Source organism: Bemisia tabaci, chromosome 1 (genome assembly GCF_918797505.1).
Source record: "Bemisia tabaci chromosome 1, PGI_BMITA_v3".
Taxonomy (NCBI): domain Eukaryota; kingdom Metazoa; phylum Arthropoda; class Insecta; order Hemiptera; family Aleyrodidae; genus Bemisia; species Bemisia tabaci.
Window position 1 is genome coordinate 38,778,302 of NC_092793.1, and position 121,896 is coordinate 38,900,197.

Here is a 121,896-nt window from a genome sequence, read left to right on the forward strand (position 1 = left end):
AGCGTAAGTGGGGAAAATTTCCCGTAACTACAGAACAGCCCTGAAAATCTCCGGGAAATAAAAACTGCTATTGTCAACATACTTGTTGATCATCAAAACAGAAAATTGTCACCCACCGAAGGTACCGGAAACCACTGGTATTTGACTACCTAATTAAAAATATCTGTGCGATGTTGTCGAATAGTAAGCCCTTTACGCGATCAAATGCGACTAGTGTAACTTTAATTGGAAAAGTTGAAGAAAAATTTGATGAAAGAAAATTGCCCTAAATTCGGGAAGTGCTCTAGTGTTTTTCTACTATGTGAAGTGTTTGCACATGAATGTCAATAGCAGTGCGTGGAAAGACTCTATGATCCGGTAATTCCAATATGGAATGAAAAATGTAGAATCCCTGTGATACATAGTGTCCATGTTTTTAAAAATTTTTACATTTTTAAGAGGAGTTTAGGCGCGTATCAAAAAATGCTGGCCGTCAATCGCTGGTTCAAGAGAATTTGGAGACTGATTTTACGGTAAAAATCGACATTTTATTCGACACTGCTTTATGCAATGCTCTAGATAGCATGGCAAATGAAGAGGATAAAGCATTTTTAATTCTTCAGCGAAAACCTGAACGAGAATGCATAATATCCATACAGTGAAGGATGCTACTCTTCCAGCAGAGGGAAGGAGAGCAGACGAGAAAAAAGCTTGCGCCCAGAAGCTCGCTTATGAATCCCGCCAAACGGAAGAAAGTAAGTTTTTTCATTTCATGTGGAATCATTGGTGGTTGGATGTATCAATGAGACTCTGTTCACCCTCCTTTTCATTGGTGCATTTGACGCGGCATCAATTAGAAAGTTTTATTGAAGAGGTTCAACCTGGCTTCGCCAACTTACAGCTGATGTTGATTGCCTGGCCTCGCCAGGATAAATGACACATTAGCCATCTATTCTCAAATCTTCTCCATTAGCCGAGTGGTCAAGGGCTTCGCCTACGGAATCGGTGAGCGGGGTTCAGATCTCTGTAAAGACCATATTTTTTCGATCAGCTAATATTACATTTTTTATTACAGCAAGTAATTGTGGGGGGGGGGGGTGATGGTGGTGGGATTGCAGTACCAGAAAATGTAAGTGGGTAAGCTAGATTGAACCACTCGAATAAAACTCTCTCACTGATGTCACGTCAAATGCACTAATGAAAAGGAGGGTAAACATGGACACTATTACCCACATAGCACAGAATATTGATATAATACTACAATAGTACTGACACGTCAGTAGTGTCAGTATCTATAAAATGCTGATGTATCCTGATTTAATATTATATCAAGACTATGCCAGTATTTATTAGTTACTGATTTGGAGCTGTCAAAATATTGTTACAGTATTGGCCGAAAAGGTTGATTTCATATGGAAATCAGGGTTATGACAAGGTCATCAGAACACTGCAGGACACCGACAATATGTATGCGTTACTACCTTAACAATGACACGTCTGTACACTCAGCGCACTCTGTCAAGTAGATATGAAAGTTCAGACGATGACCGTCATTTTCATAGTACTACACATGTATTACATTTGGAACATGAATTACACAAGTATACAAGTATTGAATAATATAAACCACTTACTTGATGTCCTGCGACGTTTAGTAGCGTAAAATACCCGGACGCCCTCAGGTGGATTTGAACTCGAACCGCGGAATTCCTAGCCCAGTATTCTGCCATTGAGCCACAAGGAGCTGATGGGGTTCCGGGTTAAAATCACGCCTGTTAAGGCTGTTATAGCATGCATAGCATCAGTGCGCGGCTCGACTTTCATCATAACTTTGATTAACACCGTGTTTTCTTAGGCTTCTTTTTCTTAAAATTCCTATATTTCTTTTTCATTTTTTCGTGTTATATTAATTTCTTTTCGTATTATTTTTTTTTTACCTCGTCAGCATTGACTCAATACTGTTGTTTGATATATTGAAGGTAAGGTGAGGTTGGGTAACTGGGCAGGAGTTCGGAGAAAAATGTCAAAATTTCAACTTCATGATTTTTTTCCCATCATTATATTGACAGTGGAGGCTACTTTTAAATTTTTTTTAGTAAGTACAACACCTTGTCTAAATGCAGGAAGAGTCAAAAGTCGAATTTCATCTTTCAATTTTTTCCCACAAATTTTCAAAAATTTCCCGTTTTTTTCACCCAGTTACCCAACGTCGTGGGGTAACTGGACTACCCCCCCTTAATTTTTGAGGGGGGCATTATTTTTAATTCTCATTGGCCAGAAGGTGATGTCCTGCTCATGAAGGTTTAAGAAAATGTCATTTGAATGTATATAAACATGTTTAAGTGGTTAAGAATGATGTCGTAACAGTTAGCGGCAAAAAAACCCTCAAATCTGAGAATTGAATAACGGTAAAAAAAAAATTGTTTCCTTGTAGATAAATGCTTAGAACTTTCTGTATTACTACTTATAAAGTAGTATTGTATACCAGGACACCGTTTGGCCACTTTTAGTGAGATTAAGCATGATACATTTTTAAAAAATGAAAAAAAATTAAGCCGCAAGGCTGATCTGGGATAGAGTCAGGCGCCAAAAAGTTCCCTTAATTTTTAAGGGGGGCATTATTTGTAATTCTCATTGGCCAGAAAGGAATGTCCTTCTCATGAGGGTTTCAGAGAATTTCATTTGAATTTATATAACCATGTTTAAGTCGTTAAAAGTGATATCGTAACAGTTAGCGGCAAAAATGTAATTAAGTAATGCTTAAGTTATGCTATAATTGACTTAAGTTAGAAGTTTAGTGTGCTGGGAACCCTGATTATTGGTCTTTGGCACTTAAAAGTCCACAATAGTCAATTAGTTTTGACATTTTCAGAAGTAAACAAACACCGAAGCACAGCAACCTTGCAATGGGTAACTGGGCAGGTGCCACCACTGCCACCTGCCCAGTTACCTTGGGGTGGGTGCCCAGTTACCCCACAAAGGGAAAATTTTCAAGGTAACTGGGCATCAACCCTTTGCAGCCAGTATTTTCATCCAATTACGTTGTAATTACTCACGCATTACACAAATACATCATACATGAAGAAGAATTGTCAAAGTTGAATAAAATACTTGCTGGGAGTGAGATATGAGGCTCTTTTCGGGACCACCTCCGGCGTTGTTTTGAAAAAAAAGCTGTCCAATTTTCGGCACTTCACCATTCACCATAAAATTTTTTTTTGAAGTTATGTTTACATGTTCTAGATGGTTTACGTCATAATGAAGGTATGCCAACAGTGAAAACAATTTTTGCACTAATCTGGTAGAAATACAGAGGGTACTGCCCAGTTACCCCACCGCCCAGTTACCCAACCTCACCTTATCAGTGTTATATTCATGCTGACGCGGTATACATTTTAATCGACAATCTTAATATCATACTGCATTAGTGTTGATGATATCATGTCAACATCCAACAATATGTATCAGTATTGACATAAGATTCTGTGCTATGTGGGTAGGGATACTACATTTTTCATTCCATATTGGAATTACCGGATCAGAGTCTTTCCACGCACTGCTATTGACATTCATGTGCAAACACTTCACATAGTAGAAAAACACTAGAGCACTTCCCGAATTTAGGGCAATTTTCTTTCATCAAATTTTTCTTCAACTTTTCCAATTAAAGTTACACTAGTCGCATTTGATCGCGTAAAGGGCTTACTATTCGACAACATCGCACAGATATTTTTAATTAGGTAGTCAAATACCAGTGGTTTCCGGTACCTTCGGTGGGTGACAATTTTCTGTTTTGATGATCAACAAGTATGTTGACAATAGCAGTTTTTATTTCCCGGAGATTTTCAGGGCTGTTCTGTAGTTACGGGAAATTTTCCCCACTTACGCTCCTAATCGTACAAACTACTCATGTATTTGTCACTCTTTTCATCACTTCCTTGTATGGCTCATATATTTCCTCATCTATATTGAAAAAGTATAATGCATTTTCATTATCTATTGAAAATGTGGATGCTTTTCCACCGGATATCCCCCTCCCACCCCACCGTTCGTTCCTCTACGCCGGTGTAATGCGGCGATGCGCAACCCTGCCCTGCGCGCCGCGCGCTCAGCGGCCGGCCGGCCGCGGCGCGCCCCGCGGGTCCATAGCCTCACGTCGTTATTGGGCCCTTTGTGACCTTACGCTTCAAGATACGCCAAAACGGACGAAATTTCCGCCCAAAGGCCCGTAACTTGCATTTTCCTTTAGAATTGATACGTATGTCGCTTGCCAAAATTTTTGAATTTTGGGTTTAGGCCCTTTGAGGCACGGGTTAAAATTTTTTTAAATTTTTTTCCTTTTAGGGGGTTAATTTAGAGACTACATAGAAACTTTTTAGGGGTTGACCAACTTGATTTTCGCAAAACTCAAAAATAAGGTACCTACACCCTAGTGCACTCGTTTCGGCCTCCATGGCCAGCCAAAACCGGCTCACAGTGGGTTTTAACTAAATCTAATTAAGAAAATGAAAGTCCCCATGTCTGAAAGCGGAAAAGTACAGCGAAACACCTCAGGAAAACATCCCCGTAGAAAAGAAAATCATTCGTTGGGCCGTTTTTTTTTTTGCCCCCCCCCCCAAGCCAAAATGGCGGCCGATATGCGCCGCCGCGGGGTGCGAATGTTACAACTCCCTCAAAATGTCAAGTAACACATCGATTCCTATGTAATTTTGGTCGTAGAATCCGAATATGAGGTCAGAAATCCCTCACGACTAAAAGGGATCGCGCAAATTCAAGATGGCGGCCAAAAATAGGCCCCGGAGTAAAAATTCTCAATTCCAGCTTTTGGTGACGAGTGAGATGTCTTTTTTTATGTTTTTTGGGTCATAGGATCCAAATTTGAGGTCAAAAATTCCCTTCTGGCCGACAGGGATCCCTCAAATCCAAAATGGCCTCCATTTTGGGGCTGACATATTATTTCCGAAAGACTCGTATAGTCGAGTGAAGTGTCTTTTTACATGTTTTTTGGACCACATGATCAGAAACTGGGATCCAAACTGTGTCCCTATGGGCCGGAAGGTAAGATTTATCCCTCAGCACCTTAATTGTATCGTTTTTATCAACTATTTTAATAAAAACTCAGAATTTCACTGTTTTCACTGTTTCTCTGTTTAAAGAAGATAATTTTTGTTATGTTCCTATTTCTCTTGCCCTAGTTTTTTTGTGAAGCAGGGGACTATATCCCCTGCTAGGCAAAAAGGTCAAACATTATTTGTAAGAATAGAGCATTCTTGGTGGGGTTGGCGCCATTCTAACAGTGAAATTCTGAGTTTTTATTTAAATAGTTGATAAAAACGTTACAATCAAGGTGCTAAGGGACAAATCTTACCTTCCGGCCCACAGGGACACAGTTTGGATCCCAGTTTCTGATCATGTGGTCCAAAAAACATGTAAAAAGACACTTCACTCGACTATACGAGTCTTTCGGAAATAATATGTCAGCCCCAAAATGGAGGCCATTTTGGATTTGAGGGATCCCTGTCGGCCAGAAGGGAATTTTTGACCTCAAATTTGGATCCTATGACCCAAAAAACATAAAAAAAGACATCTTACTCGTCACCAAAAGCTGGAATTGAGAATTTTTACTCCGGGGCCTATTTTTGGCCGCCATCTTGAATTTGCGCGATCCCTTTTAGTCGTGAGGGATTTCTGACCTCATATTCGGATTCTACGACCAAAATTACATAGGAATCGATGTGTTACTTGACATTTTGAGGGAGTTGTAACATTCGCACCCCGCGGCGGCGCATATCGGCCGCCATTTTGGCTTGGGGGGGGGGGGGGGCAAAAAAAAAAAACGGCCCAACGAATGATTTTCTTTTCTACGGGGATGTTTTCCTGAGGTGTTTCGCTGTACTTTTCCGCTTTCAGACATGGGGACTTTCATTTTCTTAATTAGATTTAGTTAAAACCCACTGTGGGCTGCCTGTCAGCTGATAATCGAGTTGTCTTAACTCTGGGTATACAGGGACTCTACGTAGGTACTCAGCTTGGACTGTCTACACAAAAAACGGTCTCAAACTCGAGAAAATGGAAAAAACGGCCTTTTCTCCAGCTATCCAGTCGTAATTTACATCACTAGCTTAACAAAAGGTGTTTTCGTTTTTTTTTCGTAAACTAAAACCCAGGATTGGACTGGCTCGCATCTGAGGGCGTAGACCCTTAGCTGGTTAAAGGGGCGTAATGTGATATTTCCTGATGGGGCATCCCCTTCGTGGAGAGGGGTTTAGAAAATTTTGGCAAAGCAGCACAAGTTTACGCTATTTTCAGGTTCAAAGTTTATTAATCGTGCAGGGTAAAAATTGTAAAATTGAACGTATTGAAGTGACCGACAGATTTCTGAAATTAAAGAAAACAAAAAAAAAAAAATTAAAGCCACTGGACGCATCCAAGCACCATTATTTCCACAAGAACCGTGTCAGTGCTGCGGTTTACACGAGTTTATGACGTGGGTCTAAAAATCCATCCTAAAAAAGAATCAGGTAAGAACCTGAAAAAAGAAGAAAGAACGAGTATCAACACAGCCGACGACAAGAAAGACGTATTCGAGCCTCTTTTTTAACTTTTCTCCCGAATCTGAGCGACACCTCATTGGCAGCATATAGCAGAGCATTGAGAGCTCACGCTTCGCGTCATCGCGCCTTCAGTTTTTCAGATGCAGCACGGACGTCCATCAAGTGCGAATAGTTGTATCTCTGCGCCGTCGTTAACGCGCATCCTTTCCCTCGCTTTATTTCCATATTGTGTTTGTTCTGTTCGTCTTATTCGTAATGGTGCCTCAAGCACTACGTGAATAACACACCGAAGGTAGGTGAGATGTGTTCGGGCCTCTTTTTTAACTTTTCTCCCGAATCTGAGCGACACCTCATTGGCAGTATATAGCAGAGCACTGAGAACTCACGCTTCGCGTCATCGCGCCTTCAATTTTTCAGATGCAGCACGGACGTCCATCAAGTACGAATAGTTGTATCTCTGCGCCGTCGTTAACGCGCATCCTTTCTCTCGCTTTATTTCCATATTGTGTTTGTTTCCGTTTGTCTTATTTGTAATGTTGCTTTAAACTAGAACAGAGCATTGCGAGTTTACGACTCACGCCATCGCGTCTTACATTTTTCATATGCAATGTGGACATCCATCTTGCGAGAATAGTTGTATCGCGTTTACACTTAAGATGCCTCTTACTTTTGAATTTCGAAATAAATTAAGGTCAAGTTTGCCCGAGATATGCTATGATATGTCCAAATCAATAGTCATTTTGAAAAGGAAGAAATATGTTTAAAGGTCTCTCATGAGGTCTATAAAGTGTGCGTATGTCTAAAAATCTAACCGGCTATCGTTTCTACGGGAGTTACACATAGAGAATGAAGGAGGGGATGATAAAGCGCCTATAAGTCAACAAAAAGGTGACAATTTCACAGAAAAAAAGGTTACGCTTCAGAAAGTAGTTCTTGGACCTCTGCTCACCACTGTGCGTAAAAGCATCTCTCTTCACTCCTAGCTCTCTCTTCTTCCGTTCATTTAAGACATTTTCCGCATATATTCTCGGTCGTAATTTTTATTTCTCTTCTTATTTTGCTATCTGTCAGAGGGGTGCGTTTTTGGCGCGCCAAGGGGGCGTATCTGCCAATGGCAGATTGGCCTTATGGCCAGTCCGAGCCTGCTAAAACCCCTTCCAATGAAGTTTTTAGGTAGATTTCGAAGAAATATCTACCTATTGCAGACGGTACGACCTCGTAATTTTCCGGAATTTTCGCTCAAAGAGCATCGATCCTGAAGCCCTGAGTTGAAAAATGTGGGTCATAAAAAAAGTCCGATATATATTTATATATATATAACTGGGATCTAACGAACCTTTGCGACCGTTTTTTTCCGGAACTATCCGTACGATCAAAACGAAACTTAGCATGGTTCTTCACTGCTATGAGGTCTAGATCAAGTTTCCTTTTTCGTGAAAATCGGTCCTCCCCTTATCCGGAAAATCTCAAGTCCAAAGGGGGAGGATTTTTCAAACTCGTCCGATCTTAGTCGGCGATGCGTCAAAAAACTCGTCTCATCGTGGCCTTCAAAACAACCTATGTTCACCTACCCTCTAAAACTACCCCTTATCCGGAAAATCTCAAGTCCAAAGGGGGATGATTTTTCAAACTCGTCCGATCTTGGTCGGTGATACGTCAAAAAACTCGTCTCGTCGTGGCCTTCAAAACAACCTATATTCACCTACCCTCTAAAACCACCCCTTATCCGGAAAATCTCAAGTCCAAAGGGGGATGATTTTTCAAACTCGTCCGATCTTGATCGGTGATACGTCAAAAAACTCGTCTCGTCGTGGCCTTCAAAACAACCTATATTCACCTACCCTCTAAAACCACTCCTTATCGCGAAAACCCAAGTTCAAGGGGGACGATTTTCCGACCTGTCAGGCTCATTACGCGCAATTGTTTTCATAGAAACGATTAGTCGAAATCTATCTTTCGTTTCCACTGTGGCTGGAAAGCGTTTTTTTTTATTATTATTGTACTTTTCTCACAAAAATACATCGTTTGTGGAAATAAGCTCATTGAAAGACGGACCGTAGCCAAGTCCTTCAAAGCTATAGAGCCTTTTAAAATTGCTAAAATTTGAGGGTTCATCAACATTTTTAGAAAAAGGTGTTCAGGCACAAGCGTAGACGACTAAGTGGATTTCTTCGAGATCCGCCTCGACCCCTGAGATAAGTTCATTAATGATCTTATTGTTATAATATTTATGAGGTCTTTGCACATCCTACGGATTTCGTACACGGAGCACCCGGGAACACTGGCTCGACTCCCGGCTCTCTCGGCAGCGGCAGTAGATACGCGAAAAGCTCTATTTCAACTCTTTTTTTCACCAAGAAATCTTGATGGAGAACTTTCAAAACTGTTTCAAATTATTAATCAAATGCTAAAATTTTCATCGACGCAAAAAAATCAAGTCTGGGGTCTTCAGTGAAACATTGAAGGGTGAAATATTAAGAAATAACAACTGACTCGTTACATTACCTACATCCAGGTTTGAACGTTGAACTGCTGGAGGGTGTTCTGAATTAATCTGTAACAATGTGTACCGTTACAGCTTTTGACATGATCCTAAGGCACTAAACAATTTATTTACAAAAGAAACTTACCTTCAAATAGTGACAAAAAAGTAAAAACTCATGAAAATGGCTTAATATTGAGGTAATGTCCATATCTGTTATCACTAAGCAGATGTAAACAATCGCACATTGACTACAGTCTTCCCTAAAAATAGGGTTTATCCCGTCGGTTCTTATTTATCCAATGAAGGTTTTAACCATTTAAACGTACGAAGAATCCATTTCTGAATTCCATTTTGTTCAAAAAATCATAGATTGACTCGATATTTGCATTTGAAAAGCGGCTGCTAATTCCTTATGGGAAAATACATTGTAAGTGATGAAAAGACCAGGTCTGCTGTCGAACCATTTCACGTCACAAGTATGGCGGATCCGTTACCGCGTAAAAGTGACCGTTTCGAATGGGTCGGTTCCAAAAACAGCTTTTTTTTATTTTGAGAGGTCATTTCAAGTTTTTTTAGTAGCGCCATCGTTCTTTTCGTGAAATTTGCCATAAGAATCAGGCATCAATTTGCAAATCCCCGCACCTTGATTTGGTACACAGGGTACGTCTGACGGACGGACAAACATTTTTTCAAGTATGGTCATTTGGACTGCAGGGACCTTGATACGTCTGGAAATGATGAAATTGCAACTTTTTTTTTTTTTTCTTCTTGGATGATGACAATACTTCCTCTGCCCGCGAGGGCAGCGAGAAAGTAAAAATCTTGGTGGGGAAATCCCCCAGGACAAAGACACTCACTTTTGGGCACCCACTGAGAAAAATCTGACAAAGACACACAGACGCACTTCACAGAGAAATAAAACAGAAAAAGCACGGCGTAAAGGGACAAGACTCGAGAAATTGGAGAGAAGGTATGAGAAAAAGATTGATTGGATGTATTTCTATCAAACGGAACTATGTGCATTAAGACATGAGCCCTGAGACCCATAAGAATACACGCATAGCAGGGCTCACGTCATGATGCACATAGTTCCGTTTGATAGAAATACGTGCAATTGTACACTGCACAGGCACGAAAGAACGCAGGAGACGGCCGAAGTTGAACTGAATAACTGATCCATGGCCTAACAAAACTAGGTTAGTCCCTCCGAAAAGGAAAATAAGACCTCATTGCGCATGACTTCAGCAGGAGCCCACTCGAGCGGGAAGTTTAATCACACATGAGGTGTTATTTTCAAGACGCGCTTGCCTATTTAATATCTCCAATAATTACTATCACTACAAACATCCACAGAACCACAATGCGAAAGTCCCTCCAGGCGACAACGGTGCGCTCACATTTGATTTTCATGCTAGCAGCAATGACGACCGCATCCAAAATTTTTGACATCCCTGTTTAGTGTGGGTAATATCTGAATAAGTGAACAATCGGTTAAAACGATATTCATATTTATTATAAAATAAAAAGGGAATGAACACGACACGGTAACACTGGCTATCACGACATGATGATCGGCTGATGCCATGACGATTGTGGTCACCTGACCCTCTGAGGGCAGTGTTGCCAACCTGTGCTGGGTAACCAACCCAGACTATCCAACACCTCCCCGTTTTCGATTTCTATTTTTTTTCGCCTTACACCTTACTCCCTTTTGCAAACACAAACGAAGAAATTGAGGGAGTAGAGTCCAAGTCAAAAATATTCCAGAGGTGTATGATTTTCATCAGTGAATTTTAAAATTATACATGAAGAATAGTTTTTTAAAAGATTTAACAGTTACAATTGAGGAATTAGAACTTGTACACTGACAGAAAACTGACACAGTATTTATTCGATTAATTTGCATTTATGAAACCAATCAATTTATAACATTTGAACTCAGAATTTAGTTGAAGTTATAATGCTTATGAGTTCACATAGATTTGAACGATTTGCAGTTCTGAAATCGACAAATATTACTGAAATTAACTGTATTTAGTCATAGGCTGTAGTTAACATGTATTAGCCAGGACATTAAACAACTTTCCAATAGATTTGCAATTCCGAAATCAAGAGAGATATGAGAGATTTGAAGCATTTTTGTTCAGAATCCCGTTGAAGTAATTAAATCGCAGTTATGTAGAGAAATTGAAATTAGGCAACTATCAAATGATTTGCAATTCCGAAATCAAGAGACATATAAGAGATTTGAAGCATTTGTGTTCAGAATCCCATTGAAGTAATTAAATCGCAGTTATGAAGAGAAATTGAAATTAGACAACTATCAAATGATTTGCAATTCCGAAATCAAAAGACATATAAGAGATTTGAAGCATTTGTGTTCAGAATCCCATTGAAATTATTAAATCGCAGTTATGTGGATTTAATTGTTAAATATAACATGACTTAATTAGATTGAGTAAAATAATTGTTAGTCGCTTATAAATATGACATTACTTAGAATGATTATGAGCACTTAAAATTAACATGAAATTTCTTTGAAATTTATTGCAGAATGAATCAGAGATACTACAGTTTACTTTGCCGAGTGATTAGCTTTTTTCGGTTTTATCTCTAAAAGATGGAATTAGGGAAAGATCTCGCTGTACGACTTTATTTAGATTTTTGGTTCTGAATAGAGCATGCACATGATTCCTGGTGATAAAACCTAAATCTACGCAGGACTTTAGACCTAGAAGAGGAGTAGTGCCAGTATTGACAACGGTGAAGAACAGTTTATGAATTTGATTTTGATTAGGAATTTGGCAATCTAGCACCACATACCCACATGAATCAATCTGAGCACCTCCGTAGCCTAGAACAACTGAACGATTGGGTAAAAGCACATTTGTTGAATTTTTGATCAGGTCGAAAATTTGACGTGGTAAAACATTAACTTCTGCTCCCGAATCTAACTTAAAGCTGACCGTATGGAAATATTTGACACATTATGAATTTTGACAGACTGCTTAACTGACTCATCAAAATTAGATTGATTAAGCTGATGATCGATAATTGAATGATCATCAAGCTGACTGGATTTAGACTGATTAGTAAAATGCTCCAATTTAAAAGTTGGTTGGACGGAGATTTCTGAAATGTAAATATAATCACTAGCATGAATATCTGAAATTTCAGTCGGATTAGAGATACTGTTTGGAGAACATGAACACTGACAATGGACATTGATTAGCTCAGCCGCTTTGGAATTAGCTGTAGAAGGTGCAATTTTATCATTGGAATTAGGTAACACAGAATTATTCCGAGATCTACACATAGAGGAAAAATGATTAAGACGCTTACAGTAATTACATTGCTTCTTGAATGCTGGACATTGGTTGATAGGATGGCTAGTCCCACAATTTTGGCAGTTGATGGCTGTTTAGTTGTAGTTCCAGTACCTGAGCTGCAGCTTCGCTGTTGATTTCGGCTGTAATACGGTTTGCTGACCCAGTTGACCTCAGTTGTGGATGATGTCCCTTGATCGTTGATTTCCTTTGCCCCCAGTTTCCCAGACTCGACTGACTTGCATAGCTTAACCGTCCTATCGAAGTCGTATTCCTCTCCGAGCATGCATTGGCGAAGTTCATAATTATAGATGCCAATGATGATGCGATCACGGATGAGCGATGTTTTCAGCTCACCAAAGCCACAATTGTCAGCCAGCTTCTTGAGTGAGAGAAGGAACGTTTCAAAATCCTCACCGTCTTTCTGCGATCTTGTGAAAAACTGGTATCTAGAAAATACCACCTTTGTCCTGGGCTTGACATACTCATCGATAGCTTTGACTAGAAGATCGACAGTTTTAGACTAGTTACTAGTGAGAGCAAGGGAGTTGATAAGTTCTTCTGCTTCGGATCCGATGAGGTTAAGGAAAATGGCCTTCTGAACCTCTTCGGATTTCACGGTGATTTCGGCGCCAAGAGCGTAGTTTCTCCAACGTCTTTTGAACTTTTCCCAATTCTCTTTAATATTATCATTGATTTCCAGTGATTCTGGCTTTGTAAGAAATTCCATTGTACCGTCCGAACAATGATTACCTTGCAATTAGTGAAGGTTGATAACGACACAGATTATCATGAACTTAGAAGAAATTGACCCATGTGCAATTGAGAAATTAAAATTCGAACTTAATCGATATACTAAAAGTCATTATCGAACTTAATCGATACACTAAAATTGAACATTTTTAGCGAAATTACATGTCTTGCACTTGAATTCACTTAAATACCGAGCGCGAAGCCATGGTTGAATTTAGGCCTTTTGTGCCGGTTCACGACGCGCACCTCCGTCTTTTTTTTCGCTGCGCTTCGTTGATCACCCGTTTACATCCTCGTCGCCATGTTTGGTGTGGGTAATATCTGAATAAGTGAACACTCGGTTAAAACGATATTCATATTTATTATAAAATAAAAAGGGAATGAACACGACACGGTGACACTGGTATCACGACATGATGATCGGCTACACCATGACGATTGTGGTCACCTGACCCTCTGAGGGCAGTGTTGCCAACCTGTGCTGGGTAACCAACCCCGGGCTATCCAACAATCCCGAGGTGAGTTTATGCAAACGTTGGCCAACATTAATCAAGCAGCTGAGTTAAGTTCTTGCCTGCAGCAGAGCGTTCTTCTCCTTTGGTTGACAACCCTGCCGATCTGGTTGAAAAAGTCGACTAAGTCCACTCCCGAAAATTCACCTTCTGTTTCGGACGAAATATTTTAAGGGTATCGATCTTGCTTTGTTGGTCTTCAAGACTCCTCTGGGGAACCTTCTTTTTTTTTTCTCTTTCTCATACATTACCTGCAAAAATTTCAACTCCCCCCCCCCCCCCCCTATAACTTTTGATCGGTTGCTTTTAGCCAGATGCAACTATTACAGAGTTCATAGGACGATAGGAACTGCTTTTGGACATACTTATAATTTCGGAGGTAGCGCTCCCAGGCTGCTGGGCAAACCCAAACCAAAAATCTTCGAATGGCAATCCCCATTTCTAATGGTAATTTCAACAAGAAGATAGAAAACGACATTTTTGAGCTGAAGTGGAAGTCTACTATATTTTTCGCCACATATTTGCGATCAATGTATAAAATAGGTCTGTTTTCAGAGAATCGCCTGTGCAGATTGTAAAATCCTAAGAAATCATACATGTGATTCTAATGCTAAGTGGAAGGGGGGGGGGGGTTTGCTGCTGTTTGCTGTTTGAGTAGCCAAAGGGGCCAGTCTGCAACCTATTACAATGCCAGTTCTTCAAATTCAGCCATTCATTTCATTAATTAATCATTATTGTCATCATAATTTTGGAATTAATATCATGCATGTATAGCTTCACTATGGCATTCATACAAATAACTTAACACACCTTATTGGCATTTTTGAACCCCCTTTCCCATAAAGGTAACACTACTATTCAACCCAACCCACCCCCTTTATTCATTACATATGTAATGCTTGTTGGACTCATCTCCACCCCCTAATATTTCCCATAAATTGTAGGAAGAGGAAAACATATGGGTGGATAAAATTCAAAGTAGGTATTTTTATTTGCTCATGAAGTTTAATAAGAGAGGATTATATAAACGTCCTAATAGTCTCAGTGCTGCACAGACCAGTGAACGGCTGCTATCACCTGGCAAATACCGGAATGCTTGACCTTTACCAATATTTATAGGTTTTGACAAACAGAGACCGTTAAATGACTATTAATTTAATACTCTGCAATTATAACGATAAAATCCTATAATTAATACCACTCATCTCTGCATTTTTATAAGACCAGTACGACTCACCAATTTTGAAAAAGTAAATAAAAATCCAGAAGCAAAATTTGTTACTGATCAATGACCACAGTGATTGCTGATGGTGGGGGTTTTCCTATGCGTGGCACGGGATAAAACTACATAAGTAAGTAAGTTAAGAGAATTTAACCTTATTCTTCCAGCCATGGTAATTAAAACCGGTTTTGGTTTGTGATCTTAATTTTTTGAGAAATGCATTTATTAGAGAGGACGAGACGAGCATAAGAAAGTATGTCATCAAAAAGCATCAATGTCATGTATACTTTTCCTGAAACAAAGCATCAGTACTTTTTCTCTATTTTCCTTCCTCTGTGTTTAACATTATAATTTTAATCACTTGAGTTAACTAAAGCATGGAGAAGAGGGGGAATGATAGCACCAATCAAAGTTGAATTTCGAAATTTCCAGTAAAGTACATAAGCTGAACTACGAGTTTTGAAATACGAAATTATATGAATTGATTTTTAAGACCCCTAGGTGAATACATTCAGTCATTTAAAGATGCTTAACAACCTTTGGTTTGTGCAATCTAACTACTTCCTTTCCACTCCTTGGTCAAGGAAAAGATTTTTATTAAACTAATTTATCCATTGTTAACTTTTGGTTCCGAAATTCCACTTTCTGAATATATCAACAGTGCTGACAAAACCCGTCGTTTCATAAACCAATTATTTGATGGAGTCCCTTTAGGGGTAAAAACTTTTCCAGTTAGCAGTAAAAAAAATCTAGTAAGGTCACCTTAACAAGGCTCAAAAGATTTCCTGATTAGGGATATGGAATAATGTTTTTATTATTGACGGTACACTGAACCGACAAATAACATTTTAATGGATGGTACAGTACCGTCGAATAACATTTTATTTGTACCAACAAACAACCACTTTGTCCATGATAAGCATATTCCAAAAAAAAAAAAGAATTTCTAAACGTACAAAACCATCATGCAGCAGTAGAAAACAGATTATAAAGAGGGACGCCTTAGGTGAACAATTAACCTTTTCAAGTTACGTAACAAAAGTCCATTACTTTAAATTGTAACATACAAAAACAATTTTGCTTGGTGCTTAATTAAAAACTAAATAAAGCCGATAAAGATAAAAACATGATGAGTCATTTAAAAAATTCCTTTATTGCATCATTTGAAAGTATCATGTTCTCCCAATTTTTTTATTAAGGCAATCAGCCGATAAATTCTTACTGAAACGCAAACAAATTAAAAGAGGAGAAATTAGGAAACAAAAGGGGTTTTAGTTGTAAACTTGTTGAAAGTAAACTGATAATACAACAGCAAGGAAGAATACGCAATGATGCGGCAGTTGTAGGTGATCAGAATGAGTTTTTAGATTCAGAAGTGCAGAGCGAAGCTAACCTATTAACCTAATACGCGCAGGATTTCCTCAATGCAGTATTTGCAATGTAATAAAATAACACATAGTGCCGAGGTCAGTGAAACGAAAGCATGCTTTTAAGTAATATAAAATATGGCTGTTGTAATACTTTTAGTTCATTCTTTTACAATGTGGTAGATCACGATAAACTCAGAGTAATGTTTCACTTGCAGACTCTTAATTGAAATTTTACTAATCCACAGAGATTTTTATTAATCCTTGATTTTTTTTAAAAAAAACGATAGTCGTATAAAACAAACAAGAGAAGGTAGAAAATTCAGTAAAAATTATGAGTGCAGACCTTCAACTTAACGTAAATTAATGACAAAATGCTATTAATTTTTTTTCCCTTAAAATCATCAATTTTTTTCAAATCATGGCGCAATACTTTAAATGGCAACCAGAACTTTGGTCAATTGTGGCCACTGAACATAGGAAGCACATATCCTTATTTCACATCCCATGATATAGGGCTGTTCAATCGGTTGTCGGTAAGCCACCGAAACAGTTCCGTTAAGAAAAAGTTACGATAAGAGCGCTCTTACCGATAGCGATCAGAGTTTTCGGAGCTGGCGAAAATAAGCTGTTGCCAATTGTACATCTATTTTACGCGCCGCCGCGCCAGGCAATCTGATAAACCGACACACGGGGCAACAATGTATTGAGTGCGAGCTCTCAAAACTCCGATAAGGCCGGCTGTTGTCGATATCATGGCCACTGTCGGTACTGCCGCCAGTTTCAATAAGAGACGATGTCGATAGTGTTCCGGCAAGAATTCGTTTGAACACCCCTACCATGATACAGTGAGTACTGAACAAAAACTTAGAACTTGAAGTTATGTTTCCTTGTTTTTTATTACTCCGATTTGAAGCATTAAATACTGATTCTGCGAAATGTTAAATCTTAAAAGTACTAACTATATCAAACATAACAACACTATTCTAACAGCAGCACGATGGTCGTTAGTACATACGTGACACCACTGTCATCTTCCATGTATGATAAGTAGGTTTATCGGTAACAGTTTTCGAAACTCACCTTGGACTTTTAGGAGCCATGTGGCGCATCAAGCCCGATTTTTAGGTGCCATTGAAGATTTTTTAGGGGCCAAATTGACTTTTTGCCTAGATAATACGGCGCAATTAGTAAAAAGTTAGACGCAAGATGTTTTCGTAACAGAACTAGTAAGTAGCTGTAACTTGGGGAAGACAAAAGCACTAAGAATAAAATCGTGAAGAATAGAAAAGCTTTTACTTGTGTTGAAAATTCTGAGATTTTTTAATTCAAATAGATTTATTTTACTTACTTTATGGGACTTCATATGAAAATTCAGATTTTTAGGGGCTACATTCACGCAGAGCCTTCATTTTTTAGGCGCCATAGCCTACTTTTTAGGCGCCTGTGAGTTTCGAACACTGATCGGTGAAGTCGCGGTTGCCAGCACTCTATTCATGAGTTTTTGATGCCCCTTCAAAGGCAAGCGTAATTTCTCTGCAAGGACAATTTTTTTGAACGATTTAACCATGCTCATCGTTTTCCTTCTACCAAACACTGTAGAAAACATCTATTTGCGGGCCAAATTCTTCCGAACTTAACGGACTCATTGGAACCATTTGGATTACGAATTTCCCATCAAGGTTTTACATCATTGGAAACTCTTTCGAAATTTTTATTACCAGAACTACTTTTTCTCGTCACTTCTGAGAAGGGATCTAGTTCTAAGATGACTTCAAGTTCTGAGTTATTATTGTCAAGGTTGGTTTTCCGATTCTCTATGCTGTGACGAGATTTTTTGTCAGTCACTTGAATAAGGGGGCTGTCTGTGCTTTCACCATCACTTCCTTGAGAGCAAAGCATGAAACTGATTGCATTTGTGGGCGGACACTCTTCTGCAGGTTCAATCTTGTTGTTTGCCAGGACTAATGCTGCTTCCTCAAATAGCTGAAACAGTATCAACATTCTTTCTTTAAGAAATATTGAATTTAAAAGGCTGCAAAAAGAAAAGGAAAGAAGAGCAAAATAAAATAAACCCCTGAGATGCTCAAATTTTACTGCTGACATTAATTATACTTTTAAAACTGCTACGGTTCGAGCTATTCTTGAGAATATATGACGTGATAACAATATTATGCCTCAGTAGCATGGATTTGAGCTTGCCACCACCTTGTAGAATTTCACTGGTGAACCCTTAATAAAAACGGCAAATTAGCAATGCTAAATTTGGAACAATGGTCACATAACTTCACCTGAAATACCACCACCACAGTAGCACAGGTGGAAACAGCTCAGTACCGGACCATTCGATTTTAACTGGATTTCGAGACATAATGCCAAAACCTCTTAATGACCTTTCAGAAAGTAAAAAAGAAATAAACTTTTTTTAGGGAGGGAGGACACCGACGGCTATTTAACCACCCCCCCCCCCTAAGATGGACCGTTTTTGAAATGTTTTCGAAATTCCAAGATGACTAGTAGTAAAAAGTTGCGTTTTGGTATAAAAATAACCGGGCTATATATCCGTACATCCGGTCCGAAGGTGACCATCTCAAAACCTTGAACTCGGGAACTTTTTCCCATTCCTTTTAGTCCCCTAAAGATAATTCTGTAGTTTCAGCATATTCACTGAAGTCTATGTTTTCCCCCGAAGCTATTAAAATTTTGGAGGAAAGTACATTGGTTAAAATACGAAGAAAATAGGTCGATCCGCGGAACTGCGCTTTTTGGCTATAAAATGCGTCCAAATGATTCTAAACCTGACAATCCTGACCCATTGACACATGATATGGGCTAAGACATCCTGAAGCCTATTTCTCACGAAAATATTTCATTTTTGAACTAGGGATGGGGGTAGGGTGGGTCAAGGCGCAATCAGTTTTGAGGCGCTGGGCAAAGCAAAATGATTGTATTTGACAGTTTTTCATCAACCTCAAAACAGGTCTTCCAAGGTTGAGTAGACGAATATATCTCACAACCTTATGAAAATAATATATAATAGATGTTTTTAGCTTTTAAGAACTATTTTTGACAATTTACACGGTTGTGTAATTTACTCTAACCTGGAAGAAAATTAATGTATTCTTTGTTCTGTACTTTAGTGATTATTGCAACAGTGCAAATTGTCAAAAACAGTTCTTAAGGACTAAAAACAACTATTGTACATTATTTTCTTACATGTTGGCAGATTTATTAGTCTCCTAAATCTTGAAAGACCTGTTTTGACGTTGATGAAAAACTGTCAAATACGATCATTTTGCTGCACTCAGCGCCTTGAAGCTTAACGGCACCGTGAGCCACCCTCCGATCCTCGAAGTGCATGGAAACCACCACTGCTGCCAGATTGAACTACTAATTTATTCAATGATATTATATCTTACCATCAGTCTGAGCATACTGTACTAAGAAAAACTCTGTTCAGATGGCAAGAACGTTTTTCCAGCGATATCCGCGGATCAGAGGCCCACTACAGCCCGGTGGTTAATTTTTCATTTCTGAGGAATATGGCATCCCTGCAGCACTCCCCTACTCCCTATCCCCATATTGTAAGCCGTAAAATAGTGGGGTAGAGTCTACAAATAAGACTCGTTAGTCATAACACAAAGTATGCGCAAAATAAAACCTATGAAAATTAACAAAAAATATAAGTAGTATTTAGGCGCATTAAGGGATTTCGGCGGTCAAAGATTACGTCTCCTAGGGCATTCCCTGCAAGTTGGGGGTGTCCTACAGAGTGAGTCGAAAAACATCGACTTTCGAATTTCAAAAATGCATAGGAAGGAAAAGTTGCACCTTGGCATCAAACTAATGTAAGCCAGAACGTTCGTCGCAAACATTTTTTTTTCGGGTGCTGCTTTTGCAATTTGTGTCAAAAAATCACGTAATTCAGGCTGTTTTGCCCGATTCCATCGCACTGTTTAAGCATGATAAATATTGGCTAGAGCCCTGATTTTTGGAGTATTAATTCAATTCTAGTGGTCATTTAAGGTATGCTAATTAGTTATTCGATCAACATATTTTTTGTGTCCCATACATGCCCTTCAAAATGCAAAAAACGCGATTGTGGCCGAACGCGCCTCGTACACGGTTCGTTTTAAAAAAATTGAATTTTTCTGAAGACCACCCGCGATTTTTTTTTTATAAAAGTGTCAAGGAAGGTCTCTAGATTGAGGAATTGAAAACCGCAAAATCGTAAGTGGGGCCATTTTTTTAAATTCGACTTTTTCCATTTTTAAGGGTAAAATGGCGGCAAAAGCCAATGTGTGACCACCAAAACCCACCGCCATCTGGTCAAATTAAGTTAAAATTCTATGTATGTTAGTCGTTGACATGTAAATGGGTGTCCTCAAAAGTTTCAAACCCTCCCTCAAAGAATTGCACCCTCTCATGCGGTGTTGCCGAGTTACGTGCCCGATAATGACGCGGCACACGGGGTGATGTAGATTTTGAATTGCGATCATCACCAAAAATCATGAAAACACTTACCATCATACACTGTGTGGATAATTTTAGATTCAATTCGATAAAATCGTACACAGTTGCCATATTTTCGTTTTTTAAAATTGCAAAATTTGGCCAGAAAATGTCAAATTTTTTATTTGATTAAAATCAGTAAATGCTTATTTTTCAGCGACATTTTCAAAATACGGAGCTTTAATTTCTTTTAGAGGAAATTCAAGATTCATTAATTAAAAAGGTACTTTTCGTCCTGTATGCAGGTTTGCCAAAAACTTATAAGCAGCAACAAAAATGCCCTCCGCACTGGAGATGAATCTTGGGCGGTCTAGATTTGATATGGATGTACTCTTTTTATGTACTAAATAAGATAGGAGTTATCTTTTCTTCTCTTCGCAAAATGTAAGTGAAAAATTGTTCAAATTTTACTTTTTGATTCCGAAGCAAATTCTGAGAACCTCAAAAAATCGCTCGCACAGTTAATACACGGAAATGAACAAGCAAAGTTATCTCAGTCATGAACCTCTAAACTTCATTTCCCACACTACGATATTTTTGCTGTTACTTTCAAATTTTCGAAATCTGGAACAAATAGATAAAACACGAACCCATCATCATTGTATCATTGTTTGTCCTATCATTTGTGAACCCTGAAGTTTTTTTCTCTTTATAGCTGGACTTCAAGAGATCGGGGCTTCAATTCTTTGCGAACGTCAGTAAAATCTCTAAACGGTTCGTGTTTACTACTTACTCGTGAATTAAAAACTATTTTTCCTCATTTTTCTTTGGATATTAAGGGGGGGGGGGAGGATCCAAATGTTACACTTTCGGTCAGGAACAATAACATCGGGAATTATTTTCGAACCAAATCCGCTCGTCGATTTGTGCGTACTTATTTTCATATATCAGCTGCGTTCCCTAATTGAAGTTCAGTGACTTTGACAAGTCTTATTTTATGTAAAAATTCTTCAATTAATAGTCTATCAATTGATAATGTCGCTGAAAAACAAGCATTCACTGGTTTTAATCAAATAAAAAATATGACATTTTCTGTCCAAATTTTGCAATTTTAAAAAACGGAAACATGGCAACTGTGTACGATTTTATCGAATTGAATCTAAAATTATCCACACAGTTTATAATGGTAAGTGTTTTAATGATTTTTGGTGATGATCGCAATTCAAAATCTACATCACCCCGCGTGCCGCGTCATTATCGGGCACGTAACTTGGCAACACCGCATGAGAGGGTGCAATTCTTTGAGGGAGGGTTTGAAACTTTTGAGGACACCCATTTACATGTCAACGACTAACATACATAGAATTTTAACTTAATTTGACCAGATGGCGGTGGGTTTTGGTGGTCACACATTGGCTTTTGCCGCCATTTTACCCTTAAAAATAGAAAAAGTCGAATTTAAAAAAAACGGCCCCACTTACGATTTTGCGGTTTTCAATTCATCAATCTAGAGCCTTCTTTGACACTTTTATCAAAAAAATCGCGGGTGGTCTTCAGAAAAATTCAATTTTTTTAAAACGAACCGTGCGTATACAATATTTCAACGGTTTTATCGATTTTTTTAGGTGAATTCACAACCATGCAAAAAGGCAATTCTCGGATTTTAGGAATAATTCATACAGATGATTGGGGAAAAATATTAGTTTTTCAGATACGGGCTGTTTTTCCTCCATTTGCAAGCTCACAGTTAGGCCGTATCGCCTAAGTTGGTCGAAATCACGTCGATTTTCGCGATTTCTTATCACGAATTGGGGAGCATGTAAAAAATCAGGCTTTCAATTTTCGTAGACTCTTTCTATAGTAGAATAAAAGAATATAAGTATTATTTTGCCCGGGGATGTTTTTATACCTCCGAGGAGCCCTTATCAAGCCAGAAAAACACGATTTATAGCGACGGCTTTTCAGCGATTTTTGACGATGTTTTTCAGTAACTTGGCGATCACGAAAAAATTTGACCCTTCAATTTTTAGAGACAGGGACTCAGACATGGCAGAATAAGATCCGGTAAAACGTATGGTGCGGTCGCTTGGGGTAAAAATATTTCAAATTGGGCTACCAGCATGAAACTTGGTGAAAATGTGGTTCAAGGTGCCTAGAACCGAAATTCATCGGGACACAAGCGGTATCTGTCATGTGTCCCCGTATTTTGGCAGCAATTTTCCAAGATGGCCGCCATACGCTGATTTCCATTACCATCTCATTTTTCAGGCGTTCTAACCTACCTATTAACATGCAATTTGGCAGGAATATACTTAAGGGTGTCTATAATGAGAAACAATCGACATATAAGTCCAGTCGGCCATTTTACCCTCGCTATTAGCCGCCATTTTGAAAATTAGCGGTTTCGCGATGTTCCTTCGCGGTTTATCAGATTTTCGCGGCTGTGTTGCAACGAGATGCGCGTTTGGCAGGAATATGCATAAATATGTTGAAAACAAAAATCTATCGAGACCCAAGTTCAATCGGCCATTTTTACCCCGGCTAAAGGCCGCCATCTTGGAAATTAACAGTTCAGTCCTGCTTCTCCACGGTTTCTCAGATTTGCGCGGCTGTTTTGCAGCTAGACGCGTTAATTTTGGCAGGAATATCCATGGGTGTGTTGGAAATAGAAATTCATCGAGACCCAAGTTTGGTCAGCCACTTTACCGCCGAACTTGGCCGCCATCTTGGAAAAAAAGCGATCTGCCCTGTTCCTCCGAGGTTTGTAGCATTTTCTTGGCTGTTTTGAAGCCAGATGCATGAAACTTGGAATGAGCACGTGTAAATATGTGAGGAACCCAATAATCCTGACATTGAAATGAAGTCAGCTTTACTCTGGTTAATGGCCGCCACCTTGAGAATGAGCAATCAACCTCTGTTTCTCTGAGGTATCTTGGATTTTTGTTGCCCGTAGGAGCGAGATGTATGAAATTTGGCAGGCATACACATACGAATATAATTGAAAATAAGGAACCTCGAGATATGCGTTTAGGGGATTAACATGTGAAATTTTAAGTCAGAAAACAATGGAAAAACAAGAAAATTTAATCAATTTATTATAATTTTTTTTTTAAAAAAAAGAAACGGTAGAGCAGTCTTGATATTGGATGAGATGAATATGTTTTCTGTTTTGCACTGTGGTTTATTATACGTTTTCTAGATTAACAGCTTTCAACTTCAAGCTTAAATCAGACATGAAACACGTTATTATTGTAGACATTACAAAAAGTAAAAAAAACCTGGAAAATGTTGAGTCATTTTTCGAATTTAAAAAATGTTGACTAGGAAATTCCTGAAATCGAAAATTTTTTTATGGTGCCTGTATTGCGCTGCGCTGCAGGAAATTTTCTAAAATTTCTTAAAATACTAATTAAGCACCTTCTAAAATTGAAGTTAAAGAGAACAAGGAACACGTAGCGTAGAACTTTTGGAACTCATTTGGTACCTGACATTCTTTTAAAGAAAAAAACCAAGAAATGTTTTACATTTTTTGAAATTCAACAAATTTCCTGTACCTACCAAGTAAAAAAAAAAAATAAAAAAATATTTGGAAAAATTTGAATACTTTTTTCGAGCAGGTTGCACTTTAGCACTTCAGAACATTAGAACATAATAATAGTCATGTGTACAATGCTGTATCATTGATAGAATTATTAAAGTTCCTCTGAGATGAAAGAACGAAATATTTAAAATCTTAATTCTTGAAATCGTACCATTCAATGGAGGGATTTGCATAGAATCAGGATAACCGTATTAGACTTTGCAACATGGCTTCTCGGGTTTTATCTTTCTATTAGAAAGCGAAGGAATTTTCTGATTTGAAATTTTGTGAGTATCTCCTTAAAAGGTTAGTGAACAATTGCAGAAAACTTTGATACGATTTTTGACCTGTTTTTCTGTGGTGAAAATAAAATATGAGAGCAAATTAGGCAAGTTGATCGGCAGTTGGGCTGATTCTCGTTAAATTGGTCTACATAAAATATAATATACATGAAACGTTAGATAGACAGTGTTAATCGACAATAATAAATGCTCAAAATCAAAATTTTTAAAAAAAAGTAACATAAATATCAGAATGAAAATCTGCTCTACTTATCTCTGCTCTGCTTTCAAACTCTACTTATTTTCATTTTGCCACCTATTTTTTGGCATAACACTACCTCAAGGAAACGGCCGATCTCAATGGTTTTTGTAGGGTGGGTTCTGCTGCCCGCCCTCCCCCACGAGGGGTTAGACCGCCTCTTCGAATGAGAAATGTATACTCTATCATTATAGGGATAAAACAATTTTACAATATAGCCAACCTTCTCCACGTTATTAGCGAGTATCGCGGCAAAACGGCCTTTGCGCAGGAATTTATGATATTTTGGCATTCGAAGCCCCCCTCCTCTTTTAGGGATTGCCGCGGGTCATAGCCAAAGTCACTCACAACTTTTCTGGAACGAAATTTCACGAGTTTTCAAATTGGTCACGTGCAGTTTTGCTCTTAAATTAAGCATTTTCGAGAAAAATGGGCAAATTCGCGGTAAAGTCGGAATTCTGAGCAATTTTGGGGGAGTCTGGAGGTTTCTCCCTCCCCTAAAACGTTAGAATTCGCGTCCACAAAAATAATCTTATTCTACTGATCAAGAGCTTCCAGAAAAGAACTATTTTCAAAATTCCCACGGGGGGGGGGGGGGGGGTAGGTTTACCCCCTGCTGGCCCACGGTCTACTGTGGGCCAGTAGTCCCAGATTCATGTGCATAGGATTTTCAAGTAACGTAGCTCCTTTTGATTTTTAATGTTGAGGAAATTATTTTTTACATTCATACTTCCGCTTCAGATCATTATCTGTTCATATTTGGAGGAGTAAGTACTTACGTAGGATTGCTGTGATTTTACAATATGGAACCATAAAATTAAGACTGAAAAGGTCATTTGGTCTGCTTACCTCATTGAAATGAGTATCAAGGAATAGTTCCTGAACTAATCTTCGAGCTGGAGCGCGATAGGGACTCATCGACATTAGTGCACAGATGTCCGAGTACACACAGATGTCTTGAAATAAATCTTGGCATAGCTGTTTTAAGCTAAAGACCAAACAGACAGAATAACATGATGTCAATCATTTGTTTACGTCAGATAAGAGGTGATTAGCCTTAATAGTACAGCACAAAGACTGTATTGTCAAGCTGTGTTGGTCAGATATAATTTTCTCAGAAGTTCATTTTATTTATTCTTCGTCGAAGCATGTATTCTAAGCACATATACAAACCCTAAACTTTTCTATGAATAATTCACTGATTTGAAACAACAGCTCTGAGCAATCCGCTTTGCACTATGTCCCTTTTAAACCGATAGCTCAGTGCTGTTGGTCTAGTTGACATCAATAATTATGGTATTTTGATGAATCTATAATAAACTGCGTTCTTTTCAATGTTTAAATGAGTAGTGGGCCAAACCTGAAACTTACTTTGTGCGGTATATTCTTCCTTTGTCACAGTTTTGTTGTATTATTGTAAAATTGAGCCTAAACTAAGGAATTAGAAACTAATGAAAATTAAAGTATTGAATTTTCTAGGGAGCCTCTCAAAATTAAGCTCCATTCTAGGCAGCCGATTCAACCATCAGACTAAGGTTTAAATGAAAGCTTACATTAACAGAAAACTCAGAAAAAAATTTCAGGATGAGCATAGGGACACGTCAACGTTAAAAACCGACTCTACGAGTATATGTACGTTAGAATCTGTCTGCTCCAGTCATGATGGGTACAGCTCTAATCATTACTTTTCCTTATAAATCGCAAAAATTTGATATGCCCGATCGATATATCGACTTGTCAACATAAAAAATCGATTCTGCGTGTCAAAATACATTGAAATCAGTAAGCTAAAGTCGTATTAGGGGCATTTATTCATTCATGATTCAAGAATAAAACAATATCAATCCCAAAAAATCATCAATTTTCGGTATAAAATCGCTAAAAATCGGTTTAGCCGATCCTTCTATCGATTCGTCACGATAAAAATCAATTTTACGTGAACAATATGTAAGAATCGATGTGCTTAACATGTGCAAACAACGATGAGAATCCTGAAATTCAACAAGGAAACAGCAAAAAATCAGGCCAGATTTTGACCCCCCCCCCTCCCCCGGTACATCGAAAACGATTTCTATATTCATCTTGAAATTTTTTCCTCAGTTTTCTGTTAATGTAAGCTTTCATTTAAACTTTAGTCCAATGGTCGAATTAACTGCCTAAAAAGCGGCTATAATAGGCCCCTTTTATGGGAGGCTATTTTGGCGTTTAATTTGCTATTTGTTCGTTTGGCGATTTTCTTACTTTAAAGAGGGGGAACAGAACAATATGAAAACATGGTAACTGAATTTATTCCTGTTTTCTTTACGAACTAAATATACATGCTTATTACTTCAATTTTCATCCTTGGGAAATGAGTTTAGGATTATCTTTAAGTGTTCAAAGTTGCCAATTCTTGCATCTGTAGGTACTAAATTTGGGTGGATAAAGTAAAAACATCACAGATTTTTCATTTCAATATTAAGAAGAACCCCACACACTCCTAATGGGAAAGTGTGCCCTGTTCAATTTCCAATTTGTTCATTGCATTAAATTTGCCGATAGATGCTGATCAAAAGTTATCCTAGCGCCAACTTTCTTCTTGCGATCGTTTTTGCACAATCCGCGATTGAAGTTTTGATGATTTCCAGGACAGGCTGGCTGAAACCAAAACACATCGCGTGTCTGTTTGGTAAGGATAATAGAGTAGGAAGGGGGGGGGGAGAGAGAGAGAGAGAAACTGATTTGGACGGTGAAAAGAAAAGGCGTATGGAATCCAAGATAAGACTGCTGATCAAAATGTACCGAAAAGCGCTGGGATTTTCTTGCTTATACGGTCTATATACACCCGACCGACCCAACCCGCACACAAGTGTTGTGATGAGGGATCTCTTTGACTCCTTATCGCAACATTACCTTCATTTATGCAAGGAGCTTTCGAAACTTCAACCGCGGATTGTGCGAAAACGGTGCCTTTTAAAGAGTTGGCGCAATGATGACTTTTGATCAGCATCGGCATGGACGAGTTTGATGCTATAAAACAATTGGAAATTGAACAGGGCACACATTCTCATAAGGAGTGTGCAGGGTCCTTTTCCCTGTTCACAGTCTTGACTGATTTACTTTCTTCCCCAAAACTGTTAGTAAAACAAGCCGCTGGAAACAGGAGAGTGGCTTGAGGATGCTAAATAGTTTTCTACTTTTGCTTTAACTTCACCCAAGGTCGTTGCTGGTCAATTTCGGTTAAAAATTAAACGGAGGAACACAGACATGAATCAAGATTCACTTCCTGTTTCAATAGTCTTTCTTTTCCACCACAAAGCAACAGTAACCGAAATCTTTTGTTACCCTGATTTCGTACTACCCGACCTTCCCCTATTACCCATTACTATTTTTCAGTTTCCTTTGAAGCCTACTCAATCCAAAGAAAGACAGTTAAATCAACAAAAACGATCACAATCGTAGAGGAAAAGCCCCTCTTTATAGTGACATAAAGTAGAGTGGAGAAACTTTTTGTTTGAAAGTTGTGAGCAATTCATGAAAAAGTGGCTTAATTCAGTACATCAAAAATATGTGTTCCTCTCAAGAATGAGTAATATCTTATTTCTGATCTTAAAGGGACTCAAGACAAAATCCTCTTCCAAACAGTATTTACGTTGCGGATGAAGAAAGATCTCTCTAAACAGTGTACTTTGACAACAATGGGTGAACCCAGTCATCAACTGCATACACTCTAAGCTCACCCACTTCTCACAAATTCAAGGACAATTGTTTCGGAGCTGCACTTCATCCTCAGCTTTATCATGACTGGTCTTTGTTGATTAATGCCAGCAGTCCCTCCTCTATTCTGTCAAGGTCATCATTCATTGACTGGATTAAATCTCTGCGCATGAAACTTTCTCCTTTAAATTCAATTTTCTCACTTCTCTCACTTCACTTCCTCCAAAAGCTGGATTCCGTTCTTGATGACACAATGCACAGCCACGGCCGATCTCGTCACTTCCCCATTTTTTTATTTTGTTTCTCTGGTGCTCTTTCAATCTGACACTTATTTTTCTTTTCTTTAAGGCCGAAATAAACTTTTTGACTATTGTTGCATTCAGTCTTGTGAATCCCTGCCTTTTCGGTTTGAGGTGCCTTGTTCTTGACGAAGTGAAGTCCTTGGAAGTGACAAAATCGGACGTGGCTGCGCATAGTGTAGGGACAACATCAAGGACGGAATCACGCTTTTGGAAGAAGTGAAGTAGGCGAAGCGGGGGAATTGAATTTGAAGGAGAAAGTTAATGAGCACAGACACCTAAACCACTGAATGAACGATGACCTTGACAGAACAGAAGAGGGACTGCTGGCATTAAGCTACAAAACCCAGTTGTAATAAAGCTGAAGATGAAGTGTGCAGCTTTGAAGCAATCGTCCTAATAAAAAGGGAGTGAGCTAAGAGTTTATGCATTTGACAAAAAGATCACTAGAGAAACGTAATATAAAAGAAGGAAGTGACGAGATGGACCGTGGCTGCGTGTTGTGCATGGGAACGCTGTCACGGAAGGTATCACGCTGTTAAAAGAAGTGAGAGAAGCGGGAAAATTAAAGGAGTACGTGCAAAACGGGCCTATTGGGGCTCAGGGCGGATACCTTTGAGACTTGCCCTATTTATTCTCTAAACAATGCCCCATCTTTTCCCCCCAAAAATTTTGGGGAGACGCAGCGGGGGGTCAAAGTTAAAAATCAGCAACATTTTCGCAAATTTGATACTCGAAAACCGAAAAGTTTTGGAAAGCAGGGTTTAAACGAGCGTTTCCAGCGTGACGAGAGCTTTCAAAAAATCATAGGGTTTAGTCGACCTCAGCTCGAGTTACCGCCTCCGAAGCGGCGGAACGCTAAAAGAAGATCCCATTTTTTTTCACGTCTGGGCCGATTTAAAAAAAAGCCATTTTTTTATTTTGATGAAAAACTGGTATATTGTTCCTGAATCTCTGTAGCTCATCTAGCTCTTTACCCCATGCTGGGGAAATGTTTTGGTCGCGAGTTAAAAGAGCGGAAAGGAGCGAAGGTCGGGAAAATCGGCTATTTTAAACTGCGAACGGCGACGGACCAGGAGACATGTGGCAACAATGCGAATACGGTCGAGGTGTGTGATTCGCCGAATTGAGTGGGAGGGGACGTTTTCCTTCCGATCAACGCCGCGCGCGCAGTTTAAAGTAGCCGATTTTCCCGACCCTCGATTCTTTCCGCTCTTCTAACTCGCGACCAAAACATTTCCCCAGCATGCGGTAAAAAGCTAGAGGGCCTACAGAGAGTCAGGAACAACATATCAGTTCTTCATCAAAATAAAAAAATGGCTTTTTTTTAAATCGGCGCGGACGTGAAAAAAAAAATGGAGTCTTCTTTTAGTGTTCCGCCGCTTCGGAGGCGATAACTCGAGCTGAAGTCGACTAAACCCTATGACGTCTCACATTTTCTGGAAGCTCTCGTCACGCTGGAAACGCTCGTTTAAACCGCGTTTTTAAAAAATTCTCGGGTTTTCGAGTAACAAATTCGCGAAAAGGTTGCTGATTTTTAACTTTGACCCCCTGCTGCAAGTCCCCAAAATCTTTGGGGGGCTTAAAACTTTGGGAAAAGATGGGGCATGGTTTGGAGAATGAATAGGACAAGTCTCAAAGTTATCCGCCCCGAGCCCCAAAAGACCCGTTTTGCATGTACCCCTTTGAAGGAGACAGTTCAAATGCGCGGACATTTAATCCAATTAGTGAAAGATGACCTGGACAGAATAGAAGAGGGACTCTTTGCATTAATCTACAAAAAACAGGTGTGATAAAGCTGAAGATGGAGTGTGCAGCTCTGAGGCAATTTTCCTAATAGAAAACGAGTGAGCTTAGAATTTATGAAATTGACGATTAGGTGTACCTTTTGTATTTAAGTTTTTGTCTATGGACCAAATTTCTTTAAAATCCCTCCGATTTTGATAAGCTTTAGTTTTCTCCTTCTCTTGTAAATAATGCAGGAATAGTAATTAAAACCTAGTCGAATCCTACCGTACTTTACCTCCCCTTTATATTACTGAAAAACTATAGTTTTGTTTTCCTTGCATGGAGCAGTCCAGTTCTTTCAAGGTAAAAGTAGACCTATGCTGAACACTGAATCAGGCAACTGATTGTGAGAGAGCACACTGCTATTCAGAAAGTCGAAGGAACATTTTCCCCTTCTCACCAATAGGTTTCCCAGAAAAAGCTTTCTTTCCTTTGCTAGAGGGGGATTTTGGGCCTCCAACTTTTTGAACAGCATTGGTTGATGTTCCAGAAGATGCTCACTATTGTATCCAAAGAACTGCACTACATTTCACAAAGTTGACAGAATGTTGTGGTCCTTCACTGAGAGAGGTTCTCCTCTGAAAGTACATGAAGTGCTGAGAGAGTTGATGCTAAGATTGCCTCCTCCTCAATTTTTGAATGAGAGTTGACATTTTTTTTTTAAAAAGAGCCTGTTAAAAGCTTTGACCCGTAATAACGCCAAACAATGTAAAAATTTTCATTTTTCTCCAAAACTGCTCTCCATTCATAAAAACTGCAAGGATGTTTAACATCCTATTCCCCTCCAAAGGGTAACAGGTGTTACCATTTTATAGTTTGTACCTACAGAGCACCAGATTGTCTCGCTCCAAGTGTCAAGTGCTGCTCAAATTTTATTTTGTGCGCTCAGAAGTTAGCAGGCGACTTTTCTGACATCCTGTACAAAAGTAGCGATAATGCCTTGCTGTAATGGAGGTAAAAATGAATTTACACAGGGTCAAAAAAAACTCAGTTGCTGAATTCTGATGGCTCTTCGGATTAAACTTCAAGCTAAAATATGAAACATGAGGAATGTAACCCCCCAATGTGCGGTAAAAAACTCATGCCAGCAAGTTGAAATTACTTTCACTCCAGTCTCCTTTATTTTCCATAATATAGCTCCCAGTAAACGCTTATTTATGAAAAGCATACTTAAAAAAACCTCAACCAATTACATTTACTTTTCAGCATTTAAAAATTGCACATTTACATTTAATCTTTTCAAACAAAGTGGATGAGTCTTACTATTTGAGACGTTCCAGTATAAATGCCAACATCCCAGCTATTTTTGTCCAAAAGATATGATTTTTTTAACTTAGGGTTGAACCATTTGCAAACCTGATTTCCTGGGGTTCCCGCCATAATCAAGATGCACTTAGACCTTGAGGATGGGTTAGTTATCACTTGTACCATCACCATTATCACTTGTAAATAAACAAAAAATGAGACCCAAATCACTGAGGTTGACCAACTGAACATTGGCAACAACATGCTAACGCGAAAATTCCCCAACCTCAATATTTTGACCTCCATGATGCACATCCAGAATTACCCCCTGATGGAATTACCCCAAGCGACCCTAGAGAATTGCAACTTCATGTTTTCTTGCAGTCTTAACTCAATCTCCTAGCTATATTACACACATAAGAAGCAAAGAAAGAGATGTTTTACTCACTGCAGAAGTCCTTGTTTGCATGCCTTGTAGAGGATTGGATTAAATAATTGTTCTATTAACTTTAGAAGGTGCTTTCGGGCGCCAGAACAACTGCTTAAAGATTTGTCTGCTAATATGGACTGCCTTGCTGAACCTTAAGCAAAAAGAAACAGTGATCAACGAAATGAGTGGTAGGAACAGATCCTAAATATCGTTCTTCCTCTGACGTAAGGGCGCATCTCCGGCGAAAACTTCCTCCCCCTGACCCACTGTGCTCTGGCCGGCTCCCCAGCAGGGTTGCCAGCCAAATTATTTTTTTCCATTCCCTGACTTTTCCCTGACTTTCCAATATTTTTCCCTGACTTTCCAATATTTTTCCCTGACTTTTAAGTACGGATCTGACGCAGTCTGTTAAGGTGAAAAGTAGTCAGTTAATCCCGCAACGCGAGCCCGAGACCGCCCGCGCCTAATTCCACGAAAAATCAGAAAAATCCCTGACCAATACCGAAATTCCCTGACTTTCCCTGACTTTTCCCGGTTTTTCCGGTCGCTGGCAACCCTGCCCCTCATGCCCCGCACTTCCAACCTGAAACTCTCAAAGCTCGCCATTTTTCAACGGCTCAGCTGATTTTGCTCAAATTCAATACCAAACCAGTCTTAGAGGAAAACTACCACCCATAAAAATATTCATTTTAACTTGCGTTATCGAATGGGCAAGATTTGATCTCCACCCCCTCCCCCCCCACGTTTGAGCCTCACCCCTTAAAATCTATTGCCTCAAATTTCAATTTTTTAGGGCAGAATAGTAGCTCTAATGAGGCTCTGCAAAATACAATAATATTGGTCAAAATATCTTAAAACTACCCAAAAATCGAAAAATCTTGAACATACACACATACACGCACACCAACACACCCTCACAAACGCACACATACACATCCCCACATACATACATACATACATGCAACGTATCTACCAACCATACATCTATGCATACATACATACATATTGTTAAAAGCACCAAATAAACGTATCTACTAACCAACCATACATACATTCATACATAGTCTTTCACCCACCAATACATAATTAAGAAAGTTCAACCCTCAACCTTCATCTCTTGTAATGTCCCCCTCTCAGTCGGACATGTTTTAATAACTTGCCCTACCTATCAACAATTAAGATCCACAATTTTCCCTCCACTTTCAGATCTCAATACCATACTTTCAAAAATTTTTCCATGAAATCCCTCTCTTTTTCAAACAAATTAATCTGCAAATCTAATGTATTCTTTCCTTGTCCTATCTTTTAATTTTGTGTACTACCCTTTTGTGACCCCTACTTGTTCAATTTTCTAAATTCTGTACTACACTATTTGGATCTCTCCTCTAGGATGTATATAGTAGAGTATACATAATTAATAAATGTCTGTTACCTTTACAAATGCCTGGTGCAGGAGCTATCCAGTCAAGATAAAACTACTCAAAAAGTAAATTTCTTACCGTTTGAAAGTTAAGTACATGTTTCGCAGACGTTTCGATGTCGTCAATCAGACATCTTCATCAGTGCAAGAAAAAATACATAATTATTCAAATATGATACAAGCAAGCAGAAAATATAACAAAATGAACAACATTTTCTTATTTTAACAAAAGCCAAGAGATGGAACAGCTATTGAGGCGAATTGAGGTAACCTACAAAATCTCAGTTTTGTTTATCCGATGCTGATCGATGATCGGTGGTAAATGGAATTGGGAAATGCGGCTACTCATGCGCTCTATCGTGCAAAGCATCAACTACTACTACGACACAACAACAATTATGAAAAACAAGGTTAGAACATTCTGTCATAGAGGGCGTTCAGGCATTGCGTATCAGATCTGAAATTTATGGCGCGATTGTTAGCTTTAATACAAATGGCTTCGTGAATTAATCTAGTTCTCTCAATGGGTTCACAGACAAGAGCTTGGGGTTCTTCAAAGTAAAATTTATGCCCCGTGTCATGAACATGCTGGTGGAGTGCCGTTTTCTCATTCTTGTCGTATTTATGAGATTTAATTCGCTCCTGTATATACCTCTTTGTCTGACCAATCCCGCTCAGTCCCGGGTTGACCCGGACAGTCTGAACAGTTGATTTGGTATACAACATTGGAAGCTTTTTTGACAGATTCTGAACTTTTTAATTTTGTAAAAAGGGACTTTGATGTTTGCCCATTAGAAAGAACAGGTTTAATATTGTAGGGTCTCAGCTTGCGGCTCAATTTTTCGGATAAAAGTGGTATGTATGGAAATTTCACAGCCTCACCCGGATCAAACGCCCTGCCAACTTTATTGTTATTACTGTGTTTATGGGGATGCAAGGCTTTCATTATCTGTTTCTCTATTATTCCCATTCGATAACCATTCTTTAAGAACATATCTTTTACAAATGACAGTCGTTCATGGCGATAACATTTATCAGTTAATTTAATAACCTTATTAACAACGTTCAGGACTGTATTGATCTTATGTTGATAAGGAGATTCTGAAAAGAAATTGAGGTACCTTCCGGAGTGTGTTTTTTTTTTGGAACCATTTCGTGAGGATCTTTGTACCCTTTTTACACTCTAATGTGAGATCTAGAAAATTAATTTCACTGTTTTCTTCAGTTTCCATGGTAATTTTCAAAAAGGGATGGAACGCATTAAACTGATCAAGCAATTTTTGGGTGTCATTTTTGTGAACACATGCTAAAGAATCATCTACGAATCTTTTGTAAAATTTAACTCTTGCATCACTAGAACTAAGTACCTCTGTTTCAACATATTCCATCACAAGGTTTGCTATACACGCTGACACAGGACCGCCCATGGCAAGTCCACTGACTTGTTGGTAATAGTCATCTTGGTATTTAAAAAAAGTTGATTCCAGGCAAACTTTCAGGGCATATACATACTCATCTTTCGGTAAAAAGGTGTGATCTTTAATACTATCCCATTTATTGTTAATAACATGCAAGGCTAGATACACCGGAATGTTAGTGTACAGGGAGACTACATCAAGGGAAGTAAGGATGAAGTCTGGAGGTACATGTTGGTGCTTCACAAAATTTCGAAAATGGAAAAGTTAGGAATTACTTAAATTAACTTACTTAAATACTTACTTAATTTACTTAAATTTGAGTAGTTTTATCTTGACTGGATAGCTCCTGCACCATGCATTTGTAGGGTATAATTATACATGTGTGTGTGTGTGTGTGTGTGTGTGTGTGTGTGTGTGTGTGTGTGTGTGTGTGTGTGTGTGTGTGTGAGGGTGTGTCAGGGTGTGTGTGAGGGTGTGTGTGTGTGTGTGTGAGGGTGTGTGTGTGTGTGTGTGTATGGCATATATTTTTGTGACCTACGACCCATGATCGGTTCTCTTAATAAGGTTTCAGGTCTGGGTCCGACATCATGGGAAAATGAAATAGTGTATTTTCTTCGGAAAATACACTTTAAAAAATTCAGCATCTCACTTGAATTCCCTTCATTACTGGAGCCACTGTTGCTTGTTTCTAGACCTGGATTGTCCAAAAGACCTGTAGTTTTCTGTTGCCATGGCAACAAAATTGGACTTTCCTCATCTCCAATCACACCATAACTGCTTTCTGTTTCTGCAAAATTTAGAGAAAAACTATGTTTAACGAGGCATGCAATTTAAAGAGACATAAATGAAAAAGAAAAAGACACAGAAATCATTAGACTGATTGTAAGTTGAGGATTGCGCATAAGCCAAAAAAGTATTGTCAACTTGTGTACAAAAAACTCCCATTTGATGCTTTATTGACATCAAGAGGGGACGGCCTCTAGCGCTTCCTGATGCAGCATGTAGAATCGGATTCACTGAGCTCCACACCCCTAGAATGCTTCCTACAAATCTATAAGTCCCAAAATTGCGAGATAATACGTATCTATGTATTCTTGACAATATAGAGAAATCCTAGTCAGCATACTGATGGTAAGACTGAAGAAACACGCATCTACTTCGTCTTGCTGGCAATTTCTTCGTTTTCCTTTTTTTTATTTATTTTTTGTTACTTTTGTGAGGGAGCTTCAACAAATACTTGACTAAAAGGACCCCGCACACACTTCATGAAAATGTGTGTCCTGTTCAATTTCAAATTCATTTATTGCATTAAACTCGTCTATTAATGCTGATCAAAAGTCATCGTTGCGCCAAGTTTCTACAAGGCACCATTTTCACTCAATTCGCAGTAGAAGTTTTGATAACTTCTTGCATAGATGAATGTAGTGCGGCGATAAAGAGTCAAAGAAATCTCTCATTTTATCACTCCAGTACGGTTCGTTTGTGTAATCATGGAAAATAGGAAAATCCCAGTGCACTTCGGTTGCAATCAGCCACCAGCACCGCTTGCCAAGCGGCAGTCTTATCTCGGATTCAACACGCTTTTTTTTTTCAACGTCCAAGCCAAGTTCTTTCTCTCTCCCACTCTAATCTTTACCAGACAGACACGCACAACAGTTTTCCTCGATTACAGCCGGCCTGTCCTGAAAATTATCGAAACTTCAGTCCCTAATTGTGCAAAAACGATGCCTCACAGAAAGGTGGCACAATGATGACTTTTGATTAACATCCATACGAGAGTTTAATGGAATAAATAAATTTGAAATCGAACAGGAAATATTCCCATAAGGAGTGTGCAGGGTCCTTTACAGAGAATATTCTGAATGCCAGAAAAGAATGACATTAAATTCTGTGCGGAGATGCTCAGTCTTCCGCCAAAATATAGAGCATGAAACAGAGAATTTGCAATAGGTACAGAGAACAGGGAATTTTTCTACTTCTATCGATTTTAACTCATGTCCACACGAGTGAGGTTTTCAAATATTAAAAAGGGTCGGTTAAGCTTGGAAGGACTTGGCATTCAAAAAGCTGATTCCCACAGTTCTGAGAACGATAGAAATGATTCTCACAGTAAAATCGTTCCTTCAGTGAAATAACACTTTCTTTTGAAGGGTCTCCTGTGACACAATTGAACCGTCCTGTTTGTCACTGCCATAACTGGAATTTACAAGTCATAGATAGAAAATGGCGGCAGTGACACCAGTCTACTACCCTGGCACTTAAATTGTTAACATCTCGTTCAAGGTTAGGTTAGTCCCGTGGTGTTTACATAAATGAATTTTATTGTGTTGATGAGCATTTGGGCTGATGGGTGTATCCCTTGACTGTTTTCTCCATGAAATGTAAACAGACTACTACACAAGGTGTGTATTTCAGCATTATCATATTTATTTTTTCATCAAAACTTCATGTAGAACACAATTGTGCGACGAAAACTACTGAAAATAACTTCTAACAAAGATAAATATGCTTGTAGATGCATAAATTCAAACTTTCAATCACAGTCTACTTGCGTCAAATCTTACATTAGACATTACCATGACAGCCTCTGCAGTAAGAAAACATGGTGACCTTCATATCGACACTTCAACTTCAACTCAGCTGTTGCACGTTGTTCATGCTGTTAAGAACAAAGGATGGGGAAAGAACACTGCTCATTGAGGAGACTCTCAGTACCATTATAGTGCGCTGTTTGATTCAAATAAAGTATCATTTCTCATGAGAGGGGAAAATTCAAATTTTCTACAGCCAAAGTTTTTAGTTAGTAGCTCATCTCAATCATTTTTGTTGCGAGAATCGTTTTCAATGCGCAATTTTAAGGAGGGACCATAAATAAGAATGCTTAAATGCCTACCTAGTCTAGTGGTTCATTCCTATTTTGGCCCAGTTTGACAAATTTTCTTTAAATTTTACCTTTATGTACTTGGGTCTCGTTCTCAGTGGGTTGTCTCAAAAATGCATGTAAAAAAATAGGTAATAAATAAATAAATCGATAAATAAATAAATAAAATAAAACAAAAACATACCTGTTCTGATTCGGTGAAAGGAACTGCTTGAAACTTTCCGGACTCTTGTTGCTTTGACATTAGACTTATTCACACACAGTAAGCAAGATGACTTGTCATGTTGCTTCCTTGCTTCTTTGTCTCGTGGCCGAGGTTCACAGGACAAAATTTTATCTTCTTCAGATTCTCCTGAGCTCCAGTTTGTTCCATCATCTTTTTCGCTCTTAGCTTTCTTACCAATGAAAACTGTAAATTACACAAATCAATCTAAGATAGATATATTGTCGAAGGCCAAAAAAAAAAAAAAAGAAGAAAGAAAGAAAAAAAAGGAAATCAGAGACTTTAAATTTTCAACGAAAGGAATCTATTAGTCTAAAAATGTTTGAGGGGGAAAAACGTGCGTGCTGGTTGGACTACAATTTGCAATTAAAAACTACAATTTCCAGCTCATTTTAAAACAACATATGATCCACAAGTTTCTCTGCGTAGATAAGTGTCTCTAGAGATGAACCGGAAACAGTAGTTCCTTATTGCAAAATGTAGTCTAGTTCACGTTTTTACTAAATGATTATTTATCCAGATGAACGCAGATATTTTTTCTCTTCTTCTACATAAATGTTTAGAAATTTTGAACCCAAAAATACCGAGATTGTACAATGTACACCCTCCCCAAAATCCACAAACCGGGCAGATACATGCTTCCAATAATGAGCCAAATTGATTCTCCCACCTAAAAAATCTCAAAATGGCTGTTTAAATCATGCTGTGAATTAGAAAAGTTCGAAACTTTAAGTGTGAAAAGCATATACGACTTCATGGCTACTGTTAAAGATGTGAAACTAGAACAAGATGAGATATTAGTGTCTTTTAATGTCAAGTCATTATATCCCAGCGTGCCTCTAAAAAAAACTTTGCAGCTATTAGAAAAGTGGCTAAAGAAAAACGAGCTAAGGGAGAAAGTGGTCAACGAATTTTTTAAGGATAGCTACACCCTGTATCCAGCAAAAATATTTGCAGTTCAACGGTAAATTTTACCTACATAACGATGATAACCTTCCGATACTGAAATGGATCACACACAATTTGCCCGGAAATTGCGTGTAGAACGATAATAGCAGAGTTGACGAATTTTTACCAAAAAATTCTGGGGGACTAGGTATTTCCGGTGAAGAACGAGACGAAAATAAGTACGAATTGCGACAGTAAGCACGGTTTTACGTGGTTGAGGGGGGCAAGTGTACTCAAAGGTTCTGGTGGCTGTGAGTTGGGAGGGGACGGACGCCTTACGTTGCGGGGTTCGAGTGTCACGAGCATGGTTAACTATGACTGGTGGACCCTTGGGTCTCCTGAAGGGAGTGAATTAGGTTTGATGTCGGGAAATGAGAAAGAGGAGATAAGAATAGCGGGAGAGGAAGGGGACTTACTGCAGAGAGTTCAAGCCTGCGTAAAGAAAGCGAAAGGTGACATACAACTAAGTACTGTGCTTGGAGAATACAGGAGCGAGAGGGCAAGTAGACCTTGGATTGCACCTACGACTCACTCGTGGTCGTTATCGGCGGCTATGCTAGTATTCTCCGTGGTGGCAATAGGGGTGGTCGGCAGGTTGTGCTGCTTCCTGAGGAAAACAGTTGACCTGGATAGCTAACTTGCAGCTACACGCTTTTCCTCGCGGTCATTAAAGGAGACCTCGTGAGGAGTTTAGCCCTAAATTTTTTTTCTCTCTCTCTGTGCCCCCCCCCCCCATGTTTTTTTGCTTCAAGTAGTATGATTGTATGGTAGTTTTTTTTTTGCCATACATTATTTTAGTTTTCATGATGTTTTTGTCTTTATTTATTCTTGTGGTACATCTGTTACACACCCTGTTATTTACTCTAGTTGTAAGCTTCTTTCAATTACTATGGAACTGACAATGAGCATAATTTTTCAACTCTTAAAGGTTTTGAAATCACGAAAAAATCGTGTGTATTGGGATGGCCTTGCAGTCTTTCTCGCTTTCAATGCGGGCCATTGTAGATACTACTTAGAAAGCGAGTGGTGGACACGCCCCCATTACTATGTTTTTTTTTTAAAATTATCGTTAATTGGACAAAGAGTATTTAATTATAAATTTTTTTATTTTCTTTTGGTTTATTATAATTTTTGTATTATTTTATTTTCATTTATTATTTGTATTATTTTTCACTCTTAAATTTGATCATCTTTTTCTCTCAACTCCTAATAGAGATATTAATGATACTTTTCGTTTTTGTTATAATTTTTGTGCCGTTATTTATTTTTTTGTATTTGCGTTTTTTTCTTTTATTTTTCTTTGTTCAACTTATTTTTTTTTCTTCTTCTTCTAAACTCCTCGGGGAGTTATTAATCTCATTGTTCACCTATCTCTCTCATTTTTTGTGTAATTCTTGGTGTTGTTTTTTTAAATTTGTCAAAAATTTCAGGGTTTTTTTTTCTGTTTTAGAGGAGTTTGACTTCTCGAGTGGACGATCGCTACCGTCTTAAAGAAAGGGCGGACTGGGCCACACTCCCTTGGTATTGGATCAAAGACAGGTGGTAAGGAGGGGTGATTGCTTCCAGCCCTTTCCCAGTTCTTGATCTTGCTAGATTGGTACACTCGATCGAATCTCTTGTGTTCCGGGGAATAAGCGATTCAAGGGTTCCTGTCCAGGATTACGGATGAAGATCTGAGCGGTACGGAGATCTCAATGGCAGCTTGTCACTTTGCGACACTCAGTACACGACTCCAGTCAGGATGACCCTCTTGTCTTGGCAGCAATGGGTACCCCATCCTATGTCCAGCAGCGGTCGAGGACCAGATGTCCACAGCCTCTCGGCCTGCACAAATGCCCAAGACTTTTCATTGAGACCTGGTCCAAAATCATACTCATCACTTCCAAGCAGGCCATACCACCGCATGGCTGCATGGCGTCGAACTGGCCGTCCACCAGCGGATCTGAAGCACCACAAAACAGCTCCGCACACCTTGATTGCACCGTAGGGGGATGACTGTCGGGCATTTGTACCGCTCCCAGGGGAGCAGACCAAGTTTCCACTGCAGCTCCGCAACAGGAACCACCGGACCACCTCGGGAGTTTCAGATTTGCCGGTACACCGGCCTTCCATAGCCAGTGCCAACTCGCTTCCATCGGGCCGTATAAACGTGGCTCCCAAATTTGGACGACCATTGGAGCCCATGCTCTCTGGATACCCAAGAATCGCAATCCATCACCGGACTAAAGTGTCGACTCCTAAATTAAAGCTCAAGCTGCCAAAGAGTCTGCCGGAGGAGGGGTTCACTCGGGAGGTCAAGACATCGAGAAGTTTTTTATTTTTGAGTTTTAATGTGTTACTTGTAAGGCACTCGAACTTTATGATCACGGGGGAAGGGGTTTTTTCTTCTTTTTTTTATGGTCTTAAGTATTTAGTTTTGTTTTTTTACAGGAATTTCAGGTAAAAAGGCTCACACGCACTATTAAAAAATTTAAAAAATCTTCTGGAAAGAACTTGAGATTTCAGGCATTTTTTTTTCTGTCTTTTTGTTTTTTTAAAGAAGGGATCATGAAATGGATCACACGCAATTTCCGGGGAAATTGTGTGTCCTTCGTACCGAGTGTTTTGAGTTTTGGATTGCGGCGAGTGATGTCCAATGGCTGGCTTCTCAGGGCCGGAGCTGAGTTTGGCCGGCTGCAGCTTTGACTCTGGGCAGTCGGCTAAGGGTTTTAGGAGTGTATACATTCGCCGAGGTCTGATGCCCTAAGCACTCGGAGATAGGCCGGCTTAGTTGTTGTGTGGTGAGCATTTCCGTGGTCACAAAGTTCGTGAGTTCATCTGTATTCTGTTAGTTCGTAGAGGGAATGAAATAAATAATGTTAATAGGGAACACAACCTTTCTAAAGTTGGAGAAGAGTTGTTGATGACATTTTTTGTGTGATTAGAAAGTCTAATGTAAGAGAAGCTTTGAAAATTCTGAACAACTTAGGAGAATCAATAGAGTCCACATGTGAAGAGGAAAAATATGGTGTCCTTCCCTTTTTAGATCCAAAAATAATAAGAAATGATAAAGGAGGCATCGATTTCGATATACACAGAAAGGAAACCCATGTAAATTCATATATAAACAAAAATTCCTATAATCCACCTGCTTAGACATATGCCAGCTTTGATAGCCTCATTCACACAATGATAAACTTACCACTCACAGAGGAAAGGAATGAGAAGGAATGAAGGAATATTCTTGACGTCGGAAAAAATAACGGTTTTTCGGAAAAAGATCTCATCTGACTACGAAGGAAGAAGGAACATAGGAATAGAATCAGGGAAATAAGCACATTAGAACTAATTGAGAAAAACGATGACACATTTGCCACCATCACATTCCATCCAAAAATGCACAACCAGCTTAAAAAAAATTTCAAAAAATATAACCTAAAAGCAGCACCTATAAATAAAAACAACATCAGACAAACATTTCAATCCATTTCAAAGGACGAAATACCAAATGAACTAAAGTCTGGGCTTCATAAAATTCAATGTAATGACTGTGACAGAGTCTAAGCAGGGTGTCTACTGAGGTCCACAAAAATAAAATAAGTACTTTTTAGGTACTTAAGGAAAAATTTAAGTACCTCGCCTTAGGGAAAAATTAAGTACTTTTTAAGTACCTTTCCGCGACGTATTAGTCCAGTCATATGGTGATTTTATGCAGTTTTAAGAGCGGAACTTTTTTCCTCGCCTGATTTCTCATCCATTGAGGGTCCTTAACGAGAATCTAAATTTGCGACATCGGTACTATATGGGAACCTCCCCAAAATCGAAATAAACGGCCAAAACTCGGCGATTTTCTCTCGTTTTTCGGCTAATATCGCAAAAACCGCTCATTTTTCGAGAACTGTGTAAGAACTTGCCTTAAAGTAGATAAAATTACGGACATTTTCCACCCGGTCCGAAATTTTTCTGATAAATAATATGCCCACTACAAGGTTACCAAAAAAATCCCAAAATGTTCAAAATTTCATTTTTTTAAGGTTTTTTGCTTGTAATTTTTTTTCCAGCAATTTTAGAAGGTAAGTGTATCTGCCGAAATGAAAGTAGATTCAAAATGCTATAATTTCGTGTATCAGACTTTGCCCTAGGGCTAGGGCGTAACAAGACGGCTCCATGGCGTTGCCAAAGTTACGGTCTCCAAGGGCATTTTCCGCGGCAGTGCATTTCACGCAACCGCTCCACTCAAAATTACCTGAAAAATTTTGCGAAAAACTTTCTTGAATATGTTTTCTATGTATTTTTTATCCAGTAAAACGCTATTTTGCAGTTTCGGTCATCAACTACTGAAATTGCAAAATAGCGTTTTTCGAGATAAAAATGCAATGAAAATGGTTTCGCGCCGTTATCTGATCGGGGAGGGGGAGGAATGGGGGTTGGGGGAAGGGATGCCAAAAGGGGTCGAAATCTCTAATTTTACTGACTATAGAGGAGATTTAATGCCTTAAAGCAAAATGAAACGTTATGGAGACCATAAAACGTTCCTCATGATGTAGAACTATGATGCAGCTTTGCAGCCGATTTCGGCCGTGCGAGTCTCCGGCTTCAAGCGCTCCTAACTTCCGCTGAAACAATCACTAGTCTAAAAACTAAGAGTGATTCTAGTAGCATTTTTTGTCTACTTTAATTTTTGTGCTGCCAATTTTGCCGAAAAACCGCTAGGAAAAAAGATATTGGAGAAAACCGCAAAAAATTTCGATTTTTTTCAAATTTCCCGCTATTTACAGCGCGCTCTGGCAGATGGTATACGCATGTTATCATAACTTTGATACATGGTTCTAAACCATAATTTTATGTACTTTCATTCGGCAAATAGCTCTTTTTGCCGCCCGACGCACAAGGAACGAGTTATTAACGATTTTTAGTCGAAAAATGATATTTGGCAAGGTTTTTTCAAGATGGCGGCTTCAGCGGCAAAAATCGAAGGCAGAAAACTTCAGATTCGGTTTCAGCGCTAAGAAATACATAAGAAACATAATCCAGAAAGTTTTTCGCAAAATTTTTCAGGTAATTTTGAGTGAGCGGTTGCGTGAAATGCACCGCCGCGGAAAATGCCCTTGGAGACCGAACTTTGGCAACGCCGCGAAGCCGTCTCATTACGCCCTAGGGACAAGTCTGATACACGAAATTGTAGCATTTTGAATCTACTTTCATTTCGGCAGATACACTTACCTTCTAAAATTGCTGGAAAAAAAGTTACAAGCAAAAAACCTTAGAAAAATGAAATTTTGAACATTTTGGGATTTTTTTGGCAACCTTGTAGTGGGCATGTTATTTATCGGAAAAATTTCGGACCGGGTGGAAAATGTCCGTAATTTTATCTACTTTAAGGCAAGTTCTTACACAGTTCTCGAAAAATGAGCGGTTTTTGCGATATTAGCCGAAAAACGAGAGAAAATCGACGATTTTTGGCCTTTTTTTTCGATTTTGGGGCGGTTCCCATACAGTGCCGATGTCGCAAATTTTGATTCTCGTTAAGGACCCTCTATCGATGGGAAATCAGGCGAGAAAAAAAGTTCCGCTCTTATAATCGCATAGCGGCCATTTTTATCCTGAAATGACTGATCGCAATTCTTCGAATTTGGCACTGCCGCGCGCTTTACTTCGGCTATTCCCGTGACCTTTTCGGCTGTTTCCGTCAAATCGAGGGAAATGCCTTGTTCCGCTCCTCTGCAACAACCGCGCTCTTACGGGCTGACATTGTACTAATACGCCTGACGGCCAACGCACAGAGGGTAGCATAACTAGCAGGCGATCGAACTGAACGCGCAGCGCAAAATGCGAAAAATTACGGACCTTCCGCGAGATTTACGTACTTTTTAGGTACTTACGGACCGACCTTAAAAAATGCGTACTTTTTCCGGACTTTACGGACTGGTAGACACCCTGGTCTAAATTGGCCAGACCCGTAGGACCATCAGACAAAAAGGGATCCAACATAGAAGAAATGCCCTTAACAGAGAAATATACAAATCAGCTGTGGCCAAACATTTTAGCAAGGAAGGGCACGATATTAGTTTTGAGCCGAAACTGATAAGAACTACCGAGAAAGCCAGCACGCTTAATATCTTAGAAAGTATTTAGAAATTCAAAAGTAAAGGGATATTAATCAACACTGATTTACATTGCCTCCAAAATCGGTTATTACAATCTCTACCTTCAAAAAAAATTATTTGAACCAAGGACACCCCGCCCGCCCAAGAAACCACATAATTTTAATCACCGTACAAGAGAGAAAAGACACACAAATTGGTTGATTTGAGATCCACATACGTGGAACTGCATGATTTCATATATTTTAACTTTGTTTTCCCAGATTCATTTTGTAACTTGTCCAACGCGACTCCCGTGCTCCAAAGCGCTGCCCCGCGGAAACGGACCCCGCTGCGCCAACTTTGAAAAGTCATAACTCCGAGACAAATTGTTTCCCCAAGATGATCTTGGTCACATTTTAACCGTCAGAGAAAGGACTACAAGTTGAACAGTTTTTTGTTCATCTGCATACAATCCAGACAACTGTTAACTACAAAAATCTGATTTTGGGACTAATGGAAAATTTTTGACAAGCCATAAATTGGTCAAAAATTGATTAAACTACGAAACATTACATACCAAAAGAGAGCTCTTTTAATGATCTTTTATTTAAAATAAGTTCAAATCGATATCTTAAATCGTTCGAAAGTTAAAAAGAAATAACTGTTTTTCGTATGACCGGGGGCCCCCTTCCCCAGGAGGGAATTAGAAAAAAAGTCAACCATTTTTGGATGTCTCAGACCACACCTGAAATCAATACCTGAAAAGATGAGATTTCATTCTGGGCCCAGTTTCAATAGCAGATGGTACAAGCTCTTTTAAAATGGTAACCTGTGCGTCAAAGTTATGGGTTCATTCACCATTTGGATCACAAGGGAATTTTCCCAAATTTTCTTTATATTGCACCTAGAAGTTCATGGTATAATAATTTGATTTAAACAATCTCCTTGGAGTTTCTGTGAAAGAAGCGCTTTTGACAAGCACAAAATTTTACTGAACTAAATTTTGGACCTGAGATTGATACATGTGAATTTCTACACAAAGTATGGGAAGCAATATTACCTGTTGCTGCATCCAAGTGACTAGAGATTTTTGCATGGCTTACAGTTGAGAAGATACATTCTAAATTCAAAGGCAGACAGATTCCACGATAGAAAGGTTCTTCAATTGCCAGTTTAAAATCATGACTACAGTTGTTATCTTAAACAGAAGAAGAAAGGAACAAAAAAGGCAACATAATGGAATATTTATCAACTTCCAATGATGAGGTTAGCTTTTTCAAATTCATCTTTTGTGGACTAGGTACTACCGTCAAAAAATCTGGCAAAATCCTGTAGACTAAAGGCACTATTCACGTTTTCAAAATGGAAGACATAAAAATTACGAAACAAGCTAACCGCAAAAAAAAAAAAAAAAAAAAAAAAAAAAAAAAAAAAAAAAAAAAAAAACACAAATGTATTGGGAATACCCATTAAACACGGGCAGGAGTCAAAATCCTGCTGTCTTCTGTCGACTCACAATCAGTCAAAGAGTACATCTATCAGTTTCCTGACTGACAACCAGAGATTTCAATGATCTAATGCTTGAGGTAAAAAAAACTTTCCTAAAAATCAATATTTTTCAAAAAGCCAAAGTATATCTCGATAGTTTGGCTCCAAAACCACGAACATATATGGTTGGATTTCAGCTACGGGGAGAAAATGCTTCTGGAAAAAAGTAGGAAAGTGATTTGGCCATATCAAGCTAAACACTTCTTTTCTATTATCTTGGAGCTCTATAGGACGCACTTTCGGGCATCGCAATATCTTCACGATTATGGATAGAAAAGAGACTTGAAAATCGGGAAGACTACCATTAATGTCAGTCTGGTGACGCTTACTGCTTTGGCGTTAAAGTCATTAGTTCAGCTGAGTTGTGATCTTCCTATGTACTGATTAAAAGCGGTAGGCTGTAACTACCTAAGAAAATGAAGAAATTGAAATGTTATTCGGTAAAACAAAAAAGAAAGAGTCAGAGAGCCAACTTTATTACTAAATTGCATAAATGACTCACATTATTTCTCTCTAGGGGTAGTGAAATCAGATGCATGCTTAGAATGCGACTTGAACCACCGAAAAAAAGAAAAGATGAAATCGAAAAAGGTCCGGGTATCAATCGGTGATTGCATTGAAAAAAATTAGTTCCAAAAAATGTGGGCGATACTGAATAATTTATGCCCAGTGCTCAAGTGGATCCAAATTTTGAATTTCAGGGATTTTCCCCCCAAATTCTCCCATTTTGTAATGCAGCTAAAAATTCGAAATATAAGGAGAACCGGAGATTCCGGTTTTGAACCATTCCATAAATTTAAATGAATAGGTTCCTCAAAATTTAGTCAAATTTAGATATATTCAACCCAATGCTCAAATGGGTTCAACTTTTGAATAATACCGATTTTTCACTAGTTTTCCGATAAATTGCAATCCTGCAAAAATACCATGCCCTATATAATTTTCCAAAGACCTGAATGATGTTCAGGCTTTGGTAGAATGAAATAAGAATGAGAAGAAGTAAAAAAGGCAATTTCTGACAAAGAAAGCTATTTAGGCCCCCTATACACGCCCCTAAAAAGGCTACAAGCATGGTTGCGGTTAAGAGTGACTGGTATATTGAAATGTATTGAAAGATTTAGTCAACACGCATGAAATCAATTACTGGGTTTTAGGGACGATTTTTATAAGCAATTACGATAAACTACTAGCTTTTAGGATGTGAGGGGATTTTTCTCCATTGTCCATGATGAGATCATATTTTGGCCGATCTGGTGGAAATCTTTGAGATTTCTGCTGTTTTTTCTTAGAACAGGGTAAGTTTTAAAAAAATTGGGCCTTTAATTTTCGAAGATTCTTTTCATAGTACAGATACAGAGAGTAAAAAATTATTTTGCCAAAGGATGTTTTTGTTCCTGCGAGGGAGCCAGTGTCAAAGTAGGAAAACACGATTTTTGACGACTTTAACTGAACACTCTAGATTTTCAACTCAATTTTTAACCTAAAACTCTTCATCTACTATAAAAAGATTCTTCGAAAATTCAAGGCTCTATTTTTGCGTGCTTGGCGAGTTACTCGAAAAAATTTGGCGAGAATTGCTGATATTTTTATAAGAATCGTGATTTTCTACCCTACTGGAAACTCCTTAGAGGCACAAATACATCTTTTGGCAGGATGATTCTTATACACTCTTTTAATCTATTAAAAGAAGAGTCTCTGAAAGACGAGAAACACATTTTTGCTGCTTTGCAAAATCATTCAAAACAAGTGATGAAAATCAGGGACTCCTCTTGGGGCAGATAAGGAGAGTTAGAACTATTTTGTGAAAGGAAGTATTTGTGACTCCGAGGTGCCCAAACTAGGGTATGAAAAAACGATTTTTAACGACTTTTCAGCGATTTTCATTAACTGATTTGAAAGACTTGGCAAGGCAGCAAAAAGATGACCCTAAAAGTTGTACTGAGCGTGAGTTACGATTCCAAAAATGAGGGATTTAGCCAATTTTTACCATGTTCAAAAAGTGCAGTGAAATATGCAAAAACAGCTTGAATTATGTGATGTTTTATTGACTCAAACTGTAAACGCATTACCCGATAATTTTTTTTCATTTCCCCGAAGAGTGCTACGGCGCACATCAGTTTGGTGTCAAGACGTAACTTTAACTCTTAATAATTTTGAAATTTGAAAATTCATGTTTTTCGACTCGTCCTCCGAAGGACAAGGATTAGTGATATGTAATGATTAAAAGGCCCCGAGATGCAGTCGATGATCGGTTCATATTTTTATATGATGCGACTTCAAAAACTCTTCGATGATATTCAAAATTAAACAAAATACCTTCCATGAAAAGTACCTCTACCTACTCTATAAGTTCAATAATGAAGTCTTTTCCCGTAGTGTTGCTCTGAGAAAAGTTATTCACGCAAAACGCGCAAGGAGCGCAAAATTGGAACTTTGATGGATTCTTTAGCGCGCTCTAGCGCATTTATTTTCAGTCATATAAAGAATTTATGTACATGACATTTTCATTTTGAAATTTTCTTTTCAAAATTTAATTTATTTTAGCCTTTCCACTCAGGTGTCCAGCAGGACTCGACAAAATTGATTCAGGGGTTCCGCTCAGGTGTCGAGCTGTGCTCAACAAAATTTCCATCTCCCTCAACGCTCGGAAACAATGTAAATAATGGCCATGGAAACCTGTGCTGCGCTCTCTGGTGACACTACAGAACTACTTGAGTAACCCGAGTTTAAAATTTTACCGCTAGGTGTCACCGGGGAGCCATCGCTCCCAAAAACCTTTATTTTCGGCCAAATTAAATCAGAGTTGGGGGCGGGAGACCTTAAAAAATTTACAGTGACAAAATAAAACAAAACATTGAGGATAGGTTGAAAGTGCATCTGCAGCTGTAAGAAAAAAATATTCAATCACATATTCCACAAAACGTTTTGAGGGAAAACAGCGTCACAAGAATGACAATGAATGAAGGGGACTCTCCAAAAATTAGGGGTTTGACCGCGATCATGATTAATACGAGGAACATACGCCAATGTACCAAGACCTTATCGACTCCATTAATCCTCCAGCACTAATTGGATGTATTTCTGTCAAACGGAACTATGTGCATTAAGACATGAGCCCTGAGACCCATGAGCATATGTGCATAACAGGGCTCACGTCATAATGCACATAGTTCCGTTTGATAGAAATACGTTCAATTTACACCCCAATCTGCACTGTGGCACTGTATTCTGAGTGGCCACAAACTAAAACTGGAAGCGTCACCATGCTAACCGGATATTAGCATCTAACGGGTATATGCAAAACGGGTCTTTTGGGGCTCGGGGCGGATAACTTTGAGACTTGCCCTATTCATTCACCAAACAATACCCCATCTTTTCCCAAAGTTTCGAGCCCCCCAAATATTTTGGGGAGACTTAGGGGGGGGGGGTGTCAAAGTTAAAAATCAGTAACATTTTCGCGAATTTGTTACTCGAAAACCCAGAATTTTTTAAAAACGCGGTTTAAACGATCGTTTCCAGCGTGACGAGAGCTTCCAGAAAATGTATAACGTCATAGGGTTATTAGTCGACTTCAGCTCGAGTTATCGCCTCCGAAGCGGCGGGACACTAAAAGAAGACTCCATTTTTTTTTCACGTCCGCGCCGATTTAAAAAAAAGCCATTTTTTTATTTTGATGAAGAACTGATATGTTGTTCCTGACTCTCTGTAGGCCCTCTAGCTTTTTACCGCATGCTGGGGAAATGTTTTGGTCGCGAGTTAGAAGAGCGGAAAGGAGCGAGGGTCGGGAAAATCGGCTACTTTAAACTGCGCGCGCGGCGTTGATTGGTGGTCCCCTCCCACTCAGTTCTGCGAATCACACTCCCGGCCGAAGTTGCATTGTTGAAAGTAGCCGACTTTCCCGACCTTCGCTCCTTTCCGCTCTTCTAACTCGCGACCAAAACATTTCCCCAGCATGCGGTAAAAAGCTAGAGGGCCTACAGAGAGTCAGGAACAAAATATCAGTTTTTCATCAAAATAAAAAAATGGCTTTTTTTTTAATCGGCCCAGACGTGAAAAAAATGGGGTCTTCTTTTAGTATTCTGCCGCTTCAGAAGCAATAACTCGAGCTGAAGTCGACTAAACCCTATGATGTTACACATTTTCTGAAAGCTCTCATCACGCTGAAAACGCTCGTTTAAACTGCGTTTTTGATCCCCGGTGCGTCTCCCCGAAATTTTTGGGGGGCTTGAAACTTTGGGATAAGATGGGGCATTGTTTGGTGAATAAATAGGGCAAGTCTCAGAGGTATCCACCCCGAGCCCCAAATGGCCTGTTTTGCAAGTACTCCTTAAATAGAATAATATTACTTTCTGGTGTTTCAATGCATATTACAACACACAATATACAATCAAGACTTCAAATAAAATCATACAAAGCTTGCAAAAGGTCCTGGTTTATTTACATAACAATTTGAGACATTGACTACCCCCAGCTGCGCGTCACCAGACTGACATTTCCTCAGTTTAACGCATTGAAAAAAAGTTTTGGAGTTATTTAAATCTCCTGTGGAGTTTTTTCGTGGCTAGTGTGACTAACCTCTACCCAAAAAATCAAACATCGAAAGAAAAGATCATAATTACAAGATTTCAGCGGCTGGTGACATGAATTTCCCAAATTTTCTCCTGTTCGCTGAAATCCACTCATATATTCAACGCATGATTATAAAATTTCCACTATGCTGTCGGAAAGTTGACAAGTAAAATTCACAGCTTGAATCTTTAAAAAGAATGCCTTTGTCGACAATACGCTGCATTACTTTCTCACAAAAGAATAAACAATGGCAAGAAGTCTACATCGTTGAGAACTGAAATACGTAATTTCCAAGGTTTAGACGACAATATTCCCATGTAAATGCTTTCTGCTCTTTAAATAATCCGATTGAAAGAAAATCTCAGCTGTAATAAGGTCCTTTGAACTGTAAATTTCCTCTCTCAGTGTGCAAAATAGTACTTATACTAAGGCTGTACAAACTTACGTGATGAAAATAATAAAGTAAAATACAGTTATGAGTTATTCTTCTTTAAGTTTAAGATGGCACACACTGGACCGAAAAGGGCAAAAGGTCCGACATGCGGGTGTCGCTAATTTTGGATTCAGAGTGGGCATGAAGTGTTCCTCATACTGTACGAATCTGGCATTTATTTTCAGTTTTTTTGCCCCAATTTTTTCCTAGAGCTCCTCAAATGTGGCACATTCTGCTGCTCCTGAAATTGTCACTCTCTGTCAAAATCTTTTTGACCCTTGTATTTTATTGTGAGGTTAACCCATGTAAATTTGGATGCTTGAAATTTTTTGTTGCAACTCAGAAGAACATTTTTCACTAGTAATGAGTCAAATTATCTGAAATCTGAACGCTCCCCTAAAGTTACCCACTTCGAAAAGATAAAAATTGAACTTTTAGCAAGCTTTTAAAAATTTCTCTGCATTTCTTGGAAAAAGTAAGCATATGGCGTGTTCAAGTAGACTATTGAGATTGAATATCAGCCATAATTGCCTGCGGATAACTGCAGATTTGCAAAAATCATCGATTTTTGTCCGAAAAGGCCAGACAGCACGAGCAGGTTCCATTCAATCAAAATATTTTCTATTCGACCATTGTATTTTGTTGTAAGGTTACCTCATGAAAATTTTCATACTTGAAACTTATTATTGAGACTCTGTGGAACATTTTTCACTGATAATAATTTAAATTATCTCAAAGCTGAAGGCTACCTCGTATCTCTAAAGTTACCCACTTCAAGGAGATGAAAATTGAACTTTGCGTAAGCTGTTTAGCAATTTGCCGCATTTTGCCAAAAAAGTAAACATATGGCGTGTTCAAGTAATGTTTTGAGAATGATGAGCAGCCATATTTGCCTGTGTATAGCCGCAGATTTGCGTAATTCATTGAATTTCTTCTGAAAAGGACAGAACCCCCCCCTGCACCCTGGGCCAGCGTACATTGGGACGTCCCTCGTTTTAAGAAAAATTCAAAAATGTATAATTGTTGGTTTATTCTGTACGGCTTTAAATCCAGCATTTCTCTGCCCAAGATACCTAAATTATGTAACAGCCCCCTTCCCCTCCCCCCAGTGTGAACCTTTGAAGAATTTGCCTCTATCAAAAGCAAATATTCCGGTTGCTTACAGCGCTTAATCCAAAAAGTACGCCCTGCGAATTAAGACGTAGCAGTTTCATTTAGGTAATATTGTGAACATAATAATAAGTATATTATAGTGTTTAACATCAGCATATATGGTTGCGTTCCATCCGCTTAAGGCGCAACATATAGCGTAACTGGCTAATACGGATTTTCCATAGTAGGAAGATTTGAGATGAATTAATCTACCGTGAGGGGGCTTTATCCTAACTGCTTGACCCTTATGAATAACTGCCATGCCATGCCACCTGAATCTGGCATCCAAAACAATCGTAAATTCAAGTGAAATTGCATCAAATAATCAGTTGAAAAGTTACACTGAACAGTTGCATGTGATTGATTATGCGTTCGACAGTTTGTGCGAATCCTTGAAAAATAAAAACGATAAGATCTTGATAGTGAGGCTAAACTAAAACATAAACATGGAGTATTCGACACAAAACTAGTGTTGAAGAAGTGAATAAAATTCGGTTCCTTGTGAAGCATCAAAAACAAAAGAAATATACTACAGGTTCGAGCAGATAGGGATACAACATTCTTTTGATTGAAAATAACAACTCCGCCTCAACCACAATTGAATATTGTGATGAACCATAATTGAAATATTTTCAATATTTCAAAAAAGTCTTGGATTCATTTTCCGACTTTCAGAATTATGTTGAGCAAGTAATGAAATCTTTTCTCTTCCTATTAAATTCTATCATACTAAAACATAGTTGGTGATGATATGATGAAAAATTCACTTACCATCAGAGAAGTGAAACGGCAAATTTACACTACTACTTGGGTAACTCACAGCTGGCAGAGAATCTATTTTATTTAATGGATAAAACTCATCAGATTCAAGTATTATCTTTGGAGTATGTTTCGATGACAGTTTTGGGCGAACAAGAGGAGACATCTGTTTCAAATCTTGGATTGAGAAGAGCTCTACAGCAGCTGTGGTCGAAGAGGGAGAAATCAAGTGAGGTCTCCTGTGCCAGTTCAACAATTTCAGCGTGTTATAGCCCAAAATGTTTTGATGGTGTACTCTTCGACTTGATTTAATCTGATCAAAAGTCAGGTGAGGTACTGATGATTTTAATGATCTAAACGATTCAAGATGACTAGAGCTTACATTTGGAGCAACTTTTTGAGCATGTTCCATACTATGTTCTTTACTGCTGGAGGAATCACATGAGCTATTGGTACTCGGGTTTGTGCAAACACTGTTTAATTGCAGTTTTACATCAGACTCTGCTTGTCCGTCTGTCATTCTTTCCGCACTTTCATGATAGATTTGTTTTAATACCAATAATTCTTCACAATTGTCTGCTTTACTTTCACTTGGACTCCTAACGTGAACGTTTTTCAAAACAGAAAGGTGATGACTAGTTGAGCCAGGGAGAGTTGCTGCCTTTTGAGAGGATGAGCACCTCCCAAAATGATTCCAGGAGATGGTTCCGACCAGAGTATTGTCTTCTGGAGACTTTGAATCCTCCAATGACCCCTGTTCCGGCGATAATGGACTTAATACAGGTGAAAATACAGAGTGAGGAGGCGGAGAAACAAGAGGCCACTGATCATTCCTACCATGGCGCACACATTCCCATCCTACACTGTGAAGGGCAGCAACACCTGACCTATTAGTTGCGAGCATTGACATGGCATAATATGCAGTAGCACGAACAGTATAAACAGGTGCATTCAAAAATAATTTCTTCAATGCAATGACAGCACCATGATCAAATAAATATTTGGCACCTTGAGTAGACGTTCCGAAGTGGCCTAAAGCCCAGACTGATGCTTTTAAATGGAGTATTTCATCATCTGCATCACATTTGCCTTCTAACAGAATGGGAATGAGTGCATTGAATCCTGGTTCTGATAGAAGCAGTTTAAAGCCTTCCTCATGTTGTACAAGTTGTGAATACAAGTGCGGTGGGACAAAAACATCTGGTATTTGGTGTTTGCTGCCAGTGTTATGTTTAACTGATCTTCCTTCTTCATCTCGTTGCTGCTGGCTAACTGCCTCTTGTAATTCACTTTCAACAATCCTAACATACTTGAAATTGAAATGATTTGCCCATCGTGTCAGTTCGTTACTAACAAAATTAGCGTCTTGTAAATACTTGAAACCTTCAGGAAGTGATAAAAATCTAATCAGTAACAGTAATCCTTTGTCTCCCAGATGTAAAAGAGATGGTTTTATCTCAATTATTTTTTCCAGGTAAGGCCTATAATCGCATGCTTCGTTCAACGCATTGATCGCTACAATTGAAACAGCTTTGCTTTCGTCGTACAACTGATTTACTAAGGTTTCTATTACCCATTTTGTTAAATTTTCTTTCACATTCAGTTGAGTTCTTAGCAAAATGTGTAAATATTTAGTTGTGTAAAGTCTAGCAGACACTTTTGGACTGGATAATACTTGACCTAAAATCTGTCGTGCTGGCGAGTCAGTAGAGTAATCTAAAGTGGAGATGACCAGTTTGATGTAAATTTCATGATTTATAGATAAAGCAATTTTACCTAAGTGATCAAAGACTCTCAGTCTTTCAAAATGAGTTCTACCTTTGATAGACCTACTTAAATGTCCCAAAAACAGAAAATAATAATGATAAGAGGAGGTGGTTATTTGTCGAGGATTGAAGAAGCACTCATGAACGGATTTGGCATTAATGAGTTCTTCTAAGTATTTGTTAACGTCATTCAAAAAATCATTTAGAAACAAGTCAGCTTCCTGACTTTCTGTTTCACAAAGAAAGTCCAGCAGATCACAACATGAAAACACATATAAGTTCGCTTGCTTAAAGAACTCTGGTCGGCTGAAATTCTTGTTTGATGGTTTTAAAAATTGAATTAAATTCTTGATAAAATTTGAGTGATCTAAGTCATCTAATCCGAAATTTAGCCTCAGCTTCAAAACAGCTTGTATCATATTCCAATTCCAAGAGAAAGGATTTTTCTGTGTGAGTACCTCTGATACTCGAATCTGTTCATCACACTCTTTAAGAAGAGCTAGCTGAACTCTGTTTTTACTAGAGCTTCGTTTACATTTTAGTTTCGCTATGGCATCTAGGCTTAACGTGCTTTTTTCTTCTACATTTGTTATTATATGTTCCAGATATACTGTCGTTGGAGCAGGTTTTTTCTGCATTAGATTATGCAGATTTGTCAGTGCTGATACTGCTGACATTGCTCTTTGCTGTGAGTGAAGACACGCTCGAGATTCTGACTTAAAGTAATTGGTGAATAAATTAAAATCGTATTCCTTATGGGCATGACTCTTCAAGCCTCCATTATCTTTGACATTATAATTGCAGAACTGGTCAACTAAGAATGGTATCTGACTCCCATCACGCAACATTCCTATCACCTCTTTTCTCATATTGGATATGTTCGTGTATTCAGGGTCAAAACTGAGGGACCCATCCATTAAGAGCTGTGATGTATTTATAGAAACTTCAGAGGTAGGTTGCTTTTCATGGGCCGTAGTAGGGCTGTGCTTGTGATTTTCTATAGGTGTTGAGAACTGAGTGTGGTTCATTGCTCCTTTTACTTCATTGTCAGCCACTATTAAAGTTTCCATTGATCTCATGCCGAAATGACTGGGTAATGAAATGACAGGGTGTCCACGAACAGCATAAGATATTAGATTTGGTAAAGCAGGAGATAAGTTGCAACATTCTGGAGGTAGCAGAAAATGTGCTAGATGCAAAATTTCACCTGCAAAAAATAAAAATTAAAAGTTAGATTTTGAGCGACAAAGAAAAATTCCTCGATTGTTCCAAATTTGAGCTTAAGCTGTTTACGGATACTTGAGTGACAGAGAAGAAAAGCTTAATGCAAAAAAAAAACTCTGCCTCCCTCCTGGATGTTCTTCAAACTTTAAGTATTGGTTTCTTATACCGGAATGTCTACTAAAACAGGCTGGCCAAAAATCAGCACTTTCACACTACTTTTTCAGTACGTTCCCATGAAATTCAGTACCTCCTCAACAGAAAAATTCAGTACTTTTTCAGTGCCTCCAATTGACGAAATTCGAAAATTTGAAATTGTCACTCAAATTGCTAAGAAAATGACACAAAAATAAAAAAAATTCCCGACTTTCTTGGGAAATTTCCGCACTTTTTCAACACTTCTGGACCGCCCTTGAAAAAACAGTACTATTCCCAGACTTTCCGGAAATTTTAGACTTGTAGACACGTTGTATACTTAAACTTTTTCTCCCAAAATTTTCAGGAGAGAAGGAGAGGGGGAATGTATTTATGCATCAGCTTTTTGACTTGTATGTACCCTTGCAGTACATTTTCATTTATAAAAGTTGAATTTTGCTCAAAAACTCATGTGCAGGGAGCAAATCATGTAAAGAAAAATAAGGTGCGCAGAGGAAAATAATTTGACGATTTAAATGAGGTCAATGAAGTTTGATGACGTTGACATTAAGCCTGTTGTTGCCGTGCCCGTGCTGTCGGCACGGGTTAATGTTATCCGATTTGGCTGAAACTTGTGTGTTTTTTGATCAAATGGATCAGTTCTAGGGGGTAAGACCGAAAAAATTCCGACATTGCCAAATTTGAGCCACCCTAGGGGGACACGCAAATTTGGGACAAATGTAGGCAATTTGCACATTCAAAGTTCTCCTAAATTTTTATTTGAGTCCAAATAAAGTGGAAAATAGCATGTAATAGTTAACAATAGTGTGGAAAATGAGAAAAAAATTTGATCTGCCCATGTTTCTCAGATTCAGGGCTGGGAACCCGAATGGATTTTGGAACCGGTTCCGGTTCCGGTTCTCATGGTCCAATGATTCGGGTTCCGGTTCCGGTTCCGGTTCCGGGGGTCCGAAGATTCGGGTCCCGGTTCCGGAACCGGTTCCACTCGGGTTCCATGGTATTAGTATTCGCGAAAATAATTTAATTTTAAAGTAAATTACTCAAAATGAGAGAGAGTTCAAAACTGGGCAATTTTAATGAAGCAATCAAAAATGATTAATTTAGAAACAATAATTTGAATCAAGCAATTGATTGAGTCTTTTGTTTGTTTAACCACTCTTCGTATTCCTCCTTGTGCTGCGTTCGGACATGCTTTTTTAAGTTTGTTACATGATTCCCTCCTATTTTTTCTTTGCAACGTCTACAAACTGATTTATTTTCTTCCTTGATGTAGTCAAAAAAAATTCTAATACTTCCCATTTTACTTTTTAAAATTCCACTTCACTTAAAATGAGTTCGCTCAATTAAATTGATTTTTCACCGATAAAAAATTTGTTACAATTTCCTTGGATACGGGGCCGTCTCAAACCCGGCGTTGCTGCAACATCAGCTGTCACGGAACCGATACGGAACCCGTGTAGGAACCCTGTTCTCGGATTGTGCCCCGGCGGTTCCGGTTCCGGTTCCGGTTCTGAAGGTCCGAAGTTTCGGGTTCGGGTTCCGGTTCCGGTTCCGCATGAACATGCGGGTTCTGAGGGTTCCGGGTTCCGATCGGGTTCCCAGCCCTGCTCAGATTATGACGATCAAAACAGCTGGGGGCACCAGATTAGACGCTTATTTGAATTCATCCACCTACTGATGATCCTTCAAATCCCTTCATAAAACTCTTTGTCTATTTTTGGTTGAGGGCCTCATTGAAGTAAAGACCGTAAAATCAACAAGATGAAAAAAAATGAATTGACAAATTACCTAACAAAATAGTAGCTCTGATTGATAAAAAAGGATCAGGAGCTATGATGATTTCAATGAGCGCATCCAACAGACCAGCTTTTAGAAGACAATACAGCAGGAGGGCACTGTGCGTTTCAATTAAGTTAATTCTGGAAAAGAAAAAAGAAACCAAAATGGGCAAGGACACTCAAATAGGAAAAACTACCTAGTTGTCACTGATTATTTCTCCAAATGGCTTGAGATGAGAGAAATTAAAAATTAAAAAAAGGCTGGCGATGTAATAAAGGAGCTAAAAAGTGCTTTTGGCACACATGGAATTCCGACTCAGGTGGTAGCAGATAATCAACCTTTCAACTCTACAGAACTTAAAGCTTCTGCAAGGATTTACAACCTCACAATTGTACCACCTAGCCCACATTATCTGTAATCCAACAGAATAGTAGAATCAGCTGTAAAGCAGGTAAAAACCATACTAAGGAAGAATCTCAATACCAAAGGAGATATTGATTTGGCAGTTTAAGAATATGATTCAACGCTTAACGTTTATCAACAAGCCTCACCCTCTCAAATGCTAACAGGTCGAGTCCTTAGAACACATATTCCTATCAGTATTAAACAATTTCAACCGAAGTTAGTTCATGTTGAAGAAAAACGCAAGGATCACAGTAAAAGTTGAAAGTCATTATGATCAGAACTGCAAAATTGATTAGAAATTCTATGTCAGCGAAAAAGACAGGCTTCTCCAATAAAATGGACAGTGGCATCCAGCAATAATTGTTGAAAAATTAGCAAATTTCCCACAGTTCTTTATAGTTAAAACATCTAGAGGAAGTATCTTAATTTTAATTTGAGAAACTATAAAGGACCCCGAACACCTCTTATGAGAAGCTGCACCATGACGGATTGCCCTCTGACTTATGTCATTCGATTCTCCTCAAGATGCTGATCAAAAGTTATATGTGCGCCAACTTTCTACGATGCACCGTTTTCGCAAAAAACCTAAGTGAAGATTCAATTATCAAGACTATGAATAAAAAAGAACAAAGCATTTGAGGACAGGCCCGATGTAAATAAGGAAGAAGCGTAGCGTGTGTCCATCTTCTTATCTGTACCTGCCGACTCAGGGGCTATCTCCCTCCAGCACTCGCCCGGTAGACGTTCAGACTTTCCTGTTCTTATGCTCCTCAAGAATCTGATTTGGATGGTCGAGCAAAACGGCGAGCGGAATCCGAGATAAGACTGCCGCTCAGTGCGGGAGTTCCCCTGATTTGTTAACTTGAGTACTGAAATGAGGATTCTTTCTGGCTCTTTATCGCCGAATAATTGAATCTTCACTTGGGTTTTTTGCGAAAACGGTGCAGCGTAGAAAGTTGGCGCACATATAACTTTTGATCACCATCTTGAGGAGAATCGAATGACATAAGTCGGAAGGCAATCCGTCATGGTGCAGCTTTCCATAAGAGGTGTGCGGGGTCCTTTTCAAGGAAAAGAACAACGGAAGAAAAAAATGATCCTTCGATGTTCTTGATCTTCACCCCTCATGGTATCATCAAAAATGATTATTCCAATTTGCCCATTATTACTACTGAGCAACACTCTTTGTCAGAGCCTGTAGATTAAGTGACCCTGACTCAGAATTTCAAATAGAGAAGTCTGACATTCTGCACAGTCACCCTCAGGAGTCAGAGGATCATATTCTCACTCAAACTTCTGGAATAAATGGTCAGTTAGGAGATGACAGTGTCTCTAATGAGAGTAAAAATGATATGACTATCATAAACCACAGTTTAAATAAAACAGTGATTGAAACCGAGTTTAATTTGTCTTCCTTGAGTCCCGATACCTGTGAGTTCTCAAGTTTTAATAGTGGACCAGAACAAAGTCCAGCAGACTCAAATACCTCAGCGTTTCCAGATTTTAATACTCAACAATTACCGAGTTCAGTCAACTCAAATACTTCTGTTTCTTCCAGTTCTTCATGCTATCTTCACGCCGAATTTTTAACTTTTCCATACCAGTTCAGTCACCTGAAGATGGGCGGCTTGCCCGAAATGGCCATTGTGCGTACAGAATAATAAAAAAGTAAGTCATCTAACTGTAATCTGTTTTCGAAAAAGTTTAATTGGTACAGAAAGTAAGTGTTCATAGTGCCGATAAAGTGTTAAAAATTGTGCAGTTTGCTACAACATAGTACATATATAGAAACATTATCACTCTGTTATTTTCCTGTGCTTGAATCAAATGAAATTTTTGACATAACTGCCTAAGTGAGAAACAACATTAAAAAGGGAGGGTAATAGCGGTATTAATGCTAAAGCAGAAGAATTACAAACCTAGATTTGGTTAAACTGGGCAGATTAGACTTTCCTTCAGCTGTTACGAATTCCTCAGTTACTTTATATGAGTCCTTAAAAGTTGAGGGATTTACAGACTCTAAAGCCACAGATATGCTATCAGTCCACTTAGGCTGCTCCAAGTTTAGCAAGTCAAATGTCAAATCTAGCACAGCTCTCTACAAATTGAAAAAGAAAAATGAAAACAAAATAAATGTTTTTTATGACTAGCATTAGAAGAATTTAAGGCTAATGGTATTCTAAGTAAACTAAATTTTAACACATACTTCATGGTCAAGACAAGGGTTTTAAACTTTTTTGGCGTTGATCTCAGGTGTCAATTTGAGCTCTGCAACAAAATGTGCTTTTCCTAACGATAGTGGGGTCTTTGTAATATTTCAGGAATGAAATGACCGATTAATTTTTTGCAAATCTTTCTAGGACGTGATCGTAGACTTACGCTTCTGCTATTTCTCCCAGGCATTTAATATTGAATCCTTAATACGGCAGCAGCGAGGAAATCTCAACTTTACAAAGTTTTCTTGACCAAGGACAATCCTTTTTTGTCAGTTCAAAGTTGAATCCAGCTGAATCCTGAAGCCAGATCTAAGCTGAAATGCTCACCTTCCTCTGTTATGCACCCTTTCTATTGAGACCCCTTGATGCAGTAGTGTAATTTCAAATGAAAAAAACACATTTGCTTTCTTCACAGGTGTCTAATTTGTCAGTAAATCATCAGAAACTCAACTTCCATCCATGTCTTTGGCCACAGTCTTGAAAATGATTCCGTATTTTTGAATTGGGATGCTTGATTCATTTTTTTCTCCTAATGAAAAACCTTCAGAAATTGAGATTCATACTAATTCTTCAGTAAATGATTAAGGTTCCAAATTTTTGCCTCCTTGAACTTTAATCAGCCGTTACTTTAAAACATTCAAAGGTGCTCAATTCCTAATATCTGTCGAAAGTTTTCATTTTTCATGTTCTTCCAAGTAGGTATCACTCTGAAGGGGCTCTCATTTACAAGTCTCAAACTGCCACTTTCTCTTCAGTTCTGAGGGGCAAGGGGCAGACTGCTCTCAATAAAAATGCTCACTTTCATGCTTGAAAAAACCTCATCTAGACTCCATGTTACTATCTTTGCAAATCTTAAGATATTTACAAGTATTCACACTTTAATGTCACTCTGTACGTAAAATTAAGACACCAAAACAGGTGGAACCACACTTCAAAACCATCATCGATTTTTAAGCTCTCTTGTCTACATTTTTTTTTTTTTAACATTAGCGGAGCCCGCAGTCCTCTTTAAAAATTTTTGTGGGTTTTATTTTCCTCTTTAACTGGGTGCCAAAATCTCATTGTCCAACTTTAAAGAGCCACTGAGATTCAATGAAAAAATCAACAAATGCAGTCAATAAATGTTTGTAAAACTTTAGTTCAGAGATTCACTTACTCTGACATCATCTTGATTCAGACGAAGAGCAGCTACGTAGGAAACTAGACCTCGATTATTTGGATTGCATAAATGAAGAACGCCAGGCCATGATCGCAGGAGAGATAAAAGGCACCAACAGCTTGAGGTAATGGTTGTTTGAGAATTTCTGTAGGGACAAAAAAGTCAGAGCTTTTATTGTTCTGATCCAAGTCGCTTTTTTTTTCTCGATACAAATCTAATGCAGCGTTTGGGGGATTTAAAACAGAGATCGTAATAGCTCGTATCCGAGTTGCCTTAGCCTCACGAATCAGGAGGCAACTGTACTGGTAATTCCCTCCGTATTGAAATCTGAACGGGGATCAGAACGCATAGCGCGTTATCAACCCCTTCGGAGAGGTGAAAGGTTATAAAACGCGTACGGTTAAAATCAGGATCTCAGAACGGTCTCCTTTCCGATGAAATTGAAATCTTGAGTTAACTATCCAGGAGTGAAGCATTCTCTTAAAATCAGTGAATTAGAGTTGATTCAATGGCCGGCGACAATTCGCTCAACCTCCGGGATTTCAAAGCCTCGTCCAAGACCAAGGAATAATAACTCTTGTTCGACCGCGTCTGCGCGTGTTCCGTTTACGTCTATTCAACTGAGATGATGAAGGAGTCCAATGGCATGTACTTTGCCTACAGCTTTTCACTATTGCCTCTCAACTTTCTTCGACCGCTTATGCTCGATCGTTTCTTTTATATCTTTAACACTACAAAATTGTTAAACAAAATAATTTAATCATTGATGCCCAATTCGGCTTCAGGGCTCAACACTCTACGGTAGACCAGTTGCACCGTTTTACAAAATTTATAGAAGATGCTTCGGAAAAAGGTGAATACTGTGTGTCTGTTTTCCTTGATGTAACACAAGCGTTCGATCGTGTCTGGCACGAGCGTCTCGTTGATAAGCTTTACTACATGCTCCCATGTAACCATGTGGAGCTCCTATCGTCTTTTCTTACCGGAAGACAATTTAGAGTCAGGTATGAAAATACAAATTCAGGATTCAGACCAATTCGAGCAGGAGTTCGACAGGAAAGACAGGAACCCTCTTCTCTACTCTCTCTTTACCACAGACATCCCACAGTCTGGGAAAAGGGGAAAACTGGGAGTTTATGCTGATGATACTCTCGTGATGGCTTCGTCCAGGAGCTAAAGAGAGGCACGTCATAAAGCTCAATAACACTTGAATAAAATCAATAAGAGGACTTTGAGAGATAAAACTAAACTAAATGCTACAAAATCAGTAGAAGTAATTTTAACAAATCGTCCATATAATCAAATCCCGCTTTCCCTAGGAAATGATAAAATTCCGCACGACTCAGTTGCCAAATATCTCAGACTTCATCTGGACTCCAGACTCAAGTGGGGCACCCATATTAAAAAGAAAGTTGCGCAATTGCAACTGAAATTTTCCAATATGCAGTGGCTTGTTGGACGAAAGTTACGGTTACCATTGAACATCAAATTACTCCTCTACAAATCAATGTTGAGGCCTGTTTGGAGTTATGGTTGCCAATTGAGGGGTTGCGCAGCCAAATCAAATTTAGATAAAATAAAAATCATGCAAATGAAAATTTTAAGGAGCATAGCTAAAGCAAGGTGGTATGACAGGAATGTAGATATTCGCACGGACCTCAACATTGAATCAGTAGAGAAGTACATCACTAGGATGTACACTGCATATGAGGATAGGCTGCATCCGCATCCCAACCAGGCATTTGAGGCGCCTCATGAGGTTATGCTGTACAGCATCGACTCGTAGCTTCAGCATCAATGCCGTATGCCCAGGTAGCGGCCGTTCGGGCATGCGGCGCCGAGCCTGATGCGCTCAACCTGCCGCCGCCGGCTTCGGGCATTGAAGCCCGATGCTGGAGAGCCGACCGAGCCAGCCTCAAGCGCTGATGCTGAGGTTTGATGCTGGCTCAGGGACCAACATGGGCCTCAGCCTCTGAGGCCGGACCGTCGGCTTGCGGCCCGATACGGCCTCAATTTTCGGACCCGCCACCCAGCTTAATTACCGACGGGGCTGTCCCAGGGGACCGCGACCCTCGGACTCGGCGATGAATTCGCGGAGCACCCCTTTGTCTTGGCGGCGGCCCACGCCTCGCCGAGAAGTTCTAAGAAGTGGACGCCGAGGAAGGGTTGAAAACACAGCCCGGTGCAATTAGCCGACCGGCAGCCGGGCTCGGGGCGCTGGCGTCCGACGTGTCTGCTAATTGAAGCCGCCTCAATTTTGATGCTGGACTCAGCATCAAAACTGATGCAGCATCAGAAAAGGAGCCGGGAGTCGGCTTCACCGGGTGAAGCCGCCTCAACGGCATATGCGCTCCCCCGGCGCACTGATCGACGCGGCATGAAAGTCCGCGCCGGGCCTCCGCCTCGCGCGCCGATGCGGCTCCGTTTATTATGATGCTCTCTCAAACCTCAGCTCTAAATCTCTGATCCCAACCCTGAAGCTCTCGAGCTCTTGGAACGGGACCGGTGCATCCGCAGACTAAGACGTCGCAAGCCCTATGAGCTTGGAGTCCAGGGCTTTTCAAAATTTCCATGAATAATTACACCATACGTACCTCTCGACGCTCCTAGGACGTGATCGGGGTTTTACTTGCAATAAGCACTTTGCTCTACGAAAGCACACAATTTCTATAAAGTTCCACTTTACGTAAAAATGATAACCACGCAACAGTGAAGCAAAAACACTGAAAAGCACAAAAATTTCCTAGTACACGCCAACCCCTGGAACCACAAAATATTGAGAAAAAATACTCGGGAAGCTGTCAAAGTTGCATTTAAAACCATGAGAAATCGAACGACTGCTATCTTACAAGCCCTCTTTGAGAAACCATTTCTGTATACCGTGGTTAATTAACTACAACAATGTTGAATAGGTAACCTCACTTTCTGGTTGACTCTTGCATGTTCGGCCAGACTGTATGAAAATACACAACTACTAAAATAAAAACTTGACTGAATTCATAGAAATGACTGTCCGGTGATTCCATCTTTTGTGGTAGCTACTTAGACGGATATAATTACCAAGGAAGGTCGTAAAACTAAGGCCCAGTTTATCACTTGTAACATTAAGGCATATTTACTTACTCCGTTTTAAGATCAATGAAGGAAGCAACGAAACAAAAAAAATCTATCTTTGCTTTACTCCTGGTGACAGGTTTGTTCATTAAAAATACCAGTACACCAATCATTGACTCAATTATTTGCGGAGATGACTGTGTTGGTAAACTGTACATTAAAGCCTTAACACCACCGCATGCGATGAAAACATCAGGATTTGATAACCCTGAAAAAGAAAGGAACAAAACACATTGCGTAAGGCCAAAAAATATTACAGAGGAAAAGAATGAGTGAATAAAAGTAAGGCGTACCCAGACAAAAGTTTTTTTTTTTATTTCCTATACATTGAAAACAGCTAGGCATTCAGAAAAGTGGTGACAAGATTTCTGAGGACCATACTCTCGATTTTTTAACAGACCAAGGCATTTTTAACAGAGTTGCTACAGAATTGAGAAAATGAGATTCCCTGATTACCCTATCCCATTTTGATAAAATTCCCTGACAATCGAATCGATTGTTTTCAAAAGGGAACAAGTGTATTTTTGCATGAGCCTTGGCTTGCACAAAAGGACATACTAATTCAGACTCATCGAGGAATGGACCTATTCCTTTTTTAAAACAACTGATTCAATTATGGATCTGTCAGATGATTAACAAGACTTATTTTAAAGTAGATTCCAGATAAAATCTGTGGTTCAAAACGTCAAGCCCATTCCAGAAAGCAAATAAAGGTGACTCAACAATTTGTCCCTGCCACTTTTGTCATTTTCTCTGTCTCTTTACAATTATCTGAGATTTCCTGTTCCTTAACTGTGGCAATCCTGATTTAAGAGGGAGGCTTTGAGTCTTCAGGATATAGCTTTTGATACAACTTATATACTTGTTTGTAAGCTTCTTTTAGGCTTAAAGGAAACATTTGAATCAAATGCACCATAAGAAACCAAGATATTTGCGAGAGAGTGGAGCTCTACTTTTCACATTTTACTACAAATAGGGTAGAAGGCTTCGCCACAAGATTTTCCCCGATTTTTCTAATTGATGGATGAACTTCTTTGAATGCTAAGAGTGATCTTAGGACCTCCCAATATGTACAAAAAAAATTTGATACTTAGGTGCATTCCCCCTCCCTCATTTTTAATTTAAAAAAAAAAATGGTGGGGTGACCCCACGCGTAGGGTCAGTCCACCATATGCAAATAAAGACATAAGAGGTGCTAGAAAAAACCATTAAATCAAGAAAAATAAAACAGAACAAATAAATCTTGAGTCAGAACTTAGGTGAGTTAGTACAAAATATCATATGACTATAGGAAGTAAAAGTTCATTTTGGTGATCCAATAAATTTTAGGATTTTGAAAATTTATTTTTCTCTTAGAAAAAAAAATTTAAAACTCAAAGAGAGTTGGTGGGTTTCAAAATGACCTACCTACATGTAAGACAAGTGCACATGTGAAGTTACACGTAAAATATATGTAAGTCATATTGTCATAGGTAAATAACATGCAGCTGCCACTGGCAGAATGACCCCCAGCGGCACTGGCGGAATGACCCCCAGCGGCACTGGCGGGCTCACTCCATCCCGACTTTCCTGCACAAAATTGTCACCTAACATAACAAAAATAAATATTTTTCAAAAAGCAAAAAAGGAATCAGTAGCCTAGAGTGAGTAGATTAAGACAACGTGCCTTCCGAATTTCTGTCAACAAACCATAAATATGAGGACGAAAAGTCCAAAAAAAAAAAAAACAAAACAAAATTCCCCTATGCAGCCAAATTTACTCTTCCACCTCTCGATTGTTTATCAAAACTACAAAAAACCCCAAAAAACTTTCAGATTCTAAGGGGTAAAGAATCCGGCCAAAGTCTTAAACTTGTTGAACCAAATTTTCTTATTACTCGTAAAAGAAAATTAAAAATTATACTTTACTGAAAATCGAATGTGGGCCCCTTCATAAACGAGTGATACAACATTCACTGCATGTGTGTATGTGAACCTCTTGTAGTTTTGTAGGAGCCCAAGCGGTTCGCTCGCTCTTTGCAACAAACGCTACATTCGTGAATGGAAAGTCCTTGAAGGAGCACACAACGTCCTTTTTCTTTCTTTAACTTTTGCATTTTTTATTCAGAATCTTCGTAAAATCAAAAAGAAAAGTATGGACTGATCTGAGCCTTATATGTGCTCTAAAACAATATGAAATATTTTATCGCACAAAGTCGAACTGTAGATCGAATGTAGCCCCTTCACTTATGAGTGATGCAACAGTCATGACGTGTAAGTATGTGTAGCCCTTGCAGGAGCCCCCTTCCTCACCTATTTGCATTTTTATCTAAAGTACAAAAAAAAAATCGGTATGGATTGATCTGAGCCTTCTGTGCTCCAAAATAATATGAAATATTTTATCGCACAAAGTCCAATATTTTTCGATTCAGGTCCTACAAATGCTTTTAAAAGAGCATGAAAAAAAAAATACTCAATCGGCTGGCGAAAGTCCAGTATTTTTCTTGAGAATAGTCTCCTCCTTCAATGAGTGATGCAATAATTGCGACATTTTTGTATGAAAAGCCCTTGCAGAAGCCTTTTTTTTTGACTCAGCTAAATTTTGAAGAATCACTGACGTGTCGGCAAAAATGCTCTTACTGTAATCATTAGTATTTGTCCCCTCTGCATGCTGGAAGATTGCTTGCAGTGTATTTTTTAAGCGCATCAGTCTTCCTTTGCTTTCTCCCAAAACTTATTTATTGTATAATATTTTTAATCTCAACTTATGATGCTGCAGTTTAATATGCATGTAAATGGTAGCTATTATAACATTGTATCCTATACCACTGCATAATGAACTGATCATCATGAAAATGACTCCGGATTACCCAGATAATCATGGTTGAAAAGAGCGTTTTTATTTTTAACGCAGAGTAGAATAGGTAAGAGGGTTTTGACATGGATCCTCAGATATCTCTATGAAGCATTAATTTCAGTGACCCTTCTTTTTAACGCATTTTTGCGGACACGTCAGTGATTCTTCAAAATTTAGCTGAGTCAAATAAAAAGGCTTCTGCAAGGGCTTTTCATACAAAAATGTCGCAATTATTGCATCACTCATTGAAGGAGGAGACTATTCTCAAGAAAAATACTGGACTTTCGCCAGCCGATTGAGTATTTTTTTTTTCATGCTCTTTTAAAAGCATTTGTAGGACCTGAATCGAAAAATATTGGACTTTGTGCGATAAAATATTTCATATTATTTTGGAGCACAGAAGGCTCAGATCAATCCATACCGATTTTTTTTTTGTACTTTAGATAAAAATGCAAATAGGTGAGGAAGGGGGCTCCTGCAAGGGCTACACATACTTACACGTCATGACTGTTGCATCACTCATAAGTGAAGGGGCTACATTCGATCTACAGTTCGACTTTGTGCGATAAAATATTTCATATTGTTTTAGAGCACATATAAGGCTCAGATCAGTCCATACTTTTCTTTTTGATTTTACGAAGATTCTGAATAAAAAATGCAAAAGTTAAAGAAAGAAAAAGGACGTTGTGTGCTCCTTCAAGGACTTTCCATTCACGAATGTAGCGTTTGTTGCAAAGAGCGAGCGAACCGCTTGGGCTCCTACAAAACTACAAGAGGTTCACATACACACATGCAGTGAATGTTGTATCACTCGTTTATGAAGGGGCCCACATTCGATTTTCAGTAAAGTATAATTTTTAATTTTCTTTTACGAGTAATAAGAAAATTTGGTTCAACAAGTTTAAGACTTTGGCCGGATTCTTTACCCCTTAGAATCTGAAAGTTTTTTGGGGTTTTTTGTAGTTTTTATATCAGGTGGTTTTTGGAATAAAATGAAGCTAATGAAACATTTGGCTGGAGACAGAGAAACTGAGAATAATTTTTTCAATGAGCAGAACTGGAACTCCTTGTTTGATCAACTAAACATTAATAGGGGGTGATTCAGTTTGCAATCAATAAAAGTTACCTGATGTTTTGGTGAGTTTAAACTTCTCTCATCGAAAGAGGGTACATAATGTTTTAAAAACTGGTGGATTAGCAATTAATTGTCATAGTGTAGGCTACTTAGAATGAACTTCTTTTGCCGCATAAATTATTCCTTACTCATAAAGTTTCAACATTAATTCTGCAATTTTTACTGCGTTTAACTCAACTGTTGGACATACTTACATTCAGCTACTAAAATTTTAAATTAAATAACAGTGAGACCACTAAGTGGGAAGTCCATTCAAAGAGTTAAAATTAATTTTTTTTTTTTTTTTTTTTTTTTTTTTTTGTTCACTCATTATAAAAAGTATTTCCTGTAAGAGGTATTTAATTTATCAATAAAAGTGTGCGTCAAGCCAAGCTCCATCGGCCTCAAAAGTATTTTTTCTTTTAACAGAGTATAACGTCTAGGAATGTGACTTGAAACATGAAGATAAGAAAATTGTGCATATACCTATTATGCACTCCGTTGAACTTGAGCGATTCAGGTAATAATCGACTGAATTTCAACCTCAAGTTACAATGGCCTCAGTCAGAAAATTAATTGAAAAAGAGAAAAACTTGCTGCAAATACTACACTGTAAGCTTGATACAGTATACCCATATTGACGCTAGCGGAGAATATTTTGATTTATTTTGCTTAGAGTCGCTTTACCACATAATTTGTCGAATCGTATAACTGGCATGAAGTAAGCATTTAAATTTGAATGGAGTCTTTTGATTCATATAAGATAATGAATGCTACCTCTCAGTTACCTGGTAGTTCAAGAATTCCTAGTAATTTTGTTGTCCACTGTCGGACTAAAAGCACCACCCCCAAACTCTTCATCAGAGCATGTTCTGCAGTTGGTACCTAGGCGCAAACTTTTTGATCATAAATGCTACCGATTGGTCTAATCTTTTTTGGCTTTGATTCACCCGATTACATTTATTCCATTAAGAACTAGGTAGGCATGCGAACCATACATAGACCCAACGCTCAATTAATTTCAAAGTGCACTATTTCACTGGAGTAATTATGCTAGAAACTCACTAGGTGAAGATGGAATACTTCTGTGACACAACAACCAACAACACCACAATATTTTCACATCAAGAGTGGCGGTAGCCACCCCCGGTCGAGGAAAATGACGACCTACTAAAGTCCCTATAGCAAAGGGGAGGCCGACACTCTTAATCACACCTAACTCCCTTAATCTGAAAATTGATTAGATATAGAATGGAATTCAGAGCAAACGGCGGCACGGATTCCAACGATCGTGGTGTCTTTGAACACAGCTAAGTTAGCCGAATGTCATTTAAGGGTTTATTATCTAACAGTCGGTAGCTGCACCACCAGTGTAAGTCCATAACATAACCTAACTATTTGATGTGTTTACATCAAGTTTTCATGAGTTAAAATAGAGAAGGAATGGGCGCTACGTACTTACGATTGGTACGATTGGCCCAGAAATTTATGCAGCAATATAAATTCTTGATTTTATAGTAATCATCAAGCTGAGAAAATAGAACGAGTACATACCTTTCATGAAAGACTTTCTTACACATTGACTGGCCACATGGTGTTTCTAACAACTTCTGACACAAAATCAAAGAGACTCGAAGAAAACCAAATTTGAGCTAATACTCATCGTCAAAGATCTCTGATTTAGGGATATAAAGTTGACTTAGTGATTGAATTATACCTTGCATCCCCGCATATCTCCATGATGTAAACAAGCAACGGTAAGAGGCGAAGCTTTCCAAGATTAGTCATGAAGTACACAAGATCTTAATGTCAATAACATACAATTAGGGAAAGCACAAGCACTCAAGAGCACGTAGGTTGAAAGCAAAATTTAAAGCGAATAAATTTTGGTCAGAGCATAATGACCGTGTCGCAAGTATTGTGATGGGCGAAGGCTCATATTACGGTAATTTTTAGATCTTTTCTTGAGACTGATAGGGTCCACTGAAAACAACTACATCTCTTCAAGTTATGGAAACTAGCATTTGTGACTTGAGGAAAACAATAATGTATTTAAAAACTGAGAGTAATGGGCTCTCCCTTCGATCCATCGGTGTGCATGGTAGGGAAATATTTGGATGCTGTTAGTCACGAGAATGCAAACTGTGGTGTAAATCCTGCTTCCTTTTGATAGTTTGGCACAACTTTGGTGTCCTTTTATCGACGTAATTTACCTGAATTTTGGAATCCGAATTACATTCATTGATGCTTGGGTCAGACCATTTACGTATATGGGTCAGACATGTACACCCGACACCGACTGATAACCTCACTTCTGAACAATGACATCACTTGAACACTTGAAACTAATGAAATAGTGTATCGGGCTCTGGCAGAAGACGTGCGACGTAATAATATAAGTGTGTAAAAATATTAGTTAGCTTCTACAGAGAATTGAACTCTTATATTATATTAAATCATAAATCTGTTCTCAAGTAGTTAGAGTTGGAAGTTGGTATTGGTAACTAGGGAAATTTCGTTCCCGAGACTGGCTGAACTGAACGGAATCGACCAATGGCATTGAACCACTATACCGGATTTTTCTAAAATTCAAAACATTGTAGCTAAAATTTTGAAAGTTATTTGCCGATGCTGAATTATCCGAGCATTGAAACCCTATTAAATGTGGTAGAAATGAAATCCTCATATCTTCAAGTATGATCCTTTGTAGGTTTCATTAGAATCTGTGGCCGCATAAGCAAGAAATCTGTTGTGAAAGGTGATCATGTCGGTTTCCCGCTACTGAACGGCCCATGTTACAAAAAATATTTGTCATTTTGGGCCTTTAAGTGCTTATAACTTTTTGAAAACTCAATGGATCTGGATGAAACTTTCCAACTTAGTAGGCCCAATTTAGATGCGTCAGTAGACACCAAGATCGTTGGAATCCGTGCCGTCGTTTGGGCTGCAGTCTACTTAGAGTCGAATCAATTTTCAGAATAAGGGAGTTACGTGTGTCTATGGTTGGCTGCCACCTTTTTTCGTTTGGAGGCTTTCCAGTGTTGTCGAGTTTAGACTTTGTCCGGAGGTGGCTACCGCCACCCATGAAAATAGGATCATTCGTCGAACATCAAACAATAGACGAACACTTCCAACTGCTTAATCCCATGCTTTGAATTTCCAAATTTGACCACTGCTGGGGGTGCGACGGTCGACTGGCGGTGTGACTCACCCTGCGGTCTGACCCCATCCTACCGTTTACCCACGGCTAAGGCATCACAAGCCTTCCCTTCTGATTGTCATGAGACTTCACTTGGACCATATATGCAGTTTTCTCCAGTGTAAATAGGTATTGACTTGATTGGTGTGCACAATCCCGCTCTGTCCCATCAGTTGATCGTGTTTTGGTGACTCCAGGTGATTATAGATTCCACCAGGTGCAAATAACTTCCTAATCTTTGAATGAATGTTACTATGCTGCGTTGTTTGTTCTGATCATTTTGGTTTTTCTTAAAGATATTGTTAAGTACGTGGCTTAAAGATGTTCCTAGGAGATTTCCACGAAATGACGAACCATATTACTTACAGTTCTATGTCCCATTTCATGATGCGTCAATCGCCTTGGGAGGAAAGCCGTTGCTTTCGCAAGTGCAAGCTCAGGCGTGCATGTAGACGTCTCAGAGCATCTACCTTGGAGCATCGGTCATCACACTGACATCTCTGACGTCATTGCTCTTTCGAGAGCTACTAGGATATATACTCTGAGAGGTCTGTGGTGCTAGGTCGTATCATCGGGCAGCGATTAGATATATCACCTCAGCCCGGTGTGTAATCTTAAGTCATATCGCTTCCATTGATCAGGTCTACCATTTGAGACTAGCGTTGGATCATTTCATCCCCCCTAATTACAAGATCCCACATAAACAGGGATGCAGTATTTGCTTTTGAATGAAGAGAGTATGAAAAGTCAAATGAAAAATTCAGATAAGTTTTACCAGATGAGACATTTACTTACCCAATTCACATAAAATTGCTAAACAAGATCTGATGAGCCGATCATTGTCTCCGGCTGCAGGGAAAATAGCTGCCGCAACAGCCCTAGCCACTTGGAGAGGAAAATATTCAGGGGCAACCTTAAGGAGATGGCGAACTAGCTGTAAGGCTTGAACTCTTTCATTGTGATTCTGGACTAATAAATCTACACTCCTGTTAACAGCAATGCATTCAGATTATGAATCACTAGGATGGTTCTGAAAACTGCCTCGTCCAAAAATCCAACTGATAACAACAGGAAAATTAGATGTTTTGACTAAATTCAGTCCGACTCTATTTCATGTTGCAAAATTTTAAATGGTGTCCATAGATAACTAAACCATGTAACGTCTTTAGATTTTATGTAACTTTACCCTAAATTATGAAGTATATACTCACAAAATTTCAAGTTTCAGTGTTACTTAGTTTTCCACTTTATACAGCGATGTCTGATGTAGTTAAGCTCGTTTCCATCGCCCCTCATCTTTGGATATTGATGCAAGCCATGAAAGCAGTTTAGACACTACAGAAGCATTCAGGGTTTTCTTAATATCTTATTTCACAATCTCGAGATTCCATAACATGTTTTGCTTTTCCCTCATTAAAAAATTTTCAGATTGGCCCTTCCCTTACTTTTGGACAGATATTTTCTTCATGATTTTCCTTTTACAAATGCCTACTACTTGACTACACTTTTGCCAAAATATATGTTGCAGGCAAAAAGTCAAATCAGGCATTTTGTTAAATATTCTTACTTAGGTTTAAATCATAATTCTTTTGCTAATTATAGAAAAAATATTTTTGCAACATACTGGTAGAGGTATACTGGGTGTTCCTCAGCACCCTTACACTATCTTTTCCCGGAAACGGCCGGGAATTGATCTTCGGGACGAAAACTTCTTGTAGTAGGGCGGATAAGGGGAAAAAGTTCCCAGAATCGTGCATTTCTGGAAGAAAGCATAAAACTTTCAGGATGTCATCTTTACCTATAGAAGGTTCAATTTCGCAAGTGAGCCCAAAATTCTGAGGCCATGGGGGCCGGGGGGGCAGGGGGCCCTGATTTCGCTATGTTTTGCCGAATTTTCGCGTTGGATCATCGTGAGAACGCCGTTAACAATGTAAAATGTAATCAAAACTTGTGTAAACGTGATTAGTAGGTTCTCTCAAACAGTATCCTAAAATGCTATCACTGTCCGATCCCGGAGCACCCCTCAAAATGCCAAAAAATCAAAATGGCGCCCATAATAAGGCCTCCGGAATATCGGTATTTTCACTTGTGCATATCCTGTCATGTGAGGTATCATTTTCCATGTAATTTTGGTCGCAGATTTCATATTTGAAGTCAAAACAACCCCCCGGTCAAAATTGGTGCCCCCAATCCAAGATGGCGTCCAGATTTGAAAGGCAGGAGGGTGCATTTTTCAAATTTTTACGTAATAAGGCAAGTGATATGTCATTTCCTATGTAAGATTGGTCGTACATTTCATTATTGAAGTCAAAAAAGCCCCCCGGTCAAAATTGGTGCCGGAAGTCTAAGATGAATTTTTATGAGAAAAAAAATCACGTGAGATGACAAGTGAGGTATCAATTTATACGCATTTTTAGTCAACAAAACGAACCTAAATGAAATGTAAAAAAAATCTTTTACACAAAAATGAAACGAGATAATCAAGATGAAAGCCATCATGGCTGACAAGTGAAAAATGATGAGCCACTAATAGTGAGGTGTCTTGCTGATAACTGCACAAAAACTCTGAACTCCATTTCAGATGCCCTAGACTCAGAGGATGAACAATTATTAAGTACCGAAAATAATTTAGAAAACTTTCAGTCGGTTTCAGTTGGTGGGTCTCTACTACATCGAAAGCGATCAAAGCATAGGCATACTTACGAATCCATTGCACAAACATATGTTCCATCATATTGATGAGCAGACACCAATGTTTCTTTGCGTTTTCAAAGTGATGTTAAACGCGCAAAATCCGAGATGATCGCTGTTCTTGCATGCGTTTACTGGTTGCGATTCAACCCCTTACATCCATAAAATAGGAACAGCAACTTTATTATGTATGCTTTTATCTGATCCTTACCTGCAAGAATCCAAAGAAAGGTTCTTGGAACCTAATCAAAACCACGAACGGATGTAAAGAGCTGGAAAAGAGTAAATCGATGGTGAAACTGCTTAAATACTATTTCGATTCGTGGTGTAGCAGACTTCTTGTCATACTTCCGTTCCTTCATTAAAAAATACTGGAGTCATTTCTTGAAAACTTTGCTTGTTTTCACTCTCTATGTGAGGAATATTCTGTAAAAATTTCAAGCCATGATGTCGGTTTGTTCCCCTTTCAGAAAATAAAATAGGGGCGAATATTTTGAAATCCTGCAACCAAGATACGCACTTTTGCTGTTTCACTGTCGAAATATTACTCCTCAATGGTAGCCAAAAATGTGACTTTCGCTGACCTCCGTCATCATATATCGAAGGAAAAATTTCAAGATTTCAATGTCTTCATTCAATTAGAGAAATTACCCTCGATATCATCAGCAATGAAGTAGGTAACATTAATTTAGGAGCTACTTTTATACTCAACTGTGGATGGGATGAAGTGATCTGGGTGCTTGTCTTTGGGGATGGATCAATAAAAACAAGGAGCTTCATCCTATTTTAAGTGACTTGCCTCCAGCTCCCGGAATCCCCGCTTAAAATTATTCGGTGTAATTGTAAGAAAGGGAGTGACACCATGCTGTACCACCAAGAAAAAAATAATCTTTTTGTTCTTAGACTCATGCAGAAGTTCTGAAGACTCCAACTGTAAAAAATTACAAAACCGTAGGAAGAAGATCCTGAAGAGCCTGACTGGGAATGTGAATCAGCATGTGTTGATTAGGATTTTCTCCTATACTGACTGGAGAGGGTAAGGCAAGAGGGTATACCCTGGAGGTATTATACCCTAATACTGGAGGGTGCGTCGCGTGAAATGTCCTTATCTTTATTGAGAAATTATATGGGCTTAAAAATGAATAAAATAGCTCATGATAGATGCTCCTGTTAACACCATTCCTACCGTGGACGGCCGAACTGATCACCCTCTTAATTATCTCGTATCATTTTTGTGTAAAAGATTTTTTTTACATTTCATTTAGATTCGTTTTGTTGACTAAAAATGCGTATAAATTGATACCTCACTTGTCATCTCACGTGATTTTTTTTCTCATAAAAATTCACACTCCTGCCTTTCAAATTTGGCCGACATCTTAGACTTCGGGCACCAATTTTGACCGGGGGGCTTTTTTGACTTCAGTAATGAAATGTACGACCAAAATTACATAGGAAATGACATATCACTTGCCTTATCGCGTAAAACTTTAAAAAATGCACCCTCCTGCCTTTCAAATCTGGACGCCATCTTGGATTGGGGGCACCAATTTTGACCGGGGGGTTGTTTTGACTTCAAATATGAAATCTGCGACCAAAATTACATGGAAAATGATACCTCACATGACAGGATATGCACAAGTGAAAATACCGATATTCCGGAGGCCTTATTATGGGCGCCATTTTGATTTTTTGGCATTTTGAGGGGTGCTCCGGGATCGGACAGTGATAGCATTTTAGGATACTGTTTGAGAGAACCTACTAATCACGTTTACACAAGTTTTGATTACATTTTACATTGTTGACGGCGTTCTTACGATGATCCAACGCGAAAATTCGGCAAAACATAGCGAAATCAGGGCCCCCTGCCCCCCCGGCCCCCATGGCCTCAGAATTTTGGGCTCACTTGCGAAATTGAACCTTCTATAGGTAAAGATGATATCCTGAAAATTTCATGCTTTCTTCCAGAAATGCACGATTGTTATGCTTATCCGCCCTACTATTGGGGTAAATCGACCCCAAAGAATTCAATGACAATATTTTCAGCCCCCTTCCCTCCCAAACCCGATGGGTGGGGGGGGGGGGTCGAGGGGCTAAAAATGTTGTCATTGAATTCTTAGCAGGAGCATGCTGACACAATTTGCAACATCGTTCTTTCACTCAAGATTTTTGTGAAGCTCTGTGTTGCTGTGAGGGATTCAGTCTACACTGTAATCTGTTCAAAGTCAGTATTTTAAATTTTACAAGCTTTTGAGTGGTTACCATGGTTTGATTGGAATAATTGTTTGCAACGCGAAAAACCATGAAAACTTACGGCAAATTGTTGTTCGTTGGACATATGTGAATTTTTATCATTCAGATAATTGACTATTATGTATATTTAATTGTCATAAAAAAGTCAGCCATTAGAATAGTTTAGATGCTTATGTGCTGCTGGTACTTACAATTGTATTAGGAGCAAAATTAAAGAAACTGGCTCTCAACTGAAACAACCAGTTATTTCAAAAGACAAGTGAAACGCCATATTTCATCTACTCTGAGAGGTTCAAAATATTGACTTGAGGTATGAAAATTTTCATTAGTTTCATGCTATAGACGTTTATTAGCATTCTTGGATAATTTGCTGGATCTGCAATGGAGAATTTGCATACAGCGAGGATTCTCATAGCTTTTTCCATGTTTTCACCACGTTAAACGAAGAGAAAATATTATTACCTAGCTATAAGAATCGGAATTTGGACTTTGTTCAAGATAAAAAATGATTGTTTGGTTTTCAGCAGATGTCGCAAAACCCGGAGCCCAGCGGAACGAACAGTTGAAGATTCTTGAACTAGTATGGCCCGCATACTGTGAAAAAAACAAAAGATGTTCCATCAGATTTTCTGAATTGTAAAAGCTAAAATATCACAGCTCATTTTGGAAGCAATAAATGAACGAAAAATTCATCGTAGGACACATATCCACTAGACCATTAAATACAGAACAGACAAAACACTATTTGATTTATACGTAAAGCACAGTGAAAAAGCAGAAATATTTATAAAATCTTGACTATGTAATACATTGATCGGCACAAGAATTGTTGCAAAAGCCAAGCTGGATGGTGTGGAAAAAATTTCAGACAAGAATTTGAGATGTGTCCTTTTTCATATTCATCACTTACAGTTGTGACTTAACTAGTTCCAATTTCTTGTTGCTGATAAAATTTTCATCTAAACTAATTCTCAACACATATTTCTGCAGGAATAAAAACAGGAATGTCCTTAACATTCATAAAAACAGGCTGATTTTGATGGTATTTTCTAAAAAAGTGGTATGTTGTAAGAAATTGACTCAGCTTGTAGAAATTTAAATGAGTTTCAACTGTGGAAATAACCAATTTTGTCGTCCGATCAACTCCTGGCAAGTCACTGTTTATAATTTGAGAAAAAGGGCGATTTTAAGCCATTTTTGCCAAATTTGGCAACTTCTTGGTGACAATTTTGTTATGAAATGGTCAAATTCGGATTCAGCGCCAAAAGTTACACAGGAAACCATGGAATTAATGCTACCCGGTGTTTTTGGAGGCTAAAATTTCTATCTGCCCGGACTCAAAAAGCGTCGTCGCTCCATAAAGCTATTTACAAAAATGATTATATCTCGCGAACAAAAAGTTTCCCTGCGAGCTGTAATATATTGATGGATGCAAAATTGAAGGAACTATCGATTAGACAACTTTTCATTCAAATTTGAAGATAGCGTTTTTGAGTATTTGCGGATTTGTAAAATTTGTCGAATTTAAAAATAAAAAAATTGGCAACAATGCATGTTAAAATTAATGCGACATTAAAAACATGGTCATTTCCTTAAAGTGCGCAATTTTTAGAGAATTTTCGTTAAAACCGCAACTTCATAGCTCAATTTTAATACCACTTACGGGATTTGCCTGTTTTCAACTTGGCAACGCCGTAGCGCGCGGGAAACATTTCGGGAGAACTTGCCAATGCCGGAAAAAGGTGAGTCTTGTGATAGGGAACAACATATCCAACTCCGGGCAGAATCCAAGAGTAGGGCAAAATCGCCGATTTTGAATAACCCTCTTTCGTAACAGGAGTCCCTCAATCCAACCCTTGCTCACCAGGATGCTACTCAATATTCCACATGGCCAACGCCAACCTACCAACACAAACGTGACGAGAGAGGCTTTCATTAACCGGTGAGTTTATATTCACGTTTTCCCTACATTGATAGAGACCATGGTGCTTCCTCACGATATGCCCCCAGAAGCGTCAGCCATGCTGAATATTGTATCCTTGTGCGCAAGGTTTGGATGAAGCGACTCCTCTCTTGAAATGTTCATCTATGCCGTAGTATCGTTTTTGAAGTGGAAAATTTAAAAAAACGCATATTTTTGACCCAGATTTTGAAGTCAGGAGTATATTTCAGACTTTCCCAATGCTTCCATCGTGATTTTTGAGCCATTTTCTATTAAAAACAACTCTACTTTGGGCTCTAACTGAGGTTTGCAACATGCCCATTCTTCAGAGGCGCTGGAGGAGAGTAGGGATCTGATAGCAAAGTGGGTGCTCTCACAATATATCTGTGGACTAGTCATGCGTAGCGGGAATTCAAACAGTCACGCATTCTTCTGAAAAAATCTCGTTTTTCTACGCGCAAGTTCACTTTGTGAGAGTAGAAATGAAAAGTTTTTATGGGTGGAATGTATTAGCAGCGTGATGAAGTGTGTGTCCTAAAACTGTCAGCTAAATATTAGTTTTTTTCGATGAGATAATCGAGCTGTAAGTGAAGGTCTCAAATGGCAATAAAACTTGCTGTTCTTTCGACTGTGCAAGATTCAGATTTTCCCATCATGCTCTGCGCGACGGGACTATTTCGAGCTCCTTTGCGACTATTCCCCGAACCGAGACTCTCATTGACTGGCTGGGAGATTCTATTGTTCTCTGTCGTAAACAGGGGGATACGAGTACCCACTCTGCTTCAGGATCCCTAGATAAAAGTACCAAAAGTCTCGAGCTAGGCACATCTTCAATTTCAGGCACAATTTGCGTTAACTGTTGTGGATTGAATAATCTTGCTCTCATTACTTTATACAATTGCGAATTGGAAAGTTTTATGGCAGACTCCCAAATAAATAAAAAATAAAAGTCCTCCGTGATTAGGAGAGGAGAATAGGGATGGTTGAACTTCCACTCTTATATATTTTCTGTGGTGTACTTTTGAACATCAGAATCCTTCCTAATTAAGTGAAGTTGTTTCTTAAAGTGATTGCTTGCTCCTAAAAAAGTTGTAGCACTGTCCTCGAAAATTGTGCTAGGCAAGATTCTTCTTGCAGCAAATACTGTGAATCCGGAAAGAAATGTTTTTGAAGGTAGATCTGAGATAACCTTACGACGAACTACTTTCGAAACGCAGCATATAAATATTATGATGTATGAACACAGTGAACTGACGTTTTTTCGAGAGAAAAAACCAAATTAGGAGAAGAGCGTCTGGTCAGGATGTCTCGTCTGGTCGGGATGTCTCGCTGGGAGAACCACCAGTTCGTGTAACTGGGTGGGTGTGGAGGCTTTTAGTCGGGGTCCGAACCCACTCGCGCGCTGCTGACCATCGAGCATGCCTCAATCTCGTGTGTGCGGGGTACGGATGACCCTCTCAAACCCCCTGTCAGCTGATTGCGGCTGTCGGGGGTGGGACTGGCCGCCCGTTCCTGGCACATGCGGGCAGTAGTTGCCGGAACTCGGTTTTCTCCCTGTTTTCAAAGCAGAAAAAAACAAAAAAACAAGAAAAAAAAACAAAATTAGAGATGGAGAGTGAAAAAGTGTTAAAGATTGCATACCACAAAAGTATTTCCTCTATAGATAATCCAAGATCACAGGGTGTGAGGTCTGGGTTCAGTTTGACTAGGAACTGCACAAATGCATTTAAATAAGCAAGAATTTTTGCCTCTGATAAATGCTGTTTTTGGCACACGTTTGACAAAATTTCATGGATTACTTCTTTAGGCTCTGAAACAAAATGAAAAAAACCATGTTACAACTATTCAAATCCTTGGTAAGTAGTCTCAATTTTATAGTATGCTTTTCTTACTTGTATACCCCTTTTTAATGGCGTTATATTGCAGCTAGAAAAAGTTCAACATGCCTTCCTAAGAGACCTGTCTCAGTGTTCCCGGATGCACCGTTTACGAAGTTCGTGTGCACTGCGCTCCCGCTCTCCATGCTACTATTCACTGCTTTGTCACTCTGTGACATCACGCTTCCGAACTTTTTAAGATAAGGAAACGTTTCCCCGTATACTTTTGGTCCGTACGCGATCCACAGGCTTGGGATCACTGCTCTGTCTCATCGTTCTGCAAACTCGATGTCCTTTCATGATCATGATTGAGAAAAAAAAATTTGAACATGAAAAAAAAGAAAAGAAAAAAATTTAGAGGAGCGAGTCAGGGAGAGCATAGCAAAAGTAAGTAGTCATGCTGAGCTAAACGAAGTTTTAGCTCTCAGATTACGGAGTAGCGAGGGCAGCGTCCACGGCTGCTGACAGAGTGGTATTTGCATGGATGGGCTTCCAGTTTCTGCGGGCTTGCTTACGAGTATGCTTGTAATTATTGCCCTATGGCTCTGGATAGAGTTTACTGAAGAAGTCCCGGTGCCCCTCGGCGAGCTGCCTCCGACAGTTTCTGAACCTCGGGTTTCTTGATCTCTCTCTGTATTCCGTAAGTAAAAATATGCCAAATAGGTTCTAGAAAAAAAATGCATGAGAAATAATTCCTCTTTTTCCTATTCTCATGCCACTTCTCGAGCGGTAATTTCTCCATCTTTCGGCCAAAAGAAGAGTGGTAAAGGCCCGGTCGTCCCTAATGCCGCCTTTTTTTTTTTTTTTTTTTTTTTTTTTTTTTTTTTTTTTTTTTTTTTAAGTTCTGTTCTTTCAGAGGTTGTTAATTTTTCTTAGTTAGTTCCTAATTATGTGTATTTCTAAGTTTAAGGTCCGTCTTTTCCATACAGTGCCTCATGATGGGTAAATCAAGCATTCGCTCGATGCAAAATTTTTCGAGTCGAGTGCATACCAAGGATGGGCGCCTCAACCACAAGTGGTTCTTCACCTGGTCGCATTGAAAAGCTTGATTCAATCTCTGGTGCTATCGGGCAGACCAATAGAATGCCTGGTCAGGGAGACGACAACAAATTGTGTCCGTTACGTAACCGACACTTGAAAATGTGAATTAAAAGATGATACAAAAGATGAAACTTGGCAATTCTTGAGATATGAGGTGAAAATACTGCTGCCTTAAAAGTTGTCTAAACTTTAGGGACTTCCTGTTAGTTAAATAATGTTAAATGAGGATTTTGTGTAGAGTGCAATTAGTGCTACAGACCTAAAAATCACAGGTTTTCATTAAATTTAAAGTCTTCGGTGTAGAAAAAGCCGACTTATTAGTAATGGTTTGATCGAGAAGACTTCAGCGAACACTTTTATGACAGTTTTAAAACTCCTGGTTCCATCTGGCGAGATGAACACTGCACTTAATACAACTGCTGAAATATAGGTTGCCAAATGTGGTGACATTCTTTCTAATGACTTTTCTCGCTTATAAATAAACACTTCAGTTCAAAATGGCAATTTTCTTGAACATTAGAGTCTTCACTCTGCAAATATTTCCAAAGAATTCATAATCAGTACTGAATTACTACCGCAAATCGATCTTTTGCTTCAAAATCGTGGTGGGCGACGCGTAACCGACCGGACATTTTCGGCCTTTAAAGTCTCTTATTAGGAAATACAATCATAATTTATCATACTTTTTAGCAAAGATGAGTTCAGGGACATCATTCCTATTGATTTATCAACTTGGTTTTCAATAGTTTTACCCTAAGTCGTTTACAACCCACGGTGGCACGACTATTCCTTTTATCGAGAAATCACCCAATAGAAGTTGCTCCATTAGGCATCTCTATGAAACAATTTTTCCGTTCTCTCAGACAAAAACAACAGGATCAATTCCATACGGGGGTTCATAAGCGCATCATGCCGTTTGACCAGAGGAACATATTTACCTACTTGACATAGGAAGGAACATTCGTTAGACATGCAATACACATATCCATATGTATTTATCGTTGCTAGATCCAAAAATGACCTTATTTCATCTCTGTCAGGCACCACTTTCTTGAAAAATAAAACTTTCTTCGAAAAAGCCCGTTTTTAAGGAAAATCTTGCTTTTCCTACCAAAAATTGTTGGAGATTGAAATCTATGATCATAATTGAACTCAGCGCTGCCAATTACATTGGGGTTACCTATAAAATCCTGACGTTTGTGAAGGAGAAGAAGGAAAAGGAGAAGGAGAAAAAGTGTGGGGGGTGGTTTTTCAGTAATGATAATACGAGGGCCACTGACACATATTGCGTTTATATTGAATGAATTGTATGGTTTCACATATATAGATCTAAATCTCTAAATACTAAGTTCTATGCACGGGTCTAAGCCGTGGAAGGTATATGGGTCTGTGCCGTGGAGGGTATACGACGGGTCTGTGCCGAGATTGACAGAACTCGTCTCTTTGAATTACACATTAGCACTGATTTCCCGGCCTATGCCCCGACCTCTATCTATAGTCGATCGCCGACTCCCCACCAGGTTGGTATGGCACAACTTTGCAATAGGGGACCGAGCGATCGAACTGTAACCAGTGGCCGAAGTTGAAACTGCTCCGAGCGGGCGCTTCGGCACGGCACGCGCATCATTGAGATGATATGTGCGTGTGCCGTGCCGTGCCGCCACAGAAGACACATTTGCACTCCTGTGTAATGCAAGACAGACCTCTTTGCGCCAATATACGTTTTATTTTTTACAGGTCGGAAAACGTTTGATATAATCCTGGCAGTATATATAACTTCAAAATTGGGGGATTTTTATTTTTGACGCCTTGAATTTTTATTTTTAGGCCTTTCGTGCCTGTATAAGAAACTCAGCAGTATCCTTAAGTTTAATGAAATTTCGGCCGGACCGATTTTTTAATTTTATTTCTTCAGCTCATTATACCCCCAGAGTCGTTGTTTTTATTTTAGTTGTTAGCCATATATTCACGCACTATACCTAACACGCCTTATTGACCATAATGCGTCTTTGAAGACTTTCAAGGCCAGCAAGACTTATTATTTTCATACTTTTATTTATCCCTTTATATAAATTTCTTCGTCAAATTCGAGATTCAACGAGTTTACTTAATCCCGCGAATCTGAGTTTTTTTCTGCCTTTCAGGAATCTCTCTATCAATTTTTCGGTTTGAGGAAAAGGATTCGTTAGGTAATTGGCGATTTTACAGCTTCACCGTCATAATTAACTATTCAATTAAAACACAACTAGCGGCTTCAGCTCCCTACGCTTGCTTGCGCCGCTAGCCGAGGGCTTCGCCCCCTGGACCCCCAGTCGAATGTTGGCTCGCTTCGCGCGCCAAATTTTGCTACTGCAAGTAATTAGAGGACTTCCTGGAGGCAAAATGATAAATTCAGAAACAAAGAATAAGAAACTAATAATGATAACCACCTACTTCTAGAATAAGAAAAATCCTTGAAAATAAAAAACACTCCTGGAAAAGAAAATCAAAACACTTTGTGAAAATTTAACGGTGCAAAAGGGTGAAGATTAATCACCGATTCTCTTGGAAGAACACATGAGCTGCTGTAAAAAAGTGAATTAGTAATAAAACCTGTGCTGCCGTAAAAAGGAAAATTATCTTCTGAAAAATACACATCACAATTAAGTAATTTCAATAGAAAAAAAAAAAAAAAAAAAAAAAAAAAAAAAAAAAAAACTAAAGACAAAATCAAGAAAGCAAAACTCTAGACGCACTGATACGAAACCTGGACAAACCGAGAACTGATCATGAGCAATACGACGGAGGAAATGCGTAGCAGGTGTTCCCAGTCAGAGAGCATAAGAAAGGTAGTGATACTGCCATAGAATCCATGTCAGAGTAGAAGGGTGACACGTGTTGTGAGCGGGTAGGGATGGGTTTAGCCGGAGAGGGAAACGGAAAATCAGACGGTGGGAGGTCCCCCAACCATATCTGACTATCCCCTAAACATCTCTGACTGGGAACACCTGCTACGCATTTCCTCCGTCGTATTGCTCATGATCAGTTCTCGGTTTGTCCAGGTTTCGTATCAGTGCGTCTAGAGTTTTGCTTTCACTCTCACTTGTAGATTCGAAGATTCACGGCGTTCGTTTCAAACATGTTTTCGAGAACCCCAAAAAAGGAAGCGTCAATCTCCGCGGAGACTATTTTTCGTGAAATTTTAATGTGCGCATCGTTCTTCTCGTACCGAAAACAGTAAGACTCGACTATTTGCAGGCAAATCCCTCTCGAGCTTAACTGACTCATTGTCTATGAAAAGCGCAAACGATGCTGTTAACTCGCTGACCTGCACGAGGGAAGTAAGTCTCTTGGATCCGCAGAACAGACTCTTCGAGAATTCGACAAGAAAAAATACTCTTGATTCAATCAGATTTTTAAATCACATAAAATATAATTTTTATGAGACTGTAAAACTCTAGGGAGAAAACATTTTTCATGCTAAAAACGACGGAATACTCCCAAAAACAACTCTACTGAGGTCCACAAAAATAAAATAAGTACTTCTTAAGTACTTTTTAGGTACTTAAGGAAAAATTTAAGTACCTCGCTTTGGGGAAAAATTAAGTACTTTTTACCTAAGTACCTGTTCGCGACGTATCGCAATTCTTCGATTTTTGCACTGCCACGCGCTTTACTTCGGCTATTCCCGTGGCCTTCTCGGCTGTTTTCGTCAAATCGAGGGAAATGCCTTATTCCGCTCCTCTACAACAACCGCGCTCTTACGGGCTGACATTGTACTGATACACCTGACGGCCAAAGCACAGAGGGTTGCATAACTCTCAGGCGATCGAACTGAACGCGCAAAATTACGGACCTTCCGCGAGATTTAAGTACTTTTCAGGTACTTACGAACCGACCTTAAAAAATGCGTACTTTTTCCGAACTTTCCGTACTTTACGGACTGGTAGACACCCGGGACCTATGTATTTTTGGCTCCTAAATTCAATAATTACCTTACTTTATCTCAATCATGTATTAATTTCCAGAAAATTGAATTTTCCTAGGAAAATCCTTTTTTTGTAAATAATCCTGATTCGCCGGGAAAATGACGGAGACAACGAAAAAACCAAGGTCATACTTGTACTCAGGGCTGCATATTACACGCAAATTTCGCTATTAAAGGACCAAATTTTAACTTCCCCGTTCTTCGGTGCATACCAGTGTAATCTTTCATGTTCAACAGCGGACCAGTCTTGCGTCATTTTCAAACTTTCCGCACAAAAGAGTGTCTCCTGAGTTGTGTAACCTGCCAGCGTGTACAACAAAAAATCAGTTGCACCTCATCCAAGTGTAGCTCTATTTTCGTGTGAGTCTCTGTTTTCCTCCTTGGCATGAGATAGGCCAATGAAGCGCCCGGTATCTCCGAAACGCGCCGCACTGCGCACTGCGCGCTGCGCCTCGTCGCACAGTTCACATTGGATTTGACGCGGCCCATGTGGGAAATAAAATTCGCCATGGAGAAAACACAGAAGGTGGTGGCAAGCGGAGGAATGTACTTTTCTACATCACAGCTAAAAGTGGAGCCCTCCTTCCAATTGGTTAATGGCACCGTGGGAAAACCGGGACCTCTTTGAAATTTAAAGAGGATCGGGAGAGTTTGTGAGGTTCCGACTTATTTTGGCTCTAAAAACTCGTAACTTTTGACTTTTTATGTTCAAGTATGTTTTTCTATAAATGTTCAACTGTAGCTGAAAATAGTTTGTAAGTTAAAAATATATTTTCCATATAATACCAACTATTACCTCGACTCATCCCGTTTTGAAGGTATAACCATGTTAAATTACGTTCTGTGCGTCAAAAAAGCAGAAATTGGAGTGTCCGGCACCGGTCATCGGTGCCGGACACGGGAGCTGTCAGCAATAGATTTCGGGTGCACTGCAGATTGCGAAATGACGGGTGGCGCGACTGCGGATTGCACAGGAGTTAGGGCGCTCGGATGATGTAAACAAACTTTGGCCGCGGGGTTGAAGAATTGAATCTCTAAATTGAATTGGACATCTGAGGAACTAACGAACAGCTTGTGGGCTGTAAAAATTGACGACCTGTAATACAGATGGACAAGATTCTAAAAACTCTCTGACTTTTAAAAAGAGGTGGCGGGGGATTCAAAACAAGTTGATGCTGTACACGCTAAAGTAGGTTTTATAAATGAAGCGGAAAATTTATTAAAAATTAAAAATTTAGAAAATATTGACTCATCAAAAACTAATTAGCAATAAATGTATATACATGAATTATGGTTTGTGTTGTAACGTCACCATCAACTGGTACCCTGGATGTGACCTCAAAATGCCATTATCAAGACGTCATCGACAGGTGCCTCCATGACGTCATCAATGGATGAGTCTATGGCGTCCTCGATGGGTGTCCCGATGACGTGATCGGGGGGGGGGGGGGATTGCTGGTAGATATGGAATTGTCATTTTCTCAACTTAGGGGGATTAATACAAGAGGAGAAAGGTAAGGCCTCGTCTCCACGGGACGTTTTCATAGGATTAGTCCCAAGTTCGAATCGCAGGAATGAAACTTCTGGGATTTTTCCCAGTTACCGTCTCCACGGGACGGGGCTCATACAGTCCTGCGACTAATTTGCGCGAGAAGATAAATTAGATAAAGTCGAGTATTTAACCGGGATTAAAATACTAATTGCACTCAATTGACAATTATACACATTATTTTAACGAAACAAACATTAACAATGGAGTAATGAATAAAATATCGCACAATTCGTTTCACTTCTTCCTCTCCTCTCAGTGGGTCCTAGGGGTACAAGTACCATACTTGGTACTGGGAAAAATATTGATTAACTCAATATTTTTCTCAACTTCGTAAGTGGAATTTAACGCTGGGACAAATCTCGTGAAACGGCCCGTGGAGACAAGGCCTAAAGAAAAAAGTAAAAACATTTAGAGCGAAAAGAATCACTCTCAAAAATGGGCAACCACTGTTTGACCAGTTATTCCGATTAATCAGTCCACTGCCCCTTCTTTTATATAGACACAATTCCCCTTTACCTGCACTTCTCTGTAATATACCGTTAAAAAAAGGCAGCGTTCGGCCCGCAGTCCGGACAAGAAAACTTCTAAAAGTCAAAGTTCTAAAATGAGCCACACGCTTCATATAGGTATTGTTCATATATTCTCGCGGAGCGTCCTAACTCCTGTGCAATCCACAGTCGCGCCACCACCGTCGTTTTGCAATCTGCACCCGAAATCTATTGCTGACAGCTCCCATGTCCGGCACCGGTCATCGGTAACTAATGTTCAGTTATACGACTTTCAAGGTTAGATTCAGTGAAGGTGTAGGTCTTTATACAGGTTCCATCAGAAAATGTACTTTTTTTTAACAGCACGCCAGTCCGTGTACTTTTCTACATTACAGCCAATCGTCAAGATGGTTGCCTTGCCACCATCTTCTGTATTTTCTCTACGTAAATTTGCCGATTGTACATAAGAGCGCGTCCTCCCGCAAAAATGAGTGCCTAAACTAATTCGAAAACGAAGGCAAATACATGCTTCACAAGCAATGGGCTGTAACACTTGTAATGATAAATAACTCTGGATAATCAGACTTCACACAGGTCGGCTACCATTTTGGACCGCGGACCATAAGCTGCATGACCTAACCTCAAAACTACCAATATGGCGATATATCCCTCCCTACTTTCTCTAATGCCATCTCCATGCAGGTACTCTAGAATTGGGCGTGGGACAGATTCCTCAAGGCTCCTTCATTCTTATAGTCTTCGCCAAGATACCATATAACTTAAGGGTTTCTTCTAATGCCACCAAATTAAACTTTTTTAGTACATACACAGTCATGTTTAGAGTTCAAACCTGAAAAACGTTAAAACGATAGTAAAAGATATTTTAAAAAACTTGCTTAAACATAAATTTCTAAAAAGCCAGACGCCCGGACGCGTTACAGGTCGTCGATTCACCTTCGCAAGTCGCGCCACTGAAGATGTATCAATAGACCGAAGCTTTTAAGAATTAACACATGAAGAACGAGTTTTTTCAGTTGATCAATTAATTTAGTATTTACTTAGTTTTCTGTCAAAAAAATAAAAAACCAGCACGAGTTGGCGGGGGAACTTGATGATAAGCTCTTCAGTTCACCGAAAATTTTTAACAGTAATTATGATAATAATTATAATAAAAACAACAAAAAAATCAGTTTTTAACTATTCACTAATTGTATTATTATTCAACTTAAAGAGGTTGTTTCAAAAACGTCGATTTTGGCCCCCCCTGGATTTGGCCCAAACTTTGCTCAGATGTTGTACTAAGTGTCCCCGATGCTTGGGCAAAATTTCAGCCCCCTCGGATAATTAGGGGGGAGGGGGCAGGGGGGGCAAAGTTGCAATTTTTTCAAAACTTTAAAAATCGATATGTCGCGAACGGTTTGAGTGTAAGTGTTGCGGTTTGCGCTGAAAAACGTTAAAAAATAGTCTCTACACGAATATTGATGCTGTTCGCATGGTTGCGTAATTTATCGTAGTTATAAATCGATTTTTTCGATTTTGAAGGTTCGACTTTTTTCGTTTTTCGTCTCTCCTCTCCAGGCGATCGTTGGCTATGTGAATAAAAACCAGTTGAGGTGATTCTCCATGAAATTCTGCATCTACCACACTTTGCTTTACCTTGGGGAAACGATTCATACTTGAGTTATAGCCATTTTTCTGCGCGTTCCCGGTTACGCGCGGGCGGCATATCGGCGGCGCTCCATCCCCCCTGGGCGAGGCAGAGGTTGTTTCACTGCTAGGGCCTTATATTCATGCTGTAGGCTGTAAATATTTATTTTTTGTCCTTCCCCCACCCTTCCCTTCCTATAAATATGTTTTTTATACTTCGTTATACAGGGTGTCCCGGACCACCCGTACCAGGTATTTTTCTCGGTTGGTTTAGGTAGTACGAAGTGGGGGACCGCGGGGTTAAACAGGGAATTGACCCCAAGGTATCCGAATTTCATGGTACCGAAGCCCCCCTACCCTCCCTTGGGGAGTAAAGAGGGGGTCACGATCCCTAAAGTCGGGAGACATTGTGCCTCCCTCTTTTACCCCCCAAGGGAGGGTTGGGGGGCTTCGGGACGCCCGCGCGTAACCGGGAACGCGCAGAAAAATCGCTATAACTCAAGAATGAATCGTTTCCCCAAGGTCAAACAAAGTTTGGTAGATGCAGAATTTCATGGAGAATCATCTCAACTGGTTTTTATTCACATAGCAACGATCTCCTGGAGAGGAGAGACGAAAAACGAAAAAAAGTCGGACCTTCAAAATCGAAAAAAATCGATTTATGACTATGATAAATTACGCAACCATGCAAACAGCATCAATATTCGTGTAGAGAATATTTTTTAACGTTTTTTAACGCAAACCGCAACACTTACACTCAAACCGTTCGCGAGATATCGATTTTTAAAGTTTTGAAAAAATTGCAATTTTGCCCCCCTCCCCCCTAATTATCCGAGGGGGCTGAAATTTTGCCCAAGCATCGGGGACACTTAGTACAACATCTGAGCAAAGTTTGGGCCAAATCCAGGGGGGGGGGGGCCAAAATCGGCGTTTAGGGAACAACCTCTTTGCAAAAACAACGTTATTTTTGGTAGAGTCAACGTCAAATAAAATCATGCACCATTCAAAGCACCAGCATGACAGAGGATCAGCTTTCTTCAGCTTAATAAAGAAATTTGATGTAAAAATCGAGGAACGAGTAGCAAAGGTCGACACCGGCAATGGTCGATTCATGACGGACGGTCCGAGGTCGATGCCCGAACGCACCGAGCCCACTGTCCAAACGAGTACTGACTACTGATTCCAACAATTTATTCATTTTTAAAATGTTTTACCAATATTTAAAGTTCTCGCCTATTTTTGAATTTTGTAACTTAAATGATTTGATAATAGACGTTGTTCAATTTTAAAATTTTTCTTGGTATTAGCTTTTAATGACCCTAGGACCAAAGTAATCTCCATCGCTGTTTATATGATTCATAGGAATATTATTTGACTTAGTCACAGAAGCTAAATATTTCCTGAAATAAGTAAACATTCTCAAAGAGAACCTACTTCAGTAGCATTTGTACAATCTTCAGTAAATTCCTTTTTTTATAATGGTGAGCAACAGTCAAGATTGAAGTATTTATTTGCCGTTTTTAAGAGATTCATCTCTGAATAGAAAAAATCAGACAAGTGCACTGCACAAGTTTGCACTCATTTTAAGCAGGTAACACCCATCTGAGGGAACAGAGTTTTTATATGTTCTCCCCATATTTAACTCCTTTTGCAAAACCCTTTAATTAAGACAATTTATGACCACCTCCTTTCTTTGAACAACTAATTTTATTTCTCGAAAGTCCCACTTTTCTATTTCTGTCAGATCCTTTGATCCTGCTCTCAAGTTTATGATCTAGTGGTAGTTCACTTTGACTTGGGGAAATAGGTGGCTGAAGTCGGCTGGGATAGGAATTCTGGAGCAGCCAGTATAATTCGTGTTTGAATTGTAGGAAGAGTCATAAATATATTTTAGTCTCATGAATCAAGGAGAAGCGTTTTCTGCAGGAGTTCTCGGTCCTATTCAAGCCCTAAAATATTCCATGATGGAAAAAAATACAGTTATGTTACCCTTCATGAGAAACATGTACTATGCAAAAATAAGTAAAGTACTAGCTGGGAAAGGGATGGCACTGTCACGGCTTTCACATGATGGATGTCTGCATTGATTCGGTTGCGCTGCTTCCCACAGACAACCCACAATCTCCATCAAAGAGAGAGGAGCTCTTGAGCCCTTTCAGTCCTCTCTTGATGGGTGATCAAGTTCCACAGGACAACGGATGCTGAATCACATGATTTAATTCCCTCCAAATTTTAACTCTCTCCAAGCCTTTCAGGTTCTGCATAAACTATAGCATGCATTCATAGTCCATCCTAGCCCTGGCAACACTATCAATATTTTGACCGTCAGTTTTGCGCACTGTAGGAGTAGGTCATTGGCCTTAGTCGTGTAACGGCTCAGTTTCAACCAAGAAGCTGCTTGACTTTGAGATATTTTCGCAAAAATTGGTAAAAAGACCAGGACTTTAAACTTTAAAGACTCCGCGAGTGTAGAACAATAAAGTCCTTAAGGGGGCTATGCTTTGAAGAGAACGACTATTAATTAGAAGTATTCGGTTTAAGCAATGAAGGAAAAAAGGATTGAAACAGAGGAAACTGTTTCAGTCCTAAATTCCACACATCCTTCGTTTGCTGAAACGAGAAAAATATAGATGCTCAAGCATTGGATTGAAAGCAACTTACTGCGTAGTAGATGTGAAGATCTAGCACAGTGCAGTCAATAAAGGGTTTTACCATCGAAAAAACCTTCAGTCCATGGGATCGGAGATCTTCCTCTCTCTGTATAATACAACCTGCCATTCAGGATTCTTGAGACGAAGACAAGCTAGTTTCATCTGCATTTTTCATCAACTTGGCTCTCGAGAAACCTTAATGATCAGATGAAATGATATGGACCTCATAGTAGTGAATGGAGATAATCTTTATGATTTGCCAGGACTGAATTTTTTTCCAAAAATGAATTTTCCTACTGACCCACACGAAAGTCGTAGAATGTGTACTCAATTAGGGCCCGATGAGGAAATCAACTAATTTGTGGAGACCCAAGCGTCAAGAATAGTTTACAACGGAGAGGTTTCGATTTACTTCCACCGTTCCAACAAAAAACGGCTGGCTGGACAAAAAATTGCTACAAGACATAGACTACTACGTAAATAATTTGTTCAACATTGTGCAAAAATTTATTCATTCCAACGGTTCCGACATTCAAAAGTTTAAAAATACTAGTAGATTCGTAGATGGGTCATTCCACGTCAACTGTGCCAGGCTCGGAACCCGATCCCCTCCGATTTGGTTGAAAATTGGTATACGAGGTCTTTACATCATTCTAAGAAACTAGTTTGAAGGGTTTTCCCATCCGACGTCCCGTTCGCGAGATATCGACCCCCAAAGATGGGGTGAATTTAAGCGATATTTGAGAAAGTCCATTTCAGCGTTTCTCATTTTCTCGACTTCCCTCTTTTTGACTGTCCATGGTGAGACTCTGCATCGATCCACCATACTTTCACAAGTAAGTGTTACCACACCAAATTTTCATGTAGATTCAGAATATGCCATCGAATTGGACCTTAAAATGATTTAAATGGCCGTTATTTAGGGTTTTTTAAAATTTACTTTTTTTCGCCATTCAATGTTCAAACTGAATTATCTAAAAAAAACTGTCTCTCCGATTTTTGATTTTTTTCCTACTTCAAGCTTAGGATATATGTATACTTTTGGTTGATATAATTTTTTCAATTGCCATTGGACGGTTTAGGGCCTAAAAAAATTCAAATAAGCCAAGAAAGATCTAAAATTGGTCAAATAGACGATTATTTATACGTTAATTCAAATACATCGAAAATTAAAACTTCAATTATTGATAATTTTTTCCCAGTTCAACTCTAGGATGTACAGGGTGTTTCAGACCACCCGTACCAGGCCTTTTTCTCGGTTGGTATAGGTCGTACGAAGTCGGAGACCGCGGGGTTGAATAGGGAATTGACCCCAAGGAATCCGAATTTCGTGGTCCCGAAACCCCCCCACCCCCCCTTGGAGGGTAACGGGGGGGTCACGATGCTAAAAGTCACGGTTCCCGACCGAATTGCGGATAGATCGCATCAGAATTGAAAAGCACGGAAAATTTCTTGTGAAATTGACCCCTAAAAATCCAAAATCGGACCATCCAAGGCCCAAAAATGACCCCCTAAAGAGGGGGACAGTACCCCCCTCCATAATTTCTCTTTGGTCTCAAAATTGACGTAAATTCTCCAGAAAAAGACGGTTTCCTAGGTAATCGACCTCGAGAAATCCAAATTTCATGGTCCCGAAGCTCCTCTAGCTCCCCTTGGGGGGTAAACGGGGGGCCAAATTTTAAAAATCGGGGCTCCTTTCCGAATCGCAAACTGATTGCATCCAAATTGAGGAGCAGAACACATTTACATCTTAAGTGACTCCTAAAAGTCCTAATAGACCACCTGAACGGCAGAAAGTAACTCCCTGAGGAGGGGGGCTTCGCCCCCGCCAAAAATTTCTCAAGATTCCTCTTTGGTCGCAAAATTGACGTCGATTCTCCAGAAAAAGACGGTCTCCCATGTAATCGACCCCGAGGAGCTCAAGGAACATGAAATTTAGAGTCCTCGGGGTCGATTACATGGGAGACCGTCTTTTTCTGGAGAATCGACGTCAATTTTGCGACCAAAGAGGAATCTTGAGAAATTTTTGGCGGGGGCGAAGCCCCCCTCCTCAGGGAGTTACTTTCTGCCGTTCAGGTGGTCTATTAGGACTTTTAGGAGTCACTTAAGATGTAAATGTGTTCTGCTCCTCAATTTGGATGCAATCAGTTTGCGATTCGGAAAGGAGCCCCGATTTTTAAAATTTGGCCCCCCGTTTACCCCCCAAGGGGAGCTAGAGGAGCTTCGGGACCATGAAATTTGGATTTCTCGAGGTCGATTACCTAGGAAACCGTCTTTTTCTGGAGAATTTACGTCAATTTTGAGACCAAAGAGAAATTATGGAGGGGGGTACTGTCCCCCTCTTTAGGGGGTCATTTTTGGGCCTTGGATGGTCCGATTTTGGATTTTTAGGGGTCAATTTCACAAGAAATTTTCCGTGCTTTTCAATTCTGATGCGATCTATCCGCAATTCGGTCGGGAACCGTGACTTTTAGCATCGTGACCCCCCCGTTACCCTCCAAGGGGGGGTGGGGGGGTTTCGGGACCACGAAATTCGGATTCCTTGGGGTCAATTCCCTATTCAACCCCGCGGTCTCCGACTTCGTGCGACCTATACCAACCGAGAAAAAGGCCTGGTACGGGTGGTCTGAAACACCCTGTACAAGGTCAGACTATTAACACTTCTATACTTTAACCAATCGATTAACGGCCTGATGGAAACAGGAAACCGACCGAAAATGCTCAAAATTGACGCAAAAAGACGAGTTTTCACATGGTAACCAATGTATTTCATGAAAAGTCACTGCAATTTCCAATTTTCTCTCTCTACTTCAACCCTAAGGTGTATACTTCCGAGTACTAAACACTTACTAACGTGATTCATGGGTCACGGATCTATCCGGAAATGGAAACCGGCCGGAAATGCTCAAAAATGACGGGAGAAGGCGATTGATCACATACAGTCAGGGGGCGTGTGTTCGAAAATTATGTCCCGTGTGCACGTGAATCTACGACCCAAAAAGCACGAGAATCGACACCTCTCTCGATGCTTTGTGCCGTTTTACTAAAATTTCAAAATTCAGCCGCCATCTTGTTTTCGGTGCCTTGGCATCAAAATCGGAAAGTCCACCGAATATTTTCTCATTCTATGGACCAAAATGAAGAGATTATGCCATGGTGGCATCTTGCATCGCACACGTGGCGCACATCTATTGGCATGGAAGATATTTTTTGGGGGTTAGAATAACAATATCAAAACCAACTCGTTTCGGCGAACGTTCAAGATGTCGCGGAACCATTCGATCCGTTGGCTCCGAATCGACGACTGACCTTCTTTCGAATTCGACTTTTGCCGATGTCGACGATTGAACTCCGGCAGAATAATGGTGCGTAGATTCATTTGGCGTGATCTTAGCCAGTTGATATGATATTCCGCATTCCTGATGTAATTTCCCTTCAAAATGTGAAGGTGTCTGTGGAGGCCTGCAATAGTCCCCCATAAGAGCTTTTTTTTTATGCGGATCGCAGTGGAACGCGATGAACATCGGTATTTTATTATTCCGTTCCTCAGCGTGATCCAAGCGTTCCAGGTGGATCAGGGTGGAACGCTGGATCGCTCTTCCGAGGTGGGGCGAGCTCGCGATCCACTGTGATCCTAACCTAATGCACGGAAGTTGCCGTCCCCAAAAAATCAAAACAATAACAAATCGAACCAAATTCCAAGTTTGGATTTTTTTATCACTTGAAACACTTGGATCGGTCCGGATCGCTCAGGATTCCGATCCAGTGCGTTCCACTGCGATCCACCCTGATCCGCGATAAAAAAAAAAGCCCTATATTGAACCCAGCCTTACGGCAACGTTGTCATGAACCGTGCCGCACACCATCCGCGATAGCGTTGCAGCAAATAGGTTGACAAAACCTTTCCGAAACGTTCGTGCGGAATGTGTGGAAGACCCATAAATCCGCGACAAGCTTACAAAATGGTTTCCTTGACTTATTTTTCTCGGTTTTAGAAATTATAAATAATAAATTAATATCTCCCCCCCCCCCCCCCCGGAAATTGGCCCGGGGTTTTTCCCCATGGGATCAATAATGGCCCAAGGGGTAAAAAGTCCCCATGGGGAATTCAACTTCCCCCATGGGGAAAAACCCCAGGCCAATTTCCGGTGGGGATTCATTTTTAAAAATCCCATGGGACGGTTTCATAAGGGATCTCCCACACCGTTGCGGAAGCGTCGCCGCAGAAAGTAACGGACGCGATAGTGGCACTCGCGGTAAGGTTACCTCAATGTTGTCGTAGCACTCATGCGGAAACAATTCTTAGGAAAGGGGTTGGCCAATCTCGTGCCGTATCGTTACGGCAACGCTGCCGTCGTGTAAGCATCCGGTATTGCCGGAAACGTTGCTGCGGTAACATTTCCGGTAGCTTTACCTCATTTCCACGGCAAGGTTACAGTAATGTTACGGTGGGGTTTTTCTTCTATATGGGCCCGAGTGATATACATGAAAATAGTATTTCAATTTGGCAATATTGCAGGGTTTTGAGGGAGGTAGGCTCAATGTCTGTCAACAGACGCTTATTTCTCAGCATTGCTGGAGAAATTCGGTAAATATAAGACCCTGTTGGATCAGCATGATAAGGAACTCAAAGAAACTAAACGCACTCTTCACAGATATACAGAACAACTTGTACATACAGGTGTAAGAAGAGCAACAAAAAGGTTTTACCTCTGTTAAGATTAATTTTTATTTTATCTTCATCATTGTCGGTTCGATCTGAAATCAGAAAAAATAAAATTATGACATGACTTACTATGATTCATACTGAAACCTTGATTAAAGTAAACAAATTGGTTTTTTGCTTTGGGCCAACATACAGGGTTATCCAAAAGTCACCTACCACCCCTGGAACTTTTTTCCTAAGGGTGACACTATGCTACGCCAACGGTGAATTTTGTAACACAACAGGAGCGACAATTAGGTTGGGACAAAGACAAGCAGTTTCCATGGCCTCTTATAGGGCTGCTGCTGAATAAGGACATCCATTAGATTAAAAACAAACGGTTTGAAAATCTGTGTCCAGATATGAAACCTACCAATTCTTCAATTGAGTTTACGATAGAAATTTTAGCGCAAAATTATCTACTGTAAAAACTCCCGTAAGATCCAATTTAATTGAGGGTATAAAGAGAAATGCAATTAGACAGTTTCTCTCCCCATCCACCAATCGAACTACTTACCGCTTCGTGTGCATTACGTTTTTTCATGGACCATCGCCTATCTACAGTTTCTGTATCGTTTAGTGGTGCCATCTGGCTGCATGTATTGACCTATAGGGTCTTGCTGATTTGGAGCTAATCAAAGATTGACATTTGTCTCAACATACGATAACTCTGTTCTAGAAATGCAGAAATGACTCCATCAATTTGACTGGATTTGCTCACCAAACCTTGCACAAGAAATACAAACTTCGGAAAACATGCCGTTACATGATATATTCAATCAGTACTTAAATTCTTCAGCCCAATATAAAACTATGCTTGGATAGAGGAGAGATGATAAAAAACAGAAAATCTCTGAATGAATAAAAATTGAATTTTAGCATGCGTTTTTTTCCCCCCTTTGTGGGAGAGAAGTAATCGGCCGTCGAGTATTACCAACTGTTAAATGATAGATTTCACTTTGGCTAGGTTAGTAGGACTAGCCGAAAGAATGTTTAAGCACATCCCCGATGCAAAATATCCCCTAGGAGGTTAAGAAATTCAGCAAAGGAGGGATTACAAATACCAACTAAGTTAATATGAGAAAAGCAGAAACTAACATCTTAGAGCTCTGGTCCTAAAATGTCTCCCCCGGATCATCCAGTTTGTCGAGGCCATGATTTTGGTTCTAAATTATTATTAAAGAAATGAGAGACTTCAGCGTAGAGTAAATAAGTACACTGACGATGACAGTTCTAACATTACCGCTGCTCGATCGAAAACTTTCAAAGAAACCAGGCAAAACAATGGTCAAGACCAGTAAGTTGGGAACGATTAGTAAGCGCACGTGAAAGATATCAGCATATCACAGAAGAGAAATTGAACACAACGGAAAACACTGCAGAAGACACTAGCTGCTGGGAGCTACCAATGAGTTTTGAGCCGATAGAGGATAGACTTGAAGTGCTTGAACACAAGAAAAAACAACTGATTTCACTGATTTACACACTGTTTACACATCTCATTTTTTGATCTTTGGTCCATAGAATAATAAAGCTAACGCCTATAGAAGGAACACTCGCGTAAGCGGCCGTTGTGACTCTCGCCTGTTGTGTCCAGGTTTGGTTAGGTCTAGAGTCCCTTTATACCCAGAGTTAAGACAACCATAGAGTACAATAGAGTCGCAAAGTACTGGATCGCCGATGAAGTCACTTTTCGAGACTGTTTTGTCCATTTCTCCGGAGACTAGTGTGCGGCGACTAGCGATGACGCACACGCAGAGACTCGCGCTCAGCGCTCCCCACTCCCGACAGTCCCGACTCGGCTCCGTTCGTCGGCTAGACACACACTGAACCAGCTAAAATAAGTAGGCCGGTAATAAGTCTGAAATTGAGTCCATATATGAATATTATCTCGGAGTAACATACATTAATGGATTCATTATGGCTTTGAATATCTATTTCAAGCAAAATTTGCACAAATTAATACCGATGGAATTAAAAAAAGTCGAAAAAACACAAGCAGTCGTTGATTTCTCCATAAGCCACCGTGTAAAAAAATGCCGGTTGGTTCACACTTGGTATAAGTCAGAAATTAAATTCCTATATGAATTTTATCCAGGAGTAATATACATCAATGGATTCATTATGACTTTGACTATCTAATTATAGCAAAATTTGCACAAATTAATATCGATGAAATTAAAAAATGTCGAAAAAACACGGACAGTCGTTGCTTTTCCCGTAAGCCGCCGTGATAAGAAATGCCGGTTGGTTCACACTTGGTATAAGTCAGAAATTAAATCCCAATATGAATATTATCCAGGAGTAATATACATCAATGGATTCATTATGGCTTTGACTACCTTTAAATAGCAAAATTTGCAAAAATTAATGCTGATTGAATTATAAAATACCTAAAAAACACAAGCAGTTCTTGATTTCTCCATAAGCCGCCGTGTTAAGGCCTCGATAGACGATCAAATTCCCGAACAAATTCCGATCAAAGTAGCATCAAAGTGTCGGGAGTCATCAGTCTGAAATTCATTAATTTGCTTCATTTTAAAATGAAAACTTGACAGAAATGTTTCCTGTGGCAGGAAATGATGAATGATGGCACTCCGGTCTGATCTTACTTTGATCAAAAAAGTGCGGCCCGTCAAAATTTGATGGTAGATGGTGACCACCAGTCATCAACATGTCTACTTTGATCGGACTTTGTTCGGAATTTGATCGTCTATCGAGGCCTTTACAAAATGCCGTCGGGTTCGCAAATGGTTCACTATTTTCGGAGCACACGCGGCTCGGAAACGCCTGTTCATGGATTGGCTTCATCGCCGCTCCAGTACTTTGCGACTCTATTGTACTCTATGAAGACAACTCACTTTTGGTTCGGCTGAAAGTGGCCTAAAAAAAAATCCAATTCTGATTGGTTCTCGCTCATGGAGGCCGAAACGAGTGCACCAAGATGGCGGTACCTCGAATGTGAACAAGAATAATGAAAATATCACCTAATTGTGGTTTATCAAGAGTAAATTGTCATTTCCATCGATCCAAAATGAAAAGAGAATAAGAAATTATTCACAAACCAATCTCATTTTCTTTTTAATTGATCAATTTGTTGATGTTGTTGTTTTTGTGTGACAGACATCGCAGGATTCCTGATCCTTATCCCTCAATATCGTTCGTTTGGGTGCACTCGTTTCGGCCTCCATGGCCAGCCAAGGCCGGCTGCCAGTTAGCTGATAATCGAGTTGTCTTAACTCTGGGTATAAAGGGACTCTAGTTAGGTCCCGTTGCCCTATACTTTTCTGAACCCGCCAGCTCTTTGCAAGGTTGTCAAATGTAATAGTAGGGCCCAGCTAATTGCAGGGTTGCCAAATGTAATCAGTGGTGCCAAAGAAGAGTCTAATGTTATGTAAGTGTAAAAGTCACTGCCACAGAGTAAAAGAGTTTGAGTATCAAAATTAATGTAACGAAAACGATTTCCACAGCCTCGTCGTGCTCATGCTGGCCAGATGACTGATAAAATCACATGTGATCAGCTACAGTTAGAGTGTTACAGTTGGCTATTGCCGCCATTTTCATTTCTGAATGTAAACAATACCCGCCAGCTCCAGCTCAAGAGCTCCAGGTCCCTGTTCTTCTTCTTCGTCACGAAATCTGCGAGAGTGTCCTTTCTATAGGCGTAGCCTTATTATTCTATGCTTTGGTCTGGCATCCGGGCATCCGACCAAGATCCATCCATATAGGTATAGGTCAGTCAAGGCGGATAAAGAATGGTGGTCGCATTTCGTACCCTCTGGACGTCACACGGTATCGGGTACATCGGGTACATGGGCTGGCCGAGGCCGGGGGGGCCGACTCAACCTCGGATTGCACGGCATAACCCGTACCCTCCTGACGTCACAACGCTTCAAGATGGCAGCCAAAATCGAAATGCGACCACCATTCTTTATCCGCCTTGTAGGTCAGTCATTGCGCAGATTTCCCCGCTCGGGGTAAGCCCCTTTCCATTGGCTCGTGACGTCAGCATTACTGCCGCGAAAACCAGAAAAGTCGGAAACAATGCTTTTCTTATGGGAGAGAGCAAATTTTTCTTAATGAATCATTTAAATTTCTTACTTTTAAATCCTTTGAAACTTTCTGTGTGTCGAAAAGAACGTTTAGACATTAGCATTCAGGGTTTCGATTTTGCCGAATTTGTGTTCTTTCATTTTTACAGTTTACTCTGCATCAGCCATTTTTACACGCGAATCTATACCACTAGATGGCTTGTTACATCGCTGACTTCAAAAATCATTTAAAAATATAAAAACGCAAATTCAGCTGAATTGAAACCCTTGACGCTACCCATGTAGCAGGACTGAGATCTTGATGGGTGATAAATTGCCGATTTATCACCCATTTATTGGAAACGATAATATTGACAAATAATGGACATATTTTTGGAATAAAATTGTCATTCAATTGCAATTTTATTTGTGCTAATTTTAATGTTGAAGGTATATTGCTATTTTAATGTCATTTTTTACGGCGATAAGTTATGAACTTATACCTAATACTTTTATGTAAAAAATACAATTTTTCAAGATTGACGATTAATTGGCTGCTCATGGATGAATTGCCTGTTACTTACAATTAGTAATTTGAGACTGAAACTTCAAAATATTTAACTTTTTCGGAAAGTTGCAGTACATCAATTTTTTTATTATTATCATTATTATTGTTTCATTATATTATTTATGTAAAAATTATTTTGACTTTTCGCGCGGGACAGTAAACACGTCATTATGGACGGCCATCTTTAATAGCGTTCGAAGGTGCCTGTCTGTACGGTCGTACCTCCTACCTCGGTTGGGCGTTTGAGTTTAGCAGAGATTCACTCTTGGCCCGGAAGGCTAGACTTACAGAAAATCCTGCCGCAGATCATCAGTAAGCGGGAGCGTGACACCGATGCGCGTATGCTCTCAGCTCTGGTGGAGAAAGAGAGAACTTCAATTGCACTTATGTATTAGCAATTTTGACTGTAACTTCTGTCTGCCGCCAAGGCTCCGTGGTAAAGCGCTCGCCTCCGGGCCGGAAGGTCCACGGTTCGCGCCCCAGTAGTGTAATATTTTGACGTCATTAAATTACACAATATGTCATAAATGCCGCGAGTGGCCGTAAAGAAATACTTTTTTCCATAAAATAAGAGTGAGGCGTGCATTTTTGCGCACGTAATTGAAAAGGGCTCCTCTTGCAGAGAAATCTCTGGACCTAGGGTGTAAGGCCCTAATCTTACGTAGACCGTCCAATAATTTTTTTTAGAGGAAAAAGCAGACCCCGAAGACAGAAATAAATGTAACATTAGTGGGCAGTATAAACAAATAAATGTAAGTATGCCTTTACAAAGGGGCCGTCCGCAAATTACGTACCTAATGCACTTACAGGGAGCCGGGCGGGGGTCCAGAGGTGCCTTACCTATGCCTATACGTAAGCAAACGCAAAAATTTTGTTTCTTCCAAATTCCGTTAATTTAAAGACTTACTAGTCCAAATTTCGTTTTTTAGACGTTTAATGTTTTTCGGTTAAAATGTATATTTTCTGAACTTTTTGAATTAAAAAACTGTTATTTTTTCAATACAACTGCTATTTTTCATGATCTCCTACCAGCGATTAGTAATGTTTAAAACAATACCGATTTGTTTCAACACCATTTTTTTTATTAAATTATGCATTTAAACGATAGAAGAGGGGGGGGGGGGGGTCATAAAAATCGGAAAAATTGCCTTTCGTAATTTATGGACGGCCCCAAAGAGTAATTTTGAAATTTCCTATTAGTATTTATTGTATTCCTTACGCCTACGGTCGTTTTACTTCGAATTCCGTACCCTATAAATAAAAGAAGAGCAATTGTGCAGATTTTTCTTTTACATAAAGGGACGTTTCACTTTAAAAGATTCCGTCTTGGTCCGCAGGAGTTTTTGTCAGCCCTTCCTTCAGAGCTCAGGGGCTGAATCTCTGCCTGAGGCGAGGACTGACAGAAAATCCTTCTCCGGGTGCGGAGTGCCTAGAGTCTGCAGAAAGGGAACATCGATGCTCCCGACTGCGCACCAGACAGTTTGCGATGGAAATTCGGCAGGATTTTTTGTAAGTCCTGCCTTCGGAATTCAGGAGTGAATCTCTGCTGAACACTCGACTCCCTCGGTTGTCGATGTCGATGTTGTGTTTTTGAGTCGGTTAGTCGGTTACAAAATACAAAACCAACGTAATAGATGATGTGAATTGGTCATTTGTGTGTTAGTTACGGCAATTTTTCGGTTGAGTGTATCTAAGATTCAGAAATGAAAAACACCAAGTATCTTACTGTGCACGTGCATGCACACTATCCCAGTTGGTGATTTATCGCTCGCTTATTGTGGTCGTCGTCAATAACATCCTAATGTGCCTCATGTTAACGTTGTCCACTAGTAACTGCTCAGCGCAGTGGCCGTTTTATTCTGTTTTAAGCCGTAAGCTGTAAGTTACTTAGAATGAACTCATTTCTCTTTCTTTATGCTTTTCCCAAAATCGCCTGTGAATATTGCAAGGCCACAAATGAGGTTAGAAATGCCTTCATATGCATCTCGTCTCAAATAAGCAGATGAAAGACCACTTAAAATCAACCCATCAATAGTTATGGACTTCAGTTCACGTTATTCGAGGTACTTTGTTTAACATTCCTTGTAAACAAGTAACAGAACTTCCACTGGTTATTTTCTTGGTCCGACAACCAGTCAACCACTTAGAGGTGTAGTCGTATAAGTTGGCCATTGTTTACTTTCTTTCGGTTTGCAAGCGTATCCACATGAAACCATTTGAATCTAGCAGAAGCCAAAACGCAAGCTTAGATAGGTATTTTAATACTTCCAAGCCTTGTAAAAATTAAATTTTTAGCCGCACATAAATCACAACCACATAAATGTTGCGGATCATAACTGATACGTAGTTTTTTTTACGATACAATCATGAGCCTGATATTTTTAAGGTGGATAGTAGCGAACACCGCTTTGCGCAGAGGCGTAAATTCTTCGACGGCGCTCACAAACTGAAGTTCACATAATGGCCAACTTATCAATCAACTTCTTACTCACTGAATGAATAGAAAAAATAACCAATCCGTAGTTTTAAAGTCGTGTGATTTTTGTCGTACTGTGAAATCAGCATGAAAACTTGGCGATTGATTGTTTTCTATCGTTCACAATTCATGTTGAATTCACCGCGTAAACTAAAAAAACTGTGAGTTGAAGGATCAACAAAGTCTTCTTTGTTGGCTCCGCTCGTGTGGTTGTCGAATTGATAAGACCAAGCTTAATCAAACATCCATTGCCGCTGACTGACCCGCTAACAAAAAGCGAAATGAAAAAAGTCATAACGCAATAGTCTAATGTGTCTGTAAGTGTATATTGGGAAAAGCACAGAGATTCCAGAAACATATCATTTTGCACACTGTTAAAATCCATCCTGAAGCTACACAACTCAACCACATTGAAATGAGATGTGTAAGCACTTTCGTATTCACCACTTCGCGTGAAAATATTATGAGGATGCAGGGAGTGAGTATACAAAAGTTCTACAGGTCAGACAGCTGTTCGTATAAGAATTTTAACGACTTTTGATTGATGATAAAATTGCCAAGCAATCAAATGTTGTTAATCTTTATTCGCAGTTGAACAGTACACCAAATTATGAAGAAAACACTGGAAGTTAGCAGTGAGTATATATCCACTATCATATCTTTTTCAGCAAGTTTCAACTGAACACTAATTAGAATTATTTTAAATTGGTGTGAAATCTTAAATGTTATTTTACCTGATGTTGGCAGCGTTTGAATCAAACTCATTCAGACTTAAGATCCATGTGAATTTTTGTTGTAATTATTTGTGTAAATTTGTCAGGTTTATGTCTATCTTAATGGAGTGCTGTAATGGAGCTCTTGTCTAATGGCAAAATTGTATTTTTAAAAATTGTGAGAACCATTGAAAAATTCATCAAAGTGTATGGTGGTACCTTTAATTATTTTTTCTATAACCTATTTCTATCTGTAAAAACTGAAGTGTCCATCATTACATTGACAAAGGACAAGCAGCATCCAATTTTAAATTTTCATTTCTATTTTTGAACAGCGAACAAAGAATGCGTTTTCTCTGTCAAATTTCCTGTGCGGAAGGTATCCTCTCCCCTTAATGGGGCGCAGAAATAACCTCAAGATAAGCTCCTGAAATGAAATGTTTAAAAATAAAAATACGCTAATCAAAATCTTTAAATACTACTTCTTAGGGGAGAGTAGAAAGGATCAGGGAAAACGATTATTTTAAACATTTGTGCTATTATGTAACTGCATGACATTATCTTTTCAGAGAGTTATTTTACTTCCATTTTTCAACTCTAAGTAATAAACCTCAATTCTCAGTATTCTGTGCAGGTTTTTCAGGGAAAAATTGTTTTCAACCTGATCCTGAGGTCAAAAAAAAAAAGTTGAGATGTTGATGGTTTATTGCTGTTTTATCACCAAAATATTCCAATTTCATTGCAATTCGATTGGCAATAAAATGGACAAATAATTGGTCGACCGATGATTCCCGGATTGGTCGATTATTGGCAATAAATGACCAATAAATGACCAATCGATGGAAATCAAATTGGAATAAAATTGGAAATAAATGATCAATATATTGGCAATCATCTTTCAAATTTTGCTACATGGGTAATTTCTAAACGTTCCTTTCGACACTCAGAAAGCTTCAAAGAATTTAAAAGTAAGAAATTTAAATGATTCATTAAGAAAGATTTGTTCTCTCCCATAAGAAAAGCATTGTTTCCGACATTTCTGGTTTTCGCGGCAGTAATGCTGACGTCATGCGCAGAAGATTCTCATTTGGGTTTCGGGAATGACTGACCTATATGGATGGATCTTGCATCCGACTAACTCAATAGCTATGTTTATGCGAGCCTCTTAACCTGACTTCAATCGAAACCTGAGTTTGAAACCAAGGTTCAAATCACGGCATAAACGATACGAAACTAACGAAATGTAGGTTTCCGAAATTTGTGTTTGAAACAATAGCTACGTTTATGCGAGGCTCGAAACCGGGGTTTCATGAAACCCGAGTTTGTAATGCAAGTTTCCTCCGTCGGGTTTATGCGGGCGCTGTAACCCGACTTTCGCGGGAAATCAAACTTTCCGATTTTGGCGCTGTTTATGCGCATATTTTCGATTGAACTTGAATTTCATGTTGGCGCCATTTTCACAAGCTAAGCTATACTTCATTTTTCCACTATGAATTGATTCAATAAATTATTAGGTATTACTCTTTTAACCTGTGTATGTTCAATTTTTCCACAATATATAAGCGGAGGCTTCATCTTCACTAGAAAAGCCTTTACTGACTTTCTGAGCAACAGTTGGAAAAATGACAGTAGATGTTTAATCATTTCACGTTCATCTTTAAAATTGAATGAATACCTAATCTCAACAACCCTCCAAATCATGCTCGAGCTTATATTCTGAGTTCAGAAAAGTTACCATAGGTAATTTTTAGTCATGTTAAAAATAATTATGGCAGGCGCAGAAATTCATCATGTTGTTGATTGAGCTTCTAATGATCTTACAATAGGTACTTAGATATAGGCATTGAAAGTGTAGGAGTGCTAATCCAGTAAAGCACCGCACTTTCACTCCATGCTGTCGTAAAGATTGTGTGTCTGCCATTATTGTAGTGAAACAAATAAAGAATCGGGATATACTTATGGGAATTCCTCCTTCAAGATATGATCAAAATAAGCAGATATTGATAGGTCAACAATGTATCGCTGAAGCAGAAGCGTCTAAATCCTCATGAGGCAACGGGCGGTGACAATCTCAACAAACTGGTGACGCTTCACAAATTTTGAATTTCCACATTCCCAGAGACACGCGCTGAAATCCTGTTTCTCACCCCTCTTTCCGACTGCTCTCCGAGTCCATGAGCAAGACAGGAAGAAAATAGGCAAGCTACCTACCACTGTTTGCCTACCTATGTGTGTTTTTCTTAAACTTGATTTTCAAAGGTGACTCATGTAAAGAGCAACTGACAAACAAGATTTCAGAACCTGCCATTGCATTTCACTAATCTAAGACACAAACCCAACCTTACCATTGATATTCTTTCGCTTAGACTGTATATTATTCTCCCACTGAGATTCGATATGAACTCAATTCAAAAATCCTTCTGAATTTAATTATTCAGGTAGATTGGAATCTGGAGCTCTCAGTCTATCTGTAAAGCGCATTTACTAACATTCACTGCTGTCACAAGATATTTTTGCACAGGCAGAGCCACTTTCCACAGTTGATGCATCTCTAACGCCAAAGCTCAATTATGACAAGTGGTTCAACGACCAAAAATTGTTACACGCCTCAATAAAAACCTTATTCTTATCTCAAATTGAAAATCTTGGATCACAGAGCACTCACCGAAGAATCTCCTTCCTTCTGCATCAGTATGAGAAGAGTGACGATACTTTGGAGCAATAACTTTGAACTAGTTTCAATAAATGATGGCTTCAGAATTTGAGTCATCATTTACTAGAGATTGGATCAAAGAAATAAGTCAGCAGGTCACGGTTGTGGCTGGAGTCACACTTCCAGTAGGACAATCAGGAAATACGTACACGGATAACACACAAATTCAAGAGCTATGCAGCTCTGATTAGATCAGATTTTAGATTTAATCGGTAGATTGAAATGAAAAAATTCGGTGCACTACTTAAAGGGAAGCAGGGTGCCTTATCAATTGAAATCCTAGGCAAATCGTGCGGATGCAGTAAAAAAGTTCTCTGCAGATGATGAACTGGTAGGTAAGGCTATTACTCAATTGTAGCCTGTAAAGCTCTTTGCTTGCTTTGCTTCTGTAGTCATAAAATGTTGATTAGAGTTGCAAGAATTATCTGAAAAAGCAGTAATAAGCCTGGATTCCATCTGACACTAAACACCTTCACTAGAAAATAACGTCCTACGTTTAGCTAAATAAGGATAAGTAAGCCACATATAACTGAAGGAATCACGTAAAAGTGCTTAAGCAACAATTGTAGTAAAATTATGATTGTAAAAAATGTTGAATAATGGCAAAATTAAAGCTAAATCGTGGGATAAGCACCAGCGTCACCAGTTGTTTACGAACGTTATGATAATAAATCCGCCATATTGCCGATCGCGCACCTGAAAATCGCATTTGAAGTCGAATTTCAACTAATTTCAACCTCCGGTTCGTTTATGCGGAGTGCGAAAACCTAGTCTTTAGTGTAAAATAAGGTTTCAAACACAAATTTCGGAAACCTACATTTCGTTAGTTCCGTATCGTTTATGCCGTGATTTGAACCTTGGTTTCAAACTCAGGTTTCGATTGAAGTTAGGTTAAGAGGCTCGCATAAACATAGCTCTTATTTTACACTAAAGACTAGGTTCTCGCACTCCGCATAAACGAACCGGAGGTTGAAATTTGTTGAAATTCGACTTCAAATGCGATTTTCAGGTGCGCGATCGGCAATATGGCGGATTTATTATCATAACGTTCGTAAACAACTGGTGCTTATCCCACGATTTAGCTTTAATTTTGCCATTATTCAACATTTTTTACAACCATAATTTTACTATAATTGTTTCTTAAGCACTTTTACGTGATTCCTTCAGTTATATGTGGCTTACTTATCCTTATTTAGCTAAACGTAGGACGTTATTTTCTAGTGAAGGTGTTTAGTGTCAGATGGAATCCAGGCTTATTACTGCTTTTCCAGATAATTCTTGCAACTCTAATCAACATTTTATGACTACAGAAGCAAAGCAAGCAAAGAGCTTTACAGGCTACAATTGAGTAATAGCCTTACCTACCAGTTCATCATCTGCGGAGAACTTTTTTACTGTATCCAAACGATTTGCCTAAGATTTCAAGATAAGGCACCATGCTTCCCTTTAAGTAGTGCACCGAATTTTTTCATTTCAATCTACCGATTAAATCTAAAAGAGGGTTATTCAAAATCGGCGATTTTACCCTACGCTTGGATTTTGCCCGGAGTTGGATATGTTGTTCCCTATCACAAGACACGCCTTTTTCCGGCATTGGCAAGTTCACCCGAAATTTTTCCCGCGCGCTACAGCGTTGCCAAGTTGAAAACAGGCAAATTCCGTAAGTGGCATCAAAATTGAGCTATGAAGTTGCGGTTTTAACGAAAATTCTCTAAAAATTACGCACTTTTAGGAAATGACCATGTTTTTAATGTCGCATTAATTTTAACATGCATTATTGCCAAATTTCCGATTTTTAAATTCGACAAATGTTACATATCCGCAAATACCCAAAAAAGCTATCTTCAAATTTGAATAAAAAGTTGTCTAATCGATGGTTCGTTCGATTCCGCATCCATCGATATATTATAGCTCGCTGGGAAACTTTTGGTTTGCGAGATATCATCATTTTTGTGAACAGCTTTATGGAGCGACGACGCTTTTTGAGTCCGGGCGGATAGAAATTTTAGCCTCCAAAAACACCGGGTAGCATTAATTCCATGGTTTCCTATGTAATTTTTGGCGCTGAATCCGAATTTGACCATTTCATAAAAAAATTGTCACCAAGATGTTGCCAAATTTGGCAAAAATTGCTTAAAATCGGCCTTTTTGGCGGATTATAGCCTGTGACTTGCCAGGAGTTGATCAGACGACAAAATTGGTTATTTCCACAGTTAAAACTCGTTAAACTATCTACAAGCTGAGTCAAATTCTTTCTGCTCACGGTAAAATTAAACGCGCGACAAGCAGCAAACTGAAAAAAGACACCAAAATTGGCGCTTTTTGCGGTTTTTGTCGTAAGTTTCTTGTTTTCCGATTAAGAGAATGTTTCTTGATTATACTAATGAACAACATGAGCAGAATTTAATAAAATTGAACAATAAAATAAGATCGGACATATTCCAATGTTGCCAAGCTTAAACAAAATACTTTAATTTTCGCTGGTTTTTTCGATATTATTGTCCTATATTCTTTGTTCACCTCTTATTTTTAAATTTTATAAATGTATCTCTCTTGCAAAATAATACACTTCTGTAGAATAATTTAATTTTCAACTTAGATGTATACTAATAACTAGGGTATTTAGTTCAGAGAGGAAAAATTCATAAAATAGTGAGTTTTATCGAATCGTGTCAATAAACCACATTTTGAAACAATAATGGAAAATTTTCTGCTAAAAATTAATGAATAAAATGTACTCCTGAGACTGACTTCACTAAAACAGGACAAGACGCATTGCAATTTTGCCAAAATTACGTACAAATCGTTAAATTTTGGCGATATTTGACTGTTATTATTCATTACCCTATATTTAGTATACAATTTTATTTTATAATTCTGAGATAATGGAGTTTAATAGAAAAAAGTAACGACACCAAACTGAAGAAGACGCCCAGGAAAGGACAATAAGGGGCTTAAAAAGGAACAAGGGCGCTCCAAATTACTGAGGACCTGTGGGTGGACAAGGGACTATGGCGGTTAGGCGTCGCGGGGCCCGAGAGACCGCTGTTAAAGCGGCTCTTTATCTATATATTATGTAACAATACAATAGTTTGTCGTTACACTCGGCGTAATTCAGATTTTCCCAAGAAACATTCTCTTAATCGGAAAACAAGAAACTTACGACAAAAACCGCAAAAAGCGCCAATTTTGGTGTCTTTTTTCAGTTTGCTGCTTGTCGCGCGTTTAATTTTACCGTGAGCAGAAAGAATTTGACTCAGCTTGTAGATAGTTTAACGAGTTTTAACTGTGGAAATAACCAATTTTGTCGTCTGATCAACTCCTGGCAAGTCACAGGCTATAATCCGCCAAAAAGGCCGATTTTAAGCAATTTTTGCCAAATTTGGCAACATCTTGGTGACAATTTTTTTATGAAATGGTCAAATTCGGATTCAGCGCCAAAAATTACATAGGAAACCATGGAATTAATGCTACCCGGTGTTTTTGGAGGCTAAAATTTCTACCCGCCCGGACTCAAAAAGCGTCGTCGCTCCATAAAGCTGTTCACAAAAATGATGATATCTCGCGAACCAAAAGTTTCCCAGCGAGCTATATATATCGATGGATGCGGAATCGAACGAACCATCGATTAGACAACTTTTTATTCAAATTTGAAGATAGCTTTTTTGGGTATTTGCGGATATGTAACATTTGTCGAATTTAAAAATCGGAAATTTGGCAATAATGCATGTTAAAATTAATGCGACATTAAAAACATGGTCATTTCCTAAAAGTGCGTAATTTTTAGAGAATTTTCGTTAAAAACCGCAACTTCATAGCTCAATTTTGATGCCACTTACGGAATTTGCCTGTTTTCAACTTGGCAACGCTGTAGCGCGCGGGAAAAATTTCGGGTGAACTTGCCAATGCCGGAAAAAGGCGTGTCTTGTGATAGGGAACAACATATCCAACTCCGGGCAAAATCCAAGCGTAGGGTAAAATCGCCGATTTTGAATAACCCTCTTTGATCCAGTCAGAGCTGCATAGCTCTTGAATTTGTGTGTTATCCGTGTATCTATTTCCTGGTTGTCCTACTGGAAGTGTGACTCCAGCCACAACCGTGACCTGCTGACTTATTTCTTTGATCCAATCTCTTGTAAATGATGACTCAAATTCTGAAGCCATCATTTATTGAAACTAGTTCAAAGTTATTGCTCCAAAGTATCGTCACTCGAAAGTATACTGAAAGTATACTCCAAAGTATACTGATGCAGAAGGAAGGAGATTCTTCGGTGAGTGCTCTGTGATGTAAGATTTTCAATTTGAGATAAGAATAAGGTTTTTATTGAGGCGTGTAACAATTTTTGGTCGTTGAACCACTTGTCATAATTGAGTTTTGGCGTTAGAGATGCATCAACTGTGGAAAGTGGCTCTGCCTGTGCAAAAATATCTTGTGACAGCAGTGAATGTTAGTAAATGCGCTTTACAGATAGACTGAGAGCTCCAGATTCCAATCTAACTGAATTATTAAATTCAGAAGGATTTTTGAATTGAGTTCATATCGAATCTCAGTAGGAGAATAATATACAGTCTAAGCGAAAGAATATCAATGGTAAGGTTGGGTTTGTGTCTTAGATTAGTGAAATGCAATGGCAGGTTCTGAAATCTTGTTTGTCAGTTGCTCTTTAAGTACATGAGTCACCTTTGAAAATCAAGTTTAAGAAAACACACATAGGTAGGCAAACAGTGGTAGGTAGCTTGCCTATTTTCTTCCTGTCTTGCTCATGGACTCGGAGAGCAGTCGGAAAGAGGGGTGCGAGAAACAGGATTTCAGCGCGTGTCTCTGGGAATGTGGAAATTCAGAATTTGTGAAGCGTCACCAGTTTGTTGAGATTGTCACCGTCCATTGCCTCAAGAGGATTTAGACGCTTCTGCTTCAGCGATACATTGTTGACCTATCAATATCTGCTTATTTTGATCATATCGTGAAGGAGGAATTCCCATAAGTATATCCCGATTCTTTATTTGTTTCACTACAATAATGGCAGACACACAATCTTTACAACAGCATGGAGTGAAGGTGCGGTGCTTTACTGGATTAGCACTCCTACACTTTCAATGCCTATATCTAAGTACCTATTGTAAGATCATTAGAAGCTCAATCAACAACATGATGAATTTCTGCGCCTGCCATAATTATTTTTAACATCACTAAAAATTACCTATGGCAACTTTTCTGAACTCAGAATATAAGCTCGAGCATGATTTGGAGGGTTGTTGAGATTAGGTATTCATTCAATTTTAAAGATGAACGTGAAATGATGAAACATCTACTGTCATTTTTCCAACTGTTGCTCAGAAAGTCAGTAAAGGCTTTTCTAGTGAAGATGAAGCCTCCGCTTATATATTGTGGAAAAATTGAACATACACAGGTTAAAAGAGTAATACCTAATAATTTATTGAATCAATTCATAGTGGAAAAATGAAGTATAGCTTAGCTTGTGAAAATGGCGCCAACATGAAATTCAAGTTCAATCGAAAATATGCGCATAAACAGCGCCAAAATCGGAAAGTTTGATTTCCCGCGAAAGTCGGGTTACAGCGCACGCATAAACCCGACGGAGGAAACTTGCATTACAAACTCGGGTTTCATGAAACCCCGGTTTCGAGCCTCGCATAAACGTAGCTAATGACGTATAATACATCGATTGTATTATACGTCAATGGACTAACTAGACAACTCAAGGCCTAGATACACACGGCGTTTAAACGCAGGTGTATTCGGTCAATCGCCGCGACGGGCGAGTGAAATTCTCGGAATTTCTCCAATTGCCGCGATTGAATCCAAAGTAGGATTCAATCCTACAGCGTCCAGCCCACATACAAACTAGAGGCTTCAAAGAGACTCATCGATGCCTTTCCTGGCCCTCTCATTGGCCAGCGGTTTAAGTCGGGGCAATCGATGAGTCTCTTTGAAGCCTCTAGTTTGTAAAGGCCTCGATAGACGATCAAATTCCGAACCAATTCCGATCAAAGGATGACTGGTGGTCACCATCTACCATCAAATTTTGACGGGCCGCACTTTTTTGATCAAAGTGAGATCAGACAGGAGTGCCATCATTCATCATTTCCTGCCACAGGAAACGTTTCTGTCAAGTTTTCATTTTAAAATTAAGCAAATTTATGAATTTCAGACTGATGACTCCCGACACTTTGATGCTACTTTGATCGGAATTGGTTCGGGAATTTGATCGTCTATAGAGGCCTTATGTGGGCTGGACGCTTACTTTTTGGGTGAGTAGATGCATTTGTTGAGTCCTGTTTATTCTTGATGGATGCGAAATCCACCAGTACATGTGGTCTACATGTGTTTTTGTTTACGTTCTTCTGTCTTCGAGGTGCCCGTCGATTAGTTTTATAGTATGTTTATTTTTACATTTGATGCGAAAATTGTTAAAATTGCAGCAGAAGTGTGTCCGTTCATTAGCCACTTATCATTCAAGAGAGGCACCAGAACTTCAGAAATAGGAAACATTATTCAGTAGAAAATCTTCATCTTCATTCAATTAAAAAAAGGCACTAGTCTTTTGGGCACAGTACCTACTTACGACTATCCTGTTATCAATATGATCAACTAGATAAGATACTGATCATTTTAAGGTGATTCGTCAAGCTCAAAAGAAGTGGTCGAACTGGCATGCGATATATCGCATCTTTTAGGTCAAAAATCTCGGCAGATTTTGAATTTTCAGTAAACAAAAGGACGATAGCCCCTGCGCATGAGCCTAAAGAATCATTCTAAACCTTAAAATCGGCAAAATTCAGAGAAATGAAAGCAGGATAGTGTTTGGAAAAAAACCTCGCATTCGATTCAGCTATCGATTTCGGTATCGAATGCGAGGTTTTTTTCCAAACACTATCCTGTTTTCATTTCTCTGAATTTTGCCGATTTTTGGGTTTAGAATGGTTCTTCAGGCTCATGCGCAGGGGCTATCGTCCTTTTTTTTGCTGAAAATTCAAAATCTGCCGAGATTTTTTACCTAAAAGATGCGATGTATCGCATGCCAGTTCGACCACGTCACTTGAGCTTGACGAATCACCTTAAGGTTATAATAACATTAACAATTAGCGCTGATCGCGGCGATTAATCGCTAGGTGTATACGTGATCGCACTGATGGCCTCTGTTGATTGTATTGCGTTGAGCGATGCGACCCGAACCAACCCAATCGCGGCGATTAATAGGCCTTTATAGACGATCAAATTCCGAACCAATTCCGATCAAAGTAGACATGCTGATGACTGGTGGTCACCATCTACCATCAAATTTTGACGGGCCGCACTTTTTTGATCAAAGTGAGATCAGACAGGAGTGCCATCATTCATCATTTCCTGCCACAGGAAACGTTTCTGTCAAGTTTTCATTTTAAAATTAAGGCCTTTATAGACGATCAAATTCCGAACCAATTCCGATCAAAGTAGACATGCTGATGACTGGTGGTCACCATCTACCATCAAATTTTGACGGGCCGCACTTTTTGATCAAAGTGAGATCAGACAGGAGTGCCATCATTCATCATTTCCTGCCACAGGAAACGTTTCTGTCAAGTTTTCATTTTAAAATTAAGCAAATTTATGAATTTCAGACTGATGACTCCCGACACTTTGATGCTACTTTGATCGGAATTGGTTCGGGAATTTGATCGTCTATAGAGGCCTTTAAGCAAATTTATGAATTTCAGACTGATGACTCCCGACACTTTGATGCTACTTTGATCGGAATTGGTTCGGGAATTTGATCGTCTATAGAGGCCTAATCGCCGTGTGTATCTAGGCCTTCATGGGCTGAAAGCAAGGTAGATTTACACAGGTATGGACAGAACTTAACAACTGGCCTCTGATTGGCTCTCCAGCGGCCCCTTAACGTCAGCCATTTTGATTGTTTTGATTATTTTGATTTATTATGTTCGGTTTAGAGTTCGGTTTATCGTTAGTCAAAATTTTGTGGGATTTTTTGCACAATTTTGATAATGCCATATGAATTTTAACGTTTAAACGCACAAACGTTTGAATGTTAATTTGATTGTAATTTAATTAAAAAATGGGCCCCTTAACCTACGTCACGTAGTCATGTGACACGTACTGAGGCTCATGGGAAATTTTCAACTTTTCCATACCTGTGTAAATCTACCTTGGGCTGAAAGTGGCCTAAAAAAAATCCAATTCTGATTGGTTCTCGCTCATGGACAGAGGCCGAAACGAGAGTCCCTTTATACCCAGAGTTAAGACAACTCGATTATCAGCTGACTGGCAGCCGGCCTTGGCTGGCCATGGAGGCCGAAACGAGTGCACCCAAACGAACGATATTGAGGGATAAGTATGGAGAACGCCGTTAGTGTCAAAACCCTTTTCTTGCGCGCGCGGAATTTTTTCTGGCGCGCGGAATATTTTTCCGGCGCGCGGAAAGTAAAAACCCGTTTTCGATGAAAATCTCTGAATTTCCGGATTCCGCGCCGGTTTTCGATATATTTGCGCCGTTTGTGTCAAAAATATTTATGTCGGCGCGCCGCTTCAAATCTGTTCCGCGCGCGGAATTTTCGATATATCGATTCCTGCTCGCCGTTTGTGTCAAAACTATTTTTTCCGGCGCGGCGCTCCAAATCTGTTCCGCGCGCAGAATTTTCGATACATCGAAAAAGTGGCGCGCGGGATTATTTTCTGGTGCAGTGCCGGAAAAAACAGTTTTGACACAATCGGCGAGCAGGAATCGATGTATCGAAAATTCTGCGCGCGGAACAGATTTGGAGCGCCGCGCCGGAAAAAATAGTTTTGACACAAACGGCGAGCAGGAATCGATATATCGAAAATTCCGCGCGCGGAACAGATTTGAAGCGGCGAGCCGACAAAAATAGTTTTGACACAAACGGCGCAAATATATCGAAAACCGGCGCGGAATCCGGAAATTCAGAGATTTTCATCGAAAACGGGTGTTTTCTTTCCGCGCGCCGGAAAAATATTCCGCGCGCCAGATAAAATTCCGCGCGCGCAAGAAAAGGGTTTTGACACTAACGGCGTTCCATAGATAAGGCCTTGTCTCCACGAGCCGTTTCACGAGATTTGTCCCAGGGAAAAATCCCACTTACGAAGTTGGGTAAAATATTGAGTTAATCAATATTTTTCCCAGTACCAAGTATGGTACTTGTACCCCTAGGACCCACTGAGAGAAGGAGAAGAAGTGAAAACGAATTGTGCGATATTTTATTCATTACTACATTGTTAATGTTTGTTTGGTTAAAATAATGTGTCTAATTGTCAATTGAGTACAATTATTATTTTAATCCCGGTTAAATACTCGACTTTAACCAATTTATCTTCCCGCGAAAACTAGTCGCAGGACTGTATGAGCCCCGTCCCGTGGAGATGGTAACTGGGAAAAATCCCAGAAGTTTCATTCCTGCGATTCGAACTTGGGACAAATCCCATGAAAACGTCCCGTGGAGACTGAGGCCTAAGGATCAGGAATCCTGCGATGTCTGTCACACAAAAACAACATCAACGAATTAATGAATTAAAAGGAAAATGAGATTGGTTTGTGAATAATTTCTTAATCTATTTTCATTTTGGACCGATGGCAACAACAATTTACTCTTGATAAACCACAATTAGGTAATATTTTCATTATTCTTGTTCACATTCAAGGTACCGCCATCTTGGCCAAGAGTGCACCGGTGCACTCGTTTCGGCCTCCATGAGCGAGAACCAATCAGATGGATTTTTTTTCAGGCCACTTCCAGCCCAACCCTGGCCCAACCAAAAGTGAGTTGTCTTAACTCTGGGTATAATGGGACTCTAGAAACGAGTGCACCAAGATGGCGGTACCTCGAATGTGAACAATAGCTACGTTTATGCGAGGCTCGAAACCGAGGTTTCACGAAACCCGAGTTTGTAATGCAAGTTTTCGCCGTCGGATTTATGCGGGCGCTGTAACCCGACTTTCGCGGGAAATCAAACTTTCCGATTCTGGCGCTGTTTATGCGCATATTTTCGATTGAACTTGAATTTCATGCTTTGGCGCCATTTTCACAAACTATACTTCATTTTTTCACTATGAATTGATTCAATAAAATTATTATTACTCTTTTATCCCGTGTATGTTCCACAATTTTTCCGCAATATATAAGCGGAGGCTTCATCTTCACTAGAAAAGCCTTTACTGACTCTCTGAGCAACAGTTGGAAAAATGACAGTGGATTTTTAATCATTTTACGTTCATATTTAAAAATTGAATGAGTACCTAAGTAATCTCAACAACCCTTTAAATCATGCTCGAGCTTATATTCTGAGTTCAGAAAAGTTGCCATCATATGTAATAAATTTTAGTGATGTTAAAAATAATTGTGGCAGGCGCAGAAATTCATCATGTTGTTTATTGAGCTTCTAATGATCTTACAATAAGTAGATATAGGCATTGAAAGTGTAGGAGTGCTAAATCCAGTAAAGCACTGCACCTCTACTCCCTGGTGTAAAGATTGTACCTATGTCTTCCATTATTGTAGTGAAACAAATAACTAATCGGGAATACTCATGGGAATCGCTCCTTCAAAATATGATCAAAATAAGCGGACATTGACAGGTCAACAATGTATCGCTGAAGCAGAAGCGTCTAAATCCTCTTAAGGCAATGGACGGTGACAATCTCAACAAACTGATGACGCTTCACAAATTTTAAGTTTCCACATTCCCAAAGACACGCGCTGAAATCCTGTTTCTCACCCCTCTTTCCGACTGCTCTCCGAGTCCATGAGCAAGACAGGAAGAAAATAGGCAAGCTACCTACTACTGTTTGCCTACCTATGTGTATTTTTTCTTCAACTTGATTTTCAAAGGTGACTCATGTAAAGACCAACTGACCAACAAGATTTCAGAACCTGCCATTGCATTTCACTAACCTGAGACAGAAACCCAACCTTACCATTGATATTCTTTCGCTTACACTGTATATTATTCTCCCATTGAGATTCGATATGAACTCAATTCAAAAATGCTTTTGAATTTAATTATTCGGGTGGATTGGAATATGCAGCTTTCAGTCTATCTGTAAAGCGCATTTACTAACATTCACTGCTGTCACAAGATATTTTTGCACAGGCAGAGCCACTTTCCACAGTTGATGCATCTCTAACGTCAAGGCTCAATTATGACAAGTGATTCAACGACCAAAAGTTGTTACACGCCTCAATAAAAACCGTATTCTTATCTCAAATTGCAAATCTTGGATAACAGAGCACTCACCAAAAAATCTCCCTCCTTCTGCCTCAGTATCAGTGGCGTGCGGTCCGGATAAGCAATAGGCAAGCACTGCTTGCCCAAAGATTTCAAACGAAAGAAGAAAATTACACCTATGTCATGTTGAACATTTTAGCAAATATAATTTATAAAAGGTGTTCAGTAAGTAAATTGCATTAAAAACAGAAAAAGAGAGAGACAGAAATACGTGTAGAGCCACAGCAGTGGGAAAGCGGCAGGGCGGATGGAGGTGGCGCATGGCGCAGCGCGCTGCGCAGCCCGAACAGGGGCCAACGGGCGGAGTTCAATCGTCGACATCGGCAGAAGTCGAATTCGAAAAAAGGGCAGACGTCGACTCGAAGCGAACGGGTCGAATGGTTCCGCGAACTGCCGCGAATGTCATGAACATTCGCCGGGGCGAGTTCGGACGAGTTTGTTATTGTTTCTCATTAAACTAACCCCTTTCGAGGACATAAGTAATAGTAATAGTACATCTACCTATTTAGTAGTCAAGAACGTCTAATATTTTTCACTGAATAAATTTTCGCATGTCGTCGGATAAATTATTTTTTTGGCAGTGTGCCTGTTTAGTAGTAATTTCTTGCCTAGCCACTGCTGTTCATTGTCGGAACGGTGGGAAGTTAATCGAAGCTGTTCAATCCGGAAGTGTTTTTGAGTCAGTTTAAATTAATTAATTAATTTCTTTTTCAGTCTGAGCCCTAATTGAGTGGACATTCTACGACTTTCGCGTAGGTAGGTGGAAAAATCCACTTTTTGAGGAAAAAGTAGTCTTTCAGCAGTTCATAGATTATCTCCACTCGCTACCACGCCAAAGGAGCATATCATTGCGTCTGATCATTGAAGGTTTCTTAAGAACCAAGTTGATGAAAAATGCAGATGAAACTGTAGCTTTTCTTGTTCTTGAAAAACTTTAGTGGCAGATTTTCTTATACAGCGAGGGAAACGTCTCTGCTCCATGGTCATAGTCGCCATGACTGAAGATTTCTTCGATGGTAAAGTTCCTTATCACCTTTAATACGCTTTAATATCACAGGTCTTTACATCTACCTCATTGTAAGTTGCTTTCAAGCCTCTACTTTGACAACTTTATTCTTGATGTGGAAGCCAACGTTTTGTTACCCTCAGGAGTTACTTGGAAATAAATACATTCATGTAGGATACCTAGAATTTACTACTGACACAGTTTCCTTTGCTTCAATCTGCTTTTGCGCAGTCCCTCATACTGTAACGTGACAAGACTGAGTCATAGAAGGGTGCCTCGGCTCCCTACTAAAGAGAGACAGGGTGCTGAAAACACGAACACAAAAAGATAAGAGGATGAAACACTAAGTTACTAAGTATACTTGACTGCAAAAGTGAAAGAGCCGGCTGAGGCCCAGCCTCAAAGAAGTACAACTGGAACTTCTCACACTAGTCCTAATCGGAACATTTTAATTCAAACATGGAAAAAGTTATGACATAGGTACCTATCGAGCATTCTTTTTGCACATCGCGGTAGGACATGATACTTTCAAAGCGACGAGAAAAATCAAGTTTATTTTCCATGAAATAAAAAAAAAATTAGGTATTTTCACCGCGACTTGTTTCTGAAAACACAGAAATGAGACATTGATTTTTACACGCAACTTCATAGTTTTTCACTTTCATTGAATAAATTTGAAGTTCATTTTATAAATCCTTCCATTTTAAGGGGATGCATAATAAAGGTGACATCACTTAACCACAATCCTATCTGCAGTTGCATCATTTCAGATGTTCTTAATTTTTTTACTATTTTGAAGCATAACGGATCAGTACATGAAGAAAAATTGCATGTAATGCACAGATTCTGAGATGCTATCAATCCATATTCCTTGCACAATGGAAATTTTTCTAGGTTCACCATTGATGTGTAGGTATGTCTAATCACATTAAAATATAAAAATAAATAAAAAAAAGCCACTTAGCGCCCCAGCTGGGTCCTGTTGGTCCTATTAGAAAAGATATTAAAAAAACTTAAATTCCCTCCAAGTATCAGAATGGAAAAATCCTGAAGACCTTTCTCTTCAAATCATGGTGCAAAATTAAGAGGAGAACGTTTCTCCAAAGTTCATTTTCAATTAAGTCTATTATTGGACTTAGCCTTTCTCTGATGAAGAAAAGGAAGACATTAATGGTGACGTTAGGCTTTTATTGCTAATCAGTCGAGGTCAAATTAAAAATCGAGACCTGTTTACTTAGGTATCTACTTTAAGGGTCAGAAACAAAGCATAAATTTAGTTTAATTTACAACCAATGATGGAATTTCCTGATCCATTATGGCTCTCGTTCTGCTAAGAGAACTACTTAAACTTAGAGGTCTTTAGTGTCGTCCACGGCAAAGACAAGCAGCCTATAATGCTCCATTTGCAACAAACGATAAAATGAAAAGTAAAATCAGCCTTGAAGTAAAATAAAACGCAAAATGGTGAACTAGGTTCGATTGGTTCGGTGCGTTCGGGCATCGACGTATGACCGTTCGCGAATCGACCTCTGACCGTTCGCCACGAATCGACCATTGCCGATGTCGACCTTTGCTACTCGTTCGGGCCAACCCATGCGCTGGAGAATCGCTTGCGATCAGCTGAGCGGAGAGCCACTGCTCGGCGGCGGAATCAAGGCGGGCGGGTAGAGCGGTACGTTCCGAGTCCGAGCCCTTCGCTGCGCGATCGC

At 39.3% G+C, this 121,896-nt stretch overlaps 1 protein-coding gene and 1 long non-coding RNA gene across 4 annotated transcripts; one reads left to right on the plus strand and one right to left on the minus strand.

Annotated features, from left to right (window-relative positions):
- Window positions 1-15,964: 15,964 nt before the first annotated feature.
- On the minus strand, window positions 15,965-99,002 carry rictor (rapamycin-insensitive companion of Tor). Of its 3 annotated transcripts, none has more exons than XM_019049161.2 (16): window positions 98,519-98,996; window positions 97,426-97,473; window positions 81,134-81,302; window positions 78,013-78,144; window positions 73,405-73,595; window positions 65,470-65,668; window positions 62,344-62,491; window positions 60,891-61,069; window positions 58,576-58,706; window positions 53,657-56,617; window positions 46,244-46,381; window positions 38,132-38,356; window positions 35,716-35,853; window positions 32,247-32,379; window positions 25,620-25,758; window positions 15,965-18,184 (listed from the first exon to the last, which is right to left on the minus strand). In XM_019049161.2, exons 1-16 carry the CDS (start codon window positions 98,574-98,576, stop codon window positions 17,876-17,878), a joined length of 5,298 nt encoding a protein of 1,765 aa, XP_018904706.2. In that variant the 5' UTR covers window positions 98,577-98,996; the 3' UTR covers window positions 15,965-17,875. The 3 variants fall into 3 exon arrangements, 2 of the variants coding, with proteins under 2 accessions (XP_018904706.2, XP_072156786.1); XM_072300685.1 differs by lacking the exon at window positions 15,965-18,184 and adding an exon at window positions 23,729-23,871 and having other exon boundaries at window positions 98,519-98,998; XR_002009247.2 differs by lacking the exons at window positions 15,965-18,184; window positions 25,620-25,758; window positions 32,247-32,379; window positions 35,716-35,853 and adding an exon at window positions 41,715-41,942 and having other exon boundaries at window positions 38,218-38,356; window positions 98,519-99,002.
- A 15,377-nt stretch (window positions 99,003-114,379) lies between these two features.
- LOC140226085 (uncharacterized) lies at window positions 114,380-115,580 on the plus strand. The gene is made up of 2 exons (XR_011900890.1): window positions 114,380-114,560; window positions 115,007-115,580. It is a non-coding gene; the product is annotated as an uncharacterized lncRNA (long non-coding RNA).
- The last annotated feature ends 6,316 nt before the right edge of the window (window positions 115,581-121,896 follow it).

Excerpts from the sequence above, each read along its gene's own strand:
- rictor (XM_019049161.2), bottom strand. The coding sequence starts at position 98,576 with ATGGCCTCGACAAACTGGATGATCCGGGGGAGACATTTTAGGACCAGA. Across the intron at positions 38,357-46,243 it reads TCACTTGGATGCAGCAACAG|TTTTCATTGGTAAGAAAGCT; the intron begins GTAATATTGCTT and ends TGTAATTTACAG. Across the intron at positions 25,759-32,246 it reads TGCAAACAAGGACTTCTGCA|CTTAAAACAGCTATGCCAAG; the intron begins GTGAGTAAAACA and ends TTTGGTCTTTAG.